This window comes from Amphibalanus amphitrite, unplaced genomic scaffold, assembly GCF_019059575.1.
Source record: "Amphibalanus amphitrite isolate SeventyFive unplaced genomic scaffold, NRLGWU_Aamphi_draft 000185F_arrow, whole genome shotgun sequence".
Classification (NCBI taxonomy): domain Eukaryota; kingdom Metazoa; phylum Arthropoda; class Thecostraca; order Balanomorpha; family Balanidae; genus Amphibalanus; species Amphibalanus amphitrite.
The window spans coordinates 412,102-553,228 of record NW_024881680.1 but is presented as its reverse complement, the minus strand read 5'-3'; the positions used below and the strand labels follow the sequence as shown (position 1 = coordinate 553,228).

Genomic DNA, 141,127 nt, shown 5'->3' with positions numbered 1-141,127 from the left:
TGACCCGAGAGTGAAGCGGCACAGTCTACCCACGCCGTTTGACATCGGCTCGGGTCGCCGGGTGGAGCGCTTTGTAGACCAGCTGTCGCGTCAGACCAGCGCGGGGGGAGGGGCTCGTCTCGGTGGTTGGCGTGGGCTGGCGAGTGGTGTGGGGCGTGTTGGTGGGCCATGGGGGCTGGTCGGGTGTGTGTGGTCACTTCCTGCATTGCACATTTTGCGTCGCTTAACAATTGCATTCCTGTTTTTGCTAAGCACAATGCACGGAAGACCCAGCGAATATAATTTGCTTGCGCATTGTGCAAAACGTGATTTGGCACGGTATCGAGGCAACCATAGGTCTTGTGCCACATACATGCATGATCACCTGTCCGTGCTTCTATCCTCAGGATACAGAAATCCTTCTCCTCCACGCCACCACCCCCTGCCGGGCTGGACAGGCAACTTTATCTCATGCGGGCTGCTCCCTTGGAGCGGCACCGCTGCTCCCGAGGGAGCGCACCCCGTAGCCGGGTGCAGTGAGTGCCTTGGGGCTGGGTGGCCTGTCTTCGGACGGGCTCAGCCCCGGCGACTCACTAGGGTGCCTGCCCAGACCAATGTCTCCCCCTAATTCCTATCATCCTTCCGGCTCTGCAATGGTCTTGTCGACCGAAAGGGCCTAACCCAACAAAAAAAAAAAAAACATGCATGATATTTAGGCAATACGCTTATGAAAATGGTAGATTGATCGGATTGATCCTGGATGTCAATTCGTATGCTAAATGTCGACATGTATTAAATGAACGAATGAATGAATGAATCAATCAATCGACAATCGACATGTAGATATAAAACCGTATAAAGGGCTCGCAACCACTAAAATCAAACCAGACCCTAACTCGGAAAAGTAGCCGGAGCCCCGATGAGGCTCGAACCGGGACTCCACGTTGAACGTTTTACCAATGATCCATCATCATTCCACCAAGCTAGAGCGACCGGCACCCTAAACCACAAAAACACTCATTGACTTTGCTGCCGACCTCCCGGCCCCGCCGCCCGTCCGGCCAGACTTTGCCCCGCCTATGGCCACCATCCGGTGTAGCTCAGCGTAGGAGCGCTAGGCTGTCAAACTGACCGGTAGTGAGAGGCCCGGTTCGAGACGCTTCGCGTGCTGGATGTTTATTTCTGTGTCCGAGGCTATGCGATTAGTCCACTTTTCAGAAAGATTATTTGGTGACAGGTCTGTTTTCTTTCTTTGCTGCAATTCATGAGGAGACCGTATGGACCCTTACCTGTCCTTCCGCACCCCACTTGGGAGATGGGTGTTTGAACCCCCCAGGGTTTTGTGAATATCTCTAAAGCGAATTTTTGGAGGGTGGATTACGATCGGTTCTGTGCGACAAGTGACCACACACACCCAGCCCCAGGTCCGCTCACTCACTCCCCACATCACCCCCGCCCCACACCACACTCCAGCCCGCCTCATCCACCGAGCCGAGCCAAATAGACAGGCCTGACCCTTACCCCCCCCCCCCCCAGCCGGTGTAACGCAGCGTGCGGTCAAATCGCTCTACCAGGCGACCCGAGCCGGTGTCATACAGCGTGGGCAGGCTGTGCCGCTTCACTCTCGGGTCATGCGGCACAGCCTACCGGTACCAGGCGGCTGCTGCCAATGCTGAACCATAGGAACCCGGTGGATAAAGAGTAGGGGACCATCGACCTGTACACGACTGTACCTACACATTGCAATTATATGAATATACGCTCTGTAGTTGTTCCACGTAAAATCATCTATGGCCAATACACTGTGCGCCTAGCTGCACCAACGTTATACAGTTAGCATTACCAGTGGCCCGGTGAGTGCTGACCACACCTTACAGTACACAGCGGCATGGTCGTTAGTCGTTACGGTTCCAGCGCAATATCCAAGTCGGCTCCTCAAAGCGAAATCCATCCTGTCGCTTGGCATCCATGCACACATACAAATATATTATGTATGTCCTGGCGCGGTGACCCAAGCTTGAAACTTGCCAGAACTAACCAGTTTCTGCATGCTTTATTTTCCTCGTTTGTCAAAGAGAGGTGATACGATCCCTAGACATGCCTTTTGCATTCCTGAGCTAAAGCGAAAATCGGCGACCATATACTAGTAGGTATAATTATGCAGCTCGTTACGAGTAGAAGCATAAGTGACCAGTGATGTAATTTGTAAGCCATTTCTATCGGTCGATGCAATTTCTCAGAAGATGAAACACATGACACAATTCATGTTTTTGTATATCAAGGCGGCCTTGGACGTTGCGTTGGACAGGTTACCCCCCCCCCGCAACAAAAATTCCAGAAAACTCTGCATTACGATTCCTCATGTGCTAGTTGCTACTATGCGGTTTAAACTTTCAAGCACTAAAAAGTTGCTGAATTTTCTTTCATTCGTAGAAAAAACGGTAAATTAAATCGATGTCGGGGGCCGCGGGGTAGGGGGCCTTTCCCCAAATACCTCCCCCTTTGGATTCACTAGTGCAGCGGATTGCTAAGAGTGCACTGACGCCTATTCATGCGCCATATCTGAGGACTAAGGAGACATTCAAAAGTTCCCAGTGCTTCCTTATAAGTGACGAAATGGTTATTAGAGGAATAGCTACCTACTTAGCTGGGATGATTTCAGCTTGCTGTCATACATGTTCAATGGTGGTGTCATTTTCAGAAAATGTAAGTCAAATGTTCGTCCAATATCCGGATAGTTTCGTCGACTGTCCGTCCAAAAATGTCCAAGCCAGCCATTTGTCTAAAAGTGCCCGAAAACTACGCAATTATTTGTTAATATTTGTTTTCCAAACACACTTAAATTCGTTATTCAATTTGCTTTTAACGCACTATTACCAGCCCAAAAATGGTTATCATATCAAGATCTTAGTTTTATAGTAGGTACATATATTCGTCTTCAATGCAATAAACGATTACATTATAAAAAGGCTGAGGTGTGGTAAGTGACTGTCCAATCTTGTCCAAAGCCTCTGTCCGACCAAATTCCGAATTGGAGATTGAACAAAATTGTAATTCCGAAGGTCCGAATTCCGACTGGCACCACTAACAGCCAAGCACGCGAAGTGTCGCAGTGCGCGCCGCTCCACCGACGCGTGGTGCACCGGCGCGCCGTCGCTGCGTTTGGGGCAGACCGCAGCGGGGGCCGGTCACGCCCGGTCCTGGCACCGGGGCACTCTCAAAGCACACACACACACCTGAGGCGTGCTACTCACCTTAGAGCGGTCACCTGTGACCTTAGAAGGCCTGCCGAACCATGGCAGGACTGCGACTCTGCCGGGTGTCCGTTCTCGTCTGGCTGACGCTACAGGTCGCCGACAGAGGCCTCGCGCAGATGGCTGCCGATTCGAGACTTCAGCCATTTTACGAGGAGCCCAGGACCTTCTGGCCAGACGGACTCAGCCACAGCTTCCAGAACACAGATCAGTGTGAGTATTGTGACACCGTGCTACTGAAACGACGCGCTGAAACCGAAGTATGGGCTGACCTCCATGATCTTTTGTTAGTCCATCAGTTTATATGCCAGACGGATTTTGTTGGGGGAAGGCGTAGTGGGAGGCATTTTCTTGGTTACGTTTACGATGCATTACAGTGTCGTGGTATTTTTGATTTAGACCATAATTTTGTCGAAAATTGAAATTAAGATCATAAAGTCGAGTGTGAGACAAAGTTAAACGAATCCCATACCTAACTCAAACAATGTAAGACGTAAGTTATATACCTACACAATAAATAGTTCGTTATTCGGAAAGGCAAAACTTCACCTGTGCCTTGGATGCTATCATTATTTTTCATATGAAGTCGCGGGCCCGGGGGGCGTTTTTCGCCCCCCCCCCTGGCGAATATTTGCGATAGCTCCCGAACGCTTAGGGATAGGAAAGCAAAACTTTCAGTACCTTTTCCCCATCAATTTGACATCTTTTGCGGTAAAAAATTTGGACCTAGCCCCCTTGATGACGTCATAAGGTCCATTTTTCTAGACCCCTGCACGGCAAACTTCGGCGTCACAGACGCAAACTTCAAATAGCTGCTAAAAATAGAGTTTTAGAGATAAAGACAAATTACGAGCACGGTTCTGTAGCGTTTGACCTAGAGAAAAATAGAAAAATAGTTTTGGTGACCTGAGGTCAGAGGTCAGGTCAGCGACCCCGAAATGTGGTTTTAGTTTTTCGCAAATAACTTCGACAAAAATGGTCCTAGAGCTACGGCAGTGGTACCATCGCATTCGCCTTGTCAAGCCGCGTCGAATGATATATATTTTGTTCGGAAAAGGTCAAGTTTTATGTTGACCTCATGTGACCTCGAATGACCTCTGGTTGACCTTGACACATGAAAGGTCGTTTATGATGGATTTGTACCCGCTGATCACGAATCTGGCATCTATTTTCCTCTAAGCCTTCATTTAGAGCTTCCGGATGGCAAAATTGTCTTATTTATTATTACTAACTTGAATTAGTGAAATAGCCTCTAGCAGGGATACTCTTCTGTGACCTTGACCTTTGAGCAGCCTTGTATCGTAAGAGGAACCACAAATAGGGAGCTGATAAGCCTCAAAACATTTCAAAACATCTTGAAAGTTAGCACTCAAGATGTGCGAAAAAGTGCCAAGTTTGAGGTCAATTTTGAGCGTGACCTTGACCTTGACCTTTGATTTTGAGCACATTTTCGGTATCCTCAGATTCTCTTCTTTCGTTTGACACCCAATTTTGCCGGTTTGATGCCGCCTGCCGTCCTCTAGAAGGCTTACTTTGAGATCACTACACATGTGCCGGTTTTTGCCTTTGACCTTGACCTCTGACCTTGAAAATTGACCTGAGGTCAAAAATTTTAGGCGCTTTAGAATTGTCTCGTAAGGACCTTTCGTTTGGTATCGCTTTTGTTTCCGTAGCTCCCTTATTTACGGAGTAAGACAGGGGGCGAAAAACGCCCCCCCCCCGGGCTGCGGTGGTTGGCATTACCCCTCGGGCCCGGCCGGGTTAAGTTGCACACTGAACAGCCCCTATGGCATAGTCACAAAGGCAAAAATCTATTAGGAAGAAATGGAAGGATGCTTTTTTACTACTGCTTTTATCGTTTCATTTTTTATCATTTGAAACTCCAAGATCACATTTTAATAAACTGGCTTACCCGTGGTATCTTGTGCAAGGAAATTAATTAAAATCTTAAAAATACGCGCAATAGCAATGCTCGGATGAATTTCATTTTTTCAAAATTGGCAAAAATTGACGCATCGCTGAGGTAATTTTAGACTATCCTGATACATTTTTACACTGTATGGAGTGAGGGGTATGGAATGGATTGTACCTAATAATAACAAGTCTATAGTGACTCAGCTGCTATTTGTAGAGAAAAAATGAAAGGAATGAGACTTTTTCTTCCAAACAGGCGCGGACACCATAAATCATTATTCCATGTGTTTAAGAATAATTGTGTTGTCATAAACGATATTTTCCCGCCATTTTGTATTTCTATCATTCCATTATATGTCACTCCAACCGTTTCCAGCTTCTGCACCGCAGCCGTCTGAGTATTGTCTCACCGCCAGGTTTGTGTCTGGCCATGTGTCAGGCGCGGCCCAACTGTCTTGGAGTGGCCTACAATGTCGCCGGCGGCGACTGTCACCTCTCGGCCCGGCCTCCTATGTACAACAACACCAAACCCTCGGACCAGCCCTGGCTGTTCACACACCGCGCAGGCCAAGGTAGGGAGGATCGCCAGATTCTTGCCTAGCTTCTCTCCAATCACGGTAATGTCAGCGGCCATCGCATTCTGTGGACAGGTCTGCGCGGATATCACAGACGTATTACTTTTCTCCACGATGTTTGTTTGTATGTTTGTTTGTTTGGTGTTAAGGGACCAAATGGCAGCAAGCTGGGAGTTTTAAGCTGTTAAACCTAGTTGAGTTACACATGGATCTGCCCGTAAACGTACCATGTGTAGAGAGCCGAAATGGGATTCACTAAGGTCGTCGGATATTCATTGCGACAACTGTCTTCGCATGCTAATTCATTGGTTGTTACCTTTCGCGCGCCGTCAGCGCACAGGAATAGACACTGCATCATAAGTGTAGGGCAAACAAATTTGAGCTTCGTATATGGGCGGTCTTACATTTTCTTACGCTTTCATCACAAAAGAAAAAGTGCATCAATTACGGCTATGCATTTGGTGGGCCCGTCAAAACGCATTTGCCCGACTCAACGTGCCGAAGTTTGGAGAGCTACCTAATTGCAAACTAACAAAATTTGGAGAACCCGAAGTATTCTCATGTCATGGGTAACTGATAAAATGTCGATGCTGTTGATAACAGTCGTAAGCCTGTGAATATGCATGGAAGCCTTTGGACCTACGAGTATATCTGCTATGTGGATGGAGGAGTAACGAGACTACATACCTAGCCACTATCGACTATCCAGGCCAGGCTTTTTTACATATAGGAGTAGGTATGCAATCCTGCACGGCTGCAAAATTAGCATCTTCAAGTGAACGTAAGTGAGCGTACGAGTGTGTCACGATTTGTTTTTCAAACCAATCTACCGAGGTGCCTTAATGGAAGTGCTCAGCGAGTTTTAAAAACGCTTTCTTTGGACATTTGGCGCTATATTCCAGAACCAAACGCATGTAGGCATATGTTAATGGCCATCGACGGGGTAATAAAATGTCTGCGGTCCATTGAACATGAGGCACTACCAGCGCATTCGACTATTATACGAGCAGACCGCAAAGAGGTTTTACCCTGTCTGCTGCGGCGCAAATAAAAGCATCGGTAGTTGTTAACTATGTATGTAGCCTAAAATGCATTTGACACGTTCACTATTCTGTCTTTATTGCTAAAGAACTCTCTGTCTAACATTGCTTTTATTGCTGATGAAATACGTTCTTCTTGAACTACTTGGTTGCAGTTTCAAGTAGAGGTAATATTTGGAAGTGGCTGACTCAGGAAACTTAGGTATGCGATCCGAGCCATTGGGCACCACTCTGTTTGTATACGCTAGTTTGCTGCCTGGATTGCATGTGTTTTAGGAAGCATTGCCCAGTCAGGATCCTTGTAGGTCGGTAAGCACTGAGCCTCTTAGTCGATTACTCATAAGTCGCAGTTGATTACCTCATGCCGTCATCACGAAAGATTTGCGGACTGAGTGCCGCTGACCTTCAAAGGGTCACGGATGGTAGGCGGCGTCAAATATAGGCTGACTGTGATTGGCCAGTCCTCCAAGCTAATGCTGCCGCTGTAGGAGTTTTTATCAGGGAATAAATTTTATAGTTTAGCTGCTTTTCTCGGCGTCTGACCGGCCGCCTGCCCTCTCAGGGATGCCCGGAGACAAGTGCACGACGGTGGACGACTGTTCCGCCATGGTGGGGCCGGCGGTATGCCAAGACGGCGTCTGCGCCTGCGCCGAGAACATGCGGACCCTGCTCAATGCCTGCCTGCTGCCTACAACCGGGGTGCCCTTCACGGGGCAAGTGTCGGCCATCCCGGACCGCAGCTCGCTGCTCGGCTCTGTTACGGCAAACTCTGCGGAGCAGTGTCCCTCGCGCTGCAGGTGGAGGCCCAACTGTCTACTAGTCCGTGCTGTCGACGACGGTGCAGGAGGTGTGCTCTGCGAGCTCTTCTCGCGGGTCCAGGCCAGTTCCTCGATGAATGCAGCTGACGTTGACAGCGGAGTGCAGGCGATCAAGTTTCCTCGCCCCGCCGGATCACCTCCCGAGCACTACGTCGAAGGTCCTGCTGGATACTTCGCTCTGAAGAACACGACCCTTCTCACCGCGCCTGACGCACACCGAGCCTGTGCTGAGGAGGGCGGCATCCTCTACCCGGCGGAGTCTCGCGAACACATCCTCTCCGTTGTGCGGGATCTGATGTCCGTCCAATCACCTCACCTCGCGGGGGGCACGGCGCAATACCAGCGTCGCGGGGTCTTTGTCGGCCTCGATGACACGCTCACCTTCACCAGCCAGCGGTCGACGTTCGTCTCGAGTCGCAGTGGCACCGTCACTGAGCTGCACTGGTCACCCGGTGAGCCCAACTCGGACCAGTCATCCTGCGTTTACGTCAACATTGACAGCGACTACCATCTCAACGACATAGCGTGCGGCGCGCAGCTCTTCTCCATGTGCCAGTTTGTCGGTCGGGACGAGGCGGTCGGCCGCAGCTGGGAGCGGGACGCTGCCGGGATGACGCTGCACCTGGGCAGCGTGTTCCAGCTGCACTCGGTGAGGTACGAGGGCGGGCAGACGAGGCAGGCCGAGGTGCGCGTCACGGTGTCGCTGCCGGACGGCGGCGAGATGCCGTGCGCGACAGCCGCCGCCGAGCTGGCGGCGCCGCTGCACTTCAGCCGCCAGCTGGTCTGTCAGCCGGCCGTGTTCGCCAGCAGCGTTCACCTGAGGTTCGAGGGCAATCAGGTGGTGACCGGTCACCCGTCCGTGTTCGCCACGTGGCTGTACGACCCGTGATCGGTGTGTACGACCCGGGGCAGGTGTTGTACGACCAGTATCGAGACTGCACGACCTGTGACCGGTGTCGTAAAGTACGACCAATGAGTGGCACTGTACTTCAAACTAGTGGTCAATAACCACCGTTTGCAGCTCTGATTTCCCCAGAGACCGGACGACCGCTTGCTTTTGGGTGCCGTGCCCTTGATTTAGCGATAAAAGCTACCTACATATTTTCTGTGCTGTGCGTTTAGTTCTCTGTAAACGTTTCAGATAGTCATCAAACAGCAATGTGTTATGCTAGCAATATGTTTGTTTAAAGTTATCTTGCTTTGGTACCTATACCATTGATATTGAGAGCAGATACTGTGTTATCAAGATGCGTTTTAATAAATTTGAATCAAAAACTTTGTTAGTGAAAATATGAAAAGCTACAAAAAACGTTTACAAATCGTACAAGCCATATGAGTTTTCAAAGGCACGTGATATAAGCCTATATGCGTATGTTTTCTAGCATTCTGATTTGCATGGTGAATGTCGTAGGAAAACTAATTATATATGCATATGCAGCGCGACGTACAGTCACCAGCACTTGCTACTAATCACCTCGTTTTTGTTAAGTAGTTTGAAGACCGATCAATTGTCAGTCGCGCAAGATACGTCAAACGATCCGTTTGGTCCTCCGAGTTTCGAATATCTAACTTGCTTTTGTACCTATATTCGAAGCATTTTGGGATGGGGAGCCAAAAAACCTCTTTTCTGCCCTAAAGTGTGCCCCAAGAAGTCGTAGAACCTAGCCCCGCCTCTGATCCACAGACCACTAGTGCCATCTCTTGTCAGCCGAACAAGCCGCAGAAGTAAATAATGTCACGTGATCTTTGCACACGCTACAATTACTACGCAGCTGTAGTGGGGGAAGCGGGGTGGAGGCGTGGAGAGGGACGCGATCGGTCGGCTGGGGTCAGGTCGCCGAGGTCAGAGGTCATCCGCCGGAGGGTGTTTGAGCGGTTGGGCCGTGTGGGCTGGGGCCTGCGGAGTGGGGAGCGCCTGGACCTGTCTGGAAACAAGCCCTACAACGCTGTGACAGTCGAGAATATTGTGAGGAAAGAGAGAGAGAGAGAGAGAGAGAGAGAGAGAGAGAGAGAGAGAGAGGGAGATGGAGGGAGAGAGAGAGAGGGAGAGAGAGAAAGAGAGAGGAGAGAGAGGGAGATGGAGAGGGAGAGAGAGGAGAGAGAAAGAGAGAGGAGAGAGAGAAAGAGAGAGAGAGGAGAGAGAGAGAGAGGGGAGACAGAGAGAAATAGAGAGAGAGAGAGAGAGCCAGAGAGAGAGAGAGCGCGAGAGAGAGAGAGAGAGCGAGAGAGAGAGCGAGAGAGAGAGAGAGAGAGAGAGAGAGAGAGAGAGAGCGAGAGCGAGAGCGAGAGCGAGAGAGAGAGAGAGAGAGAGAGAGAGAGAGAGAGAGAGAGAGAGAGAGAGAGAGAGAGAGAGAGAGAGAGAGAGAGAGAGAGAGCGAAAGCGAGAGAGAGGGAGCTAAGAAAGACTGGAGGGAACGGATAAGGACGGGAGGAGAGAAAAGAGAGAGAGAAAAAACTGAAAAGGAAAACCAGAGAGGGTAAAATGATAAAGAGGGCAGTGGGTAAATCAGTGAGAGGGAGCGAGAGAGGAAATATTTAGTTGTGTCAGCTTGTTTCACATGTAAAATGCAAATTTGCTTTCCATCATTACAGCTTCGGATTGGAAATTAAATCTTAGCTTCCTTGTGATAAACCCACGTTCGGACGGGATGCAGTAGCGGTAGAACACCTTCAATTAAGGGGGGGGGGGGGGGCTCTGCCGACTTTTGGTCCTATTATTTCCATGCAACGCTCATAGGGCTAATGTTGAAATGCCAAAATCAAAGGGGGGAACGGTGCCCCGGTGCCTTCCCCATTCCGCCGCCTATGACTTTGTTTGTTTGTTTTGTTGGGTTAGGCCCTTTCGGTCGACAAGACCATTGCAGAGCCGGAAGGATGATAGGAATTAGGGGGAGACATTGGTCTGGGCAGGCACCCTAGTGAGTCACCGGGGTTGAGCCCGTCCAGAGGACAGGCCACCCAGCCCCAAGGCACTCACTGCACCCGGCTACGGGGTGCGCTCCCTCAGGAGCAGCGGTGCCGCTCCAAGGGAGCAGCCCGCATGAGATAAAGTTGCCTGTCCAGCCCGGAGGGGGGTTGCGGTTTGGAGGAGAAGGATTTCAGTATCCTGAGGATAGAAGCACGGACAGGTGACCGCCTATGACGGGATGGGGACGCTTTTATGGTCGTCGTTGGGAGCTCGGCACTAATGGGGTCTGGGGATGATGTTGAAGGCTTGGCAAATGTTTCATAAAAGATGCTATTTATTTTGCACAACCTATTAAACATTTTTTACGTTTGCTATGAAAATGTTAGGCCCAGTTCCTTCAAGATCAGGCCCACGACTCCACAGCTTACAGCAGGAGCTAGCTAACATGAACAATTAACCCGCGCCGTGTTGGTGGCATGAACTTTCCATCGAGTGCTGGGAGGGGGGGGGGGGGGCGTTTTACGCCCCTCCGTCTAACTCGGCTCCTGGGCCACGTAGCGACACGCGGTAAGCGACAATCGAGAGAGCGTCAAAAATAAGGGGTAAATCTCTCGTTCATTTTAAGGTCAGGGCAAAGATCAGGTCACCAGGGTTCATCAAAGGTCAAATTTTGTTGATTTCCACGATTTCGAACACCCGACGGCTAACTCGGGAACCAATAGAGCTACAGCGCCGCGGAAAAGCGCATTCGATAGCTCTTTTAACGCTTTTTCGCCAACCGTCCTCAAATTTGAACTCAGATCAACGGTTTAGCCCCCAGAGGGCACCGCTCTGATTGACCTCAAATTTGACCTCAGATCAACGGTGTTTTCACCGCTCTAGCACGTCTCTGTCAAAAGTAAAAAAACTGCTGAAGACTTTTTATGTCCTAAAATGACCTCAGGGGCACACACAGGGGTCACAGGTGCCATTTTCCGATTCAGTGTGTCATGTTTACCTATGGACCGATGTTTGAGAGGGTGTAGAACGAAATTCGTCCAAAAGAGGCGCATTTCAATTTTCTCCCATTGACTTATACCTAATGGAGCAGTCGCAAAGCTGACCTGACCTTAGGTCACAGACATAAAAAATCCGAGGTATCCATTTTATACATACTGTTACCCTAAGCAATTACTGAAAGTTTTAAAGTGATCGCTCAGTCGGTGTAGCTACAACGAGCTTTCAATTTTTTTTCTGAGGTAAGGTCACTTGACGTTACCTGGTGACATGACCTTGAATGACGCTATACGCGTCGCGTTGCCGTTTTTGAGATATTCGCGAAAAACCTGAAGGGGAAGGGCGTAAACCCTCCCCCCAGCACGGCGCGGGTGGTCGACATAGCGACTCGGACTGAACAAATGCCTTTAACGTTTCAACGGTTGAATAAGGTGAGAGGATTGAGGTAGGCTTGTATCGGATTTTCTTCTGCTTATCGGTAGTTTAGGTTGAAGTTAATTTCGCGAGCTGTCCATACTCCATAATAATTCAAGAGGGAAAATTCAGGTGCAATCGTTCAGGTCAAAGTAATACCAAACATTCTCAAATTTTGTAGTAAAGAGCCAGTAGTCTACGAATATATTCAAATAACAATTAGAAAAAGAATAAGCGGACCGGTTTCGTCTATCAAAGACTTCTTCAGCGCTTCTCAATAACGTATAAGAAGAAAACTAGCACAGTGACAATCGTTTGAAATAAAATTTGATTCAGTAAGAACTAAGAACTTCATTGTCCGAAAACCGCTGACAGTTGATAGCTCAATGACACTTAGAGCCGTGCATAAGGAGGCGTGAAAACACTCCTCATCTCGTTCTATTACGAGAGGACCATGTCATGGCGTGAGAAAGGTGTTCTCAAAATAAATGACACTGTATGAGTGAATAAATATTCCGCGCCCCCTGGGGCTATTGGCGGACTCTACCACCTGATGGGGTGGTGCAGCCGTTTCGCCCTCCACCTGAGATCTCGGAAAGCTACCGACCGATTTTAAACATTCAAAGAGCGTTTCATGGCCCCACCAGGGAACTATCTTGTTACCAGGTTTCGTTGACCTAGGTGCTGGATGCAACCCATGACGTCACAAGTCAGGTCAAAGTTCGCATTTTTTCACCGATTTAGTCTAAGGAATGCGTTACAGCCGTGGTTACAGTCAGTTAACACATCAAATAAAAGGCATGTTATCGAAAAACATCGATGGAGCGTTGGTTGTCTAATACATATGTTGCCTAAAGAGGTCATTGATGCCAGGTCAGTTCACAGAGGTTAGGTCACTAAGGGTCACAATATGAACCCAACTATGCTAGGGTCGTGTGATACATGTTTTATGGCCAATTTTACATTTAAAATTCAATGGTGTGAGCTAGACGGCCATTGGGGCCAGTTTAGATTATATTCTGGTGGAGGTCAGGTCATGGTCAGGTCAAAGAAGGTCAAATTTCAAAGTTGATATTTTGCATAAAAGGAATATCTATTCGATGCAGCTCATCACAGGAAATCCAATGGTGGCCTATGGCTTGCTTTGTGTGTTCTGTGACGGCTAAAAACTGAATTTGAAAATTTTACGTAATAAATTTTGAGTAGTTTTTTTGCCATAACTTTGCTAAAAATGGAGCTATCGAGTTTAAGTTTGGCATATCTAGAGCAGATAGTTCTATAACATATATTTCAGTTTTAATTTTGAAAGTTGTTGGTATTTTCGGGGTGTTATACTTCTATTGTTTTGATGGTCAAAATCAATTTTTGTTTGGAAATAAGAGTTAGCATTTGGTAGCGCTGTTTATTTTAAATCTTTTTTATCATGAATATTTTTCGTTATCTTCAAAACTGTAAGCGTGACAGCTCTTCCCGCTAAACCTTTTATTGGGTCGAAAATGACAGAACATGGCATCCCTCTGACGTCATTTGTGACTAACCTTTCATAAGAGCTCTGGAAAAAATTGGTCACAAGGTGTAAAAATGATGCCCGGGAGGGGTCTTGAAAGTTTGGTGGCGACATTTGCTATACTTTAGGAGATATCGACTGAAAAGGAGAGATGGGGCCGTTTCGCGCCGCCCTCCCCCTCAACGGGGCTTTCAGTTGCTGCTCTCACAGAACTCTTGGTTATATTACAACGTAGTTGAATTGCAAGTGGCAATATAAGCTCCCTGCCAGCGCCGGAGCAGAGTTTAAACATGCAGGCTGAATTTTAACATTTATTTTTTGAATTTTTAATCCGTTGAGCTTTTTAGAAGTTGTATGAACTGCTCAGCTCCTTTTTTGGTCCATCACAGCGGACTTGTATGTCATTTGTCAACCAAAATCAAATTAAAAACTTTTTATTTTGTCTCGCTACCTCGCCAACTTCTTAACTGGATCGTTTAGTAGCCTTTGATTGGGCACTGCCCACGTTGTCTGTCTAGATTTCGTGTCATAGACACTGTCTATGACACGAGAAGAGGCTGCTGACATCGTTTGTCGCGGTTGGATATTACCAATCCACATCCCAGTGGCTGCTCGATCGCACTTTCCCTGGCCCACCTCTCCCACCAGGCAAGACTTTGCCCGGCACAGCCGTCGCCTCAGTGCCTCGGGCGGTGACCTGTTCAAAGGGGCTCACAATTCGTATGGTGCCGTGGCTCTCAAACCAATACAGAAAGCTGAAACGCAAAGGCTCACTTTCCATATAAGGCGAACGGCTGATTCTGGCGCCGGGGCTTCATTCATGCTAAGGCGCCCAATCACAGCGCCGCATTTCAGTTAGTGTCGGGCGCAAAAGCTACTATGCTCCGCCCCTCCATCACGTGACCCTGCCCTCACGTGGCCTCAGTCACGTGGTGTTTCCACTTCTTGGCGCATGGCGGCGCTAGTCTCGCAGGGGCGGTGGTAGCTTGCTCCCCCGCCGTCCGGGGGTGATGGGTAGCAAGTGCTGGTGACTGTACGTCCTCTTTTGACCTGTTAACACATGTCATTCAGCCATTGAACCGTACCTTCAAGGATAATTCGTTCACCATGCGCTGTGTGCATGCGTATGTACTTCGGAAACACACGAACACTCAATTACAGCGAACACGAACACAGGCAGTCCAAGATCAATTCAGCCAACACTCCATTAACCACGCAGCCCTACAGGCACGTTTGCCTATATCTTTATGCTTCAATGCAGCAAACAGCCTCACAGACACGTTCGCCTAAACTACAACATAGCACAAAGCCGCACCACGAAACGGCTGTCATAAGCCAGGTTTGATCGCTGTCGGCTTTGCACAATGTATTGTACGTACAGCCCACCGCTAAAGTAATGTAGGGTTTTACCAATCTCAACGGTTGGCTTTGACTGGCGATTGTTCAATGCGGAGTGATCGAAAAGAAGATATCAGTAGCTAAAGTTGCAGCTACAAGGGTGACGATACATATAAGCTACATTCAAAGTTTCATTGTAGTCTGGTAAATCGTTCCTAAGCTTCAGAAGCAGAACATACCCATGACTGAAACCCCACATTACTTCTGCTGTGGACTGTACATGTACGGTGGTCCAGGGTATATTGTATTAAGCCACTGCACTGGTTATTTAACTGTCGCTTAGCATTTGGTTAGAACGGACGTAAGTGAGCTCAATATTTCATTTTCTAAGTTCATCCTGTATTTATGCATAGGCAAGACTACTTTACTGAAATATTTATACAGGGTATATGATTGCAGCAGGACACTACTAGATTATACCTACTGTTAATGGATTGTCTATAGGTGACTGACATGCACCATCAGTCGTGCCGTGCGGCCCTTTTCGCTATCAATCGAGTATTCTTGAATTAACCCTTGCCCGGCGAGGAGGGGGGGGGGGGGTAATCACCCCCCCCCTCCCAAGGATTTCGCAAATAACGTATAAACTGCGGACACCCTCTGGGGCAACCACCTTTTGGCACATATTCTGAAAATTTCAGGTCTCAGTCTCTTCAGGTCAGGTCACCAGGTCTTAACCCTCGCCCCGCTGGGGGGGGGGGGCAATTTGCCCCCCCTGTGGTTTTTCCTGAATAACAAGAAAACGGCGGCGGGCAGCGCCGCCAAATACTCAGTACCTTCACGGGCATCAATTTGACACCTTCACACAAAATTTCAAGTCTAAGATCACCTTAGGTCAGGAGTTATTGAGGTCAAGCTGAGTTCATGTTCGAGCAAAAATGAGCAAAAAACATGAAATCTTGAAACCTTCACAAAAGCTACAGTTATCAAGCAATTTCAAAGTTCTTTATATGGTCATGTAAACAAAAGGCAGCGCTACAAAACTGCTATCTCGGATTTTCATAATTCTAGGATTTTGACCCCAAAATTCAAAAAATTGATTTTTTAAACGCAAAAAAAAAAACAAAAAAAAAAACCGAAAATAGAAAACCGGAATATATGTGATAGTCCCTACCCTTTTCTATCTATATACCAAATTTTAGATCGATACCTCCTTTTTGGCCAAGTTATAGCAAAAAAAAGCTCAAAACTGATGACGTCAAATTTTTGAACTCAATTTTTGGCGATTCTAGACCACGTAGCGCAAAACAAAAACCACCAATGAACTCCCCCCGTGACGAGCTGCATCGAATCGATACCCATTTTATGCAAAAATATCAACTTTGAAATTTGACCTAATTTGGCCTGACCTTGACCTGACATTCACCAGAACATAATCTAACCTGACCCCAAAGGCTGCCTAACCCATATAATCGTATTTGGCATATAAAATGGACCGTAAAATATGCATCACATGATATTTTCATATTGTGACCCTCAATGACCTGACCCACCTCTGTGACCTGACCTGGTACCAGTGACCTCAAATAGCAGAATATGTGTTTGAAGAACATTTCCCCACCGATGCTTTTCAATGTTTAGTAGTCTGTTTTGTTGGAAGGCAACAATAACGTAAATAACAGCTTGAGCAACTGAATCATGAATGAATGAATGAATGAATGACTGGAGGATGAATGAATGAATGAATGAATGAAATGAATGAAATGAAATGAATGAATGAATGAATAAATGTATGAATGAATGAATGAATGTATGAGTGAATGTATGAATGAATGAATGAATATATGAGTGAATGTATGAATGAATGAATGAATGAATGAATGAATGAATGAATGAATGAATGAATGAATGAATGAATGAATGAATGAATGAATGAATGAATGAATGAGAAAACAGGACGAATGCGATTACACGTAAACAAAGCATGACCTACAACGTTTTTACAGAAACATTCGTCGCCAGAACAACAAAGAGCGTCATCGGCCCGTTAGGAGACAAAAAAAAAAAAATGAAACGTTTATGTAAGTTTCTGCTTTCTGGGCCACTGCGGCTCTTCAAAGGCACCGAACGGTGCGCCACAGTACACCCGTGCCGGAAGAGGAAATGGTATACATCGGTGTCGGACAATCGACAGCCGGCGCCGCGAACCTGTCGCCGGCGCGGCCGATGGGGCCTGGGGTCGCCTTTGCACCCGACAGCACCGGTCGTGCACCGACGCTCGGCCGACCCCGAACGACGCGTGACGTAGGCGCCAGCTCGGCCGCCGATTGGTCGACGGCCAGTCATTCGAGTATCAGCTGGTGGGAGGCCTTGTGGCGGCCCCGCAGGCGTATATATCTTTCCCGAGCGAAAAAAACAAACATTCCAGTTTTTTGGCGCTTTTGTTTCAATTATGGTGGTTCTGTTCGAAGGCTCATACAGATGGTGTTTGCGCAAAATTTCTAACGGAAAATCACCGACTATTTAGTGTCGACAGCTGCATATTAACTTTTTGAACACGCCTCCATCACTGCTTGTTTATTGGCTGTCCGTGGTATTGGGATTTGGGCTGTGTTGCTGTATATACCGTGTGTTGCTGGGTGATTGTGATAATATTCTGATGATTAACCTTTTTATTCAGCGGTAGAGACCCACAAGTTGACTCCATTATAAATATTGTCTCTTTATCATGAAACAGACTCAGAAACCTTGGCATGAATGCTCTCAGGCTCTCAAGAGAATGTTGAAATTCAGGTCTCAAAAGATTAAAATTACAATAATGAAATGTTTCACCTACCTTCCAAGCCATAAACACTCATATTGGTACTGGATGGAACTTAAAATAAAAAAGAGGGGTGGATAATTAGGGGTTTGTAGCACCCCCTGGGATTTTCCACCAATGAAGTAGGTACCTATATGCTGCAGAGACCAGGGCCCTGTTTCACCGTTGATAGCAGCATGCTACTATCAAATTGCGCGAGCTGACGTAATGTGATGAGGTCACACTTATGACGTTTCGTGTAATCTGTGAGCTGCGTTTGGAACAGAGTTGCTGTTTCGTTGAATGCGATGTGTTTGATCGCACGACCGTGAAGCTGTTGGCAGCAATGTTTGATGACATCACACAGATTGACGGCGTCATGGTTTGCTGATGTTTCCGTGGAAACCCAATTTGACACGTGTGATAGCAGCGTGCTGCCATCACCGGTGAAACAGGGCCCATAATAGCATGGTCTGTGTTGCACATATTGATGCTGAAGCTATACCTACAAATGTCTTTCAGATAACCTACTGAGTGTTCACATTCATCACAAATGCAGTCATTCTCCGGTATATTACATCTGATGTGCTGGGCATCATCAATGTCAGGTATGCACCCTTTACTTTTTTCCTATCATGCATCAGTGATGCATCCAATGTCTGAGTTCCTAAGTAGAACATATGCTATTTTCTCACCAGAACTGTAGTGTGTACTCCATAAGAAAAATGCTAATTTTGCTGAATTTTGCTCTGAATTTGCTGAAAAATGCTGAAGCAGTTGCTGACGGAGGGCGAGCGCTACCTGATGACCGCCTTCCACCTGCTCGACTTCTCCGAGCAGGGCCTGTACGACGTGGTGGCCAACCTGGGCAGCCTGGCGGCCCGCTTCCTCTTTCAGCCAGTCGAGAAGAACGCCTACGTCTACTTCTCGCGCACAGTGGAACGGGGAAAGGTAGGTGGCAACGTGGCTGATTGTGTGGTAGGAGGTGATTGATGTTAGTTTTTTTTGTGTTTTTTTTTTACTGAGGAGTAGTGGCATTTGGTGAAAATATCAGTAACGTTGACCACAGTGTGTCGATGCCCGGTAAGGCGCCGAAAAAGCTGTAAGCACACACTCCTCTGATATTAGCCAATTATACTCGTAGCTACTCTTCATCTCCGCTATAAGTCCTTACTGCCAGTCGTTGTGATCTTCATCTTGGTGTCTTTTTTGTCATTCGGTTTGTTTTATTGCCCAGCTTCTATCCTTCTGGCCATCTCTCCCCTTCTCGCCAGTCACTGGAAGGGGACAGTTTGGCACCTCTCCTCCAGCCGGTGCCTGACAGCTCCCTCCCCCTCCAGCCGGTGTCTGCGGTGGCGGGCCGGGCCGGGTGCTACACGACCTACTCCGCGCTATGAGTCTGACCCTACCCCCTCTCCCTGCAGCCGGTGTCTGCCGCGGCGGGCCGGGTTCTGCACGACCTGCTGCGCGCCATGAGCCTGCTCGGTCTGGTTGCCGTCACGTTCGGCTGGAGCTACCCCCCCCCCCCCCCTGCTGCTGCGGCTGTACGGCGGCGCCCTGCTGGCCGCCGGTCCGGCCGTCAGTTTGCTGCGCGCCCAGTGCGCCTACGTGCTCCTACTGGCGGTGAACGGAGTGCTGGAGTGCTACACGTTCGCGGTGATGCGCCAGGAACAGATCAATGGGTAAGTGCCGTGGAGGGTTTATGGAAAGCAGTCGGGAAATGGTCGGTGGCTTAGTAAGGAGTGAGGTAAATTAGTCGGTAGAGGCTGAGCGGATTAGGAAATGACGTTCTCATGTTGGTTTTTGTTGTTAGACTGCCTTTTGCGGCTAAAGGCGAAGTAGAAAGGCTGGCCAGTTGTGTCGATAAAGTGAAGCTAGGAACGCTACTATCGGGCGCTTTGACAGGTGTTGTGGCGTTTTCCGGTGTTTCAGGTATAACCGGAAGATGGTGCTGCTATCTGTGATATTCGTCATCTCGACAGGGATCTTTACTAGGCTATTCGGCGGGGTTGGATTTATCCTCGCCAACTGCGTCAATATGCTGACCAGGATATACGTTTGGTGAGTTTTTGTGTTTTTGAATAGATTTGATTTGTCCTAATTGGTCTAATTATTTACATCATTATCCAATCTGTCATGGATAGTCAATATCACGCTTTATCGCCGATCTCGATATACTTGGATCTCGTTACTTCACCCGTCCACGACTGATACGAATGTCTGCTGTCCCCAATAGTGTCCTGCACCCCTCTCAATTGTCATCCCGTCCCCTCCCCGTATGCTGCTGGTTCCCGATACAGTGCCCCGTGCCACTCTCAACCATCATGTCTTCGTCCCATTTTCTGCTGCTGCTGCCCGCTCGCCCCGTCCAGTGTGTTGCTGGCGCTTGATGCAGTGTCCCGTACCCCTTTCACCCTGTCCCCACCCCGTGTGTCGCTGATGCCCGATACAGTGTCCCGTACCTCTCTCACCCTGTCCCCGCCCCGTGTGTCGCCAGTTACCGGTTCGTGGCCGGTCTGCCGCTGGAGCCGGCGGTGTCCGTGCCGCCGCTACTCGGTCTCCGCCCGCCGCCCGCCGTGGCTGCCGCGCTGGTGACCGCCGGCCTGCTGGCAGCCGGCTCCGAGAGCTGGCTGTACCCCAGCTCCGCCGCCGCCCATGTGGCTGTGGGCGCGCTCTGTGGGGCCGCCGTGGTGGCCGCGGCGGTGTACAGCGAGCTCCGCCTCCTCCAGGCGGTCAGGGAGCGGGTCGGGGATAAACTGAAGCGCAGCTAGCGGGGAGTGCTACTCACATGGTCATGCAGGGAATAGGTTTGTTTTGTTGTGATATTTATGTGCATTTTGGGTTGAATATACACCGTGCCTGTAAGTAGAGTGGATGTATCAATTTTAAGACTAGTGCGACTGCAGGGGGCGTTGTGGCTATCGCCCATTTGAGAGCTGGACAGTGCTTGAAAGCAACTTCCTACCCATGAATTTTGGCATTCAGATCCTAATTATAGCCATCTGTGATGAACGATGCAGGGGATGCAGAAAATCGATGCAGAAAATCGTGGCCGGTTAGCGTCTGGTGGGGCTTGTAGGCTAATGATGGGCACGACCAGGTGCTGTATGCTATATGTGGTGACAGCAGCGTTCCTGAGCGTCAGGTGTATCTCTTGCTCTGAAGTCCAGAAGTCCTTATCGTTCTTGTGCATTCACTTTGTCAGTGCCTGATGTCAGTGTCAGTGTTTGTCAGTGTTTCATTCTGTAGCAGACATGCAGTCATATTTGGTTAAATAGAACCTTGCAGTCTGAGGCAGTCTTTTCATTACAGTACCTCATTACAGCGTCTCATTCATTACAGTTCAATATTTAGAAATGCAAGACATTGGGGCCGATCGGGCATAGAAATACAAAACAACAGTATACGCTCGCTGGCTATTATTCTGAGACTCAGCATTGAACCTGCCATCACTACAATACAGGAGGCGACAGGTGTAGAGGTGATGTCATAGGTACTCATTTATCAAGTTCAAGTTCTGCTGACTTGACCCACAAGTTGACTCCATTATAAATATTGTCTCTTTATCATGAAACAGACTCAGAAACCTTGGCATGAATGCTCTCAGGCTCTCAAGAGAATGTTGAAATTCATGTCTCAAAAGATTAAAATTACAATAATGAAATGTTTCACCTACCTTCCATTGCCATAAACACTCATACTGGTACTGGATGGAACTTAAAATAAAAAAACAGGGGTGGATAATTAGGGGTTTGTAGCACCCCCTGGGATTTTTAGAATTATCTACCGCTGAATAAAAAGGTTAATCATCAAAATATTATCACAATCACCCAGCAAAACACACGGTATATACACTATACAGCAACACAGCCCAATACAACAGACAGCCAATAAACAAGCAGTGATGGAGGCGTGTTCAAAAAGGTAATATGCAGCTGTCGACACTAAATAGTCGGTGATTTCCCGTAAGAAATTTTGCGCAAACACCATCTGTATGAGCCTTCGAACAGAACCACCACAATTGAAACAAAAGCGCCAAAAAACTGGAATGTTTGTTTTTTTCGCTCGGGAAAGATATATACGCGCCCCGCAGCCGCCAGCCTTGGTCGGCGTGGCGCGAGGGTGGGCGGGGGAACGCCCGATGGGGACGGAGGGGAGGGGGAGCTGCGACAACGGCCGCCGGCCGCGAGGCTGCTGAGTTCGTTAGCAGTGCGGTTTAGAGTTTGGTTGGAGTGGGAGCGGAGTTTGTGTCGCCAGTGAAGCTCGGGAGCCGAGTGGGCAAAAGTCTTCATCGATCGGTGGGCTGTCTGGATCGTATAGGTGTGGATCGCCGGACCTGGCACCTTCGACCCAAGCTCATCCAGATCCAGTCGGCCGGGGGCGGGCCAGAGAGCTGCTCTGGTAGCTGGAATACCTGCAGATAGGACGACGAATTAAGAAAAAAAGGTAAGTAACAAGGCCGTCCGCGTAATGATCGGTTTCATCCATACCTACACTCCCAGACCAGTCGTGAGACGGGACCAGTCGTTTCACGCGCTTCACATTGTACGGTTATAGTTGTTACAATCTCCTAGCCCTTACCGCTGTCTTTACCATTTTACCCCGTCATGTTATCTGGCCTGAAGTCGTCTGTCTCGCCATCACGTCTGTTTGCTAATTTGTTCCTGTCATTATGCCACTTAGAGCCAGATGGTGTAGTGGTGAAACGGACAAATGTGACCTCTGCGTCCGGCTTTGTCGCGCTTTGCCCTGCATGACCTGTTCAAAGGTCACCAAGAATCAATAATGTTTGGCGTCGTGTGACGTGTGACCGCGTTTAGCCATAGTTAGGTACTTCTGATTCTGGTGCCCCGTTTAGGAAAGATCATGTCACAGTTCTAACTTTGTGTGGCATGTCTGAGGTCCTGTCTCACAGTACACTGTGTGTCCGTTGTCTCTGAGGTCAGCCGCTCTTTCTGACGCTCTGTGACCTGTTCCAGCGGCCATGTCGGACCTGTGGCGCGGCTCGGTGCTCTTCTCGTGGGGCTGTGTGGCCACGGCCGTCCTGCGGCTGATGCGCGCCTCCTGGCACGCCCGCGAGGAGCCGCTCGACTGGGCGGCGCTACTCCGCTGGAGTCTGCTGGTCGCACCGCTCGCCGGCGTCGCTGCCAGTACGTGACTCTCTCTCTCCCCCTCTCTCTCTCTCTCTCGACGTCTCCCCTCGCTTTCTACCTCTTTTCTCACTGTCGCTTTCAGTGGTTCTCACACACATGCGGCTCGAACGTTCCGGCCTACTCTCTCTCCCTCAAACTCTGTCTGTTTCGACGCTCACCCTCTTCTATGCTTTCACCAGCCGCCGTCGCCCGCCGTTTCACTGCTCCACGCTTGTGGTTCCTGACACCGCCTCTGCTATACCTACTGTGCAGTACCCACCCCGGTGCATTGTATACAATCCATATCTCAGAGGCGCCACTGCACGTGCTAATCCCCGGCAGGACACGTGAGGAGGCCCCCTCCCCCGGGGGGGGGGGGGTACAACGGACGGGTGACGTCACCACTTGAACCGGCGCCACTCACGAGCCTTGTGTCCAAACAATGTCTGAGACCGAGGTGGCGTAGTCGAGCGATCAAGGGCCACTGCTGCGTCATGTTAGGCATTCATGAATTGGCGAGTTTTTATCTCTCTGAAGCGGCGCATGTTGTCGTTTTTTTTTTTGTCGCAGAGGCGAATCGAGGGCGACCAGTTCGGAGAAACCCTAACAATCAACCGTGCGCGACTAGAAAATCAATGAGGATTTACAGGATTGAGCCTTGACCTTTGAGACTTTGTGTGGTGGTACTGCTACAGTTATAATAACTTGAACGTGTTAGACGACTGTTTTCAACATCGGTAGACGAGCCGAGTAAAGAGTGCGTCACGAAATGTTTGGTCGGGTCCCGTTCGCCTGGCACGTCAATCTGTGAGAATGGCGATGGAGACGATGCACAGTGCATACACCTCGTGATCGTTAAGTGGCCACGTTCGTCAGCTCAGACTCTTCCCTCCTTTTTCCTTTCAGTTATCGTCGGCCTGGCGTACCCGCTGTTCGACCGGTGGCTCAACTCCCAGCCGGCGTCGGGCCGCGACTGGGCCTCCGTCACGCGCTGTCTGGCCCTCTTCGTCGGCATCAACCACGCCAACAGCCGGTTCCACTTTGCCACGGACGCCGAGCTGGCTTGGACGCTGGCGCTGCTCAGCCTGGCGCTCTGGTGGACGTTCGACCGCACCACGTGCGGCTTTGTGATCGCCTCGCTGGCGGCCGCCGTGGCGCACGTGGTCGCCTACTATCTGGTGCTGCGAATCGTCTTTAGGTGAGCCGACACTCTTTTATAACACTTGCCCTGATAATTGGTACTTTTTGCGTGCTGATACTCGTACTACACTTAACCATGCATTCATCTAAGTAAAGATCACATATTTCACGCTATACCAAGGGAAAATTACTCTGCAGCCAGTCCATACGCTTGCAGCCTGTCCGTTGTGACGCGAGATGTGTTTATTGCTCTTGCAAGCTCAAACGATTTTCTGCAAGAGTCACGGGTAACAGGTGGCATGCGACACAGATTCAAGGTTCAGAACGCAGAATAAGTGTTGTTTTTGTGATCCTGCTCTATAGCAGGTACCCTATATGAGACAGCTGACAGCTACAATAGAGACAGCTGACCCATCCCCCCAAAACGGACGACCGTCCCCATCAGTTAGCTGCCATCTCTGAACGCCGCCCGTTTTAACTCAATCCCCGTTCTCCGTGTGACACGCAGTGGGACGTCACTGGAGCTGTCGCGACTGAAAGCGTGGTTCCCGTTTGTCGCCTTCTCTGCCGGTATCACCATCGGCAGCGTGGGAAGACAGCTGGCCGAACCTCCCCAGCAGCGGGAGAAACTCCACAAGGACTGAAGGAGCTGAACCTTCAGCAACCGGACGACGTCGCGGATCTTTCAGAGACAGGACGAAACGTCAGAACGAGCCAGTACCTACCCATTTGTGCGATATATGCGGTTGTGACAAACTAATCGATGTTTTGTTAAGATGGCCGACGCTTGTAACTAGCTTCACGATGATGTGAGACGCCTTCACGAAGGGCGAATGTTTGATCTAATGGTAAGACGGAGTCGAGACCCCTCGTGCGCGAGTTGACGCACACTGTCGTGAAGGTGCCGCGCAACAACAGGGTAGGACCATCACTAGATGGTCTGCTAGTGACCTGTGCAATCCTTGTGTGGGGGCTGCAGGACCATCAGCACTGGCTGATGTGTCATAGCCTGCCATGTGTGTCTCAAACCTGCGCCGATCTCGACGGACGACGACGAGTTGGGCGCAGGATAACCGGCGCTATAGACTGCTGTGATAGTTGGTGGGCGATGTTGCTCAGACTCTGGCTCTCCTGTTGAGAAGGGGGGAGGGGGAGGGGACGACCTGCCGCGTGCTGAGACCCATTCTTGATGCCCATGTCGTTCTAGATCGGGGAGGTATGGGTGTGTTTTTATACCTCATTTTGTTTGTATCGTTTTGTCAACTGCCAGGGGCTAAGGCCATTTGCCGGCCACAATGTCGTCGATATTAGTTGTGTGCGGTGTTTGTCGTTTTACTTTGGAGGATCGTCTGTGTCGCATCATTGCCCGTCGGACGTCCAGCAACCCAAGGTGCCTGGGTGCTGGGCGGTTACGTGCCGCGCCGGCTCGCGCTGCGCCTGGGAGCCGCGCATATGGTGGAGAGATGGAAACCCCGGCCAGTGGACACGCCGTAACGTGTGGTTGCCAGAAAGTGCTGTGCTCGCTAGGTGGCGGGTAATAAGGTAGTCGTGGGACTCAATATATGACCGAATATGCCGCAGTGTTTGAGGTCAGAATCCAGTGTTCCATGGAAATGTTTTCAAAAAGACACCTCAAAGTACCATTGCCTACAATTTTCATTCTTGAAATCATACAAATCATACAAACATGAAACATCATGACTGCTTCCTCAAGGTCAAGAATATCAGGATTCATGAATTCAAAAAGTGTATTTCAGCATGGAGTTCAAATAATCAAAATCAGGGCCGCATGAATCATTTGAAAGGACAACAGCCCACCCGTGGGAGCAAAGATGCTTGGGTTCAATGAAGGAAAACTGCCTATTTTACAGGATCAGCGACTATAATTTACTTTTCCATTTATAAGACGGAAGGCAATTTTCAAATATTGGTGGATGTAAACACAAACACAGCACATTCTATCATATACACCTAGCCTCCAGACCAGTACAAAAATAACACCAAACAAAGACATAAAAGGTCAGCATCCCCGCACTTCTTGCTCAACCCATGTCATATGGGACGCTTTTACACATAACAGCGTTACTGAGGCAGATTCGACAATAACCTTGACATCAGAGCTTGACATCGCCACCAGTCGAATGCGTCAGGAACTGCCAACACTGTCCTATAAACGCATGATATCCTTAAACAGTCCTGTTTTCGTACAGCCACAGCACAGTCGTAGCGTAGCGAACGGCAGTTCCCAGGTCTATTAGACGGTCAAAGTTGGTTTGCTGCTTAGCGGCATCAGTGAACACACCATAGAGTTCACCCAACTCATGGGTCACAGGTTACTGTACAGTGTACAGTCCAGCTCTCTCACTGCCAATGTACGTACCATCGACCTGACGCTACCGCTCACCCGCGGGCAGACCCCACCTCGCTGGATGGAACCCGGCACTGCGCCCAGCACTTGTCAAACGGTTCAGTCCTACAGCACAGAATCTCAGTAGTACATGCCGCGCATACGTCGCCCGATGCTCTGCTTGTCATAGAGCGTGTTGAACTTGTTCATGTACTGCATGGTTCGGTAGCAGACCTTGGTGAGCGCTCCCAGGTACGTCATGAGCGTGACGTCGTTCATCTGGGTGAAGAGATCCTGCACCACGGGCGCCGACTGCAGCACCGGCAGCCGGTGGCTGATGCTGTACGCCTCGCGAAGGATGTCGTAGTTGACCGGCACCTCGCCCGCCTGCATCGCCTCGATGTAGCGCACGATGAGGCGCACACGACTGCGCAGCATCTGCAGCGCAAAGTGCTGCGGCACCAGGCTCTCAGCCACCTTGGACTTGTCGTCCGTCTCTCCGGCGGAGACGCGCGCCACGTGGTCCACACCGATACGCTCGGCCTCCTCGGTGGCGAGGGTGTAGCCGGTCTCGAGCAGCAGCATCTGTGCCTCGCCGTCCACCAGGTCCATCACCGACTCGAGCACCGTGATGGGCAGCTCGCTGCTGATGGACTGCGGGTTCAGCTTCAGCAGCAGCGCGCTCTCGTTCAGCTGGCAGATCTGCTTGTGCACGCTGATGTCCGAGGCGTTGGGTGCGCCGCCGGTCGTGTACCAGCCCAGCATGTCCATGTGCTCGAACACCTGCTTGAACTGCGACTCCTTCAGCTTGTAGTACTCGACATCGATGACGATCTGACCGTCCACCTCGTCAAACACTAGCTCGTACGAGTTCATGATCTCGACGTTGCGTCCCTTCTGCTGTCCGATGATGGCGCCGAGCACCTGGCGCGGCGAGTCCTCCTGTGCGCGGATGCGCGTCCAGTGCTCGGAGATGTTGAGGATGACCAGCGGGTGCAGCTGAACGGTGACGCTGGCGCTGCCCGTGGCCATCACCCCGCTGATGGCGCTGCTGGAGGGGCCCGGCGCCGCCTCCGCCGCCGCCGAGCCCGCGCCGGAGGTCGACGGGCCGGCCTCCACCTCCATCGAGGTCATCCTTGCCGCTCGGGTGTGTGCGATTCTCCGAAGGGATGTACTCAATTCTGAGCAGAGCTGGATCAGTTCGTCTCCGAATGGTGCCTGAGGGTCCAAAAGAACTGTTTTCTGAATTTCTACTGGTAGTATCCTTAAAATAACAATTGTAGGTAGTAGGTACCAACTTGGCACATACATGATACAATACTGCTGTTTTCTGGCCTAAGGTTTCAAAATATGCCTTGTAGGTATGCTTTGATTTGACAGACATAACACAGACCATACTTATTTAAAAATGATAGGTTTGCATTACCTACCTATCATTATTCCATGTAACACAAGTTAAATATATTTATTTAATGTAATTAAATTAAATCTTTAAACAATTTTCTTTCAAAACACCGATCCATTTATGGAATGGCCAGCTGATTTTGATGCCCAGAAACTGCAGAAAAGCCATTTTCCTATCACCATTTTTGAGTGAATTTGCTGAATTTAATCCAATCACGATAATTCCTAGCGGAAAATTGAAGCCTTTTCTCTCCAGTCTTCGATAAGTGGACGCGATTGGAGATACTGCAAGTACCGGCACATTATACTGTTTATCACCTGCAGTAGCGAGGGCTGCATTTATGCTCACATATGGTCATCAAAAGTCTATTCATTTACCGATCAATTTTTGGATCTTTGCTTCGTAGTTTCCCTAACTGAACTCCGTGAAACATAAGACAGAACTTATTTGCAACAGAAAATGCAGCAAAATGAAAAGGTGCACAACAGACCTTGCACTACAATATAAAACTCGAATCTTAATTTTGTAAGTGAACTAGATTGAGACACTTAAGTTAACACATCAACATAGCCCATAGTTACAAAATTGATATAAAATTGAAATGAAAAGAATGATACTTACCGGGAAAGGCTTGACCGGCTTGACTATTGTTTGCTAAGTTTCTAGCAGACAACCTTCCAAATAAAATTCAACAGGTTATTCACGTTTCGACAGCGTGATAGCTGATGATACACTAACCGAAAATTGGATAAATATTACCTAATTTGAATGATAACATTCACCAAGCGAAGCACTCAAGAAGCACTTGCTGCGCCACAAACGAAACTATTTGTCGACAATTATATATGGTAGCTCTTCAGAAGCTTGATATGGTAGCAGCTGGGTAGCGGATTTTTTGAAGGAAGTCCTTCAGCTTCTTTCCTCTACCGTATGTTCAATATTATGTGTGTGGTGTACTGTTTTGAAATGCTGGATAAACGCTTGGCATTGCATATCCCTCGCACGACCAGGCCATTTCTCATAACACGAACGACCAGGGGGGGGGGGGGGTTGTTACGACCGACTCCCCCCTGGCGTTTCGAAACGGAAGGTCGTAGAGCTTAGCGGAAAAAACCAACGGATTGCTCTCAACGAGATCTCGCGATTGGTGGTATATTTTTTGGTCCTAGGTCAACATTTGACCTACTTATGACCGGTCAAAGGTCAAATTTTCCGAAAAAATCAAACTTTTTCAACTTTCCGCGGCGATTGCGGCAAAACGGTGGGAGATATCGACTTGAAACCTTCACTATCGTGTTTCTTGATCAATTCTCTATCGTTTGGTATGTATTTCGTTTCCCTAGCTCTAAAAATGGCGCGTTGGGAGCGCCGGAAGTCGGCAAGGTCACAGTCGGCGGCAGAAATTCGAAAAATCAAAATTTATTTTTTTGAAATCTGATTGTATTTTTGGATTTGGGAGGTCCATTTGCTCCCTATAGAAGCTAATATTGCTGCATATTCCCATTGAGGTGACAAGAATTAGCAAAATAGTGGTTCGGGCGCTTTTCAAAAATAGTACCGGACGCTGTTCCTCTTGTGACGTCATAGCTCCGTGACCTGACCTGACCCGGTCAATTTTCTTGCACCACACGATAGCCAATGCTTGCCCCAACATGCATGGGAAGTTTCATCATGATCCATCAAACAATGTGGGTATCACCGGCAGAAAACCTGGGGATTCGGCGCACACGTTTGGTAACTGTCGGCCGGAGGCTGTAACTCTTATGACGTCATAACTCCGTGACCTGACAGACATGACCCGATCAATTTTTTTTCGGCAAAAGATGCGCAAAGGTTGCCCCAGAGGGTATTGAAAATTTCAGCCCGCTACGACAAGCCGTTTAGCGTGCACTTCGAAAAAACCTCAGGGGGGGGTTGATACAACCCCCCCCCCCTAGGCGTTCTAGGGATATAAAACAGTTTCAAGATGCTGCTCATAGTTCAAAACAGAGTACTCTAACAGACACGCTCAAAACTACAGATCTTTCCCTAATCATCCCCACGGAACCCTTGTTCAACACACTCGAAGCGCCCTCTAGTCTACATACACTACCGTCCTCCGACCCCGAGATCCAGAGGCTACCCTTGTATTCCTATAGCGCTCCGATGGACCCCAAAGAGCCTTTCAAACTTCTGGAATAACCAGCACGGGTATCGAGACTTCGTCTAGCCTCTTGACCTTGACATTGCCTCCAGCACTCCAGCTTTCTCACAGCCTACGTCTCCCTCATTTAGCCATTCGTTGCCACGTTCATAACTAGATTACTGCTATCGTTTTGATCCGTGGCCTCACGCCGGCATTATGACGTGGTGAGTGACACCGAAATACCGTTAAATACCGTCTGAGCGAAACAGGGCAGCTTTTTTGTGTGATTCATTACCGTTTCAAGTCGGTTGTTGCTCGATTGACCTGGCGGTGCATTGCTAGATCAATACGAACCGACTCGACTATATGCCCAGGGCTGTGATAAGTATAGCGGCTCTTAGCATCTTGCGTTGGTCATCTGATTGTACGCAGTGAAAGCAATCCATGTATTGCTATTGTTCATGAGTACATGTATTATTCCACAAGACATTCCACTCATTTTTATGACCAGCAATTGCGTACTAAATAGAAAACAAACCACGACTTATCTATGATCAAAGGCGCATGAAAAGTTAACACCCGACGCCCAGTATAAGATGAACATGGCATGAATGTCCAGTCCACGTCTAATACTCAAGTCGTGATTCGACTTGAGACGTGAGTCCGAGTCCTACGACACTTCCACTATTACCAAAATTCGTATTAACATACCTTCGAATAAAATGCAGAACAATCAGGTACACATCTGAGTTGTCGTAAGTTGTAACACATCTTGGTGACACTTACGACACTCGAGCGTCAAAAATAAAAGACGGGCACCCGGGACTGCAGATTGCACAAGCTTTCAGACTCATCAGCCAAGGTAACTAACAAACTTGAATATAAAATGTGTAGTCGCTGTAACACATATTAGTATCATTGCCATGACATTCGAAGTTGCACTGCGCTCTCTTATTTACAACACATGCATGGCTAGCCATTTTCACATCATGTGGCCTTATTCCAGTACTACGGGCAATCCCTGTCACACCAACTTAGTCGTGAGTCGCAACTCAGTAACCCGTAACAACCCGAACACCTAGATGAGCCTGTCGAACGCTCTGGAGAAGTCCTGCATCCACGTGAGCAGGTCTCTGGACTGGGGCCTCCTCTCCGGGTCCAGGTTCCAGCAGCTGAGCAAGGTGGAATACCTGGAACGGGATAAACTAGTCAGCCGGGATTCACGACATTTCATGACTTCTATGGGCAAATATGACCCTTGGGAGCATATTGCATGATCATCTTTTACGAGTTGCGTCATTTGGTGTACCATCATCGAAAGTAGCGAACCATGACCAATCTGACTGAATCAATAACTCTATAGTACGGTATCAGTAAGTCACCAGTGGTGATTAAAATTCAAACATCCAAGAACATCTTTGTTTTGTTGGGTTAGGCCCTTTCGGTCTGACGAGACCATTTCAGAGCCGGAAGGATGATAGGAATTAGGGGGAGACATTGGTCTGGGCAGGCACCCTAGTGAGTCACCGGGGCTGAGCCCGTCCAGAGGACAGGCCACCCAGCCCCAAGGTACTCACTGCACCCGGCTACGGGGTGCGCTCCCTCGGGAGCAGCGGTGCCGCTCCAAGGGAGCAGCCCGCATGAGATAAAGTTGCCTGTCCAGCCCGGAGGGAGGTTGCAGCGTGGAGGAGAAGGATTTCAGTATCCTGAGGATAGAAGCACGGAACGGTGGTTGAAGAACATCTCCCAATGCCTACAAGCCCAGTAAACATGCCGACGTCGGCCCGACGTCGGGCCGAGGCTCGGCCCGACGTCGGCCCAACGTCGGTTCAACCTCGGCCCGACATCGGCTGGACGTCGGATATGCCCGCATGTTCCGACGTCCAGCCGAAGTCCAGCCGACGTCGAGCCGACGTCGGGCCGAGATCGTTTGCCGAGGTTGACGAGATCGTTTGTCGTTGGACCGACGGGGCCGACGTCGGCATGTTTATTGGGACAACGCGCCAAAAATATGAACCGGCGGCGGGATTCAAGCCCCCCAGTCGCCCACGTCGGCATGTTTACTGGAACAACACGCCAAAAGCATCGGCAGGCGTTGGGATTCGCACCACCTGTCATTCGAACGCCAGGTTAGTGCGCTAACCACTACACCACGCAGCCAGCTAACGATTGTGGTTTGTTTTGTTGCCTTATGCCCTTTCGGTCTGACAAGACCATTTCAGAGCCGGAAGGATCATAGGATGGAGACATTGGTCTTCTTGGCGAGCACCCTGGGTCCAGTTCATATAGAGTCCCTGGTCCCATTGCTGTTACGTGACACTTATAGGAAAGGGCGACCCCACAATGGATTCATATAGCCACTTGTTTGTTTGTTTGTTTGTTTTGTTGGGTTAGGCCCTTTCGGTCGACAAGACCATTGCAGAGCCGGAAGGATGATAGGAATTAGGGGGAGACATTGGTCTGGGCAGGCACCCTAGTGAGTCGCCGGGGCTGAGCCCGTCCAGAGGACAGGCCACCCAGCCCCAAGGCACTCACTGCACCCGGCTACGGGGTGCGCTCCCTCAGGAGCAGCGGTGCCGCTCCAAGGGAGCAGCCCGCATGAGATAAAGTTGCCTATCCAGCCCGGAGGGGGGTTGCGGCGTGGAGGAGAAGGATTTCTGTATCCTGAGGATAGAAGCACGGAAAGGTGATATAGCCACTCTTAGTACACACCTGCACCAACGTTTCCCAAAGTGTCCCTTGGCACTTTGGCAAAGTGACACTTGCCGACTGGCCTTTCTATACAGTGGCGGATCCAGGATTTTCACTGGGGAGGGGCTGCAGGTCATAATTGGGCGCCACGCCCCGGATGGGCGCCATAGTCGCATCGTATTGGCGCTGAAATATTGGCGCCCAGTGGCCCTGACAAGAGGCGCCCAGGATCAGTATGTACAGTGACACCACACGATTGGAAATATCGGTGCGGCTAGCGTACTGAAACGACGTTATTCGACTGATTTTCAGAGCTGGGCGCGTTCCTCGATTTTCGGTAGTGCGTTAGCGTTCCTGCGTTCCTCCGGCCGCGGTTAGTGCGTTCCTGGAATAGCGTTCCTCAATATTTTTCGTTCGGTGCGTTAGCGTTCCTGCGTTCCTGCGTTCCTCCCTCAAAAATACCGCCGAACCACGCGGCGCGGGCCCAACCAAACACGGGGCGAATCGATCACAGAATACCCAGAATGGCGACGTGGGGCCGAAAAGCAACTCGACATCTCTTTTCCGAATCGAATATCTGAAATACGTTTTACCGATATCATCCGTAGGGTTTTCAACAAAAATACGACCTGCTTAAAAACAATAGTTAAGTTAAAAGATGTATCATAGTAAAAGTTATCATATTTACTTTACACATTTAATGCCTGAAACTGAATCGAATAGTAAACATCACCACTAAAAATCTTTACACATTTAATGCCTGAAACCGAATCGAATAGTAAACATCACCACTAAATCTAAGCAAGCCTTCCTCGATTCGACCGACAAGTGGCGCCTCCCGGCAAACACACGTACTCGAGATTCAAACATTTGACACAGAGTTCATTGGCAGCAATATAATTTTTCGGGTGGTTCCGCAAGAACGCAGGAACGCTTTAAAATTTCGGGTGGTGCGTTCCTCTTACTTGCGTTCCTTTGAAAAACTTTGCGTTCCTGCGTTCTTGCGTTCCTAAAAAGGGCGGTGCGTACGTACGGAAGAACGCAGGAACGCACTAAAGGAACGCACTTGCCCAGCTCTGCTGATTTTTGCATCCTAGTCCTAGTATGCGGCACTCCGATGAGTTGCGAATGGAAAATTGGCGCCACTGCGCCTTCGGCGCAGTGGCGCCAGTTTTCCTTGGGTGGGGGCTGCCAGCCCCCGCAGCCCCCCCCTGGATCCGCCACTGTTTCTATATGAACTGGGCCCGGCCCTGGTGAGTTGCCGGGGCTGAGCCTGACCAAAGGATAGGCCGAGCAGCCCCCAAGCACTCACCGCACCCGGCTACGGGCGAGCTCGGCTTACGGGCAATCCCAAATGGGAATGGGATAAAGTTTCCCGTCCAGTCCGGATCAGGGGGTTGCGGCGTGGAGGAAGATTTGAGTTTCCTGAGGATATTTTGAATACAGAAGTTCTTTATGAAACATGAAACATGTATTTTATATTATTTTAACGGTCAAAACAGCGGCCGATGTCGGTCCGACGTCGCACCGACGTCGGCCCGACGTGAGACGTCGGCTGGACCTCAGCAATTGATCTCGGTCCGACGTCGGCCCGACGTCGGCTGGACCTCGGCTGGACGTCGGAACATGCGGGCATATCCGACATCCAGCCGACGTCGTGCCGAGGTTGGACCGACGTCGGGCCGACGTCGGCATGCCGATGCCGAGTTGCCGACGTCACCCCGACGTCGGCCGACGTCGGGCCGACGTCGGCATGTTTACTGGGAGACGATGTCCCAGGTCGACGACTTACATTTGAGCGGGACAGGTAGTCGGCCGAGCCAGCCGGTAGCCCTCTCTGAGAAGCACCAGCACCTCCAGCGGGTCCTTGAGCTCGGAGAAGGGCAGCTGACCCAGCGAGGTCACCTCCCAGGCGGTGACGGCCGCCGACCAGACGTCGCTGGCCGGTGAGTGGCGCTCGCGCAGCAGCGACTCGGGCGCCGCCCAGCGGACGGGCCGGCAAGCTCCGTCTGCCAGCCGCGAGTACTCGGCAGGATAGAGGTCGCTGCTGAGCGCCGAGTCGGTCAGTCGGACACGAAACCGATCGTCGACTCTGTCGGACAAATGTGAGCCAGTCAGGCATCAACGTAGCCATTACTTGTTTCAAAACGACATACAAATATCAGGAATATGTCTGTTTGCTTATATCGTCGCCCTTTGTCAGGCAGACCACGCAGAATCTGTACCTACAACCCAAACTGTATGTTGTGCGGTGCTGCATAACTTCAGGCGTAGCATACTAACGCCATCTAGCGAGAGAAATGTTAGATCCCGAGCGGTTGGCTACTGCATCATTCTTTTAGCGACATTGTTGGATTTTCTTGTACATTTTTTTATTAAAATGAAATAAAAGATGCTTTAGCTTATAACCAATGGGTATCTGACATGCCAAAAACTAAAATGTTGATTGCACAGGGCGCACCGCTGACTGCACACTGCACAGTGATGATACTCACGCGCAGTTTCTGGCGGCCACGTCTCTGTGCACGATGCCGCGGCCGTGCAGGTGCACCAGGCCGGACAGCAGCTGCACCGTCATGTCCACCATGGTCTGCTGGCGGAGCACCGGGCCGGCGCCGGCGGCCCCCTCCAGCCGACACGTGGCCAGGAAGCGGCGCAGGCTGGCCGTGCCCAGGTCCGGGTAGAGCACGCACGGCGGCCCCGTGTCGGCCGTGCAGCCGAGCGCCGGCAGCAGCGCCGGGTGGCAGCAGCCGGCCAGCAGCCGTCCTTCGGCCACCAACTGCCGGCACTGCTGCGGGCTGGCCTGTGCCGTCACCGTCTTCACCAGACAGGGCCGGCGGCCGACGGTGGCACGATACAGACGAGCTATACCGCCCTCGGCCAGCAGGTCAGTGAGACCCAGCTCGCGCCGGTCCACGGCCGGGTACTCGGCAGGCGGCTGGTCGGTGGGCGCAGACGGCACCGGTATCTGAGGGAAACAGGACATAGAGTCACGTCGGGAGCGAACGACGACCATAGGACGTAATGTTGCTAGTGTTTTGATCGCTGACTATTCGTCAGAAACATAACTGTGAAAAATGCTTTGAGTAGCTGATTCTATCAAGGGCAAAATAATTTGACGAGACTCTATCGTTTTCTGTGCAAGACATGAGCGTCAGAAACAGGGACAAAGCTAAATAATCCGCTTCCTAACCTAACCAAACGCCACCACTTCTGGGAAAATCCTTCAACATCAACCAGTGGCAAAGTTTCCGTTCCATACCGCGCTCGACCGGAGATGATCAGAAACCGTTCAGCCATAAAAAGTCGAGTCGACTCTTTTCAGCAGTCGCGCACCGTATAGCGACTGCAGTCGTTTGTTGCAGTATCCTGCGAATGACTGTGGGGCGTGGTTGTGGCCGTTTCAGCTGCGGTGTCGACCGGCAGCTGAGTTTTACGACCTGCCATCAGCCTGATAAGTGGGCTGTCAACGCCACTGCTCGGTACAGCGCGCATTCGTCCCGACAGCTAAATCCAAAAAGCTGGACGATGTTGAAAGTCTTGCATGATGATTCTCACAGCCAATGACTGATAAACTAATGCATTATGAAGCGACATTTTCATAGAACATTTCAACTTCTATGGATCTTTTTAGTCCACCTCCGGTCGTTTTGAATGACGCGCAGTAAAAATGTCATTAAAACCTGATCGCCAATCGCCATTTGGTCGTATTCGGTCAATACCTGAAACCGCAGCGAACGTTAACGTCCATTCGCCGTCGGTCAATTATTGAAGATCGATGCTAGTTTGAAACCATAAGATTACATATCGATTTTAATACGGCAGGCACCCGGCGAAAACATCGATGGGGTGTATTTTCTGTCGCATTGACCATGAACTGGCATGTTACCATTCGTTGTTTCCATTGTTGATGGTTTCAACCCTAGCATAAAAATTGTGTTATAACTTTAGGCGATATTCTGGAATTGGTTGATTCTTATAGCGGCAGACTCCTGGCTGCTCATTGGCTCCAATTTGGATAGCACACATTACTCGTTCCGCTTCACGCTTTGCGCTAGCAAAACCGCAACTGCGCGCCTACTTACCTCTTCTCCCACTCCCTCTTCCTTTCCTATCTGTCTTTCCACCCATCTGTTCTGAGCAGCTCTGCCATAAGACGTGACTAATTAGTCCAATACACGGCTAGGGCGGGAGGCTCCGCCAGTCACGCACTAACGCCAACGCTACTGCGGATAATAACGCGACTTCGTGCCAGAGCCAGGTTAGCACAGCACACGGCTCTCCACTGGAGGACGGGAAGGAAGAGACCAGACCACAACCCGAGCGGATAGTTTCATTTACCTGCGTCGCCTCGTATCGACGCTCGTTCTGTCTCCGTCACACCGACCGGAGCTGGTCCCGTGGTTAGTGTAACGATCGTACCGCTCTGTTTGGGATAGCGTACCTATCGGCCTATCGGCTGTTCGGCGCTGCCCAGGGTGTGCTGGTCCGTAGTTCCGTAATGCTAAGCTGGTTGTAAAGATACTCAGCGGACTCACCTCAGACGAGGCGTAGTGTTGTGATGCCATGGCACAGTCGGCCAGTGACGTCACAGGCCTGCTGACGTCACTGCCGTCGTTCGGGAGTGACGTCACCGTCGGGTGAAGCCGCGGCAGCTTCTTCAGACTGGCGATGGTGGCGTAACTGCAGCTCCTGGCCATCTTATCGATAGAGTGATAGCTTTTTGAGAGGTTCTTGGCGAATGCCCTGCTGCCACTGTTTATAGAATCAGCGTGCACGGGGCTGCGAGCAGAGAAAATGATTCACAGGGAATAAAGGCAAGAGGGTAAAATCGACTCCAATTTTGTGGGAAGAAGATAGAATAAATTATTTAGAAAATTTCATTAGCAGTGAAGAATCTCACAATCCATCCACCCATCCATCAATCCATTTTTCAAGTTCTCATTTCACCTGAAGACAACAGCGTAGTCCACCTCCGTTAAATGCAGCCTAGGGTTGTGTTCAAGCGGAGTCCCCTATATGGTACACTGACCTGAGAGTGGCCTTGCGCTGTCGGATGACGAGTAACATCACGGCGCCGAGAGTGACGAACGTGACGGCGATGGCGCCGGCGACGCCCAGTATCAGACTGAAGTCGTGCTGACGAGCCGCGTCACCCAGCTCCAGTAGAGATGTGGTGTTGTCGGGAGGACCAAGACGAGTCGGCCGGCCTGTGGAGCGGGAGCGGGTGTGTGAGTTTTTAGGTTTTGCGGTGTGCGATATAATGAAATTGTGAATTATGGTGACAAAATACTGCTGGGCTATCGTGAGTTGGTATGTGGTTCCAACGGTAACAGGTGGTTAGAGGTCACAATAGACTATACAGCTTGTAAACCCTGGTTAACAAGTCAAATTTAAGGTGAAGGCAATTAGGCAGCTGGCTTGTAATCAAAGATTTAATTGGTTCTGCTCAAGCAACGTATCACATTAAGTCAACGGCTCACATCCATGATCACTAATAAGGTATAATCTTACAAGAAAAGGTCACGTTATTGAAGGTCGATCGTCCGCCCGCCGCTCGAACAGCTGCTAGCATTGACGAGCCGCTCAGGAAATCAAATATTGATTATTGACACAACCTTTGCAAACGCCGACGCTGCGCCAACAAATGTCACAAAGGCTGCCCGTCGCTGCAGCTCATTTACCCTAGCATCCGCTTGGTAACATGGTTTGCTTGGAAGACGCCTCTAAGGTGACTGTAAAGTTATGGGCCGAAAACAGAGCTCAGCCCTAATGCACGGGCGACCGGCACGCACTGCCCCAGATAATACGAGTGTCTCCAAACAGCCAGGTTTTCGTTTTCGTCAACTTTTTTCGAAACGTCTGTCTTGCGCATTGCGTATTGTATTTTGATGAAATCACGCATGGCGTAAACTACTTCACCTAACATTTTTTTTTTTGTGCAACTTTCTTAGGCACATAGGTAATATAGAACGGATGAAGAAATTGATGATCAATTAAATTAAATTGATGATCAACAAAATAACACTCAATGCAGCAGTTGCTCCCCATGTTTCTGAAATGCCACCAGGCGTCGAACCTACCTTGCAAGCAGGTCTTCCTGCGCTTCAGCTTGAGGAAGACTATCTGCTGCTTGGGCTGGTAGGTGGTGATGTTGAGCATGATGTCCACCTCAACAACGGCGCTGACCCGGCCAGTGCACGGAAACAGCACGCTGTCGAGAGGACTGAGGTCAGGTCGGGTCGGGTCGGGTCATGGGTCATGCTAATGAAAACGTAGCATCACCAGACCACACCACTTTTTACAGCAGCAGACAGACATAGTTCGGTCGCAAAAAGTGACCCAAAAAAGTCAGGTCATGGGGGTGTAGCTCAGTGGAAGAGCGCTCGCTTCGCATGTGAGATGCCCCGGGTTCAACCCCCGGCACCTCCAATGTTTGTATAGTTAGTCTATTATTTTCTGTACTGATCGAAACAGTTTCCTACGAATGTTATGATAAAATATCAACACCAAATGATTTGACATTTGGTCGTCAGGCTATTTTCTGTCTTTGTTGATGCAGCACCGAGTCTTCATTAAATTGAAATGGCAGTAAAGCTTACGACACTACGCCTCTCAATGTCAGCAACGTCATCACATGGTGGCTGAACAGGCTCTTACTTGGCATAAGGTCTTAGCACCATCCCAGCGAGCTTTGGAACAGAAGGGTTATTCACATTTTACCCTATCTTCGTTTCTGCGGTTCATTATTTTTCAAAGCAAACAGCATACAAGAGGTGAAGCCCGCACTTCATCATTCCCTTCTCGCATTCCCATATTTGCACACAGAACGATGTTATCCTTGTCTGTTTATAAACCATTACAATTCCATCCTTTCATATCGACTAATCTTGAACAACTGCCGTCTTCCAATATCAGGATGGCGCGTGGGCCGCGTCATTATCTACACGAAATATCGACATCCAATAGCCTTGCATCAGCTGACGTTGGGGTGGAGCGTGCCTCGCTGCACAGACCGGCTCGCAACCGACCACCGACGCACTCACTGCTAATTGACTTACCAAAGAAAGCCGGCGCCCATTGCCTCGCCACAGCGGCGGTGATCAATGACCCGGTACATACGCCATCAAAACGAGCTCGGTAAAGCGGGGGGAGGGGAGGAGAGGGGAGCGGAGCAGGCGAGGGCGGGGTATCATCGTCATTTCCTGAGCATGTGTCCATGGAGGGGAGCTCGGACACGGATACAGAGCCGCAGCGGAGACACAGGCGGGGAGACGGCGGGGACCAGTCGATAGGACGACAGCGGCGCTGAAACGGAGCTGCTGCGGGGGCGGCGGGCGCCCGCGTCTCCGGGCGCCGATCCGTCTTGGCCGTCCTGATACCGCCTGGCGGGTTCCGGACCGGAGTTGCCGACGGTTTTCCGGGCCGGCGCTCCGGAATAAGGAGGAGGAGACTCTCAAATCGACCGCTGGAGAGGGAAGAGGCCTCTACGACCCCGTCCGATGACTGTGACATGAGACAGCTTTCAAGAGCCACCCAGTAAAACGCATTAGATAGTGAAACAAATTGTCTATGACTGCCCGACATAACATCCATGGTGAAATGAACTCGGTGACGCAAACGTGATGGTGCGCCCAACGCAGACACTCGTTAAAATTATACTTCCGGAATTAGCTGCTATAAAATGATTAATGCTACGTCATCGATACTTTCTTTCAGCTTCTCATTTGCATATGAGTGATCTGAACATTATCGTGGTGACACGACCTAGAGCGCTTAAGTGACCTGTAAATTCTGGGTAGAATTGGAGTGGAAAACATTTTGCGTGCTACTGGTGCGTGACCAACGCCGATAAATGAAACACAGTCGGCGCGCCGTCCGCCATGTCTAACGGAGCGAAAAATGGCGTCGGATGGAGACATTACATTTCAATGTTGAAGTTGCGTTAATTTATATCAAATATGCATCGTAGGCACTTATTTATAACTGAATACACGTATAAATGCTTTGCAAGCCTATGAATACCCTTTGCAAATCTATGAATGAAAAATTCAGCCGGAAACGTTAGGCAATAACAAGACGTGACTCGTAAGAGGTAAAGAACATTATTTTAGAAAAAAATGACTAAGGCCATACAAAAAAAAAGAAAAGCTTATCATAACCGGCACCGCAATATTATCGACAGCGCCAGCATGGAAACCTGACAACGAAAATACAGAACCGTCCAAGAACAAAGCACAAAAGTGATAAAAAAGAAACAACATTGGAAAATACAGAACACAGAAAATACAGAACATATGCATGCATATGTATATGTGCAGCATTATATCAGTATAGCAGTGTAGTACAGTCACAGCAATTGCGCCTTTAAATTATAGCCATGCTGGCCACGCTTCCCACTGCATTAGCTAAATGGAAACTATGAAAACCAGTTGCTGTGGTAAATCTAAAGTCAGTACACCGTTTACTTTACCAGAACACGAGTTAAATGATTACCCGGAATGGCTAAATGGTCTCGCATGGGCATACTGAATATGACACGCCATTTATTCATGCACCATTGTAGATGAGTATGTATCACTGAAAAGCCTAAATTTCATGTCAGACGTCAATGATTGGAATATGAAGCGTCTTATTTGAGGAAAAAAACTAGACGGGGGGGGGAGTCACCACGTAGCTCAGATACTTTGAAAAAAACATTACGCAGTAGCATTACTGCATGCGCTGTCAGAATACCAAAGCTGGAGTATGCCTTTCAGCAATTCATATTTTACACCGCCTCCGTTCCCCGGTGATACCGCATGCACTGTGCCGCGGGACGTCACGTGCCCTCCTCACCTGAACACCGCCTCCACACGTGGCACGTAGCCCACGTACGACACGTTGGCACGTGGCTCAGACATGGCCGCCGGATCGTTCCACCGAAAACTGATTTCGTACGGCATCTGAAGGACAGAATAGAACGGTCTGTGCTTGAGAGAAATAATAAATCGAATACGAGTACGATATGTGGTGCGTGCTGGCTTCGTGGTGAAATTAGCAATAATTAATATAAGACAGGCCAATTTTATGACGTTGTGCTTAAAAAGACGTTATGATATATAAGTGGTAACAAGCGCTAAACCAGTTGTTCGTGCTCGACTCAGTTGGAATCAGAAACGAACATCATCATCACCAGGCACACGTAGACCCTAGGTACCAGTTTGCGGACGAGGCTCTGCCAATGGAAGCTGATGCTGCTGATTCTGGCTCCGACCGGCACCACGTAACCGGTGGCGTACTGGTTGATGACGCCCTCCTGGATGTAGTAGATCCTAGATCCCTGAACGCCTGCCGGAGAGGAGGGGTTACTCATTGAGGACAAAAAGTGGACCGTTTGAGGGTTAATCGTAATTTATCTTAGGATTAATGGTCACATTGTCAGAACTCATCCTAACAGTCCAATCATGGTCTTAAAAGAACTCGGACTTGTTGGTTGCGGACAACAAGCAATATCTATTTTTCGAAAGCGTTACAAATGCTTATTTTTCATGCGTTTCAATTAATCAAATATTACGAACAGTATCCAGCAAAGCTAATGAAAAAATGTTATCGTCAATCGTCATTTGGCAGCTACATCAGGGTGTGCTCGAATCAATAATATCGTTTGCTCTTATGCGCTACAATTATTTCCATGGCACGCTCACAACACAGCGATATTCGGCATAAACACGTGATAACAACCAATCATGCAGAATACGGCGCCACCAATGACGCCGGTATATGGGGCACACACCACTGGCGACCGGGTCAGTTACAGCTGTCCGTGACCCGCGAACCAGCACCTCCCGTAATTGCGGGCGGTGATGAACAGTAACGAGCGACCAGACGACGTTTGCAGCCGGGTCGATCGAACAATGGCGTCTCTATTGTCCGCAATATTGACCTCTGCGAGCAACGGCCGGACGCTTTCAGCGTTTGGTGGCCTTCTGAAGACACCTGAAGGACCGGGGTTAGTAGAGTTGATGTCCAGCTGCGACGAACGGTAGAGCCCTGACACTGACGGAGTGGTCCATAACTCAGCCAGGTGCGCCGGCCGGGCTGCAGTGACATGGACGGCTTGTGTTGCTATAAAAACATGGACGGTAGCCGCAGTGACATAGGCGTGGTTTTCAATGGCATGGAAACAAGATACAGTGACATGAGCTGGCAGCAGCTGCATTGACATGGGCAGCCAGCGTCGCTACAGTGACATGGACGGTAGCTGCAGTGACATGGACAGAAGCTGCAGTGGCATCGGCTGACGGTAGTCGCAGTGATACTGAGTGACACTGAGGTAAACAAAATTACATTTCGGTATAAACTCAAACAATCCAATACACAGCATCATCTAGGTAAAATAACAAAGTTTGTTACTATCAGCCCATTTTGTTTCCTTACCATTCCCGATCTACATAGCAATGCGAATTTATTGTTCGATTGGGCATTCTTTCCTCCGGCATTCGCCAATACTGCGCTGCTTTGTCAGAGCTGCATTCTCAGGCGTTCAGCGCTAATGGTATAAGCATGATTAATGGCATATTACCGCGGCTGAGGCTTTGTGTGTGTGGCTGCGGTGCTGTCGGCGAAGTATACAGGAAGTAGACGCTAGGATCCGTGTCTCCACCCGCCTGCTGGATTACCATTGACCGATCAGCCATTCAGTATACATAGACATTCAGGACTGCGTCTACTGAATGGACAATCCAAATAGTGGCAGTGGCAATCCAAATAACGCTATTGGCCCGCCTACCAGTGTCGCACAATAGGCCTAACGAGGCCATGCATCGTGATCTATGTAAATCATCAATGAATGTGAATGCTTTACTTAGCAGCGTCCCATGCTAGTTCTGTTGGGCTTAGGTACCCTTCTCGTGTTTATTTTGATTGGCACTCTAAAATTCAGTAAGCATCACATGCAAATGCGATATCTGCCATTCAACAATACATTTTCAGCTATTATATAAAAATAGCGTGATCAGCACGAGGTGCATCTGGGGTCATGCAGTTCTAGGAAGCCCGCCATGGCTAAAATTACCTGTGATGCGATGGACTTCGGCCCTATCGACGAACATATCCAGGCTGGCCTCTCCGAGAGCGAAGGAGCAGACTAGAAGAAAGGCCGGCAGAACCCCCTCGCGTCCCATGCTCGGAGACATCGCAGGGAGCTGGGTGGTGGGCGCAGGCGGTAGCGTGTAGCGATGGGCGGTATCTGAAACACAGAGGTGTTTATATATGTTAGACTCGCACCAGAAAATGTGTTCAATGTTCAGTGCCTCACAAAAATAATAACAGTAGTAGTAATCGGTCCTTAAATGTCAATATACATCTTGTCATCATTCTGCGGGAAACGAGAAACATTGAGGCAAAGGAGAAACATTCTGCGGTAAGCGAGAACATTTATTCGATCAATCATCAACGTAATAAAATTCATCATGGGATTGTTCTTCGCCTATGAATGTTACATTACAATAAAAGATAAAACGCCCAAAGACATGAACAATAAGGTATCCAAAGTATGGTGGAAGGGAATTATGCAATTTAAAGGGCATAAAATGGTTATACTAAATGTGCACGCCCACAAGGTGCACCGGCCACGTAACGCGTTTGCATTACAACACTTTAGTGTTGCCACGGCGCAATAATTAAAACAACGTGCTACTTAAGGGCCATAACTAACCCTTTGACGGCCGTAAGTCACAGCACAGGCCATAAACCATCTCACTATTTCGCTTGACCACGCTCTCGTGTTCGCAGAAAGTGATCTATAACACCACCAAACGATCCCCATAAAGTGTCAATGTTGTCAATAAATTGTCCCCGCCGTGCTAGACGGGCGCAGGGTTTGCGTGTTTTCATTCCGTTGGAATCAATCGTGCCGGCGTGTCTATGATTAGGCCCGCTGTAATAGCCCTGACGGCGCCTGTCCGGGCCCGGGGGGGGGAGGGTGGAGGTGGAGGCGGAGGGGAGGGGTCCGCGGCGGCCGGCTAGTTACGGCTCAACTCGCTCGGGGCATTACAGTCGTCTGTCACACCAGCTGAACGTGGCTGGAGCTTCGAGCAGGTCTGGAGACACTGCGGTACTAACTCAGCCGCTCGGCCAAAGACCCGACTCGGAGGAAGGACATTGCCCCCGGATGAGTCGTGGTGCGGACGACGCCGTCTTGTTACGACAGCTTTACTATCGCACACGCTAGGTTTGTTCTGAAAAGTATGATTCAGAGCCGTGTCGTAGTCAGATTGTATAATGTATATTGTATGGAAATAAGTTGGTGGCTGCATGTGCAAACTGCTACCTTCTTATTCGTCGGTTGTGTTTAGTCAGTAGCAATACATCATCCTTTGTGGACTTCGAAACAAGCGTCCGTTTGCTCACATTTGCATAATACTAATTAGGCGGTACTGTACCGAGCAGTTTCTGTATGGATCGTATTGATTTGCATGAAATGTATACCGATGAAGTATCTCACTGCAAGGCGTGGACACTGGACAGCCCACCCAACCCCGCTCCAGTCCACCGCACCGGGCCATAGGGCTACTCCTGAGGAGCTACCCACGTCGGGTGGAGGTGACCGTCCAATCCGGATAAAATAATTTGAGGTGTGGAGGAGAAAAGAAGGATTTGACACAGTGGTGGGCGGAGGCGGAAAACCTTCAATTAAGGGGGGAGGGGCACTGCCGACTTTTGGTCCCATTCTTTCCATGCAACACCCACAGGGCTAATGTTAAAATGGCAAAATCAAGGGGGGCACGGTGCCCCGGTGCCCTCCCCGTTCCGCCGCCTATGATTTGACAGCCCTGAGGAGGAAAGTGTCGGAATTGTTTATCGTGACGTCCCGCAATACGCGCCAGCTCCCGTATCTGGGAGGTAGGCTGTGCCGCATGCGCCAGTGTCGTGCGGGACAGTATACCTACGCAGTGGAGCCGGTTCCTTCGAAAGCCTCCTCGGCCGTGGTGTATAGGCTGTCCGAGATGTGTGTATCGCTCGCTCAGCAGGTCCACGCTCAGTTCCATGATAAAATTACGCTATCAGCGAGCCGCATAGCCTTTCGAAGCATCGATTTCACTCGGATTGGCCGTTAAATGGGGTTAATGGGCAATTTCAATGCCACTGGAGGCGTTAAAATGTAAATGACTTCGTCGCCACCGTAACGATCCACGCATTAGATAGTGTCATTTTGTTATCTAAAGTATCCCGAAAAAACACACTTTCCCTCCTCAGGCTCGTTGAAAAAAAAAACGCAAACCGTGCGGAATGCAACGCATCTTAGCATTTACATCGTGTGACTGTAACCACTCCTTTTATTCATCCATTAATGACGCGATATCATAGTTCATTTGGTATCTCATCTTTAAACCATAACATCTGCTCTTTATCCTAGCGTATGAGTTAAGCGCACCATCACAATTAAAGTTTGTCGGTAGTTATGTGATATGCAGCTAAAATGCACAGGATTAGCTTCTTGTACCGCCTTATCCTCAATGTATCGTGTCATTATTGGAAAAAATAAATCGTCAAGCATACGCGTATAACACATCTATTTTGAGTTTGGGATTTAGCTTTCAGATATAGGTATGACTGAGGGTAAGCGGTTCACTAGAAGAACTGAGTCCATCGTTGGATATTATGGCGGGTCTCTGGGTCTTTTACTAGCAAGGAATGTTGGGTTATTCATTCATTCCAAAATCATTAATCTCAGTCTCTGACAGGATGCAGAGTGGAGCCTAAGTCCGATAAAAAATGAATACCACGGGATGAGATTCTCGTGAAAAACAGGATTCTGAAGCTATGCAGCTAATGACTAATCGACGACCATTTTTAGAAAAAGATATGAAATGAACATAAATACGGGATAACTTTAATCAAAATGGTTAAATTCAGTTCGAGTTCATCCTTTATTTAGAATGTTGTTTTTATAGGAAGAAGTCTCATTAAAAGGCTTCGTTTTTACTGAATTGATTGTCATGCTTAACAAAAACATAAATGTTTTCGGCAATTTAACCCTCGCCCTGGCAGGGGGGGGGGTCGATGCGACCCCCCTAAGGTTTTTCGAAGATAGCGTAAAAACGACGGCGCGCAGCGCCGCCAAATTTGGCACAGCCTATGGGGCAACCTTTTTACATATGACCTGAAAATTTCAGGTCCGGGTGACCTTGGGTCAGGTCACCAGGTCAGAAAAACCGGTACAAGGTCATGGTCAAATGTCAATTTTCTTTTTGCACCTGTCCAACTCACAGTTTTGGACTGATTTCCTTCAAACTTTCAGGATGTGCTAAGTTCACCGAGTTGTATAATATATAGTTCGTTTTTTTTAGGTCACTGACCTGAGGTCAGTTAGAGGTGATTACGTCGTAATGTTAAGCCTATGGGAAAATACTAAATTCGGAAAATACTGGAGATATCCGCTTTGTTCTATCACTTTTGTGCTTTGAAACCACAGTACTTAACAGAAGGTCACTTGGTGCTTCTTTGTTTGGTGTACTTATCCATGGGTCAGGTCAAATGAGGTCAACTGAGGTCAAATAACGTTTTTGCCAATAACTTGGCACATAATGACGCTAGAGCTTAACAAATGGTATCATTGTGTTCCTGGTGATCAGCCGAATCGAATGATATGCGATATGATGCAATTTGGTTAACTTGAACTTAATTTATAAATTTAAGTTTACTTAAAATTTAAGAAAAACTTTAAGTACACTTAAGCAAGCTAAAAAGTAAATCATCCGACGCGCCGTGACGTGCTGAGTTCACTGGTGCTTTTCTTTTTGCTCTATCTTAATTAGATCAAAAGTTATAAGCGAAAAACTTTTGACCTTTTTTTAGGGAAATTTTTACATTTATACCCCCCAAAACCCCCCTAAATATTGACCTAGAGCAACCAAATTTACACAGGGGCGAGAACTCCAGGGGGCCCACCTACCTACCAAATTTGGTGTTTCATAGGTGCCATAGGAGCCAATCGCGAGGGGGGGGGGTCGCATCGACCCCCCTGCCAGGCCGTGTTATGAAAAATGCCCTGCCAGGGCGAGGGTTAAGAAAACAAAACATATTTTAATGGCTATGAGAACTTGTATCTAACGGAATTATATGGGAACCAAATAGAATACAAGACCCGAGACCACTGACTTCTCTAGCTTAAACGCCACTCAGCCAAAGTTAAGACACGTGGATAAACTTTGTGCTCAGGCATGTCAAAGGAAATTTCCTGGTCTTCTCAAGTACCGTAAAACTTCAGAGTTCAGTGGAAATGAAATTAGAAGGTTCCTTATGGTTTTCTCAGCCCAGCTCAGCTCGCTTCTGACGTTGAACAGTTCCCTTCCCTACTCTTGGGGAAACAGCAGAAGCGTGAGCTTGGGGAGATCACCCCTGCGCCGGCGCGACCCGCCCTAATAGATCGCCAGAGATCGCGGTTTGATGAACGACCGTCCATCGCAGCTTGGATCGAATCGAAATCGGATAGGTCTCGATGGACAGGGAGATAGCACGGCCCAGCCAAGACGTTCATCGCACTTAGAGAGATGGGCCAACACCAGGGGCGGATCCAGGAATTTTCGGGAGGGGGGGCGGCAAGTCGAAATAGGGGCGACCTGGCAATCCGGGGGCGCTCCATACAAAGGGGGCGCCAAACCGTCAAAATCGGGAGCTAAAAGCCCGCGCCGTGCTAGGGGGCGTTATCGCGCTCCCCCTCAGGTTTTTCGCAAATATCTGAAAAACGGCTGCGCGCAGCGCCGCCATTTTCAGCATACCTTATCATGCATCTTTTTTGCACATGTTGTAAAAATGTCTGACGCGGGTGATGGAATGTCAGGTCACCAGGTTATGCCAAGTGACCTAGCCTAAGAAAAAGTTCAAATGCTTACCATTGCTATAACGACTGAACGATTGCTTTGAACCTTTCAGCGATTAATGAAAGCAACACTATTCATGAAATGTATATCTCGGAATTTCGATATCTGTGACCTAAGGTCAGGTCAGTTGTGCGACGTCTCCATTAGGTAGGTAGGTATAATTAAGTCTTTGGGAGAAAACTGAAAGGCATCTCTTTTGGACGAGCGCCATTCTAGACAATATCAAGCATTGGGATGCGTATAAAATTAACACACTGAATAAGAACATTGCACCTAGTGTGACCACTCATTATGTCCCAGAGGTCATCCCATGTCATGAAAGGTCCGCAGCAGTTTTTTTTTTAAATAACTTTTGATAGATTCAAGCTAGAGCGATAAAAACACCTCAGCTGTGTTCAGCTCGACGATACGCATCGACTGCTATGCAGCATGACCTTTCCCGGTCAGGTCATGACCTTGACCTGAGGTCAAATTCTCAAAATTACCCTTCATAAGGTCAACCTTTAGTTTGTTCGACGTGTCTCGACGACAGAAACGCAATGCTGGCAAACGTAATGTCGAGACTCTCTTGAGTCAAAAGTTATTGCAGGAAAACATTGTTCGTAAAAAGGCTATTTTTAGAGTCTTTTGCCCTCTGAAGGCTAAACCGTTGACCTGAGGTCAAATCTGAGCGCAGCTTGCAGAAACACCTTTACGGGCTATCGAATGCGCTTTTCTGCGGCGCTATAGCTCTATTGGTTACCGAGTTATGGGCCGCTGCTTCGAAAACGGAAAAATGTTGAAACAGGCAACATTTTACCTTTGATGACCTCTGGTGTCCTGACATTCGACCTGACCTAAAAAATGACCGTTTTGTTTTCGTCCTGTTTTTTGACGATCTTTCGAATGCCGCTTATCGCGTGTCACTACGCGGCCCAGGAGCCGACTTAGACGAGGGAGTGTGCCCCCCCCCCTCCCCAGCAGGACACGGAAAACTCAGACCACCAGCACAGCACGGGTTAAAAGTCGTAGATGGGCACCGCTACCCTAGCAAAAGATATTAGCAAAAAGGTGACCTCCATTTACTGGTGCAGTCCTCCTTCTCCCGCTGATGCCCCCTCCTTTTTCTGGAAGCGTCTCACTTATGCTGGTATGCCTCACTTCCCGGGGGCGCCCAACCTCTGCTTGGATCGCCTAATCCATTATGGAGAGACCCACTTTGCTTAAGTCGCCTCATTTCTTCCTTCTAAGAACGACCAATTTGCTGTAGGCGGCCCACTTATCTGGGACGCCCATCTTCTGCTAGAAGTGCCCCTCTTCTTCCTGATGCGTCCCACTTCTACTACGAGTGCACGTTTTCTGTTAGGGCGTCCCTTTGCTGCTGAGGAGTCTTTTCTACTGTGAATAGGGCGGCCTTCTCCTGTTTGGCGACCCCAAATTCTGCTGGAGGTGCCCCACTTCTGCCCAACTTTTGGTGGAGTGCCCCTCTCTTGCAGGGGGCTCTCTTGCCACTCTTGTGGGGGCGCTCTTCCACTGCGGGGAACGTCTCTCTTCTGCCAGAGGCAGAAGGGGTGCCAGAGGCACCCCTTTTCTTCTTATGGGGCTCCTGTTTTTTTTTTCTGGGGCGAGGCGACCCTCTGCTGCTCGGAACGGGGCACACCTCTCCTTTTACTGGGGCACCGCCCCTCTGCTGGGGTTGCCCTTCCGCTGTCGTCAGGGGCGCCCCTCTTGGTAGAATATACTCCTTTTCTTTTTGTAATGGGGCGCCCCTCTTCTACCGGGGGCGCCCATCTGCTGCTGGGGCGTCTGTCTTCTGCCGGATATTGTCAATGGGGCGCCCATATCCTGTTTGGCGGGCCCAACCTCTGCTGGAGGCTGCCTATTTCTGATTAACTTTTGCTGGGGCGCCTCTCTTCTGCTGGGGCACCCCTCTTCTGCTTGGGGCGCCCGTCTCCTACTGGAGACCCCTCTCTTCTGCTGGGGCGCCCCTCTTCTGCCAGTGGCACCCATTTTCTTATTATGGGTCTCCTTTTTTTGCTGGGGCGCCCAGCTGCTGTCAGGGCGCCCCTCTTCTCGCAATGGGGGCGCCTCTCTCCTTTTGCTGGGGCGTCGCTCCTCTTCAGGGGGACACGTCTCCTGCTAAGGGTGCCCTTCCGCTGCCAGGGGCGCCCCTCTTGAACAGAAGGTATTTTATATTCTTGTAACGAGACGCCCTCTTCTGCTGGGGGCGCCCATCTGCTGCTGGGGCGACTCTCATCTGCTGGGAATAGGCAATTGGGCGTCACTCTCCTGCTTGGTGAGCCCAACTTCTGCTGGAGGCGCCCTATTTCTGCTGAACCTTTGCTGTGTCGCCGCTCTTCTGCTCGGGGCGCCCTCTCTGCCGCGGGATATGGGCGCCTTTTTCGGATGGCGGGGGGGGGGGGGGCGGCCGCCCCCGTCGCCCCCCCCCCCTGGATCCGCGCCTGGCCAACACTACATGTAATTTTTCTGCATGTATGTAATTTCGACAGTACCCCTGTAACCACTGTTCAATTTCAGGTCACATACACTTAACGCTGAATGAAACGAATTCACGATCTAATAAAAGGGTGTCCTATATCTGTCCCATCCCACGGCCGTGGTGCGGGCCGTGCCGGGCCGTGTCTATATGTGCTCGGTGTCGGCCGGTCTCGTCGCACCGCGGCTCTGCAGGTGACGTCCAATTTCCGTCGCCGGCTCGGCACAGGCAGCGGTGCCGAGCGCCCATTCGCCGGAATAAGCCCGGTGGGCCTATATTACCCGGTGATGGGGCCGCGCCGCATGAGGGCCGTGCTCCCGTCACTCGGTGTTTGGCGGGTCTCGGACAGAGGAGAGGTGCGGGTGCCGGTGGGTGGAGAGGAGTGGAGAGATGACGGGTAGAGAGGGATGGAGGTGACGGGTAGAGGATAGGATGGTGGCTGAGATGGCAGGAGGAGTGGAAGGTCGGGTTGAGAGGTGGCGGAGTAGATGATAGGGGTGGGGGATGTGGTGGAAGCTTATGTAACGAAAGTCAAAAAGTGTAAAAGGGACTGGAGAAGGAGTGGTAGTGGTGGTAGATATCTAATAGAGGCGGTAAAGGGAGGGAGCAGGGGTGATGTTTATTGTAATGGCCGCTGCCGAGCGTTCTGCCGCCTCGCCAAGGCGTGTCGCCCTATGAGACCCACATCGGGGATATTTCATGTTTACGCGCCATAAAGATGATTTACGTCACACGCCCACCAAACTGCCGTTCAAATGACTTCACCAGCAAAATAGCACGTTTGTCATACGTGATATAGCAGTAGCGCACAGCATAAGGCTTGGAAGTCCACCGACATAACAGTATATCACGGCTATAAATTATCGCTAAATGCTGTCTTTATAGCGTTATCAATGGACGGTCAGCGAAATGTCTCCCTAGCACATGATCCAATGTCAGCACAGTCGTGAAATAACGTAAAACTCCAGCGCATTTTTATAAAGCACACTGCTTCCCATAAAAACGCAGCTCTCCAAAGGCACAGCGAAGCAGCCCACTGCAACAAATCCATGCGTGACGTGATCCGGCGATCTGCCGAGATTTCCGAGAGCCGAACCACCTCTGGAAACTGGCGATAAATCCGGTTTTGCGATCAGTGTGAGCTGAGTCTGCAGTGCCTAACGATTTCCTCCCCCACCCGGAAGCAGAGGCGGCGTCTCGGCCGAGCACAGTCAGAGTTGTTTGCCAGAACGCAGAAGACTGAAAGCAAGGAACAGATGGCACGCACGGAAAACGGATGGTGGGACATTATCGATAGGGCACAGTTCAATTCGATAGGATGGTCACCATAAATCTGCCGGAAATTGGAGGCGCGCCTTACAGAATTCCAACAAGCAGATGTAATCTTTGATATGGTGTTCTGATGGGAAGACGATTGTGAGACGAATTCCTTTATGATGGTAAATGATGACTACCTTCTAGACCGATATTTCTAAATTGTTGAACGAACTGTCCTCAAAGTAAGGATCTGAAATTGGTTTATAATCCTTGCGTGATTAATTTGGTATCTTCTTGTATTCACCATGTAGGTTTGTAGGGGAAATATTTTGTATCTGGGTTTGATTTTGCAGGATCATTAAAGATTTGTGCAATGCACGTCGTAAAAGCTGATTTTCGTACAGAAGCTTATTTGTCCTATTAAATGAAATGAATACTATTAAATGAAAACATGCACTGTAGCTGCATCGAAATGAAAAAAGTTGAACACATCTAATCTTTTCATCTACATTGGAATTCACTCCAAGTTGCGTCATCTCAACGAACCTGTGAAAAGGTTGATAGCCTGTTCGGGCGTAAAACAGAGCATCGGCTCATCCTTTGTTGACTTAATAAACACTCCACCATTGTTAGAGGTCATCACCCTTCTCCATTAACTCCAGTCTGTGACAACGCTCCCTTCCCCTGTGTGAAGGCGCTGCTGAGCCCCGCTCGCTCGGCGTCCTCGTTTGGCTAGCGACGTCGGGTCAGCGCACTCATATGAAGTGGCTCCGGCCGCGCCGCTGAGAAGAATCACAAGTTACCGCCGGCGACCAGCGCGGCCCGGAGTGGGCTTATGCGGCGACCACGGCGCTCTCATCAAGGGATTTACTCGCGGAAGTGGCTGCCGCCCGGATCATAGGATTTGCACATGCAATGTGACTGGGCAGGCCTTTTCCCTGGCGAGCACAAATTTGAAGTATGAAGCCGATTTTCCCAGCATAATGAAAAATTGTAATGCATGGTCAAGAATCAAGCCAAAACCGTTCATTAAGGCCACCTATAGTCCCGTTCATTCCTGATATGAAGTTCAACGGACTTTATTTGATCTTTTGAATATTTTCAGCTTCTGAAGGCGACGCTTCTGGCCTTTCAAGGATCTGAGCTTGCGGCACTCTTAATTTTCGATTGGCATAACGCTATGGACGTGATAAAACTGAAAATGAGCAGTCACAGGGAGTGATTTCTTGTTTGATGCTGGTTTCAACTGCTATTGGTTTCGTCTGTATGAGAAATAACGACAGACACACATACACAACTTCGCGGCTTGCACTATGCATAGAAAATGGACTCAATATCAACCAGGGATTTCTATTAAATATTCATGAAAGTCGCAGGCAACTTTGCGAGCCAACACCGGACTACGATAACAAACACAGCAGTTAAAGCGCAGCCCAGCCGGAAATATGCAGAGTGGTCGCTTATCCTGCGTCCCAGGGGTGCGCGGGTAACTAACGAGGAGTGGCGGCGCACTATGCGCAGCGGTTCGCAGCACTGCGGACGTGGCAGGTCTGTCCAATTACAGTCTCCGACTGCCAAGTTTGGCGGCCGGCGCCGACCGGCAGACACAGTCTCCGGGGATTGGGATAAGACGGCGTCTCTGCCAGCTCTGACGCGGCATAACGAGAACGAGGAAGGAAATGGACTGGAGAGAACACCATCGCTGTGCTGATGATGATGCCGTGTCGGAAATAATGGCCATTGTGGTAACTAAGCTAAAATTTCCGCCATGATTTTGCTCTGTCTTTGTGGAACGTTGCTTTAGCTTACTCTGAACTGAATGAATCGGAACTGAGGTGGAGCAAAAACAATCCAAGCCAAGGGTATTTGTGCTACACGGCAGACTGAATGTAAATGGCGCCTCATTTATTCGCTGCTCGTATATCAAAGGTTGTTTCTTGAATACAAAAGCACGGACCGGAACAAAAGAAAATCAGCGCACGCATGCTACGTAGAAAAAACTTCCCCTAAAATCGGCGTTTAGCGCAGCTAGGAGCTTTTTCCAATCGTATACGAGCGAAAAATTTTGTGGTACCATGACTTCTCTGTTTGGCCCTCTAGGGGCAATGAACCAGCGCGCGGCCGCTGCGCAGCCAAGACGTCCGTCGCGGTCACGTGACTTAGGCTAGGGGACGCGCGCCCGCGATAACGTTGTGTCCCATTTCTGCCTGGTCTGTCTGGCGACACACGCGTTGCCGTCCGCCTCCCCGCCGCCGCCATGTCATGTTATTCGCTTGTCGCGTGTTATACCTCATCGGGCTGTCACCTCACCCAAAGACGCTGTTTTCGTGAGAATATAGCCCCCGCTACTAATATTTTTATCATGATTTTATACGTAACCTGGCCTTTTTTCCTCAAAATATCGTATAATGATAAACGCATTCAAACTCGTCAAAACGAACGCATTATTTTCCATTCAGCTAAGATATGATTAATTGACGCATTTTTGCTTACCTGACACAAAAAAAATCAATTGGACTACCCTCTAGAGTCTAGAGTTTGTGACAAATTACCTTTTCATGACCAACGCCTGCCCGGTGGTCCAATGACAAATTAGAAAACCTCTGCTCTGCAGTCCTTGTGAGGACGTCTATTGTCACAGCCTGTCCAGGTCAGCCTCTCAATGGCCGTTCTTTGTCGTAACTTGCTGACCTCAGCAGGTTGTTAACCCTCGGGTCAGCTCTCCAGCAGCACTCTCTTGCAGATGATACAGCTAATTATCCTGGTCCAGGCCAGATGGACCAAATCGATCACCTATTGAGAGCAGCGAACGCATTTGATGACCACACACGGCGGAATCCGGTATGCCAAGCAGTGATTTAGAATGCAAACAAATGGGTATGGTGCAAGTCACTGACGAAAAAGAGATTAGAGCTTTAGAGCTATTGCACACAGTGTGTTGAAGAAATGGCGTCGAAAAACTATATCATATGCCCAAATGCTGTTATAGTTAAGATACTGTCCCCATATGCATTTTCGCAACATCGATTACTATCTATGACACCAAGGAGGTATACCGTCTAGCAAAGATTTTCATTTTATTCAACCCCGAAACTACCACTTCTCTGAAGCAAGCAAGAAGCCTGATCAATCATCTTTTGTTAAAAAAGATAAGGTCTTCCTGTCTCTTCGCTCATCTAAAAACTAGCCACTATTGTTGAGGACGCCACACCAATTTTCCGCTTGGCAGACCATTACAGCGCTCTTGAATCCTCAATACTCCCTGAGTGGCAAAATCTTATACAGCCCGACTGTTGGTAGTACCCGACTGTTGTATGTACATACCTCTATTGGAAACGTGGAACTCAATCGGTGGTCGATGCATAAATTGAACATTTTTTATGACACAAACATATTTAGATAACACTTCCTAAACGACTATAGTTTTATGGCGCTAAACTTTAATTATGAAAATGTAGTTCGAACTACAGGTGTAAGAATTACACTACTTGACTATATACCATCATCTTTTTGTAAAAAAAAATATTGGAAGTAACATAAGTTGCATTTCGAGCAGTAGCGGCGGAACACCTTCAATTAAGGGGGAGGGGGGGGGGGCGGAGGGGCACTGCCGACTTTTGGCCCCATTCTTTCCATGCAACGCCCATAGGGCTAATGTTAAAATGCCAAAATCAAAGGGGGACATGGTGCCCCGGTGCCCTCCCCGTTCCGCCGCCTATGCCGCCCTATGATTTCAAGGTCCAAGAAGTAAAAGGCTTATACACTGTGTTGAAGAAATGGCGTCGAAAAACTATATCATATGCCCAAATGCTGTTATAGTTAAGATACTGTCCCCATATGCATTTTCGCAACATCGATTACTATCTATGACACCAAGGAGGTATACCGTCTAGCAAAGATTTTCATTTTATTCAACCCCGAAACTACCACTTCTCTGAAGCAAGCAAGAAGCCTGATCAATCATCTTTTGTTAAAAAAGATAAGGTCTTCCTGTCTCTTCGCTCATCTAAAAACTAGCCACTATTGTTGAGGACGCCACACCAATTTTCCGCTTGGCAGACCATTACAGCGCTCTTGAATCCTCAATACTCCCTGAGTGGCAAAATCTTATACAGCCCGACTGTTGGTAGTACCCGACTGTTGTATGTACATACCTCTATTGGAAACGTGGAACTCAATCGGTGGTCGATGCATAAATTGAACATTTTTTATGACACAAACATATTTAGATAACACTTCCTAAACGACTATAGTTTTATGGCGCTAAACTTTAATTATGAAAATGTAGTTCGAACTACAGGTGTAAGAATTACACTACTTGACTATATACCATCATCTTTTTGTAAAAAAAAAAATATTGGAAGTAACATAAGTTGCATTTCGAGCAGTAGCGGCGGAACACCTTCAATTAAGGGGGAGGGGGGGGGGGCGGAGGGGCACTGCCGACTTTTGGCCCCATTCTTTCCATGCAACGCCCATAGGGCTAATGTTAAAATGCCAAAATCAAAGGGGGACATGGTGCCCCGGTGCCCTCCCCGTTCCGCCGCCTATGCCGGCGCCGCCCTATGATTTCAAGGTCCAAGAAGTAAAAGGCTTATACACATAGTAATATTCTTCTGCAGTCGTCTCCGTATCACTGGATGCCCGATGCGGTACTTACTGCCTAGATAGTTCCTGTACTCGTACAAGATCGCTGAGTTGTCCCTGCCTCTGACCGGTCCGCTTCCTCTCACTGTGTTCCTGTGTCGGTCAGCGTCGACAGCGTGCCTCTCACATCGTCGGCTCCGACGACACCGTCCTCCCCTTCTCACCACGGCTCAACGCCGACTGAAGACCACCGCGACCTCCGGAGTCGGTAGCGTAGAGCTGCGGAGCCCCCCTCCCCCCCCCCGCCACCGCCGCCGCCGCCTCCAACGACGATGACGACGACGACGCAACGTTGGCGACGATAAGGTCGGTAACGCATAGGGGTACGCGATACGGGCGGCGTGGCATGAGTTGTGTGTTGGCGTCATGCTGCGCTGTCTTAGTCTGTAATGAACCGCTTTTATCATGTGTAAGTGTCTGATAGTAAGGTTAAAAGCACCTTTGATAGAAAACGATAGCACTCGAAAGTCGTAATACACGTGTGACATATGCAATAGCCGGAGCGTAGTTATCCAAATTCAAATTATGATTTTGTTATGCGATGGGAGACGAACGCATGACCATAAGCGTCTGGCCACAAGCGCGAGTGGCCACTAGTGTCCCTGAGATGATACCTATATAGCTGAAAATTAGAAGACCGATTTTAACCCTCGCCGGCCGAGGGGGGGGGGGGCGGGTGTCGCCCCCCCATAGGGTTTTTTTCGCGATAGCTCCGAACACGCTGGCGATAGAGAGCTGAAACTTGGCATACCTGACCTTTGATCCAAGCCGCATCTTTTGACACCAACCGCATTTTTGGGTCAGGTCAGGTCACTGACCTATGACGTCATAAGTGAACCTCTGCACGGTCTTCAGATGTCGCAACTTCGCAACGCCCTCACTGCCAGAGGAGATGTCACAGGGAAATGAAACTTGCAGGATCTAGTATCCATTATGAGTCTCACAACTTGTATATCTCGGATTTTTCCTAAAGGTCATATGAGGTCAGGTCATTTTCGTGACCTCACCATTATAAGTCAATGGGGAAAAATTCAAACTGCTATTCTGGCGCCGGGAACGATCTCCAACTATCTCAAGCACACAGAATCGTGATTTGATGCACTCCTTGCAAGGTTAGATGCGTCACTTTTGCAATGTTGACCTTCCGTGACGTCATTTATGACGTCATCAAGGTCATATTAGTTTTTCGTCAATAACTCCCAATCAAATTGAGCTAGCGAGTCGGAAAAGCCACCAATGGACTCAGGAAGACCTGCTGAATCGAATGATATGCGACATGACCTCTTTCGACCAACTTCGTGACCTGGGGGTGCTGACCTGACCTTGACCTGAGGTCAACACCCTAAGTTGACCTGACCCGAACAAAAAGTATATCATTCGACGCGCCTGAGCAAGGCGAACACGATGCTGCCAAAATCGCGGCTCTGCGGCCGTTTTTTGCGAAGTTATTCACCAAAAACTGAACCGTACCCTGGGGCACTTGACCTGACCTCAGAGGTCACCGGTTGACCTAGGACCTTAAATTCGGGTACCAATCTCTGCGTCTCGTAACAGCGCACACGCTCGTTTTTTCCGCGACGCGCTAGCTCCACCAGGGGCGAAACGGCGAGGGGGGGGTCGTACCCGCCCCCCCCCCCCCTCGGCCGGCGCGTATGTAGAAAACCAATAGGTCCGGCGAGGGTTAAGCCAGAGCTTCCTGAATTGTCCTAGTCCCTGAACATCCAATTTTTCATCTCCCTTTTCAGCTCATTGCTTTAATCGACCTGTCCTAATCCGTTTGCATGACCTTATACACCAAAAAAGGAATACCTAATTTCGCAAAAGTTTTATGAACACCGAACAGTCTGTGCCCTACGCCTATAGGCTATGGGTGCAGCAGCCGCCAGTCGGCGTGGCGGTTGGACTCGGTCGGGCTGCACTGATGACAGCGCCACCACTAACTGGGCTGGGAAACTTAGTTTGCAGTCTCGGGCAGGGCCGGATGTAGATGTCGCCTGGCAAACCGGCTGCAAACCAAGGCAGCATGACAACGTAGGACAAGAGGTGAGCAATAGGGATGACCGAGATTTTCGAATTTGCAATTTCGGTTCGGCTCACCTTTTTTCCGATGTAAAATTGAATTTTAAGGTGGGATGTCCTCTTGCAATTTCTTGATAAAAACACTCCTTTCGTAGTAAATTTGCACATTTGTATTTAACCCTCGCCGGACCTATTGGTTTTCTATACGCGCCCCGGCCGAAAATGAGAGGTTGGTACAACCCCCCTCGCCGTTTCGCCCCTAATTGAGCTAGAGCCTTGGGGAAAGAACGAGCGTGTACGCCGGTACGAGACGCAGCGATTGGTACCCGATTTTAAGGCCTGAGATTATCTGGTGACCTCTGAGGTCAGGTCAAGTGGCGCAAGACCGGTTCGGTTTTTGGTGAATAACTTCGCTCAAAATGGTCGCAGAGCCGCGATTTTGTCAGCATCGTGTTTTGCTATATCAGGCGCGTCGAATGGTATACTTTTTGTTCGGGTGAGAGTAAGTTAGGGTGTTGACCTCAGGTCAAGGTCAGGTCAGGTCCCCTCAGGTCACGACCTTGATCAAAAGAGGTTATGTTGCATATCATTCGATTCGGCAGGTCTTCCTGAGTCCATTCGTGACCTTTGCGACTCGCTAACTCAATTTGATCGGGAGTTATTGACGAAAAACTCATATACCTTAGGCCTATTTGATACACTCTTTATTTGGCTCATCACAAAACAGGATGGAATGAGGGCAGGTGGTGATATTACGCAGTTTGTTCAGCATTGCATAACCTTTTCCTCTCAGTTTGTTTCGCCCGTCCTACAGCAACTTCTTCGACTCTTCTCCAAAGCTTCTCCACTTTCACCGTGAGACTCTTCTCCTAGATGATCACTGGACTGCAGGGCTGAATCTTGCATTGTATTTCAGTCACTGCGCTAGGATAAGAGGAACCAGCTCCTTCACGATGTCTCTCACATCGATTTTCTTTCTCGCTCTTTCTTTTTCGATCATCAGCTGTTCCTGAATCAAAACTTCTCTTTGCAAAACAGCTCTTACGGCTGGTACCTAACTACTTCATTCTGGATGCCGCCAGATGCCTTCCTGATGGTTGGTTTGGCCTAAGCATCCATCTACGTCTAGCTTTGGGCTATCTGCTTGAATTATGGGCCCCGATGGAATATAAAAAGGAATCAGAAATCGCGGAACTCTATCACTGGACTCGGATGAATGGAAACCGCCAAATCGCTAAACCTACTGATCCCATTGACATGTTTAATGTTTAATTGTTCAGCTATATTCCTTCAGTGCACTTCGATGGTGATTGTTTGGTAGACAATGGCAAACAAATTTGAATGAAATTGATTTAAATTATTTGTGTCAGCTGAGAAGTCAATTGCATATTTTGATAGAGTTCTTTCAACAGATTTGGGTACTAACCTTAACACCAGCATTGACATATGCCTTTTCACTACATGTTACCTACTAGTAGGAAAAATTATTCAAGAGCATAGTTATTAGCTTGCATCCAACGAATTGATATCGTTTATGTGTAGGTACAGTCCACAGCAGAAGTGATGTGGGGTTTCAGTCATGGGTATGTTCTGCTTCTGAAGCTTAGGAACGATTAGCCAGACTACAATGAAACTTTGAATGTAGCTTATATGTATAGTCACCCTTGCAGCTGCAACTTTAGTTATTGACATCTTCTTTTCGATCAGTCCGCATTAAATAATCGTCAGTCAAAGCCAACCGTTGAGATTGGTAAAACCCTACATTACTTTAGCGGTGGGCTGTACCTGTAACGATATGTGTGAACAACCAATCAGTGCCGTTGTATTGTTCCTGCCGAGGGAGAGGCTTTAGTCGCCAATGGCTCTGGCAGGATTCAGCAATTCTGGAAGAGTTTAAATTGAGCTGAAGAGCAGCTTCACCTGTTTCGTAGGTTTTTGCAGCCACCGGTATTCCATCCAACCTGATTCTTTGGACTCGTACGCCGTATGATGAGGTTTCGAAGCAAAAGACCATTCATCGATAAGAAAGAGGAGGTACGGAACTGATGTTGCAAATATACCACCGACATCTGGAAACACTTCCCATAAAACTGCATTTTTACTACGGAAGACGTATCCTGATCAATTTTTGTCTCATGTAAGACCATATCTAAAATTAAATTTTACATAGGAAAAATAGTAAGCCGAAGCCGAAATATGAAATTCGTCCGATTCGAAGTAATCTCGGTCAGCCCTAGTGAGCAATGTCTAATAAGTTATGTTAAGTGAGGCCACTTCCTATATTTTTGCTGATTTTTTAGTTATAACTAAAAACCCGACAAACCATCATTTTGCCTATTAGTCAATGCTACCGGCCACATCTCGATGTAACGGGTCGACGGCATCGTTTTCGACAGGGCTCCCTCTCTTGTCGAGAGGGTGCTTGTGCCACTCCCGCAGACGTATTTTTGCGTTTGTTTTTCGGAACAAGTTAACATATAAAGCTGAAAAACATACCGTTGATGCGCATAATTTACCGTTGATACGTCTTATGATGCCAGCATAACTATTAGGTCAGGTCAGTTCACTGACTTTTGACGTTTAAAGCTTTGGCATCAGATTCCAGTATTCCGTATGGAGGCTGCCGGATTTTATAGTCAGTTAGTAACGACCTTTGCTAGCTTTTCAATCATCTAACTTACTAAAGATACGCCAAATTATCTCCTTTGACCGGCATCGTGAGAGGTCTTACCTGACCTTGACCTGAGGTCAAAGAGCAACATTGAAACAGCATTTAACAAAAAAATGTGATTTGTGGCGAAGATATTTACCAAAAGCCGGACCTCTACCTTTGTGTCTTTGACCTCACCTGAGATGTCCCCGTTGACCTGAGACCTTGAAAATGGGTAACGGTCACTGTGTCTCCTTACGGCGTACACGCACGTGTTTTCATGGAGCTCATATACAGTCACATAGGGGACGAACTTTTCATTTATGTACGAGTAATCTAACTTTCCGCAAACATTTGTTTCTTGGAAGCTTTCAGTTGTATCGCTTATATCCCTAAATCAAACATTCAAAATGCTCACCTATCCGTGCTTCTATCCTCAGGATACTGAAATCCTTCTCCTCCACGCCACAACCCCCCTCCGGGCTGGACAGGCAACTTTATCTCATGCGGGCTGCTCCCTTGGAGCGGCACCGCTGCTCTCGAGGGAGCGCACCCCGTAGCCGGGTGCAGTGAGTGCTTTGGGGCTGGGTGGCCTGTCCTTTGGACGGGCTCAGCCCCGGCGACTCACTAGGGTGCCTGCCCAGACCAATGTCTCCCCCTAATTCCTATCATCCTTCCGGCTCTGCAATGGTCTTGTCGACCGAAAGGGCCTAACCCAACAAAAAAAAAAAAAAATCAAAATGCTGAAGAAACAGCCAATTGTTTTTGTACGTAAAAAAGTAAGTTACAATAAAGCTCGCATGTTATTTTTGTGACTGATTCCTTTCTTAAATTACAAAAAAATAAAATAAACAGAGGTGCCGTTATACAATCATAAACTCACAATGCACAACACAATTCTCCAGTAAAAATATAAAGGGTCATAGCCATCGCCCAGCTCATGTTGCTCTTTGCAATGATGATGTTAAAAAGCAGATGCTTTTCTTTTGTTTCATAAATCTTTACGTTCGGTCAGTTCGACTTGACCTATTGCATGTTAACTGATCCAGTTTTTAGCCGTCAAAGTCGCGATGGACGGCTCGCTACTCATCCTAAATAATTCAACACTTGGCATCAGGGGCCCGGGAACGATTTTCAAGTTGGGGGGGCGAGCCTAAAATACCTGACATGATGCATATGAAACAGTGGCGTAGCTAGGGGTCTAAGGGGACACTAAACCATCGGGATAAAGGGGACCCTCGGGTCCGAGGGGCCCTGCGGCGCCATTTGACCGCTGTGGGTTAACGATGGCCATATTTCTACTCAGAAGGGCCCCATGGGGCTCGTCAGAGCACCTCATGGGCCCTAAATAGCCACACTAAGATCTCCATAAGGGTCCGACGCCGGCGTCTGAGGGCATCTTGCGGCTTTTAAGGACACCTCGGTGATCTCCAAAGGCCCGTTACTGGCCTCTGAGAGGTCTTACCGGCCTATGAGGTGCCAGTTCTAGGGGCATTTCCCGCCGGTGATGGTCCCACACTTAATTTTCTGAGGGCCCCATAACGGCAACTGTGGGGCCCTCGTCGGCGCCTATGAGGGCCGGTCTTTAAGGACCCCACAGGACTTCTGCCGGCGTACGGTCCCCTTGCCGGTCACTGAGACTCCCTGCCGGCTTGTAGAGAGTTCGCGTCAGCAGCACTAAAGGCCCCACACCCGTCTGTAACGGCCCCACACCAGCGTCTATGAGGATCCACAGCAACGCCTGTAAGGACCCTCATCGGCGCCTCTGAATCACACTAGCACCTCTGAGCGTCCACACCGGCACCTGCATGGCGGCCCCACACCAGTGCCTCTAAAGGCCCCTTACCGGCGGCTCTGAGGGCCCTACGCCGGTGATTCTGAGGGTGCTACCGATAACCGAAGGCACCACACAAGCCCTTAGTGTCGCTGAGCTTTAATCCCATACCGGCCCTCCGAGGGCGCCACGTCAGTGCACTCATTGCCCCACACCCCTCCATCACATCCGGAGCGGGTAAACTGTGTTATAGCAACGATTTTACCACCTTGTACGTTATGTATTTCTCAAAGTTGACTCAAGCTGGTGCAGTATAAAATCTGGCCTGCCAAACTTATGGCCACGATCAGGCCCAAATCAAAGCGGGATGACAATAGTCAATAGCAGATGTTGTCAAATCGATGCCTACTGTATCAGCAGAAACCATTCAGATGACAAGGAAAATGCCATGTGTTGATGCGTAGATGTATAAAGGAAACAAGAAGGAAAAAAGTCCGGAAAAGGGAGGAAAGATCTTTTCTCGCTGCCTCAATGTTGAGGGGGCGCCGCCCCCTCGGCTCTCAAGTTGGGGGGGCAAGCGCCCCCGCTGCCCCCCCTGTTCCCGGGTCTATGCTTGGCATCATTCTTAAGGCGTTCTATTTCCGTGACCTTATCCCCACTTCACAAGAACTGCCATTTGCCGGTCCAGAAAAAGGCCCCGTTTTTCACTGCCGCTGCTATAGGTACCGTTATATGGTGCAGTGTCCCGTAAAGCAGAACCAGCGGCACGCGGCATTGACAAAGCTGCGGGCCGTCAGGAGACTGGGCGCTCCACATGAATATTGCAGCGCGTCAGGCTGGGCGGCAGCCGCGGCCCAGGCGTCGCCAAAGCGCCGCTCCCCACAGCTTTGATAGCGGTGTTCTATGGTGCCAGCTCAGTTATTCGGCTCAATAAAAGTCGATTTGTAAAATTTTAAAAAGGAGTCTTTCTTATCGCCTTATCAAAATTAGGCAGAGTATGTCACAGTTCATGGTTGAAACAGTATGTACTATGTAGGTATTGGTTTTCATGTTTTTTCCAAGACTGCTAACAATTTGCAAGTAACGAAATGTTTTCCAAATATGCATGGCCTTTTATTTTACGTATACCCTAAAACAATATGCACAAAATTACCCAACTCTCTCCGAAATATGTGAGATATCATGGAAGTTAAGTTCGGGACACTTCATTAAATGCTAACTGATGACAAAAGTCCTTTCTCAGCATCCGCGAGGCAGAAATTGAATTACAATTTTGGGAACGGTACCGACTACCGAGTGCCCATGTAATAATACTAAAAAACAGCTGCATGTTTTTAAGTAGGCACAATCTTCATTACAAACATGGGCTCGCAAGTGGCAAATAGATTAATGATGCTGATTTTCGCGCAACTGGGACTTGTGAGTGCTGTACATACCATGCATAGGAAGAGGTACTTTGATGCGTTCAGTTATAGAACGAAGGCCCATTGAATATTTACAACAGAGGGAGTGTTCCTCGGAATGTGTTGACTGTTGATGCAGCAGGCACACTAACCAGGAACAAATGAAAATAAAAGAACCTGTAAAGAAACGTTACGGAGACTGGTGGCTGTAGTCATAACACCGAAACTATTCGTTAGGATATTTTTGTGGATGGTGCCGTTACCCCGAATCTGGGTTGATTTGTTTCTATCGTGTTGGATCGGTGTGCTTCTGGCACTGGTTGTGACACCAACGAGGCTCACCTGGTGCCATTGGTGCGGCGGCTACCACCGCGCCGGGGGCTGTGCGCCGCCCCTGCTCTGCCCCGTGGACCGAGGGAGTCGGTGACACCGTCTGCTGGGGGCAGGTCGTGGAAGGGGTGCAGGGAGTGAGGTGCAGTGAAAAGAAAATTATTGCGCGGTTCGGAAAACGGTGATTATTTCGAATAGTGATTTGAAAAGAATTGCTCCAACACAGTCGCCGATCTATCTCATGAGTGCATAAATCTCATCACACTCAGTGACGATCTCCACCTGCCGGAAAAATGAATAATTTGAATTTGTCAAAGCTAAGGGCCAAGCCCGAGGAGGGCCAGCCGTTTTGGAGTGTGGCTGGAATGGCCAGTCCCTCGGACAGGAAGACCGCAGCCAACCAGGCAACAGGCAAAAAGGTACGTGACACTTGTCGCTGGCAGCTAAACAAATTCGATGCATCTGCGGTAATGATCCTGTCTATGTGTCGCTTATCTAGAAAAGTCAGAAATAAGTTTATTAAGAATTAAAGTTAACGCACCAGTATAACGCCTTTTGGGGCGACTAACGGAGCGAGCGAGAGGGTGGGCCTTGCACGTGCAAAATTGCGAGTGGATACCTCCAACTGACTTGTGCATGGCACCCTACTAACCGGTCTCTAGCGATGTGCCAAATTTGGGCACAATCGGCCCAGCCGTTCTCGAGATCTGGAAGCGACACCCTGCACGTGCGCACGTGCAAAGTGGGTCCCGACTGACTTGTGCACGGCACCCTACTAACCGGTCCCTAATCGTGTACCAAATTTGAGCGCCATCGGTCCAGCCGTTCTCGAGATCTGGAAACGACCCTTGCACGTGCGCACGTGCAGCAGCACCCCAACTCTGGCACATGGATATGCAGTGCCTAGTGGGTGCCTACCTACATGCCAACTTTCAGCGCAATCGGCCAAGTAGTTACCGAGATATTGCAACAATTACAAAAGTGACACCTCTTCGTTTTGCACGTGGCACGTGCATAAGGGGTCACCCACATGCATCGGGAATAGTCCAATACTTGGTAGAAGGAATGAAGCTACCCTACAAAAATTACCGCGTGTAAGTCGGTCAAGTGGTTGCTGAGATATAGGTAAGCCTCGCAAAAGCGTCCGCACGGCCGGCCGGCCGGCCGGCCGCTCATACTCAGAAATTTCCGTTAATCTAAGGGAAGACTACGCTCGCTTCGCTCGCTCCGTAATTACCAGTATAGCGCCTTTTGGGGCGACTAACGGAGCGAGCGAGGGGGTGAGTCTTGCACGTGCGAAATTTCGAGGGGGTACCTCCAACTGACTTGTGCACGGCACCCTACTGACCGGTCTCTAGCGATGTGCCAAATTTGAGCACAATCGGCCCAGCCGTTCTCGAGATCTGGAAGCGGCACCCTGCACGTGCGCACGTGCAAAATGGGTCCCAACTGACTTGTGCACGGCACCCTACTAACTGGTCCCTAACCGTGTACCAAATTTGAGCGGCATCGGTCCAGCCGTTCTCGAGATCTGGAAACGACCCCTGCACGTGCGCACGTGCAGCAGCACCCCAACTCTGGCACATGGATATGCAGTGCCTAGTAGGTGCCTACCTACATGCCAACTTTCAGCGCAATCGGCCAAGTAGTTACCGAGATATTGCAACAATTACTAAACTGGCACCTCTTCGTTTTGCACGTGGCACTTGCATAAGGGGTCACCCACATGCATCGAGGATAGTCTAATACTTGGTAGAAGGAATGAAGCTACCCTACAAAAATTACCGCATGTAAATCGGTCAAGTGGTTGCTGAGGTATAAGCCTCGCAAAAGCGTCCGGCCGGCCGCTCATACTCAGAAATTTCCGTTATTCTACATAAGACTCCGCTCGCTTCGCTCGCTCCGTAATTATGCAATGCTTTATGATAAGTTAATGATTTGCCTCTGCCCCAAACAATCGGACATATTTTCATGGCGACCATATTTCCATATTTTCATAGCGACATGCGACATATTGCATGGCTCTAGGAAAACCATACGTGTCGAAAATAAATTCCACTGAACTGGTAACGGTACAGAAAAAATGTAACTTGGCATTACGAGTCGAGTATTATAAAGAGTATTACATAGTCGAGCATTATAGCATTACGAGTGGTAAAGTTATCTTGTTACGAGTGACTTTTGTTCTAGAAGTCGGTCGCAAATCCGTTTTTTTTCGAGCGCTAGCGTTTTACGGTTTTCACGTACATACGTAGGGTTATTTTAATTCGTTCTGTAATGTGCAGTTATTCGTTCAAAGACCAATGCACAAGCAATGCTCGATTATTTGCGCAATAATATATCTGTATTTCACAACGTGTTGATTGCGATTCTTGTCGTTGCTGTTTTTTTTCGCGTTATGTCCGCTTCTGACCATATGAATACCTGCATGACGTTTACCTGCTAACAAAAAAAGGAAAACAAAAAACATAAGGGTGTTCTGTAAATTAGATTAAAATCCAATTGATAAAACGAGTGTGTAGCTATGAAGATGAGTTAGAAGTACAAGATGGTTGGATAGGTAACGTCGGATCCCTTCTACCAGCCATCATGTTCAATAACCATCGAATGACCATGCTTCACTGATCACTCATAATTTTTTGGATTAACGCTACTTAGGTTGCACGTCTTTGATCTCCCAATCGACGCTAAAGAGCTGATGTTGGCAATTAAATATCACCACAGGGCGTCTGACATCGGAGTCAGTCGTAATCACAGCCTGCAGCTACGGTGGTTGCCGCAGCCTGTCTCAGGAACCGTCATATCTTGATTACAGGCCATCTCGGGCTCAATAGAACCCACCTCCCTCCTCCAGCGCCGGCCGCCGCCACCAATTCAATTACGCTACGCAAACAAAACCCAGAATGGGTTAGAGAACGCCATATTGCGCTAGGCACACCTGGGAAGCTTTCCATTATGTTGGCTTAATTCGTAATTCGTAATTCGTAATTCGTTTATTAGGGCTGATCCACAGGTGGCTATTACGGCCCAGTCAATACAAGCAATATGAGAGTACCTAAGTCACAAAAATCATCATAGTAAAAGACACACAAAATGTACAATGGTACTAAAAAAAAAAAAAACACTCAGGTGGCGACATGTCTCTATCGGAAGAACCGCATCAGCTGTGCCCTGGAGGCGGTCCCTGTCACCTCTCGCGGCAGACCGTTCCAAGCCGCCGCGGCTCTGTACGGGAACTGCCGCCGAGCCACCGCCAGGCGGACTCGGGGCAAGTCGATCACCGCCGAGCCCGCAGCGGTGGCACGCGTGGCCCTCTCTGAGACGACGGCTCGTGGGCGAAACATTGCCCGTAGCGAGTCAGGGGCACCAGCGGCATACAGGGCGCGATGCACATTCACTGCGTCCCTGCGCGCGATCACTTCCCCAATGTTGGGCCAGCCGAGCGCGCCGAGAGCGGGGGTGATGCGGTCAAATTTACGGAGACCAGAGACCAGTCGTGCGGCAAAATGTATGACCTTCTGCAGTCGGTCCAGGCGGGATTTGGAGGCACCACCCCAGACTGACGAGCAGTACTGGAGGTGGGGGAAAACATGGGTTTGGACAAGGATTTTAAGGATGTCTGGGGAGAGGTGATGACGAATTTTGAATAATGATATGAGGATTGCGTTGCACCGGCGGATGATGGAGGATATGTGTGGCTCCCAGCTCAGGGTTTGGTCGAGGAGAACGCCCAGCACTTTGATATGTTTTGTTGGCCGTATAGTTACATCATTTACGTTAATGGCGAAGTCTTCAACTCTATCAACTGAATTTTGCGTGCCGAAAAGGGTGAAACAGGTCTTCTCCCCATTCATTTTCAAACTATTCAAGCTGAACCAGTGCTGGAGGTGCTGGATGTTCTCCTCGGCCCGGGACTTCAGCACTTGGATGTCAGTGGGATTGGAGGGTGCTGAGTCCAGGATTTGGGTGTCGTCCGCGTAGGATATGAGGCGGCCATGGGGGAGGAAACAGGTTAGGTCGTTGACGAAGGTGAGGAAGAGGATGGGACCCACGATGGACCCCTGGGGGACGCCGTGGGAGAGTGGGAGTGCCGTCGAGGAGCGGACAAGTTGGGAACGGCCGGAGAGGTAGCTGCTGAACCAGCGGGATGAGATGCCATACCACTCGAGCTTGTTCAGAAGCACCGAGTGATCGACACTGTCGAACGCCTTGCTCAGGTCGATTGACGTTACCGCCGCGACGTCACCGTCATCGATCCTGCGAGCCGCCCATTCGACAGCGTCGAGTATGGCATCTTCGGTGGAGTGGGATGGGCGATAGGCATACTGGGATGGGGAAAGGATGTGGTTAGTGACGAGGTAGGAAGTGAGCTTAGTTAGGAAGAGGCTTAGTTAGATTCCCGAAAGTCCGAGGTTATAGCGTCACGGCAGACGAATAGGAAGGTGTTGAGACTGCTATTTGATTGCAATCACTTGGACGATTCTTGGAGTTTGTGATTGGATGGACTCAGGAAACCACAACTACAATTCGTTGGGGTGATTCAATAGCGGACGGACACTGCACTGTAAAGTCCCTGACGGGTTTTGTGTAATATAAGTTAGTGCATAATGTTCAGCGAGCTCGCAAAGTGAACTCAAATCTAGTGCCCCTTTTTGGTGTAATTCAACCTAACACTTAACCCGCGCCCCACTGCAGGGTCTTTGTATAACACGCCCTACTGGGGGGGGGGGGGGGGGCTATCCATAGCCCCCCCTCCTAACTCCGAAACTACTGGGCCGATCGTCAAAATTCAAACGGCATCTGATAGCCCCGGAAACACTGTCGAAAGAAACCTAATTTCATTGACCTCAGGGTCACCGATGACGTCACAGATCAGGTCAAAGTAAAAATCATCGATATTTGGCTTGTTCACATTTTGGGCTCTGGCTGCCGTCTTACAGGTCAGATCAGGCTGATTTTTGGTTTACACACTCGTGAACAGATGCTTAAGATACCCTCAGGGTACCAAACTTGTACTTTGATTTTCAGGTCAGGGTCAGGTCATCATAGGTCACGGAAATCTTATGTCATAAGTCGGTCACGTGACACATGTTTTATGGTCCACTTAGGCCATAGATTTCGAATTCGGTGTCGCCTGTGCCATTTGAGGCCATTTTCATCTGAATATAGCTGAGGTCAGGTCACTTTCAGGTAAAAAAGTTCAAATTTGAAAGTTAAGATTTTTCAACAAAAAACGTCTATCGGATGCAGTTTGAGCTCAAGAACACCATGGTGCTATTTATATTGGTGTACAATATCCAATTCGTACAGAAAAATGGATTTGAAAAATTTAAAATTGTGATTTGTTTTGCTATAATGCGCATAACTTGGCCATTTTTTAAATATGTCTGCACTGGCGGTCGCAGCCGCTGGCAAAAGGGGGGGGGGGGCCAAAGTCACACTCGCGGGACATAACATTTATCCGTCACCGGAGGGGGGGGGGGGGGTGATCGGCTAATTTTTTACGCCCACGAGGCGCCGAAAAAGTCGGCATTACTTATGCTTCATCCACCTCATTCTTGCGTGAAATCTTTAAGCTCAATTTAAGGCAAAATCACCAGTTCCATTTCCCGTCCCACGGTGTTTCCACCGGTCGGGCCACTGCACCATGGCGACGGATCGGTGTAGCATATACTGGAAGGTCGGGCACGCGGATTCATGACCTTACCACTATAAAACAATTCGGAAAAGTACAGATACCTCTTGCTTTGCACAAGCATGTGAAACCCAGAGAGCACTTTCAAACCATGACATTTACCCATATAGATGTGTAGCGGCGGGAGAAAGTAGGTACACCGACCTCTGGAGACCCCCGGCCCCACAGGTTCCTGGTTTTCAAAATTGGCATCTGAGGGCCGCGCGCGACTCGTGCGGGGCTTCGCAACGGCTCTATTGGGACTCGGCTCACTCAACCTGTCTTATAGTCCTACTGCTAAAAAGACTGGCCCTGAGCCCTAAGGACTTCATCAGTCTCTGCCAGCCCCACACACCGGCTCATGGGGTCCCGACGTCGAAATATGAGGGAAACTGCGCGGGACCATCAGGACGTAAAGTAATCTCGATCAGGACCAACGTAAGGCTGTGCAGGAGTCTGTGTGAGCCCTGTGATCTTCAGAAGCCCACCCATGTATGTTTTCACTTAGGGGCCAATTTAGGGCCCTCAGAGACCAGTACAGGGCCTGCAGACTGCAAAGGCCAGATGTTTGAGACCATCAGAGACCGAGTTGGGCTCTCAGAGGCTAATGTGGGTCCTTACTCATTACAGGCCAACATGGGGCCCTCAGAGGTCAGCGTGGGGCCCTAAGAGACCGGCATGAGCCGTCGTTGGACCCCAGAGGCCAGCATCAAAGGCCAAGATGGGCCCTCCTCAGAGGCCAATGCAGGCCCTTAGAGGCCGGCATCGGGTCTTCAGCAGCCAGTGCGGGGCCCTCATTGGCACCTACATGTTCGTCTTGGGACACCAGAGACAGCAACAAGGCCATTAGAGTCCGGTGTGAGACCCTCAGACGCCGGTTGGGGCCCCTGAGGCAGGTTAGGGGCCCTCATATGCCAGATGTGGGGCCTGAGAGGTCGATGTGGGCTCTTAGCGGTCAACGTGGGCGCTTGACCGCCACTGAAGTTCCATCAGAGGTCAGTGTAGGACGCTCAAAGACCGGTGTGGGAGCTATATAACCCATTAATGCCGCTTGGGTCATATATGACCCAAAAGCAAAATCTTAATGTTTTTTCTCAATGGAGGCAAGTGGCACTTTGAGGAACTTGTGCGCGTGTTTTGTTGGATTTGTGGGTTCAGTGACGAGCATCTGAGCCGCATAAAACTTGTGTGAACTCGTCCAGTGAAGTTTCTGGAGCCAAAGACGACGGGACTGCACAGCCGCCGGTCACTGGCAATGGCGCGCCGTCCCAAAAAGTAATATTATATTATGTTTGCACTTTACTATCTGTTCAATGATCGTCCACCTGGCATTGAAATTTGTCTGAAAAGGGCATGATGTATAATTTTGCCCTTCTTGTCGCCATCGGATAACTTTTTTTCCTCGATAAATATCATTGGGTCATAAATGACCCAGCCGGCAATAGTGTTGTCAATGTTCTCGTACGTTGAATACAAGGAAAGCATTTGATGATTATACGATTATTTATTTCTGGGGGTTGTGATCAGATCACAGTGGCGGATCCAAAGGAGAGGGGTCATATGGGTCACTTATGACCTCCCTTGGGGCCCGGGGGCACCATGCCGACCTATTAGGGGCACCACAGGCCTGACAGGGGCACCACAGGCCTAGTGTTGCGATGTTATGATATCATGAGTGGACCGGTCGTGCGGGGCCGTGACGCAGGGCGGGCCGGCGACTCGGCCGGCCGAGGGGCACCACGGGCCTGTCAGGGGTACCACAGGCTTGTTAGGGGCACCACAGGCCTGCAAGAGCACCATCGGCCTAGCAAGAGCACCACAGGTCTGCCAGGGGGCAGGGGGCACCACAGACCTGCCAGGGGCACCAGAGGCCTGCCAGGGGCACCATCGACCTCACAGGGGCACCACCAGCCTCGCACGGGCACCTTGGGCCTGTAAAGGGCTCCACGGGCCTGTCGGGAGCACTTCAGGCTTACTAAGGGCACCACAGTCCTGCCAGGACCCAGGGGCACCAGCGGCCTAGCAGGGGCACCACGGGCACGCCAGAGGCACCACAGGCCTTTCAGGGGCACCACAGGCCTAGCAATGGCACCGCAGGCCTGTCAGGGACTCCACAAGCCTGTCAGGGGCACCTCAGGCTTGTCAGGGCCCAGGGGCACCACAGTCCTTCCAGGGAAACCACAGGCCTGTCAAGCCTATGGAGCACCAGAGGCCTAACAATGGCACCACAGGCCTGCCAGCGGCACCAACGGCCTCGCCGATGAGACGTTGCAAAGCATTGCAATGCAGTGCCTCTTAATATTGTTTGGCTGAGACCGCTATACAGTATACACAACAAGGTATCTAGCTAAATTGGTTTTCGTGATGACTCCTTATTTGTGACTATACTAATGCCGGTTGGGTCATTTATGACCCATGCTTATAACTTGAGAACCGATGGAACAATTTTTTAAGCTTGCACAGTTTTCTTACTGGGACCCGTGTGGCTAACATTTGTTAAGGACAACTTAAGAATCAAAAAATACAAATTCCGGCATTAATGGGTTAATAGCTGGGCGTGTTTTCTTTTTAGCCTCGTGACGATCGAATCAGGGCCAGGGCCCCATACACCTATGGGGGCCTATCGGTTGCTTGAGGGGGGGGGGGGCAAATGATATGACGGCCCCCTTTATGTGCCTTGGGGGGGCATGGCCCTGATGCCCCCCCCCCCCCCCAGCGACTGCCACTGTGTACACATTACATACAGGCCTCTGAGATTACATACTAGCTCATGCAAACTCTATGCAGGCCCCGGAGGTCCCAAGCTAATCCTTAAGAAACCAAGCCGGCGTACGGCGTCACCACCGGGCTTCTGAGGTGCACAGCACCAACCCATGAGGTCTTATGTGGCGTAGAGCCACGCTCATTTGGCAGGGCCCACCCGCCACTGGCGAAGAGGGTCTCATGCAAGCCATTGCTGGGCCTACGAGAGCCTCAAGTAAACCCACGCTGATATTCCATATAAGATCCGGCCATACTCGTGAACCGGTGCCAGCGACGCTAACCGCCAAATTGACAGAATGCGAAACTGAGCCCACTCATGAGTGAAATTTACGTCCTTTGATGGCGCAAGAGAGAAAATGAAACATACAAAAAGCTTTTCAAGGACTTTTGTTCGATCTGCAAGGTGGGGCCAAAAGATAGTATGGCCCCACCTTTCAGCACCAAAGGGGGGGCATGGCCCCCGTGGCCCCCCCTGGGACCGCCTATGTATGTCTGGCTAAAACTTGCTAGAGTAAGTCATAAGCATGTGTTCTATCATATACCTATATTCCGGTTTTTTCCGAAAAGTCAAAATATAAAAATACAAATTCTGAATTTTGATATATAATTTAAGAAATTTTCCAATTTTCGAAAATTCGAGATAGCAGTTTGATAGCACAGTCCATTCTGAGTCCTCTCATGCAAAGAAATTGGATCTAGCTAAAAAAACGGAGCTCTTGGGAGCGATTCCCGTGGTTCAATGTTTTGCGTCGAAATCGGCCGAACATGACGTCACTCTGACGTCATTTCCGGCTGACCTATGGTAGCTACGAAGTTCATATTTTGACACAAGGTGTCAAATTGATGCAGCCGAAGGTACTGAAATTTTGGCGTCGATACGTCAAGCGGTTTGGAAGTTATCGCAGAAAAACGGGAGGGGGGGCTATGAATAGCCCCCCCCCCCCAGTGGGGCGCGGGTTGATACCGTTGCGTCTCGCCGTTCATTCCTTTGGTGCGGTGCTGCCTGGTCCGACAGTCCCCGTATGGCAGGACATCCAGGCTCCAGCCACCGATACAGTTATCCCGTAGGGGTGTGCTGAATTTCGGACCTGCCATCCGACATCGACCTCGGTTAAATCGGCGTGAGGCGACCGTCAGCCGAGACGGTAGTGTGGGGCCAAGGACGTGAGTCTGGTCTACCATACTCTCGCGCATTCTTACCGGACGGTAAGAATGCGACGTTTGTTCAAAAAGTTACACTGACGGATACGACGGATCACTGTATTATGCCAGCTCCCTGACAATAAGAGTTTCTCTTCTGTAGCTGACTCGTCCTCTGGTCCAAGCTGACTCAGCTCGGAGCAGAGGGCGCTTCTGTAGAGGTCCCCTACGCTAGATGTCGCTGCTTCGCCACTGTTATCAAGTCTGCTGTAGTCACTAGTCAGTGGACCGGACGCCAGGTGGCACTGCCTATCCCTCCCAGCTCCCTCCCTTCCTTAGAGAGGGCCAAGTATGACCAAACACGCCTGAGCTGGTGGTCACCCTTCCTCTACATGCAGTAAACTGGTGAGGGCGGCCTAAGATAGCAGCCTTCCTCCCTCCATGCTGACCATTCGCGCAACAGCAGGTGGTCTGTCCAACCCGGAAGCGCTTAGCTGCGGCGGCGTACCATGTCGGTGGTCAAACAAGCCTAATCTGTCCTATTCTTCTCATAGTCCCAATCTGCAGCAGTTTTGATGGAATAAAGGAGCCATCGCAGTCCCTCTGATCTGGACGGCCACCTTTGACCTTTATCCGATTCGAGCAGCTCCCACCGAAGCTGCTCGAGTCTCCCTCTGGGGTGACCGTTTCATTTCACAGGCTCACTGTCTCAACGGGACGGGAAAACCGGTAGCATGCTGATATAGACGAATATCAAACAGTGCTCGGATGTTTCTCCCCACGTTCAGTTATTTCGTGTTCCTGAAAATGATCTGGAAAGATCGTTAGGGCCTTATTGAGTACGTCATTGTTGAAAGTGCGAAAGAAGAGACAAGCGGACCGAGGAAAAGCTTAAAACCCGCGCCCACTAAGGTGTGCGTATAACACGCCCTACGGGGGGGGGGGGCTATTCATAGCCCCCCCCTCCTAACTCCGAAACTACTGAGCCGATCGTCAAAATTCAAACGGCGTCTGATAGCCCCGGAAAAACTGTCGAGCGAAATCTAATTTCATTGACCTCGAGGTCACCGATGACGTCACAGGTCAGGTTAAAGTAAAAATTATTAGCATTTTGGCTTGTTCACGTTTTGGGCTCTGGCCGCCGTCTCAAAAGTCACATCAGGCTCATTTTTGGTTCACACACACTCGTGAACAGATGCTCTAGATACCCTGAGGGTACCAAACTTGTACTTTGATTTTCAGGTCAAGGTCAGGTCATCACAGGTCACGAAAATATTATGCCATGCGTCGGTCACGTGACACATGCTTTATGGTCCATTTAGGCCAAAGATTTCGAATTTGATGTCGTGTGTGTCATTCGAGGTCATTTTGAGTCGAATTTAGCTTAGGTCAGGTCACTTTCAGGTCAAAAAAGGTCAAATTTTGAAGTTATAATTTTTCAACAGAAAAAGGTGTCTATTGGATGCAGTTTGAGCTCAGGAACACGATGGTGCTATTTATATTGCACTACAATATCAAATACGTGGTGAAAAATTGATTTGAAAAATTAATATTTGTGAATGTTTTGCAAAAATGCGTATAACTTGGGCATTTTTGAAGATATTTAGCTAACACTTGCTAGAGTTGGTCATAATAACGCGTTCTATCACATATATTCCGGTTTTTCCGAAAAGGCAAAAACTTTTTGATAAAATGTAAAAATGTAAATTTTGAATTTTATTATATACAATTTTCGAAATTTTCAAAATTCTGAAAATCCGAGATAGCAGTTTGATAGCGCAGTCTATTCTGAGTCCTCTCATGCAAAGAAATTGGATCTAGCTTAAAAACTGAGCGCTTGGGAGCGATTGCCGTGGTTCGATGTTTTGCGTCGAAATCGGCCGAACATGACGTCACTCTGACGTCTTTTCTGGCCGACCTATGGTAGCTACGAAGTTCAAATTTTGACACAAGGTGTCAAATTGATGCAGCCGAAGGTACTGAAAGTTTGGCGGCGTCGATACGTCAAGCGGTTTGGAAGTTATTGCAGAAAAACGGGAGGGGGGCTATAAATAGCCCCCCCCCCCAGTGGGGCGCGTGTTAACCAGGAGCCTGCCACTAATAGGCAGAGCTGGGCAAGTGCGTTCCTTTAGTGCGTTCCTGCGTTCTTCCGTACGTACGCACCGCCCTTTTTAGGAACGCAAGAACGCAGGAACGCAAAGTTTTTCAAAGGAACGCAAGTAAGAGGAACGCACCACCCGAAATTTTGAAGCGTTCCTGCGTTCTTGCGGAACCACCCGAAAAATTATATTGCTGCCAATGACCTCTGTGTCAAATGTTTGAATCTCGAGTACGTGTGTTTGCCGGTAGAGGCGCCACTTGTCGGTCGAATCGAGGAAGGCTTGCTTAGATTTAGTGGTGATGTTTACTATTCGATTCGGTTTTAGGCATTAAATGTGTAAAAAAAATTTAGTGGTGATGTTTACTATTCGATTCAGTTTCAGGCATTAATTGTGTAAAGTAAATATGATAACTTTTACTAAGATACATCTTTTAACTTAACTATTGTTTTTTTTTTAAGCAGGTCGTATTTTTGTTGAAAACCCTACGGATGATATTGGTAAAACGTATTTCAGATATTCGATTCGGAAAAGAGATGTCGAGTTGCTTTTCGGCCCCACGTCGCCATTCTGGGTATTCTGTGATCGATTCGCCCCGTGTTTGGTTGGGCCCGCGCCGCGTGGTTCGGCGGTATTTTTGAGGGAGGAACGCAGGAACGCAGGAACGCTAACGCACCGAACGAAAAAAAAATTGAGGAACGCTATTCCAGGAACGCACTAACCGCGGCCGGAGGAACGCAGGAACGCTAACGCACTACCGAAAATAGACAATAGACAATAGACAATAGACAGTTTATTCAGGACATTCCACTGGAACATGTGGCTATTACTGCCCGTCGTCAGTAAAACAGGTGATGATAAAATACAATAAAAGATGAAAGGGGAACACATATACAGAGAGACACTCATGATGACTAGTTGCTAGTGTTCTGCTCCTCGAGCAGATGCCTGCGTAGGCGTCGTCCGAACGCCCCCGGGGGCAGTCGGGGCAAATCCGATGGCAGTGAGTTGAGGGCAGCCGGCGCTCGGCAGGTGAACCGGCGTTTGCCCATCTCTGTACGGGATCGCGGCACGTGCAGGAGTGTGTCCTGCCGCGTGCTGACAGCAGCGTCCCGGCCGCGCGCCTCAGCCACGGTGGCCAGACTACCCGCTAGCAACTCCGGCTCGGCGTGACACCGCACTTTGTGCAGCAGGCACAGGGAGTGGTAGGTGACGAGGTTCTCCGCGCTGAGCCAGCGCAACTGGCACATCAAATCGGAAACATGATCGTACTTTTTGCGGCCGAAAATGACTTTTGCTGCGTAGTTTAAGATTTTTTGTATCCGAGAGAGATTGTGTCTGGTGCCAGCACCATACACTGCGATGCAGTATCGAACTTGTGATATGACCAGTGCGCTGACCAGCACGGAGATCACATTGGGCGGTAGGTGCCCCCGGAGATGCGAGAGACCACCCAAAACTCCAAAGCAGCGTTTCGTGAGCGTTGTAATATGATCACCCCAGGTCAGGTGACGATCAAATATGATGCCGAGATTTTTTGCTGAGGAAACTGGGGACAACTCGTGATCGCGGTATTTTACTTTAAGTTCAGGCAATGTGCGAAGATTTTGGGGGCTGCCCAACAGCATCAGCTGAGTCTTAGCGGCGTTGACTTTTAAGCCGTTGGCCCGGAACCAACGGTCAAGAGAGGCCAATGTGTCCTCCATACGAGTGACGAGTGATTGAAATTGAGATTTCTTGCCGCTTACTAGAATTTGTGTGTCGTCTGCATATTGTACTACTACTGCGCCTTCGGCAAACTGACTAAGGTCGTTGGCGAAGACGCAGTAGAGGAGGGGGCCTAAGGCTGAACCCTGAAAAACTCCGATGCTGTTGGGTAGCGGGCGGGACTTTTTGATTCCACCGTGATTGTCAGTGAAGCTGACGCTCTGAGTGTGGTTTTGAAGATATGCGGAAAACCATGAAGTGTCAATTCCGTGCGCCTGTAATTTTGAAAGGAGCTTCGAGTGGTCAATCACATCAAAACATTTGCTCAAATCCAGCAGGCAGAGAAGGGAAACCTCTCCATGGTCAGATGCGGATAGGATATGGTCGGAAATGGATGCGAGCGCGGTTTCCGTGGAATGGTGAGGTCGGAAACCGTGCTGGTTAGGAGATAGGAGATGGTTTTCAGACAGGTAGGAATAGAGCTGTTGGTGGACAGCTCGCTCTAGGATTTTGGTGATGACAGGTACGATGGATATGGGACGGAAGTTGGACGGGCTAGACAAATCACCGGATTTTAAGATGGGATGAACAAGGGAATGTTTCCAGGAGTGCGGGACGTCGGATTGGGTAATGCTGGAGTTGAGCAAATGTAGGAGCACCTCACCGATCGACTCAAAACACGCACGGAGCACGTGAATACTGACACCGTCCTCGCCACAGGCCGACGAGCTGCTAAGTCCGAAGACGACAGCACGCAGCTCTGACAGCGACAACGGCGCCAGCACGAACGCACAGGCGCCCACACGCGGCAAACGGCAAGGGGCGGTCGGCAGATCACCCGACCCGCGTACCTCGGCAGCTACTCGCGGTCCGACACTGACAAAATAATCATTCAGGTGGTCCGCCGATGTGCTGGGCACAGCACGCGACCCCCGCCTACTACCCACGTACGGTCTGATAATGCGCCACATGCCCCGGCGCCCACTCTCCCGAATGCGCCGCTCCACGTCATCACGGCTGTCACGCCGGATAGCGCTGCGTACCGCCCTGTTCGCGTTGCGGTATTCGCTCGAGCCGTGCCCGTACCGCGCTAGCGCCCCCCGACGGCGACACATCAAATCCTTAGTGGCGTCGGACACGAAAGGGGCAGTAGGGTTCCGGATCTTGACGGCTCTGATGGGAGCGTGGGCGTTCAGAACGGGTAAGAAAGTCGTCAAGAAGTTGCTCCACTTATCGGTGACAGCTGGCGTGGAGAAAACAGCGTCCCAATCGGTGTGTGCGAGGTCGAGATTCAACATAGTAAAATCGGTTCTTTTAAGACTCCGCGAGAGTATAACAGTTGGTGACGGCCTACAGCGGGGCATGCCGATAGCGGCGCGAACAACTTTGTGTGTACTAAAATGACAAAACTTCGTAAAACAAGACTTTACAATGTCGGGACAGTTGGTGATGAAAACATCGAGCAAAGAGCCAGTAAAATATGTAGGAGACGTTACACACTGCACGAGGGAGTTATCCGATAAAAACTCTAAAAGGCAACGTTTGGCTGGGTGCGTGTCACACTTCAAAAAACAGCAGTTTAAGTCGCCACTAATAAACAACTTGAGGTGAGGGTAATTGACAGTCACGTGCTGAAGCTGCGCCTGAAGGTCCGTGAAGTCGGCAGTCAGGTCGGCGACGGTGTGACGGGGCGGGCGGTATACCGTGCACAGGACGAACTGGCGTCTGCTGTCCGGTTTGATGAGTGTCCAGAGCGTCTCCAGTTTACTCCCGGGACAGGAGGCGTCTGCTGGCATCTTGATAGGCGATACCGAGACGCCGTCTCTGGTCGCCAGCGCCACACCGCCGTAACCCCTGCCGTCGGACCGGTCTGCGCGGAGAAGCTGGTATCCCGGCAGCACCACGAGTCGGTTCGGCGTCGTCGGCCTCAGCCACGAACATCGAGGAACGCGCCCAGCTCTGCTAATAGGGTTAAATGAGACAAAGTGATTTAGCTCAAAGCTCCTCGCTAGACGGTCATGCGGGCCCGGGGCCACGATCCAACCGTGCATCCCGGCGATTGGAGACTTCAAAAGCTCACTGGTCCGTAACGTCATCTACGCGCCGAAAAAAATTCAGCCTTCTGCGACCAACCATCTCATGCCCTATACTGTGGCCAATGGGGCCCACTGCGGCCTGCGAACGAACTCACAGAGTCACAGACGGATTGTGATTGTAAATATGTGAAATACTAAACTGCAACAAAAACTCTAAATACAGATTAAATTATGCTACTAAGATTAAACTAAGACCATTTGAGTCCTAAGCATCGGTAAGTGGTCGAAGCTCGACATACTCGTCCTCAACTGCATCGAAGCATAGCAGTGCTCTTACTTAACCCTCGCCCTGGCAGGGCATTTTTCATAACACGGCCTGGCAGGGGGGGGTCGATGCGACCCCCCCCCTCGCGATTGGCTCCTATGGCACCTAGAAACACCAAATTTGGTAGGTAGGTGGGCCCCCTGGATTTCTCGCCCCTGTGCAAATTTGGTTGCTCTAGGTCAATATTTAGGGGGGTTTTGGGGGGTATAAATGTAAAAATTTCGCTAAAAACAGGTCAACAGTTTTTCGCTTATAACTTTTGATCTAATTAAGATAGAGCAAAAAGAAAAGCACCAGTAAACTCAGCACGTCAAGGCGCGTCGAATGATATACTTTTTAGCTTGCTTAAGTGTACTTAAAGTTTTTCTTAAATTTTAAGTAAACTTAAATTAATAAATTAAGTTCAAGTTAGCCAAATTGCATCATATCGCATATCATTCGATTCGGCTGATCACGAGGAACACAATGATACCATTTTTTAAGCTCTAGCGTCATTATGTGCCAAGTTATTGGCAAAAACGTCATTTGACCTCAGTTGACCTCATTTGACCTGACCCATGGATAAGTACACCAAACAAAGAAGCACCAAGTGACCTGCTGTTAAGTACTGTGGTTTCAAAGCACAAAAGTGATAGAACGAAGCGGATATCTCCAGTATTTTCCGAATTTAGTATTTTCCCATAGGCTTAACATTACGACGTAATGACCTCTAACTGACCTCAGGTCAGTGACCTCAAAAAACCCGGAATATATGTTATACAACTCGGTGAACTTAGCACATCCTGAAAGTTTGAAGGAAATCAGTCGAAAACTGTGAGTTGGACAGGTGCAAAAAGAAAATTGAAATTTGACCATGACCTTGTACCGGTTTTTCTGACCTGGTGACCTGACCCAAGGTCACCCGGACCTGAAATTTTCAGGTCATATGTAAAAAGGTTGCCCCATAGGCTGTGCCAAATTTGGCGGCGCTGCGCGCCGCCGTTTTTGCGCTATCTTCGAAAAACCTTAGGGGGGGGGGTCGCATCGACCCCCCCCCCCTGCCAGGGCGAGGGTTAAAATGTTTCCTAAACGCTCTAATGCACGATGAATAACGGCAAAATTAGCTACTGTCACGCAAAGCACTACGAACACCACTTGTGCCGTGTGCGACGTTTCTGAAAGTTTGAACAGCGGCGACTTCGGTTTCAATCGCTCCTCCAAACTTTGCGCCGTGTGGAAGCCGGTGGCCGCGCTCCGTTCGACTGTTGCGTGCCGCGAGCCCGGCCACTTTTCTATCGAACGCCGACCGATGCAGGTAGCACGTGCGTCGACTTATGTAAGGCGGGCTGAGGGGAAGCGATGGTAACCAATGGCAACCGGGTGGGACCGGGTGGCAGCCGATGTAGGCCAGAGTCCGGAAACATCACATCAAGACCTGAAATTTAAGCAAAATGATAATTGAACTACCTTGTAGCGACAATAAATTGATGACCAATCTCTTTCATCAGCGCCGTTGAGCCATCAAAGTTCAAACGGTAGGTAATCGTTAACCTCTGAATGAGAGCTCCGGTATCCATCGGTGATCTCTACTGTGACGATCGTACACCTCCGTTGATCTTTGTTTATATATGACCTCCAATGACCATCAGTGACCTCCGTTGACTATCGATGACCTCCAGCGTCCATCGCTGACCTCCAGATTCCAGCATCCATTGTTGACCTCCACTGACCGTTTACGACCGACCTCCGATTATCAGCAGTGACCTCTGGTGACCATCAGTGACCTCCATTGACCATCAGTGACCTCTAGCGTCCACCCTGCTGACCTCCAGCGTCCATCGGCAGCGTTCAGCGCCGCTCTGTCGCGTGTCGGCACCGCTTTCTGAGCGGGCCGTGACAGCGCATCGGCGCCGCTGCTCAATCACCCGCCCATCGACCACGCTCGGGTGCCGGACACAATCGTCGCCGCGGCCCCCGTTAGTGGGAGATAATGATAATTACGGCGGTCCGCGCGCACCGGCGCCCACTGGCCAGCTCAGTTGGTGGACAGGGCAGGAGGTGGATTGAAGGTGGCGAGTGGTGTGGTTAGCGATTCAGTACGATTGGTTGTTTTATTTTCGATATTTGTTTTCGAGCCAGTCTGGTGTGACATTGCCCGGTGGTGATGTGTTAAAAGCACTGGAGTGTTTGTATTTCGTCGTGAGTAGTGTCTTCGTGGAACCGTCTTCCGCCTCAGTGGAATATCAGCCATCTGCCAGTTTCGAGCTTCTCATCGTGCTCTGACGGTGCCACCTGTTGTCTTCAAAGAATTGCGTGTCTTCGAGAGCAAAAGGAATATTACCTTCCTCGAACATTGGTCCGTCTCTTCGGACACAGCAATTTGGCTATCCCGACGGAGTACTCCTCTCTAGAAGGAGTGTGTCTCTCCAATCTGGGGCGCGTCTCTCCGATCGGGGGGCGTGTCTCTCCGGACGGGGAGGGGGCGTGTCTCTCCGGACGGGGAGGGGCGTGTCTCCTCGGACAAGGGGCGTGTCCACGACCCACCGTGCGTGCCCGCCGCCATCAGCAGCCCGCCGTGATCACTGTTTACGCCGGCAGTGATGGCCTCGTGTGGCGGTGGGGGCGGAGCGCGCCTGGTGGCCCCGGTCCAGGCCATCGTTCTCAGTCCAGACCCGGACGAGGAGGACGCGTTGGCCGGCGGTGCGGAGCTGTGGCGTCAGGCGCGGCGGGTGCGTCTCGGGAGCCGGCTGCTGCCGAGCCGGCTGGCGCGCCGTCCGCCTTCCTCGCCTCCGCCCCGACAGCTGAGGAGGAGCGCCTCGTCCGATCACAGCGACGGGAGCTCGACTGGCCGGCGCAGCAGCTGCGACATCACCCTCTGGAGTGACGCCGAACTGATGGCGCCGCCTGGGCAAACATCGGCGCGTCGGCAGCGGCTCAGACCCACCACGGCCAGCTTCCGCCGGCTTAGAGAGACGGCCACGAGTGTGTTCGGAGCGGTCAAGTTCCGTGCAGAGTCGGCGGACGGGAGTGGAGAGAGGCTCGGAGTGCCAGCAGATCAGAGCAGAATGAGAAGCCGGAGCTACATGGATGGAGAGGGAGAGAGCTGGGGAGTGGAGGGTGAGAGCAGTGAGAGGGAGAGAGGCGAGAGCGACCCGGAGGAACTGCTAACGATGTACGACTCAGGAGGTGACGTGTCACAAGGAGGAGTCAGACAGAAAGATCACCTGAGGAGACCTCCGCTCAACAAAAGAATGTCAGAACTCGCTCGAAGATCGGCTGATAGGATTCTGCAGTCAGGTAAGCAGGAGCAGCAGATCATGGAGCGATTCGTGCTCCGAGAGAGCTCACAGGAGAGACTGAAGCGGGCCAGAGCTCGCGCGCTGAGGCCTCCGCCCTCTCTATCGGGATCCAGTAATGCCAGCAGCGTCACCTCGCGGGGGAGCGATATGCGGACTATCAGTGTAAGAATCGTCAAAGAAATCCTACCTCCGGGGGCAAACAAGTACCCTCAAATGGCGGGACAGGCGCCACGGGTCGGGACAATCGCTTTGGAAAACGCCAAGAAGGCTGCATCTTTGTTTATCACGGTTCCATCCGCCCAGAGTGCCGTTAAGCCTCCCGAGGCTCCAGGCTCAGGTCCAGAGACGAACGACCCAGCTCCGCAGACCACTGAGCTCTCGGCGACACAGGCACCCGAGGCTCCTGCGGTGGACGCTGCGGATACTACCACTTCTGCCGCCGCTCCCGAGGTGTCGCCGCCGTCTGCGGTGGGCTGGACGCCGTCGCGTCGTTCGTCGGTAGCGTCGGTGACGTCGCAGGTGTCGCTGACGCCGGCTCAGCGGCGCGCCTTCCTGAAGAAGCTGCGGCTCAGACGCAACGTGCAGGTGCCGGGAGTGATGTACACGGACCAGGCACGCGCCGCCGCCGTGGCGCTCGGCGAGCACGACATCAAGTACAGCCTCAAGAACCGGCGCTTCCTCAACCGCGGCCACGGCAGCTGCTGGGTCTCCGACGACTCGACGTTCGCCGCCTTCGCATCGCACGCCCAGCTCGAGCTGCGCCGCGGAGACCCGACCTACGCCATCCAGCTGTTTGACCGCGTGAGTGAGGCTACGCGCCCTGTGTCACATCAGATAGGTATGGCGGGCAGAGATAGGCATTAGACGATTAAAAAACCAGAGGCAATAGAGGCATGGGCAAAGGATTAAGACCGACCCTTTATAACGCATCAATTATCGGTGGGAGCGGCAGTTAGTTCGGGATTGTCTTATATCCGAAGTGGCGTGGAATTCTTTGTCTGACTGAGGTTCGTAATTAAAGGTAGACTGCCACCTTTTTTTCACAAAACGGTTTTCACTAGAGCTGAGCCACCTATGTCCCAGACTGAAGTCGGTTTTCCGAAATTCGAACCCGTTTGCGAGAAATCGGAGACCAAAGTTCAGTTTGATGCCATTTTTTTAGTCCAAGAAAACCGACATCTCTACTGTTTATCGATAACTTTGAAACATGAATTTTCTTATCTTTTGGCAAATATATGTCAAAACTTTGATTGTTTCGAGATCAGAGAAGAATTTTGGAGTGTCAAAATAAAAGTTAAACTTATATATTCAGTAGTTCATTTTTTCCAAAAAAAGTGTGGGAAATGGGGTTTAACATGGGGCAGACCCATTCCAAATGAGCCATGATTTTTAAATGTTTTACGAAGTTAAATGTAAAATAAATTAAACATGGCCAATTTCTTATGAAATCATATATTAGTAAATCATAAAATACCTTACTTTTTCAAATAAAATGTAATAATCTTATGACCTTGAAGTCTAGTGATGTGTAAACATTGTCGCTAGACATTAACCGATTGATAATTGTATGATAATCGATAATTTTTTCGCGATTCACGTGATGATACTTTGTCAGGTGAATTCTAAAATTTTGTTTTATCCAGGGAATAAATCATAGGCCGATCTGAGAAAACTTTTTGAAGGTGGCAGTCTTCCTTTAATAACGCCCTCCTTTGCGAAAGGGCTGCAGTCTGCGGTCATCGTTTTGTTACGGATATAAAACTGAAATTAGAGGGGATCTTTAAAAAAGTAGCTGCAGCCCTATGATGTATCTGGAATGAGTGAGAGCCATCGTGAAATATATACCTATATTCGGTGATGGCAGCGTATGCGGGAGACCTACCCTCCGGAGTGACCGCTTGAGCAGCCGGGTGACTTGTCAACTGGGGAATCGGCAAAGCCGGTCTTGCCCTCTCCCCACGCGGCTCTGGCAGGAACAAAAAATACCTATAATTAGCTTGAGGGAATGGAAGGAATGAGAAAACATAGGCCGAAAGGGGCACACCCAACAGAAAAAAAAAACAAGCAAACGAAATGCGTGGTGCGACCTTTCTGCCTCCGAAACTGTTGACTAGCAGTGCATGACAGTGAAATGCATGAAATGTGAAATGAAATGTGAAATTTGAAATGTTTCTTGGAACAATTCATCATATTAAGCACGTCAGATTTTGATATTTAACTCAGTTCATAAAAAGTTTTGATTCCACGTTACTTGGGTCATTGATGAGTTTGTGTCATGTATTGATTGATCGACAATCACCCGACGAATTATGTTGACATTTTACTTCGACCTGAATGAACAGCTAAAAATGGAATTGATGTTATAAAATGTGGATCTCTTTTTATCTAACGAAAAGCGCCAAGTAATTCATTATACTGACTTCCTTACATTCAATCGTGTTGTCTCTTAACAGTCCCAACTATAGACGGTAGCTGTACCTAATAGACAGCAGCCATTAACTCGGACGTCCAGGCCATTGGACTCGAACTTTGGCTGCACTTAGTGCACTTCTAGGCATTTAAATGGATTATTTATTGTCAAAGTTCAGAACATATATCTGCGGATCCTCACGTTTGTGTGGTTGCCATTAGACTCCCTCGACAATCCTTCATAATAAATTTGTTATCAGGAATAAGCAATGGAAACGTCGGAGCCTTTTGTTCCTATTGGAACGGTTCCACTCGTTGATTTACGAGAAACTGCGTTAGTTTGGATGATTATTTGTCTAATGAACTTTCTTATGGATGACGTTTATAATGACTCAAATAACTATTTCAGTTACGAGCGTTAACGCTAACGTATTTCATTTCATTTTATTTCTTACAGGCTCTAGAGTTTGAGCCGAAAGACGAGTCGTGTCTGGCCAGCCGCGCGAAGTGTAACCTGCTGCTGGGGAACAATGAGGCAGCCCTGAAGGACGCCGAGCTCATCCTCCGCCAGAACCCGCGCTGCGCCAGAGGTGAGGATCTGATTCAGAACCCGCGCTGCGCCAGAGGTGAGGATCTGATTCAGAACCCGTGCTGCGCCAGAGGTGAGGATCTGATTCAGAAATCAGAACCCGCGCTGCGCCAGAGGTGAGGGTCTGGTTCAGAAGCAGCGCTGCGCCAGAGGTGAGGATTTTAATTTGCTTGGTTTGTGGGGTCCACTCTTCCGTATAGGTCGATGGCTGTTCTCAGTCAGCGTATAGTTGTTCCATGACCGTCATACGTCCGTACTTCAGTTATCTGATTAGCACGTATCTCGTGGTTCACATATATTTTCCAATTTCAGCAGCGTCAAAGTTCTATAATATGTAAACTTTATGTCTGATTTGTGTGTAGCACCTGGGAACTTCCGAAAAAAAAAAACATTTGGAGTATCTCTCGGTTATGTCGTGACTCCATGTAAAGTGATATGCCAAAAAGTCCGCCCCACAGGGGTATCAAAAGAGTCTCTTTTGGGGCATCATATAACCCCAAAAAGAAAGAGTCCTAAGGGAGTCTTGACTCTATTTACGGGAACATGCCAAAAAGTCCGCCCCACAGGGGTGTCAAAAAAACTGTTTTTGGGCATCCGAACTCCGAAATATGGAGTCCACGTGCGCCAAGAAACGGCGTTTATGGACACCATATTGCAGTGTTATGATGCTCCAAAAGGGAGTTGTTTTGACACCCCTGTGGGGCGGACTTTTTGGCAGAGTCACCCTACCCCCCATTTGGTGTCATTTTTTCTTTCAGTGTACTGCTCGGGATCTAATCATGGTTCGGCTATATTCGGCCTGTCGCCTGGCAAAGTTTGGCCACTGATCTGCAAGTTGGTCGCGTGCTGACTAAAGAACGAGGACCGTGTCGCATCAGTAGGCTCGGGTCCTGATGACAGAGTGATTAATGGTCACAGACGTATTAATGTGCTGGTGATGAGTGATAAATCACCGAAGACAATTGTCAACCAAAGGTCAACGGGTAATAAGGAAGCAAACAATGTGCGGAAGAACTAAGAAGGAGCATGGATTCCATGACTTACATCCTACGGTTATTGGAAATGCCAAAAAGCGTAATCTTATGCCATCAGGCGCGCCTTCAGCCTTATTTCAAAATACGATGCTTAATAAAAGCGTATGTATCGATTTTTTAATAACGGAACATAATAAATAAGTGATTCGTTTTGTTCATTAAGTAACAATGTTCAATAATATGTTTGCTTGGGTGACCTGTTTATGTAGGACTACATTTTATTTAGTTTTGATTTTAGTGTGGTATAGGTATCAAAACATGTGTTTGTGACAAATATCTAGAATTTTTATCTGCAATTGTCATGTAGGGTAGCCGAGGAGCGTCAACAGTATATTGAGAGTATATTACTAAAACTACTGCCTAGTTAGACTCATGAGACGAGGCGACTTTTTCACCTGAGGGCCACCAAGCAGCGATGTCGCCCATATTATCCAAGCCACTCTCTCCTTCGCTACAACAGCGCTTCCCATTTGGCGTCAATCCAGTCCTTCTGCTATATCGTGACCCGGCGGCTGCGACACCCTCCTGTGTGCCATTTGCCGACCTGATGGAAAGCGGGAGGGGATCGTCGACTCCCCGGCTCGCGTGCCGGGCGCGCGAGGATCAAAGCGTCGACTGGCTGTCGTCTGAAGTGGCCGCCCGTCGCTGCCGTCGCGACGCCATCGATCCAGCGGATGTCGCGGGTCGTCCTGGGGCGATATCAAAGCCGACAGTTGGCATCGAGACGGGCGCTCAGATAAAGAGTGGATTTATGTATTGTTTGCCCAAGGTGTGTGCTAGTAGGTATAACACACGAGGGAACAACGAGGGACAACAAATGCGTAGGTAGGTAAATATTGACGCTTGTACGTTTGCTTGTCTGTTTGTTTGTATAGTATCGCAGCTAATTAGTGCCTACTGTTGTGTTGCAGCTAATTAGTGCTTACGTCACAAGCTTTCGCTTGTTGTGTTTTCAGACCTGTCCTTGCACAAAAGTGGTTGTTGTTTACCACGTGGCCATGCCGTGAAATAAGCCCAGTGTCTAAAGCCTAGACAAATACAGACGTGGATGCAACAATATTGGCGACGAGGCAACTTTAAGTTCAAGCTCTAAAATACGTTGAGCCTCTGCTACTCAGTCGAAAAAGCCCCGCGCAGCGATGGCCTCACCCGCGCTGGAATTGCCGCAATTCGACGTATCTCGCCCTGACGAGTGGCCAGGATGGCTCCGTAGGCTGGAAAATATGTGTCTGGCGATGGATGTGTCAAATCCAGTCAGAAAAAAGGCATACCTCCTGCATTTTGCTGGTCCAGCAGTCTTTGACTTGCACGAATCCCTGCCTATGCCTCAGGCCGCAGAGCCCACAGATCAGGGGGACCCAGCAGCAGCCCAAGAGCAGAGGCAGCTGGATCCATATCAACTGATATGCAAACAACTCAGTGACTATTTTGTGCCACAGAAAAACGTTGACTACGAATGCGATGTTTTTCGCCAAGCCGTGCAGGGAGAAGGTGAGTCAATAGACAGCTTTGTCTCACGCCTGCGACATTTGGCCAGGAGCTGTGAATTCACGGATCTTGCTCGCGAAATCCGCCAGCAGCTGATTGCGGGAGTCAGAGACCCCAGGGTAAGGGAGAAAGCCCTGCAGCAGAGAATGACCCTGGAAAACTTGCATTCATTTGCAAGGGGCCTGGAACAGGCAAGAGCACAGGCCCGTGCCATGGAGGCACACCATCAAAGTCGGTTCACCAGTCTGCCTCCTGTTAAAGCCCAGAACATGGTAGGAAGCAAAAGAAACCTCACTGGCAAGCCCCGTGTCCAAGAGACAAAAGAAAGATGTTCAAGATGTCACAGCCCAAAACACCAGCACTGGGAATGTCCATTCAAGAACGAGACCTGCTACCACTGTGGTCGGCAGGGCCACACAAAGGTGGCCTGCCGTAACAAGGAGCCACAGGCTACGCCAAGGAAGAATCCCAGTCATGGTCGGCATGGCAAAGTCAAATGCATGAGCCAACAACAGGACTTGAGTCAAACTCAGCAAGACAGCCCAACTGATGAGTACGTCATGCAAATCCGCCTGCCTGTGAACAAGACAGAAGTCAGAGAAAATGAACCACTTGTCACAGCAGTGAACATGGACGACAGAACAGTCCAGATGGAAGTGGACACAGGAGCAGCAGTCACAGTGATGTCAGAACAGCTGTTCCACAAGCTGTGGCCAACAAGAAAACTCGACAAGTCCAGCTAACGACTAAAGACCTTCACTGGAGAGCCCATTCCAGTTGTTGGTCAAGTCGATGTGAAGGTGCTCGCTCAAGATGAAGTAGTGCACCTGCCACTCCTGGTGGTGGGAGGTGAAGGCAAGCCCCTGCTAGGCCGCAACTGGCTGTCAAAGGTGCGACTGAACTGGCAGGCCATCTTCCAGGTGAAAGCCTCACTGGAAGAAAAAGCGCAAGAGCTCCTGAAAAAGTTCCCAAACCTGACGAAGCCAGAACTTGGAAAAGCAAATACTGAAGCTCATCTGGAGATAAATCCCGACATAAAATCAGTATTCTGCAAGCCCAGGTCAGTTCCACTAGCTCTGCGTCCGCTGGTAGAAGAGGAGCTCGACTGTCAGATCAAGGCGGGAATCTTGAAGCCCTGCAAGTCGGCGCAGTGGGCAGCGCCCCTGGTGACCATCCTGAAACCAGATGGCAAGTCAGTACGGCTTTGTGGGAGTTATAACCTCACGGTTAACAGAGCCAGTCATCTGGAGCAGTACCCATTACCGAAAGTGGACGAGCTCTTGACCCAACTATCTGGAGGTGAGAAGTTCTCGCTAATAGATCTGGAACAAGCCTACCTGCAGATCCCGCTGTCCGAGTCTAGCCAGAAATACACAGCAGTGAACACACACAAAGGACTCTTCTCGGCAACCAGATTGGTATATGGAATCAGCAGTGGTCCTGCCATATTCCAGCGCCACATCGAAACTCTGTTGGCCGGAATCCCGAACACCACGGTGTTCCTCGACGACATCTGCGTCACAGGCCCCAACGATGCTGCACATCTGGCCAACCTGGAGGAAGTGCTAAAACGCCTGGACCGAGAAAACCTGAGAATCAATGCTAAGAAGTGTCGTTGGTTCCTGCCGGAAGTCTCCTACCTCGGACTGAGAATCGACAAAGAAGGTCTGCATCCAACAGATCAGAAGATCGCAGCCGTGAGAGACGCCCCAGCACCTGAAAACGTCGGACAGCTGAGGACGTATCTCGGTCTCATCAACCACTTCAGTCGCTTCTGCCCGAAGCTGAGTGCAGTCGCGGCCCCACTGTATGCCCTGTTGAAAAAAGATGCAGAGTGGCGGTGGCGAACGGCTGAGGAGAACGCCTTCAACGCCACGAAGACACTCCTCTGTGAGGCACCATGCCTCGCTCACTTCGACGGAACAGCCCCCGTCATCGTCTCAGCAGACGCCAGCTCATACGGCCTGGGCGCCGTCCTCTCACAAATGACTCCAAGTGGAGAACGCCCAGTCGCCTTCGCTTCCCGCACACTCAATGAAGCAGAGAAGAAGTACAGCCAGCTCGACCGGGAAGGTCTCGCCCTGGTATTCGCGGTGAAGCGATTCCACAGCTTCCTCTACGGTCGATCGTTCACGCTGAGAACGGATCACAAGCCTCTACTGGGACTGCTTGGCAAGACCAAAAACCTGCCAGACGCTGTTCCGCCCCGCATGGTGAGATGGAAGGTGACTCTGGATGCCTACCAGTACCATCTCGAGCACACGCCTGGCAACGCAGCTCAACATGCCGCAGCAGACGCTCTCAGCCGTCTCCCAAGACCGGAAACTGTGCCAGAAACGTCAGTGACACCGCTCATGGAAGTCATTCACATGCTCGAAGCTGACGATGCCCTGGTAACAATTGAAGCAGTTCGAGAGTGGACGCGACGAGACCCGACTCTCTCAGAAGTGCTCCACTACACCCGGTATGGATGGCCCAAGGCTTCAGCTGTAACGCCAGCCCTCCTGCCGTACCACGGTCGCCAAACCGAGCTGAGCATACAAAACGAGTGTTTGCTCTGGGGATGTCGTGTCGTTGTACCCCCCGCATGCCGTCAGAAGGTCCTGAGACTGCTCCATGAAGGACATCCCGGCATCTGCACCATGAAGCGCCGAGCCCGTGGCCAGATCTGGTGGCCCAGAATGGATACAGACATTGGAGATGTGACCAAAGTCTGTGATGCCTGCCAGCTGAATCAACCAGCTGCGCCGAAGGTGGCATCCCAACCATGGCAGTACCCAGACGCTCCGTGGCAGCGAGTCCACGTGGACTATGCTGGTCCTGTAGAAGGGAAGATGCTGCTCATCATAGTAGACGCATACAGCAAGTGGCCTGACGTCTGGATCACCAACAACGTCAGCGCTCAAACAACCATCGATCATCTCCGCATGACGTTTGCCACGCACGGTCTTCCAGAAGTGATCGTGAGTGACAACGGTGGCTGCTTCACCAGCAAGGAGTTCGGCGAGTTCATGAGCGCCAATCAGATCCGCCACGTCTTCACTCCACCGCTGCACCCGGCATCAAATGGCCAAGCCGAGAGCATGGTCAAGCTGGTGAAGAACGGCATCAAGAAGCAGAAACCAGCACCGCTGCTCACGAAGCTCCAAAGATGGCTGTTCCAGTACAGGAACACACCGCACACGACAACAGGGAAAGCTCCGGCCGAGATGCTTTTCCGTCGTGCTCCTCGGACGCATCTCAACCGGCTGCATCCGTTGGAGGAAAGGAGAAGCCGCAGTAGTGTCGAAACGGGCACTGTCATCCGAGCCTTCCGAACTGGAGATTCAGTCTACATCACTGAAGTAACAGCCTCCGAGTACAAATGGCTCCCAGGCACGGTTCTCGAGACATGCGGACCGACCTGTACGGTTCTTCTCCAAGATGGCCGCAAGTTCCGCCGACATGTGGATCACATCCGGCCGCGATACACGTCTGGTGATACCGGACTGTTCAGGGATGAAGGACGTTCTCAAAGCGACTACCTCTTCCAGCCGCCTGCAGCTGAGCCCGGACCTGCAGCGCCCCGATCAGCGCCTGTCACTCTGCCAGAAACGCTTCCGGCTCAACCGGCAGCGCCTCCAGCGTCATCAACTACAGCACAGCCAGTGACGCTTCCTCCGGCCGCTGAGCCAGAGATCGCTCCGGCGCCCGCGAGCGGACACCAGCTCGCTGGACTACCCAGCCCCGTGGCGAACTCTCGTCCGGCGCGTAACCGGCGTCCACCCGATCGCCTGAACTTGTAAGCGCTGGAAACAGCTGGAAGGGAGGTGTTATAGTATCGCAGCTAATTAGTGCCTACTGTTGTGTTGCAGCTAATTAGTGCTTACGTCACAAGCTTTCGCTTGTTGTGTTTTCAGACCTGTCCTTGCACAAAAGTGGTTGTTGTTTACCACGTGGCCATGCCGTGAAATAAGCCCAGTGTCTAAAGCCTAGACAAATACAGACGTGGATGCAACAGTTTGTTTGTTTGTTTGTTTGTTTGTTTGTTTGTTGTTTGTTTGTTTGTTTGTTTGTTTGTTTGTTTGTTGTTTGTTTGTTTGTTTGTTTGTTTGTTTGTTTGTTTGTTTGTTTGTTTGTTTGTTTGTTTGTTTGTTTGTTTGTTTGTTTGTTTGTTTGTTTGTTTGCTTGTGAGTGTGTGTTTGAGTTTGAGTGTATGTTTTGTAGGGTTAGGTTCTATGGGTCTACTAAAACTTTCTCAGAACCGGAATGGGATGATAGGAATCAGCGGGGGATATTGGTCTGGGCGGCTACCCCGTGGTGCACCCAACCAGCCCGCTAACGGACACCCATCGCACGTGATGACGTGTGCCTGCCCCGAGGAGCAGCTAGCATAGGATGAGGGTGACCAATCACCAAAGGATGCCTAGGATGAAGGTTTTGTGTGTCATGAAGATCTCTCTCTCTCTCTCTCTCTCTCTCTCTCTCTCTCTCTCTCTCTCTCTCTCTCTCTCTCTCTCTCTCTCTCTCTCTCTCTCTCTCTCTCTCTCTCTCTCTCTCTCTCTCTCTCTCTCCTCTCCTCTCTCTCCTCTCTCTCTCTCCCTCCCTCCCTCCCTCCCTCCCTCCCTCCCTCTCTCTCTCTCTCTCTCTCTCTCTCTCTCTCTCTCTCTCTCTCTCTCTCTCTCTCTCTCTCTCTCTCTCTCTCCTCAAAACATCACCCCTTGTTAATTTCTCTCTCCTCTCTCTCCACCGGCAGCTTTGTCCCAGAAGGCCGAGGCTCTATACGCTCTCGGAGAGTTTGAGATGGCGCTGGTGTACTTCAGTCGTGGGCTCCGACTCCGACCCGACATGGCAGTGTTTCCGCTCGGAGTCGACACAGCCACAGAGGCCATCGAAAACGCTATTGGAGGTCAGTGGTCCGAAGGGAATTGATTTGCTGAGGGCGGAATAGGTGGATGTGTCTATAGGTTTTATGGTTCAGTTTGGGACACATACCTACTACATTGGAATTGGTGGCGATCAAACGTGGCGATTAAAAGTTTTATATGTGCGATGATTTTTATCGCGATCTCGTTCAAGATCGTTGCATCAATGGTGTTTTAAATGTTAGATAGATATAACACACTACGTTAAGATGTTGCTTTTCCTTTTCCCACCTCACAAACTCCGATACTGTTTGCGCCGCAGAGCGGGCTAGCCTGATCTTCAGTGGAGTCGAGCCGCTGCTGGAGGGTCTGAAACTGAGCCCCGACCTGACTGAGGAGGCCGCTCCGACCCCGTCCCCGCCTCCGGCCTCCAAACCCGGCTCGGCGGGTGGACTGTCCCGGGGGGCGAGCAGAGACACTGCCGGCTCCGGCCGAGGGCGGGGGCGGGGGCGGGGACGGGCCGGCAGCGACCGAGCCGCCCGTACCGCTCCCAACTGTCGTCCGGTGCTCGAGGAGCTGGCCGTTGATAAGGAGTACATGGAGAGGTATGTACTTACGTGGAGAAACTGAGAACAGCAAGAGATGGCAATGTTAGCGATGAGATGTGGCCTCAATGGTGTCCCCTTTAAGCATATTATCCTGCTGATTGGCATCACAAATTACGTTGCATAGGTATGTTTCGCATATTAAAACATTTGGCGTCGCATGATAGGCGATATTCATGGCGCTGAAGGCTATGATCACCCTGAAGATGTTGTCAACCCATTTGGTCCTCATACGGTTACGCTTTACCTGAATTAATTTCGTCTTCGTATTTATGGATAACGTCCCCATGATTCCAGGCTGATCCAGCACCCAGCCCTTAGTGGTCAGTGTCGAACCGAGGTGGTCAAACATGCCGAACAGGCTATCACCTTCCTGGAGAAACGGCAGCAGTTCTGGGCCAAGCAGAAGCCCGTCTACACTCGCCAGATGGAGCGACGGCGCGCCCTGGGCCTGCTGGGCCCGACATCTGGCGGCGGACGTGGGAAGCGTGGGACCAGCTCGGCCCGCCCGCTAGGTGGCAGAGTTGGTAGCTGTATAGATGTCGCTAGGTCCGCTCGGAGCTCGGACCGCGCCGGTGCCGTGGATAGCGCACGCTCGACGGAGCGCGTGTCTGACGGTGGGGGTGGTTCCAGCTCGCCCAGCGCTACTGATCGGTCGTCGAGTGATAGAGGGGGCGCCAGCTCTGTGGGGTCGACGAATGGAACCTCCAGCGGCGTGGGAAGCGCCACCAGTGCGGCCGATTTGGGCTGAGGAGGAGCAGGTGCTCCCATTCAACTTTTGTAACTTATTCCAATGTGTTTTACGCTGGGTGCCGTTGATTATATTTTCATTTCTGGATGTAATACTTTTTATTGCTTTAAGATACACTCGTAGATGATCCATTTTCATACACGTTAATTGTTTATGAATCAAACATTATTTTAGGCATGCTGTGATGCTACCGTTAGGCATTAGCTGTTGGGTAAAGACCTTAAAAGCCCTATAGCGGTCTATAGTAAAGTCAAGATGGTCACGCAGCGTGCAGTGCATGGTAGATTGTCATGCCTTGTGTGCTTGGAAATACACTTGTTCAGTAAATGTCTAAAAAATATGAGTAGGTACGAAGGTCTGTGTAAACTGTTAGTATGTCTCCCTTCAATAAATACAAGAGTTCAGAATTATTTCACGGACAGACGGCGTCCGTAGTTGAGATATACTAAAAATATCAGCCCGCTCTGAAGCTTGGAGGACACGCTGCCACAGGCCTTCGCTGTGACCGCGCACAGCGGATTTAGAGCGTAACTTCCACCGACTGGAGACCACAATGTGCGATCACGCGATTCGCTGTGCAATTATTTCGCCATAACGTCTGCAGCGTCCTTGAACTTGCCGCTGCATTGTTGTAGCCTGTATGTCTTGCAAGGCGACCTGGTTGTGGTTCGTGAATAATAAAATGATACCGATATGGAATGACATGAACACTGATAGCATACAATATGCATTGCGATGCAGCAACGGTGCTGCAACTCACGACTGCGAGTTATCAATTTATCGCAGTGGCGGATCCAAGGGGGGGGGGGGTCACATGGGTCATGGCCCCCCCTTGAGGCCCGGGGGCCCAAAGACCTGCCAGGGGCACCACCGGCCTATCAGGGGTATCACAGTCCTGACAGGGGCACCACAGGACCGCCAGGGGCACCACAGGCCTAGCAGGGACACCACGGGCGTGGTGCCCCTGGACCCTGACAGGACTGTAACGCCCCTGACAAGCCTGAAGTGTCCCCGGCAGGCACGTGGTGCCCCTGACAGGCCTGAGGCGCCCCTGCAAGGCCGGTGGTGCCCCTGGCAGGCCTGTGGTGTCCATGGCAGGCCTGTGGTGCCCTTGCTAGGCCTCTGGTGCCCCTGACAGGCTTGTAATGCCCCTGGAAGGACTGTGGTGCCCCTGGGCCCTGACAAGCCTGAGGTGCCCCTGACAGGCCAGTGGTTTGCTAGGCCTGTGGTGCCCCTGGCAGGCCTGTGGTGCCCCTGACAGGCTTGCGGTGCCCTTGGAAGGACTGTGGTGTCCCTGGGCCCTGACAAGCCTGAGGTGCCCCTGACAGGCCAGTGGTTTGCTAGGCCTGTGGTGCCCCTGGCAGGCCTCTGGTGCCCCTGACAGGCTTGCGGTGCCCTTGGAAGGACTGTGGTGTCCCTGGGCCCTGACAAGCCTGAGGTGCTCCTGACAGGCCCGTGGTGCCCTTGTTAGGCCTGTGGTGCCCCTGGCAGGCCTCTGGTGCCCTTGCTAGGCCGCTGGTGCCCCTGGCAGGCCTCTGGTGCCCCTGCGCCCGGAGAGGACTGGTGCCCCTGAAAAGTCTGAAGTGCCCCTCGGCAGGCCCGTGGTGCCCCTGACAGGCCCAAGGTGCCCCTGCGAGGCCGGTGGTGCCCCTGGCAGACCTCTGGTGCCCCTGGCAGGTCTGTGGTGCCCCTGGCAGGTCTGTGGCGCCCCTGGCAGACCTGTGTTGACCGGTGCCCCTGCTAGGTCGCTGGTGCCCCTCACAGACCTGTGGTGCCCCTGGGCCTTGACAAGCCTGAGATGCCTGGCTATGACAGGCTCGTGGTGCCCCTGATAGACCAGTGGTGCCCTTGCTAGGCCTGTAGTGCCCCTGGCAGGCCTCTGGTGCCCCTGCTACCCCTGCGCCCGGAGAGGACTATGGTGCCCCTGAAAAGCCTGAAGTGCCTCTCGACAGGCCCGTGGTGCCCCTGGGCCCTGACAGGCCCAAGTTACCCCTGCGAGGTCCGTGGTGCTCCTGGCAGGCCTCTGGTGCCCTTGGCAGGTCTGTGGTGCCCCTGGCAGGCCTGTGTTGACTGGTGCCCCTGCTAGGCCGCTGGTGCCCCTCACAGACAGGCCTGCGGTGCCCCTGGAAGGACTGTGGTGCCCCTGCCCCTAGGGGTGCTCAGGGGCCCAACAGGCCCGTTGTGCCCCTGACAGGCCTGTCGTGTATACTTGCTAGATCTGTGGTGCCCCTGGCGGGCCTGTGGCGCCCCTACAAGGCCGTAGGTGCCCCTGACAGGTTTGTGGTGTCCCTGGAAGGACTTTGGTGCCCCTGACAAGCCTGAAGTGTCAAGGACAGACCCTTGAGACGCCAGGGTCAAGTTCGTCGGACTGACAACGATTTGCTTACCTGATAACGTTCCTGTACTCACTACTCAGCGTCCACAACATATATACACATAGCGCATTCACATATGCTTGCTTACAATTGGTAAATGTGGTTGTGGCTAAGAGCCCCCCCCCCCCTCGCCGGCCGAGGGGGGGGGGGCGGGTGCCGCCCCCCCCCCATAGGGTTTTTTCGCGATAGCTCCGAACACGCTGGCGATAGAGAGCTGAAACTTGGCATACCTGACCTTTGATCCAAGCCGCATCTTTTGACACCAACCGCATTTTTGGGTCAGGTCAGGTCACTGACCTATGACGTCATAAGTGAACCTCTGCACGGTCTTCACATGTCGCAACTTCGCAACGCCCTCACTGCCAGAGGAGATGTCACAGGGAAATGAAACTTGCAGGATCTAGTATCCATTATGAGTCTCACAACTTGTATATCTCGGATTTTTCCTAAAGGTCATATGAGGTCAGGTCATTTTCGTGACCTCACCATTATAAGTCAATGGGGAAAAATTCAAACTGCTATTCTGGCGCCGGGAACGATCTCCAACTATCTCAAGCACACAGAATCGTGATTTGATGCACTCCTTGCAAGGTTAGATGCGTCAGTTTTGCAATGTTGACCTTGCGTGACGTCATTTATGACGTCATCAAGGTCATATTAGTTTTTCGTCAATAACTCTTGATCAAATTGGGCTAGCGAGTCGAGAAAGCCACCAATGGACTCAGGAAGACCTGCCGAATCGAATGACATGCGATATGACCTCTTTCGACCAACTTCGTGACCTGGGGGTGCTGACCTGACCTTGACCTGAGGTCAACATCCAAAGTTGACCTGACCCGGACAAAAAGTATATCATTCGACGCGCCTGAGCGAGGCGAACACGATGCTGCCAAAATCGCGGCTCTGCGGCCGTTTTTTGCGAAGTTATTCACCAAAAACTGAACCGTACCCTGGGGCACTTGACCTGACCTCAGAGGTCACCGGTTGACCTAGGACCTTAAAATCGGGTACCAATCTCTGCGTCTCGTAACGGCGCACACGCTCGTTTTTTCCGCGACGCGCTAGCTCCACCAGGGGCGAAACGGCGAGGGGGGGGGGTCGTACCCGCCCCCCCCCCCCCCCTCGGCCGGCGCGTATGTAGAAAACCAATAGGTCCAGCGAGGGTTAAGATACTGACTAAAAATAAAAAATAAAAATAAAAAAAACTGAAAATGGGGGCACCACCAAAATGAAGTGGACGAAATCCGTTGAGTTTTTAATTTTGGGTATAGGTAGGGGCACCACTTCGATTCATGACCCTCCCCTTGGAGTTTTCCTGGATCCGCCCCTGATTTATCGTATTATGCATTGGTACTGACACTGTCGCTAAAGAAATGTGCACAACTTTGTCTCTTGCGAGATTTTGAAGCTCATGCCATGGTGCCTGAAATCTTCCAAGTAATTTCCTGGCGACCGCAATTATTAGCGTTTAATCATTGCCGATCATATTCATAGTCATTCAATTACAAAACAAGAATTCGGACTTAATAGGTGGGGCATTCCACGATAGATCGTACCACTTTTTTCCAATTTGACACCCTCATCTCTCGGAATTTGACGAGAATTGGTCTCAGGGGTAATCAGGGGCTCTGAATCCACCTGTAACAATTTCAGGCTTATCAGATAAGTATTTGTTGAGTTATGGTGTATAACATTTTTTGGATCTTGCTTTGCAGCGCTAAGTTTGGCGGGCTGTAACTCTAAGACGGATTATTCAAATGCCAAATGTTATATTACATTGAACTTGCAATGAAACAGAGATTAATGTGTATTTTTGAAATTTTGAAAAATACGCTATTTTTGATATATGACATATCGAGTTTTCTTTCATTTGTATTTTTGGACTTTGGGACCAATTTTTTTTTTGAATTTTTATTTCTTTAAAAAATATGTGGCTCATGGTTAAGAAGTATGCCAAAAATTAGGAAGGTGTTCTTTCTATAAATGTATTTATTTTACGTCACGATAACGGTTTCGAATAGTGATTTCGGGAGGGAGCTTATAAATGGCGTGGTAAAGCTGCCTAGTGACATCACGGGTTACTGAAATTTCAATTTAAGTCTGAGTCATCCGAAAAAAGTGAAAAGAGGGTTTATCCAACCCTCTTTCCTATAAGCGCGAGGGTGAAAAAGACTGTTTGGTTCTGACTTAGATTTGGACGCCAATGACCATAGCTGTCCGAGATGAAAGTTACAGGACGCATACATGGTGTCCTCCAGAGGTCTCACAACTTGTATATCTGGGAATTTTTCAAGGTTACATGAGGTCAGGTCGGTCACGTGACACCACTGTTATAAATCAATGGGAAAATATAAAAACTGTTATTTTGGCGCCGAGAATGATCTAAAACTATCCCACGTACATGGTATCGTGATTTCATGCACTCCTTGCAAAGTCCAATGCTTTACTTTTGCATTGTTAACCTTGCGTGACGTCATTTATGACGTCACTAGGGTCGTACGAGTTTTTCGTCAATAACTCCCGATCAAATGGAGCTAGAGAGTCGGGAAAGCCACCAATGGACTCGGGAAGACCTTCCGAATCGAATGGTATGCCATATGATACCCTTTGCCCAGCTTCGTGACCTGAGGGGCTCTGACCTGACCTTAACCCGAGGTCAACTACTTAAGTTGATCTCACACTAGCAAAAAGTATACCATTCGATGCACCTGAGCTAGGCGAACACAATGATGCCAAAGTCGCGGCTCTGCGGCCATTTTTTGCGAAGTTATTTACTAAAAACCGAACCCGTAACTTCAGTCACGTGACCTGACCTCAGACGCTACCGGTTGACCTGAGACCTTAAAATCGGGTACCAATCGCTGCGACTTGTAACGGCACACACGCTCGTTTTTTCCGCGAGGCTCTAGCTCTATTAGAAGCGAAACGGCGTGCTGGGGTCGTATCAACCCTTCCGAAACCCATTTTGTTTGCGGGAAAATGAGGAACTTTTAGAAAGAACACCTTTCTAATTTTTTGCATGTCGATTTGCAATGACATGAAGTTTATTTTGAAAAAATAAAAATGTGAAAAATTTTGGTCCCAAATGTAGACCGTGTTGTAACTTGCAAAGCGAATGATGCATTGACTTCGCTGTATTGTGAGTGACACCAAGCAATATCACATCGCGAGCACTGCACAGCTCGACCTGGACAACCGTCCGACACAGCAGTAACCATCAGAATCCCTCCCCAACACTGAGCACTCCCCGCGCCGCCTCGGCAGCGCCCTCGCCCGGGGCGCCGGCCGCCGGCGCGTTCCCGGCCGTAGAGATGCAAACCCGAGCACAGCCCGCGCGCCGCCTCGGTCGCGCCCTCGCCCGGGGCGCGAGTTTCCTAAGTGTGGAACTGCCCATACCTAAGGTCTCTGATTGGCGTAAGCTTCGCCAAGATGACGTTACAGGCTGTGACGTCATGGCTCACAGTCGGCCGACCAATCGCTGCACGATTATAGGCTAGCGGCGCGCGGCACTAGCGCCCCTGGTGTTATTATGGGAAGTTGAGCAATACATTGAAATCTAATACGTAGCTTGTGTTGGGAACAATTACGTATTACTAAGGCGTCAATGTCTCACAAATTTATTCGTCCATGCTCCTCAAATTTTGCAAAGTGACCTTATATTGTGCGTCATAAGGTACTAGACTACGCTTCAAACAATCAGCACTCAGCACCAGCCAGGCACTACAAGTAGCGAGCAGTTAAGTGGCAGCAGGTGGCGCTACCATCTCCAGCATCGGTCCAGATGGCGTCACTCACTATCCGCACTATAGATCCGCACTACCTGCTAATAAGATAAATAATAAATCCGCTAATAAATCTGCTAATAATCTCGCTAATAAATCTGCTAATAATAAATTCGCACTACCTGCTAATTTATTTCCTATTGGTGTCAAACATCATTCAACGCCGATAGGCAGTATCACCAGCCGTAATACCGAAGACATTTGCTCCATGCTGAAGCGAAACGCAGTGCACAAACCACACCGTCAAAACTCAAGCACCTCGTAGGAGATATGCTTCCAAGGTGGGCGAATGCACGAACGATAACTGAAATAACACCGGTTATATATTCACGTAGAACAAGTTACTTTTTCTCTAGCTAGGTAACTCGCTAAAATTAAGACTGACTAAATATTTACGCAGGATAACTGGCTCCGCCTCTTCGCCAACTTAAGGACCCGCCAATCCATGCACCTAGCCGCCAGCGCCGAGTGATGACGTCACTCGAACGGGCGACGGTAGGAATAGTTCCACACTTAGGAAACTCGCGCCCGGGGCGCCGGCCGCCGGCATGCTCTCGGCCGCAGAGATGCAAATGCGGGCAGAATGGCCCACTCCAACTCCTACACTCTTCCCCTCCGTGAAGACGCAGCTCCCCTGGGGACCAGAAAGAAATAACGTATTAGTGAGGCCAACCACCAACGGTCAGCCTAGACACAAAACAAGGAACGTAATCAGACGGAATGAGGTCCAACGATCGATCACTGTTCAAGTACAGCGCTCAACACCGAGCCATGCGCAACACTGCACTAAAACGAGTCATTAAAAATGTACAAACACAAGCGATCAGGTGGTTTTCGACTCCTAGCAGGCAACGTCCGTTCAGGAAGAGTCTGCCGGACCCCCGAGGAAGACGCCCGAGACCGGGGAGGACGACCCCGAGCCCGACGAGGAGCACCACCAGATCCCGAAACGCCGGCCCGGTTACCATGATCCCAGACACCCTCCCCCGGGAGACCACCAGAACCCTCGTCGCCGCCACCCCCCGAACCGCCAGGACCCACAAGGTCGTCCGGGGAAGAATCAGGAACATCAACAATGTTCTCCCGGGCATCACTGGGGTCCACAACACCAACACCCGGGGAAGCACCAGCATCCCCACGACCGACACCAGGGGAATCACCAGAGTCCAGAGGGTTCATATTCACATTTGGAAACTGGACAGTTTCCTGATCAGAGTACGTGTCAATCACATGTTCGTCAGGTTCAACAGCTCCCACATCCACAGAGGGGACATCACGTGAACCCTCCAGGTGCTCGGGAGGCGGGTGAACGGACGCAGGGACACCTGACCGCACACTCGGCGCAGCACAGACCAGGTCAGTACTCGCAGAACCAGAAGCTGGTCGGTCAGAAGCTGGCCCAGTACCATCCGAGTCAACATGAGGGTCCGCGCTGGACCCATGAGCAGCCGTCGCAGCATCCTCAGGGTCTGCGCTCGCAGAGTCTGCGATCGACTGGTCATCGACAGCACACACAGGTGTCGGATGGGGTTTTAAGCGATTGTGATGCACATTCACCAGCTTCCCATTCTCCAATCGAACCCGATAATACAAATCGCCCTTCCGACCCTCGACCACACCTGCCTTCCATGGTCTCACAAACTTATGATACTCTCCTTTCTTTGCTACTGCACAGAACAACATGACATGGTCACCGACCGCGTGCTGATACGCTCTGCTCTTGGCGTCAAACGCACGCTTGTTACGCCGGTGGCCTGCGTCCGAGAATCGCAAGGCAACACGGTAGGCATCTCCAAGACCTGCACACAAATTGTCAATGTACTCGGCCGCAGACTTTGACCTTACTGCGTGGGGGGCACCGATTTCCACATCGATCGGCAGGCGAGGGTCACGGCCGAACATCAAGTAGAATGGTGAATAACCTAAGGACCTGTGGATCTGTGCGCGGTACCCCATCATCAAGAGCGGCAAATGTAGATCCCACTCTGAGTGATTGTCTGAAAGATACTTGGACATCATGTCAAGAATGGTGCGGTTCACCCGCTCGCATCTGCTGTTGCCCTCCGGATGGAAAGGCGTCGTGGTTGACTTGTCGATGCCCATGATGCGACACAACTCAGTAATGATCTGGCTCCGGAAGTTCGCCGCGCAGTCCGAGTGAAGACGCCCTGGACATCCGTACCTGGAAAACACCTCGTCTACCAAGGTCCGAGCAACGGTCACAGCAGTCATGTCTGGCAGCGCGAACACCTCGACCCACCTGGTAAAATGGTCACAGCACACCAACAGATGCCGATTGCCACGCTCAGTCAAAGGGAGGTCAGTCAGAAAGTCAATCGAGAGGACTTCCCATGGCTCTGACGCGAAGAGCTCGCCCATGGGCGCACGTGGCGTCGGGTTTGGAGCATTACGACCAGTGCAGCGGTCACAATGCGAACAAAACTCGCTTATGTCAGCAGCCATTCCGATCCAAAAGAACCGGATCTGCGCCTGTTTCAGCAGCTTTTCTGGTCCAAAATGTCCACCACAGGGTCCTGCGTGAAGAGACGTCAAAACACCACCCACTAGTCCAGGAGGAATCACCACCTGGAGGCGCTCAGGTTGCCCGGCTCTGCTGCGATACACCCGGAAGAGGGCCCCCTCGATGAGACGAAGACGAGCCCAATGCCGCAGCCATCGCCGCACGCCTATCGATGCCGATCTGCGAGAGGGCGTCACGTCTCTGACCAGTAAGTCCATGACCTCTGACAATACTGCGTCTTTGCTCTGCTCACCAAAAACCCACTCTCCCGTTTGAGCATAGAGACAACACACAATACAAAGCACAAGAGCAAGACACGGTATAGGAAAAAAAATAACACTTATCTTTCTGAAAAGGAGAACCAGGTCGTCGCCGAACAGGCTGACGGCCACTCAGCTACAGCCGCCGGCCGAGACCGTCGATCAGATGATCAGCAGCAGGTCAGCAGCGGCCACGGCAGCACGTCGGCAGCGGCCACGGCAGCACGTCGGCAGCGGCCACGGCAGCACGTCGGCAGCGGCCACGGCAGCACGTCGGCAGCGGCCACGGCAGCACGCCAGCAGCGGCAACGGCAGCAGATCAGCAGCGTCCACGGCAGCACGTCAGCAGCGGCCACAGCAGCACGTCAGCAGCGGCCACAGCAGCACGTCAGCAGCGGCCACAGCTGCACGGCAGCAGCGACCACGGCAGCAGATCAGCAGCGACCACGGCAGCAGATCAGCAGCGTCCACGGCAGCACGTCAGCAGCGGCCACAGCAGCACGTCAGCAGCGGCCACAGCTGCACGTCAGCAGATCAGCAGCGACCACGGCAGCAGATCAGCAGCGTCCACGGCAGCACGTCAGCAGCGGCCACAGCAGCACGTCGGCAGCGGCCACGCCAGCAGCGGCAACGGCAGCAGATCAGCAGCGTCCACGGCAGCACGTCAGCAGCGGCTACGGCAGCACGTCAGCAGCAACCACGGCAGCAGATCGGCAGCGACCACGGCAGCAGATCAGCAGCGTCCACGGCAGCACGTCAGCAGGGGCCACGGCAGCACGTCAGCAGCGGCCACAGCCGCACGTCAGCAGCGACCACGGCAGCAGATCTGCAGCGACCACGGCAGCAGATCAGCAGCGTCCACGGCAGCACGTCAGCAGCGGCCACGGCAGCACGTCGGCAGCGGCCACGGCAGCACGCCAGCAGCGGCAACGGCAGCAGATCAGCAGCGTCCACGGCAGCACGTCAGCAGCGGCCACGGCAGCACGTCAGCAGCGGCCACGGCAGCACGTCAGCAGCGGCCACAGCAGCACGTCAGCAGCGACCACGGCAGCAGATCAGCAGCGGCCACGGCAGCACGTCGGCAGCGGCCACGGCAGCACGCCAGCAGCGGCCACGGCAGCACGTCAGCAGCACGGCCACGGCAGCAGATCAGCAGCGACCACGGCAGCAGATCAGCAGCGTCCACGGCAGCAGATCACCGAAAAAAATACGGTATCATGGCCGATCAACGAACAGGGTGTAAAGGCTCATGGTCCAAATGAATTGGGACTCACCGCTGCCACCAATGTAGACCGTGTTGTAACTTGCAAAGCGAATGATGCATTGACTTCGCTGTATTGTGAGTGACACCAAGCAATATCACATCGCGAGCACTGCACAGCTCGACCTGGACAACCGTCCGACACAGCAGTAACCATCAGAATCCCTCCCCAACACTGAGCACTCCCCGCGCCGCCTCGGCAGCGCCCTCGCCCGGGGCGCCGGCCGCCGGCGCGTTCCCGGCCGTAGAGATGCAAACCCGAGCACAGCCCGCGCGCCGCCTCGGTCGCGCCCTCGCCCGGGGCGCCGGCCGCCGGCATGCTCTCGGCCGCAGAGATGCAAATGCGGGCAGAATGTCCCACTCCAACTCCTACACTCATTAAAGGCAAATGAAAAAAGATTAGGGTTTTTGCTCAATAATGAAATTTTTTCTTTGGAATTTTTAAATAGTAATATTAATTTTTGATTCATCGCAAGCTTAGTGTTGTTTACTTTTTGTTGGTTGCTTAACCCGTTCTTGAGTTATAGGCCATCAAACTCACCGTTACATACCGAAGTTAAAAAAAATGTAATGCAATATAACTCAAAAAGTTTTGATCTGAGAAGTCTGATATTTTGCCAGGCGTCTTTGGGGCCTATGATTACCCCTGGGACCGATTTTCATTAAAATCTGAGAGATGAGGGTGACGGGCCTGGTACGATCTATCGTGGAATGCCCCAGGTGCTAGAATAGCGATAAATCCTCACCAGTTACGAGCAGCCTATGGCATCTCTATGTGTAACTCCTCTGGATAGCTGTTCTAACTTCTAGACGTATGCTTCTGCAATCTGCATACCAACAACCCGGTAGTGTAGTAATAACACATCACAGCCCGATCCATCACACATTCACACAGTCAACACGTTACACGCATGTTCTCCACGGCCCACTCGGCAAGCCCCTCGCGTGACCTCTCTGACCCCGGAAGTCCAGCGCTTCCACTCAAGGTCAGGTGCCCCATTGATGGACGTTCACCGCCACGGTCGAATGGCCCGCTAAATTGGGGGAGGAGGACCGGCCCTGAGGCATTGATGGCACCACGCACGCGTGGGTAGCGCCGTGGGTAGCGCTGCGACAGGTGGATGGTGTGCTGTACTGTATATACTTGTGTCGTGCCATACCCGTGCCGTGCTGTACCCGGACCGCACCGTTTTGTCGTGTCACTTGGGACATTGCGTGCTGTACCGTAGATTACTATATCAAACCATAGTATTATTGTGACACCATCTCATGTGTCACGCCATGTCATACCAATAAGGTGTCACACTGTGTTCGCTTCATATGGCTTTTGTAACGTTCCATGCTGAGTCGTTTTGTAGTAAAGCCTGATGAAGCACATGCTAGTGCGCCGTTGGAAGCAGGGGTGGAAAATGATGTTATTTTTTGGAGGGGGGGGGGGGCTTCTCGATCTATTTTCGCCAGTTTAGAGACGTGAGTTGATTATTTAGACATTTAACCCTCGCCGGCCGAGGGGGGGGGGGGGCGGGTGCCGCCCCCCATAGGTTTTTTTCGCGATAGCTCCGAACACGTTGGCGATAGAGAGCTGAAACTTGGCATACCCGACCTTTGATTCAAGCCGGATCTTTTGACACCAACTGCATTTTTGGGTCAGGTCAGGTCACTGACCTATGACGTCATAAGTGAACCTCTGCACAGTCTTCAGATGTCGCAACTTCCCAACGCCCTCACTGCCAGAGAAGATGTCACAGGGAAATGAAACTTGCAGGATCTAGTATCCATAATGAGTCTCACAACCTGTATATCTCGGATTTTTCCTAAAGTTCATATGAGGTCAGGTCATTTTCGTGACCTCACCATTATAAGTCAATGGGAAAAATGAAAACTGCTATTCTGGCGCCGGGAACGATCTCCAACTATCTCAAGCACACTGAGTCGTGATTTTATGCACTCCTTGCAAGCTTAGATGCGTCACTTTTGCAATGTTGACCTTGCGTGACGTCATTTATGACGTCATCAAGGTCATATTAGTTTTTTGTCAATGCCTCTTGATCAAATTGAGCTAGCGAGTCGCGGAAGCCACCAATGGACTCAGGAAGACCTGCCGAATCGAATGATATGCGACATGACCTCTTTCGACCAACTTCGTGACCTGGGGGTGCTGACCTGACCTTGACCTGAGGTCAACACCCTAAGTTGACCTGACCCGAACAAAACGTATATCATTCGACGCGCCCGAGCGAGGCGATCACGATGCTGCCAAAATCGCGGTTCTGCAGACGTTTTTTTTTTGCGAAGTTATTCACCAAAAACTGAACCGTACCTTGGGGCACTTGACCTGACCTCAGAGGTCACCGGTTGACCTAGGACCTTAAAATCGGGTACCAATCTCTGCGTCTCGTAACGGCGCACACGCTCGTTTTTTCCGCGACGCGCTAGCTCTACCAGGGGCGAAACGGCGAGGGGGGGTCGTACCCGCCCCCCCCCCCCCCCTCGGCCGGCGCTTAAGTAGAAAACCAATAGGTCCGGCGAGGGTTAACTGACTCGACCACCGAAAAGTGTGCCGTATCGGTAGAACACATCTCCTTGAGACTGCACTGCCGCGCTCATTTATGGACCGGCCACCAAGCCGCTCGAGAGCTACGCTAAATCGTAGAACACAATTATCGTTAGGACGGCGAGGATCCGTTTCTGTCGTTCCAGTGGCGGCTGCGATGTGAATTTGGTCGCTTCGCCGGTGACTCCGATGTGAACGACCGGCATAATGTGGTGCTGGGAATTCCGCATCCAAAAATTACATCCCTGCACTTACGCCACGCATGCAAGCGGAACGGAAACGGTGTAGGGTAATTTTACTATGACGACGAGTAAGTCTGTGACGATAGACTTTAATCAGATTTGAGAATTACCGTTCCAGCACCGTACCTAATTATCTAATTGCCTGATACATACCTATAGATCCAGGCGTTTATTTCATTTTTTCTTCTTATTTTCCATACACCTTTATCTTGGTCGCATGACTAAGCATCAGCATACAAGTTGTGGAAGACTCAGGAGTCAGGATTAAACATGCTATGCTTATGATAATAGAATAGATCAAATTTCTCTGCATGAAGAGGATGTTATTTCGACTGTGCTTGAAATGTATCGTTTAATCGTATAATCGCTATCAAATGTTGCATACATCGATTATAGATAGGTACGCTGCAGACTTTGCTACTTTTTAGACTATATATAATATATGCAGACTTTTTAGACTATATATTCCGTGCACATAGGCTACACAAATTCCCAGCACTCTACGGGTACCTTCCAAATCGCCTAAGCTAGGACCCACGACGTTCCCAAGCTCCCTTCCGCTGATCGCCACAACCACTCTCCAAGGCCGAACTCACTATAAAACCAAGGAGAACGGTCGAAGTCACTACACGGTCGGGTCTGCGCGACAGGAACTTGACTGAAGTACTGGGACGGGAGTCGCTCAATGAGGCAAACCGAACGGGAGGCGAAGGGCTGTTCAGGCTTATATGGCATGGTTAGTAAACAGAATAGTAGAAAATGCTTAATTCAATAGGTATACCCTGGCAAATGTAATATTCTAGCAATCCATTCGCCGGCGCGAAGAGATTCATAGATTTACCTCTCGTGAGCTTCAAGAGAAACTCTCACGCTCGCATAATGCGGTCATGTAACCCGCATGTTTTAGGGCCGTGATGTAACCGTGCATTTGTAATATGATTGCTCCAATCACATTCTATCGCTTTTTAATTCCACGAAACATGTTTTTCGATTTGCTTAGTTTAGAAAAAGATGCATCTTAGCGTACAAAGCAAATTGCAAACTAAACATAAGAAAAGAAGAATTAAAAAACAACATAAGCCCATTGCACCAGCTCTATAAACCTCCAGTCAGCTTCCAAGATTCGACTTTGGCCTGAAAGAACATACCACAGCCACCCAACCGGCTTGAAGACTGAGACCTTGAAGTGCGTCGTGACATTCCGATGTGGCGCAGTCACGTCGTACCCAGTACCCACCCCTTACACCGCCCTCCGTGCTATCGTTCCGGGCCCAGCGCGCCGTGGGAGCCCCTAAAACCGGTTCTCCATCCTTACATCTCCAGCTGCGAGCTGAATCAGTCAGAGTGCGTCACGCGTCGGTGACGTCACCTCCACCCGCCGGTGACGTCACCTCCGGCCGACGGTGAGGTCATCCGCAGGAAGGAGACGGCAAGCTCCAGCGGCAGGTAGTGCATGGTGACGTCACCACTCGCACGGGGTGACGTCATTCGTGAAGGTGCGGTCGCAGTTATGGTCACACATATCCGGCTCGTACGGAGGTGACATCAGCCAGTCAGGATATGTGAAGTGAAAAAACGATGTACGCATTCTACTCTAACACATGTGCCTCTTTTTGCGCAGATTATTGATCAGCAAACGATAAAATAGCATTTCTGACGAGGAAACATGCAAACGTGCTCATATAGGTAAAGAAATGAATTATGACTCTATACGTCTTATGAAAACACACAAAATTCCTGACACCCATACCTACCTGCTACCATATGCAATGTCGCATTATGAAATGCTAACGGAGTACTTTAGTCTCCGGCCTTTTGACTTTAATGTTATTGATTACAGTGGATAACTGACCGACACAGTCGGTTCCGGGCATATAAAATATACAGCTGTTACGTATAAGCTGTTACGTCGGTGTCTTGTTCTTGAAGTTGGCGATTCCGTGAAAGTCGTATTGCATTTATCATCTAAACGGTCAATTTAACTATTTTATATACACAAACAGCGTTAACTTGCAGGAAATCGTGCGACAGCATTTGACGTGTGTAGTAACAACATGATAATAGCTACGATGACGCTATGTGTTGTCCCTGGACCGTTTCATTCATTGACGTTCCTCCAATAATGTCATCCGTTCATTCATTCATTCACCTCCTTGTGTCTTGTGACGTGTTTCAAACGAATGACACAGAAGACCACAGCAGCACATTCCTCACCGCCAGCAAGCTAAAATCTTTGCAATCGGTGAGGTCAAACCTATTCCGTCCGTCATCACTTCTTCAGCAAGGGGACGCCAGACCATGCTCGCGAGGCCTCATATAGGACGGAAACACCATCAACACTCGATCACAGCCACCGCCTGTCACGCCGAACTTGCATACCTGCGGTCGGGTCGGGTAAATGGGCTCAAAGCGCCAAGCGGTGGCTGTGACGGCGGCTGTGACGGTAGCGGTGTCAGAGCAGTGTGGGGGTGACGGGCGGTGAGCAGACAGGTGTGTCTGTGCTATGTAGGTGGAGGACAGGCCGTCCCACACGGAGCTACGGAACCGCTGCCGCCTGTCTCGCGTCTGACCACATGTGAGACAGAGCGCACACTTTGGGCGGCGGGAAACGTTACGGTTCGGCGGCACGGCTTCCCGCCAAACCGCTGAATGTGGGGTCTGCAGGAAGCTCAATCTGCGGTCGCTGGGGAGGGGTAGGGGTCCGTGACTGATGGTCGGGGGGGGGGGCGAAATCCAGGCCAATGTCACGGGGGGAACAGATTAGAAGTGCGTGAACCAAAACGGCGAGACAGCTGCAACAGTCCAGGTGGCCTGCCCGCCGGACACCAAAGATGCCTGCTTATCAATTGCTTCAAACGTTTTATTTCAGATTCACATACTTGTAGACAGTGCTCGTGTAGTTTTTCCTTTTCAGCGCTCTTCCTACCGGATTTGATAGCACTGACTGTGCAGTGTTAGACAAAAGAGAAGCAGCAGTGGCAGCAGAGGCGACAGCCTGCCGAGGGCATCACGCTCCTCCGTAGCTGTAAACATCAATCTACCAGGCCACCACCATCTCTCGGTGCAGCTGCACCGGCGGACCGCTGCACTGTCTGACTGCCAGTTGTACTCAATTGTGGCGCATTGGACGCCGATGGAGACGAGTACATCTCCGCCCGCCGGGCGTGGGTTGAAGGACGTCGATGTCGCTGATGGGTGGAACCAGGCGAGCCGTAGCAGTGTGTTGAGGTGTTGTTTAGCCGAGGTCAGGATGGCCCGGGAACCAGAGAGGCGCGATTCTGTAGCGAGGTCGACAACGCACTTCAGAGGCCAGTTCCTGGAAACGAATGATCAAATTGGCACCAATCAATCTAGTCCAGTTTGATTTGAACGATCGATCACAATTTCCCTGAATGGGCTCAAAGGACCGTACTTATATTTGTCAGGTAAAGCTAATGAATGTAATGTCTCCGGTACGTCTTGTGCTATTTTGCTATGCGCTATTGCAGTCTCCCGAACCATACGGTCATTTGACGGCCATGAATTGGTTACAAAGCGATGCCATCTCACAAAGCTGCGTCAATCTCGCAAATAAATAAAGGAGTCAAGTCAATATAACGTAATGATGATGATGATGATGAAAACAGGCTGTACACGAATTTCATTTCTCAAAAGCGGTAACTAATTTATCATTGGGGTCACTGAAGGTATTGGGGAAATAATTCATGACAACGTAACTAAGGCAAACAGCGGCACTAATTGTAACACGAGTTTTTCTCCAGAAACTGTTATTCCACACACAGAAAAATATTGACACCGTTAGCGGTGTAATTGCACAGTACATATCTGAGCACTTGAGGAAAGTTAATTTAGTCCCTTCCCCGCTTAAATTACTCGCGCTTCCAAATGAACACCAGGAAGAAGGTAATAGAACACTGTTAGGAGGGTTGGGTGTTTTACTACATGTAGCAAAACACCCAACCCTCCTAACAGTGTTCTATTACCTTCTTCCTGGTGTTCATTTGGAAGCGCGAGTAATTTAAGCGGGGAAGGGACTAAATTAACTTTCCTCAAGTGCTCAGATTTGTACTGTGCAATTACACCGCTAACGGTGTTAATATTTTTCTGTGTGCAAAGCCAAACGTGACGCGCTAATGCAGCATTTCAAATAGCTGAACCCATCTGATAATAATTGACTTTGTTTTATGAACGAATACCACCGACCTCTGACAGCAACAAATCGCCTATATGTGCGGGCCACGGCTATACCCGTCGACAGCTGAGCCTGATCTGCGCCTCTATGCCGGAAAACTGCACCTCATGCCAGTGCAAATCCCATTATCCCATTACATTTCCTCGTCTGATGGGGAAAGGGACTGCACCACTGATACTATATAGCAAAACTTTCGCTCCATTGAAGTAGGAATGCATTGATTGGTGGCCATAGTTCACATACCCAAAAACATCCTCAGACTGCTGCGCTGTTTTGAAGTAAGAGTGATGCTTGATTGAAGTAAGAATTTTGACGGAGTCCAGCATTGCCTGCATGAGCTGTCTTCTAATTCCACCCATCCAGCCCCAGGGCCATAGGCTTGAAGCCTGGGATCACTGGCTTTCTCTAGCTATTCGACCATATCACTATCTTCTATATTTCAGCTGTGTCATTGCTTTGGAATCCAAACACATTTCGTACACGTTTATGTATATGCCCTGTTTATATGCATAGCCTCAACGGTCTTCTCAGCATTCTTTGATGCTGCACTGGCTTCAGCTGTTTACCACGAGTACACTGGCTGTGCAAACCCCAAAGCGAGAAATGAAACAGGGCTGTAAATGGTCGCATAAATATAAGTGCAGCTCAGACGAATGCCGTCAAAATAGTTAATAGTTATATAGACTATGTAATTATAGGAATAGTGGTAATGCACATAAAAACGTTAAAGGGCTCTTGGACTTAACCGCTCGTTCCTAGCTTAGCGCCTTTAGTTCTTGTTATCTAGTTTTTGCAAGCTTATACAGGCCTTGAGTATAAATTAGGTATATCTTATTTACTCGACCCAATAAGCGAACCGTATTGGACAAAGATATTGCTATCTCCATATGCAATTGCATGCATCATCAGTAGGTGAGGTAGATAATAAAGGGTGTCCCGAAAAAAATTACCACAAAAGTAGAATAAAACTTTTATTTCAGCACCAATCCAAGCTATATTCGTAAGAATATGTAATGGTTTATTCAACCTGAAATCTGGATAGATCAATAAAAAAAACTTCCAAACAGTTTCTCAATGGCAATTCCGTTCCCATTCGGCATTCACTCAGCCCCTAGTCCAGTGAGTATATGACACATACTGCACAGCCCCCCCCCCCCGTCTCGAGCCACTCACGGCCGAGGGGGTAGGGAGGGAGGGGGCGGTTCCGCGCGGCCGATTCAGGTGGGCGTCACCACGCGGTGCGGAACCGACCGAACTGGCGACTCGAGTCCTCCGTCTGAGCCGGTCAGTCCACGCTCAGACCTCGTCGCGACCGGTCCCGTCTTACGAACGCTCTCAGTCGTCACCCAAGCTCAGCCATGGGTCTTACCGATCTCATCCGGCCCTCGGGATTCCTGAAGCTGATTCAGATCGTGAGTACACGGAGGGCGAGTGGCTGGGGACGGTGACAGGTTAATTGCGTTAATTAGAGTAAAACTATTAGCTTCACGCCGTTTAAATTGTTTGTTAAATGTTAAATACATACAGGTATAAACCAGACTGGATGAGCTTACCTTTTCTCTGGCAGATATAAGCAGGAAATTGCGCCTTTATGATGACATGTTTTACACTTCTATATATTCATATTCATAGCAACGTTACATGGTATCAGAGACACGGACAATATAGCATGGGAAAATTTAGGATTGTTTTGGTTGTGCTTTGGTTTAAACATTACTTACCTATCTAGTATTCATATGTATGCATAGTGCACACTCTTTATGTTATTTTATTTCAAAACTACTTTAATGTTTCATTTTCTAATACGTCCCTAATTTAAAACCATTTTCACCTCCCCTTCATACATATAACTTAGTAAGTTCTCCCGAATAGTTAAAGTTGGCGATTTCATATAATCGTCGCTTAGGCACATTACTTTAGATGATGAAATTATTCATTTTTTCAACGCAGCACTGCTTGTTTCGATATGGCAGAACTGCCTATTCTAGCATTTATATTTCGACCATTGTAAGGTAGGCCAGCAAATTATGAAAAGTCATTCAGAATAATTGTCGATGATTGGGGCATTGCTGTACATAGGCTTGTTTCGTCTTTACTCGATAATTGCATATTTAGATTCAGCAACACTATAGGTAATTATACTCTCGCCTCCTTATGTGCCGTTCGAAATTTACATTTCAGGTCATGAGAGCCTACCCGTTGTGAAGTTCAAATGTAGGAACTAAGAAAACATCCGGCGATAATAGCACGCATCAATACCAGACATACCAGACTACAAATACGAGAGTTTGACCTTGAAGGCAGCGAGATTTCAGAGTGCCTCCCTCTGCAACTTGCTCAGTCCGTTTGTGGACGCCTGTCTGGTATTGTGCAAGCTGCAGCCTTTCAAAAAACAGCGATAGCTTGCAGACGCACAGTGCAAAAACAGCGTAAGTTCAACGTACTGCACAAACTGAGAAAAACACGCTTCAGCGGCAACTGATTATAATCCAACCCACGCTGTACGATACAGGATGCATGACATCATCCCTTCATCGCGTTTATTGCCGCAATTGTCCAGCGTGGGAGTGAGCGCCGATATCGGTTCAACTGCATACTGCTGCGAGTGCCAATTTCCGTACCATTCTACCTCCGTGACGGAGCGGTGGTAGAGGTTTTCCGCCTGGATCGCTACCATTTCCGGTTCGGTTCTGACGTGAATAGCGTGGAATGCAACGTAACGAGTAGGAAAACCTGGAATAAGCGCTTACGTGACGCCTTGTGTGAGAATTGCGTAGTATGTATTAGAAGACTGAGCGCTCTAATGTCAAATTTATGGACACTGAATTGCATTAAGTCAGTCTTTTTTTTGCAACAACTGCTTTTACGAAAATAATGCATCCGTGTGAGGCGGTAATTTGCGACTTTGCTGCATTCTCGCATTCGTGATTTTTCTTCTCATGTAAAATTGTCGAACTTCCGGCACTCAACACGCAGCCAACAACATCCTTTTCCCAGAAGCTGGACAAAATGCAATGTCTAATCGAATGCCAATCAAATTATGTCAGCTGTAGGCAGCTTGGCTAATTCGCGTATACCGCAGATAAGCCGCGGCATGTGTGCAGCTGGCCGTTTTCGATACAGCACGATGTAAAGCGAATGGACTGCAGCACCGGATCCTTCGGCGAGCCTCCCTCCTGTGACCTTCAGCCAATCACTCAAAGTCAAAGTCACCCAAACGCACCAGGCCGGTATGTGGCTGGAGGCGCGTCGGCGTCCGCCCGGGAGAAATTGGGCACGCGGGAACCGTGGTGGGGTCCGGATACGGGGGCGAATGGAAGGCCAATCGGACAGCGTGGGCCCTGAAGGGACGCAGGGTGAATAGGTGTGAATTCGGCGGTATGAGCTTTGAAACGTTAAGACGCTTATGATGATGACGTTGACTGACGTCACGACGCGCTCGTGAGATGAGTCAAAGGTGTGTTTTTACCTCGATAGACGGCGCCAATCTGGTGGAGCGTGACCAGCAGCCCGTTCTGCATTGCCATTATGTCCTTGAGCTGGGTGACTCAGATGTTTTCGAGTCCATATGCGTTTGTTTATAAGCGTGCGCCGAATCGTGCAGCTTAATGAGAGGATGTAAGCAAGGGTTATAGGACTGTTGTTGGGTAGGATAATCCGATTTATTAACGTTTCATACCACAACTCTTAAATTGTGTTTGTAGCAATCCTGAACGTCCTAATTATATAAAGTAACGTTTTTCATAATTTTTTTTATAATTATTATAATTTCCAGTAGCAATTTTGACACCGTCGACGTCAATAATACGTATACTTTTTCCTGACGGCCCAAAACTAAAAACACAGAGCTTGAAACATTGAACAGCAGCTAATTCAAATTTCGAAGATGTTTAGCTCGTTTTCTATCATACATAAGCCTTCTTATAGGTATCTAACCATCTCGAAACCTTCAAATGTTATCACCATAAACCATGACGCACAACAATTTAACCGGAGGAGAGGAAGCATTGGTTTCTTGCCGTTTATTAGCCCGAGCCACTAACCGGTCGACTTTTTGCACATCGAACGGGGCACGCTGGTGAGAATCAGGTGAGAACTGGTGTACTCGCGGGCTCACGCTCCACATTCTCGGGCTATTGTCGGTGTGCGGCGACTCGTTCTGGTCGAACTTCGTTCTAGTATGGTCCGGGTTTGACCACCAGGATCCGCGCTCACCAGACAATGGACGGACTGGCCCATATGTTGCCATTTGTTTCCAAGAAAAAAAGATTAATGAACGATGCAGTTGATTACCCGAAAAGGAACTTCCTAAATAAAAAAAAAATGACTTGCGCACAGCTGCACTTACCACTAACCACCTACCACCTCACCATATAGCTTCATCATTTTGACCACATCCTTCCGATGCTTTTCTACCCTCGCTTCCACATCCTTCCCACTCTGTCTGTTACCGGCTCGGTGAACCCAAGTTTGAGCTGTGGGCGGGGCCGCCCTCCTCGTCAAAATAGCCGTAGTTCGCACAGCCGCCGCCAGAGGCGCTGGCCATCACCACGCGTAGCGCAAGCGTACCGTAGCGTGGGACGGGGCCGCCGCCCACAACGCTTCCGTACCTCGTCGAGTGCGACCGACCCTCCACATCTAGCCATGGCCAACCTGCAGGTCCTGTGCCGGCCCTCGGGCCTCCTGAAACTGGTGCAAATCGTAAGTGGAGATCAAAGATCGAACTTGGACGGGCCTCGGCCGATAAACGCTCTTTTAATATAACTTGCCGGGAAATTTGACTGATTTGGTTTCAAGCTTTTCTTTGAAATATTCAGTTTGACTTCGATAATAACAGAAGCATCTTTCTAAGCATGCGATTTTCCATGAGATAAAGGTATGTTTCTAGAGATCAACAAAGCCGGTGCCCCATGCGTTTTTTATTGTCTGTTTATTCATCCGACGCTAAGACTTGCTTTGTTTCTTTGTCGAGGAAGTCGACCGAGCTAAATATTGTGCCAAGCTTCATTTATTCGCACTAGAAAGCTGCAAAGTGCAGAAAGTTTATCAGCGAACTTAATCACACCATATGACAATGAAGGCAATGTATTACACATGGATGTTTACTTAAGTAACGATGGTCAATTAGCTTCACATAATTTACCTTTTACGTACAGTCCTGATGCTTATTCGGACCTTGCAGTGCACCGCTCTTTCCACAGGAAATGCGACCATTCGTATAGTATTAGCACGAGCTCGTTACATTCGCCCGACACATTATTGCCACCCGATATAGGAATGTCGCGGCGTGTGCATGATTTAGCTCTCGTGCTCGCCGATAATCCCTCGCGTTACCACTCCTTTGGTCCTGTAGACCGACGCACAGTGGGCCGATATACCATTCTAGCGCGACAGGGCCTGAATCTTCGAACGGAACCCTTGGTTTTTCGCGAGTAATTCGCGTAAAAAGCGGCCGATCCCAACGAAACTTTCAGTACCCTCGCGATAACTACTTTTACAGCTAACCTGAAAATTTCATGACCCTGACCTTAATGATCTTTGACCTGTGACCTTCTTTCGAGACCATGTTTGGCCGGAATCGACATTCAGCGTATGTCGACTCGCATTAGCCGCGGGTTTGCAGTCTTTCCTTGGTTTAAAGCGTTCAAACATGGGATATTATGTTGCTCCCATGCATTAGGGTGGGTGTCAAGGTCACCAGAAGGTCAGCTAAGGTCATTGACCTTTGATGACCTTGGTTCACTTTTTCGAGTTTTACATGTTTCTAGGCTAGTTTTTGGAGCTGAATTCGAATCTAGCAACCATTTGAACATTTACTATGTAGCTTTGGCGCCTTCGTAACATGTTACAAAGCTGTCAGAGGCGGTTGCCACCTACTGCAAATGCTCGGCAAAACCCTTACTAGTTTTGACCTGACCTGACCTGACCCGACCTGGCCTAAATGTATGAAGACATCATCTATGATCGTAAATAATATTGTATTCGTGATCAGCACCAAAAAAAAACCATAGCAGCCACCCTTTACGACGTTCGAACAGGTCCCGATTTTCCCGACATTTGGGTCATTGACCTGACCTGGAAGGTCAACCGATGACCTAGGACCTTACAATTGGGTATCATCAGCTTCCTCTTGTCACGGGCAACACGCTCGTCTTTTCCGCGAAGCTCTAGCTCGATCAGGGGCGAAACGGCGGGGGGGACCCCTTCTATACCTTACCTACGTTCGCGGCTGGAAAAACGCCACTATGGGCGAGGGTTAAGCCAAATCTGAGGGCTTATTTTAGAAAGACCGCTAAAAGAGCAATTGAATGCACTTTTCCGCGACGATGTAGCTCTATTGGTCCCCGAGGTAAGAGCCGGTTTTCGATAAATGTTGATAAATGCAACATTTTACCTTTGATGACCTCTGGTGACGTGACCTTTGACCTGACCTAGAAATGACTAATTACTCCATCTGGAATTTCGGGCGCTCTTTCGAATGCCACTTACTACGTGTCGCTATGTGGCCCAAGAGCCGAGTTAGAAGGGAGTGTTCAATCAACACCTCCCGGCCCGGCGCGTTTGACGCCGAGCACCGGTCCGGCGCGGGTTGATGTTTGGCTGCTACATCCAAAGTCGCAAAAAGTCGCAAAAAATGACTGTTGGATCTTGTAGTGCAATGAATCATTGACATGTAGCGAGATTTTCGAAGCGGTACTCTGCGGTACTTTTTTTAAAAGTCTATTTGTGTGTGACATCAATTGTGTGAAATTATATTTTCGTCTTTAAATCTTTGCGGTGCCAATACATCATAACCAAGTAAGAGTTCGCCATTTTGATGTGGTTATGTGTGTTTTGCAGACCCGGAGCTATCGTTTGATATATATAAATGTGGAAATCCTCCTCAAATTATAATTATTTTCGTGGATCAAAGATACGTTGTCGTAGAGTGCGGGGGACGAGTTCGGTCCAAACGATTCCGAAGTTCGTGTTTAAGCTAAGTTTTCGCCATGAAATAGCAATTGTGTTGGAAAACAAAGACCACAGCAATGTAGTATGATCATTTTTGAACAAATTGGTATAGGTTTCATTGCACATCCACAAAGTTCGATTTTTTTACCCATGTCGTGCTAGACCTGGCGATCGGCCCTGTGTGCGACGGTAGCCTCCCTCCCCCTCCTCCTCATCCCCTCTCTACTGATAGCGGCTATCGCCCGCTGTTGACGGAAATGTGGGTGGGTGGAGAGATCGAGATTGGCCGGCCAAGTTCACGCGCACGCTAGCGGTCCGTTTCTTCTGGGAACGGACCGCTCGCCGGCTGACGCGAGCCTTCAGAACAGCGCTGGTGTGATCCAAGCTCGGGGCTGGCCTCCGCTGTATGTAGGCCGAATCGAATCACGAGGCACGGAACAGCCTCGAAACGGCTTCTCAGCAGCGTGGTATCCTTGTTAAACAGGTGTCCAGCAAGCGCCTAGCTGTTGGCGTAGGTCGTAGATAACGCATCAAAAGAGAAAGCCGGCTTTGTTTTCGCCAGCGGGCACGCATCAACGCCGCGGCGTGACCGTACGATGGGTGACGTCACTCACGCACTAGCCGCACCGCGCCGAATCTCTCTGCCCGGGGTGCAGTGTGACGTCACAGGTCATTTCCGCTGAGCGGCGGATGTCATGGGAGGGCGGCGGTTGGCGAGGTCGTCAGCGGCGAGTGAAAGCGGCGCTTTTCGAAGGTGGAGCTGCCTCCGGGCCTCGCTACTTGGTCTCTCCCAAAGACGAGTCATTGACAGTCTCCGATACGTTTAATTTTCTACGGTATTTTTACGGTTAGCGGTCCTTTTTCCTGTGATATGTTCTCATTTTTATCTCTCCCTTGGTCTCATACTTTCTTCCCAATTCATTAATTCAGCCCAGATTTGTTTCATTGCGTCCGTTCCCCTAACAATGGTCCCTCAGCTTTGGAATTTCACACACCCGTCTTTAGTCTGCCCTGCTCTCCATTTCAATACATTCCACCGGCCATTCGGTCCCTAACTGAGGGACGGTGTCCGACGTCCCCGGAGTCCGCCCTGCCACCCTGTGAACAATCACCCCTCCTCCCAGTGTGGTGGCCCGCACGGTCACACGGGTTCACACTGAAATAGACAGGTGAATTAGTGGTCCCACGCTGCCACGCTGGCATCCAGGTGTTGAAATGAAGTGGCACGGCGCAGCGGCAGTGAGACACAGAGCGTCCCATTCGTAGCTTTCATTGGTTATCGTAACGCTTATCTCAAAACGTCCGCTCGTACCGTACAGCCTGTAGTCAGTGCGACCCATAGCGTGTCGCTCATAGCATGCCATTTGTAGCGTTCCACCTGTAGCTTACACCTGCAGCAATAACTCATAGCCTTCCACCATAGCGTCACACTGGCTGCGAGTCGTTCGTACGGCGACGCACCTGTGGTCCACCGGCGCCAGGGAAGAAGTGGACCGTGGAGCCCAGTTCCGCCCGCGCGGACCGACCCGAGCGTGTTCCGCCGGCGGACGGTGCGGCGTGCGGCGCATCGGCCGACCGTGGAGACACACCGGCTGCCCGACCGTGACTCCACACGACGCGACGCTCCGGCGACGCTTTCACGACGTTAGCGTCGCGACGGGCGGTGACGTTAGATCGACGAGGTGACACTCGCGCGGCCCGCTGAAGAGGGTTGCGCTGCGGGCAAGAGACACTCAAACGACTCGGTTCGGACCGTTCCCTGAGGCCAACCGCAGTTCGGCTCTAGGCGATGCGTACTGCGTAGCCGGCCTCTGAACGCAGCCCGTTCCTCTGTGCGTCGGTAGCTGTTGGACCCGCCTTTAATGACCGGATACCGGTGCCGGTGAGCGGTGGACCAGGTCAACGCCCCCGGCCGAGGGAGGCGCCAGGCGCTTTGTTCCATGTTCGAATTCGTTTTTGTGAACGCTCGTTCATTGTTTCGGATTAGGGGAGGAGGAAGTGAATACCTATTTCGTTTTCAGAATTAGATATAAGATGATGTTTTGGTTAAAGGACAATATGTCCATTTGCTTGTTATGATCGATGAAGGATTGCTTGACATTCGGATGACAAACAAAGATGCGCCAAGTATGCTTCGCCGATACAGAAATGAGGTCAACGCAGTGACCAGTCCAGTTCAATACCAGAGCCCAACAGACCTGTTGAACTCGCATTTATCGCACAACCGTACAGGCTGCGTCGCCAGCGCGACCCGACAATCAATACCAGCGCGGCGGTTCCCCGAAAACTCTGCCTGCGGTCAGCGGCGCACAGCGTTCTGGAATCGTATCGGTGTCGACATCGGCGCGGCGGTCGGCCGGCGCGCTGCCGAGCTGGCACGACCTCCGGCGGGTGCGTGACGCGCCTCCTCCCCTCCGGAGCAGGCGGCGGGCTCAAACGACTCGGAACCACAGGGCGCGCCGGCACGCTACCGCCGCCCCCGCCCCCGCCCGAACCGTCATCCGCCCCCGCCCCCTCCGACCGGCGTAATGGTCACTTCCGACGGCCGTTTTTGAAGTAGAAGGGTCTGAGCGGAAAGCGCCGGCTCACTGGGACTAACGTCAGACCTCTTTTTCAAGTGGTTTGAATTAATAGTGACTGGAGTGGCTGGCTGAAGCGAGCGAAGCCGTTCGTTAGGTGCGCAACGGCCGACTGCGATAACTCCGTTTTGATGACTGAGAGTACCTATGAGTGTTAAGACGATGGGCATTTTTACACAAAGGCGTAATCGTCCAGGGGCTGCTTGCATAGGGTAAGGTGCCTAATTAGCGACCCTTTCCGATTTGCGACCTACCTCCCTACAGAAAAACTGGCAGGAGAAAACGGGGTAAAAACATCGTCAAAAGGTCAGCCATACCTTGGTTATCAAATCAAATTATTTTCCGGTCGTCGATATTTCTGGTGGGACGTTTCAGGTGAGTTTAAATAAAAATGACGAGTTTCTTATCCAAAACGTGTGTGTTTGGGCCCTCTCTGATGAAAAGCGATGCACATTAGGATGATGCACCTTTTTTATTCTGAATCGTGACATTCCTTTTTTAACTGATTGCCGTTTTCCCATAGTGAATCGCTCAACTGTGCACAGCATGGCGGTTAAAAATGTGTCGCAACGCATATTTCCTATTTGCGCCTGACATGGTCGCAAATAGCTCAAGAAGGGAAAGAAAGGGGAAAAGTGAGAAATGAAAATGAGGTATTGCTGAAGCTTGCAATGTGTGGCGGGGGATGCCAAATGTCGTCACCGACTGCAGGGGTGCCGAATTCAGCGCGGACCTCGAATATCATACAAGAAAGTCCGCAAAATTTGGGTTTCCGCCCTCTTTTCGCCTTCGGTGCATCACGTGATCAGTTTTTACTTGCGTAAATGTGTTGGATAAAGGTTCCTGTTCGAGTGATTGAGTGCTTTGCGTATAGGTTACCTTTTTGAGATCATATTTCATCTTTTCAGGCGTCGCATTTTTTGCCATTTTTAATATGGGGAAACCCATAGACTTATTAGCGACCCTCCCCGGTCGCTAATCGGGAAGAGTTCCCTATTAGCGTTTTTTTTGCAATGGTTTGCCAAAATGCTCACTACAAATAAGTTAGTGAATATTGGGACAGAAAATGACTATATTTTAATAGAAAAATGAACGATCTCTTCGAAAATCAAGCCAGTAACACAGAGGCACCCACAGAGCGTGAGCAATGACGGTTCAAATTAAGGGGGTCGCTAATTAGGCACCTTACCCTACTCACTGCAAGTGTGGAGTTTTTGATGTGCGGACTCCGAGTCCGGACAGAGGCAACTTGTACGGTCATCGGACATGGAGGTCGGGTGTTCACTGACCGAGGAAGCTGCAGGCACCGTGGCACGGTTCTCAATGGAAGTAGAACACGTGCAGGTTGTAGCTTACTTATGATTTGCTTATGGAGCCATGCGTCGCGATTTATAATGTAAAGCCTTGGAAGTCCCGTTGGCCTGCCGAACTGCTTCATTATTCGGTTTAGCAGTCCATTATTCACACAAACTCCGCTGCCATCGCAAACGGCCACTCTATAAGTAATCATGTATCGTGGTGAATAATTACAGATCCTATTATAAATTTGTGAGTATAGACCGTGCTAAATCAAGGCCTTTCAACTCCTTCGAGCTCTGACATTGGTCGCGTGCCTCACGCTATTCACCGGATCTCCATGCGAAAAACGGATGCCCATCCGGTCCCCTTGGATGCTAATTCACCAGTCTTTTCCTGATATTGGTTCGCTTGTAAAATTGGTGCCTTTGTTGTCTTCTTCGGCAAGTCCAGCAGGCACTCGATAACAGTGGAGGTCATTGTATATATCGGACCGTTTGTTTGGCGATTTATTTATCTACATTTTATCTATTTGTAGCATGCCAGTCGTCGGCAATAATGGACGCTTTTAAAAATAATAAATCAGCCGCAAGCTATAAATTTACGATAAATACCAATCATAATTGTGATCCCTCAATTATTCAAAGCTCAGATAGTACCTAGGTACACATCATTTAATAAAGCGTTGTTGATTGGATGTAGTCCCTGGGAAATTTCACACAAAACAAGTCCCATGTCCACTCTGCCATGGCATGGCATCGACTGGGCGACAATGCGGCAGAAATAGGGCAGCTGGTCATACGCAATGATGTTGACCCAAGGCTAACCACGCCGTGCTTGAGTTGACACTAGCACGTGAGAAAGGGAAGTGAGGGGAGATAGCTGGCGGTTATCCGACCGATAACACTCCCAAGGCAGGTGGCCGCCCGACGCCTCTCGATCGGTCCCTCGACGACACGTGGGTGGCATTTAGTAGCACTGGCCTCCCTGCACGCCCTCTGCCTGTTGATGGGCGTCGGGCGAGGTCGGGTCACGGTATGACCTGTTGCTGCTGCTCCTGTTAGACTAGGTGTTCGAGTCTGCTGCGGTGGTGTGCCGTAGCCGACTCACGCCATGTTGTGGCTCGCTTTAAACGGGCTACATAACATGCACTTGTTAGTTGACGCATAATGACACAGTTTGACAATGTTGACATGTTGTCTATTATACATATACCTACAACGGCTTGCATAGCAGCCGGTGCGACGCTTATTACCTCAAGCTACATGAAGCCGATAACATGATAACCGATAACAATCTAATGAAACCTCTAATCTGCGAGGACCATGGCCAAGACACTCCAAAACCTGAGCGTTGCTCGAGCCACTCCGCTCAACAATCATCCCTGCAACGTGACCCATATTTCACCACGGGCCGCCTGCAGTCCCGGTACTGAACAGCCTGGGACCGGGCTCACTCCACTGGCCGGTCCGTGACGGCTATAGCCGGAGCGCCGCGCAGTCGCCCGTCGCTTTGAAACGACACCCCTGGTCCGAGATGGGCCGGGGACCAATCAGGAGCCTTACGGCGACCGGTCACATCGACCGGGCCACACCCAGTCACCCGATCTGGCTGACCCCGCCCCTGACCCCCCCCCCCCTCCGACCTTCCCTGGCTGTCAAACGCTCTTCCGGTGTCCCCGCGCCCCGCACGGCTAATCCATAACGCACGACATTTCCACCGGCGGCACGATGCTTTGGACGTTATCAGATTAATCAGCTTTACATCATTTGGTCTCTACAAATGATTCGTGTAGGTACGCTGAAATGGATGCTTTTCTGCGAGTGTACTTGATAGTTCTATTTTATTTCACGATTGGCTATATACAAAAGGGACAAAGACATTGTTTATTTTATTTGGATTTAAAAGAGCACACTTTGATTTGATCGGAGAGCGTTAATAACTCAATCATGAAAACGGAAATAAAACCTACTTGATTACTGGACATTGATGCAATTTATGCCTATTGGCTATTACTCCGATGAAAATCGCAACCGAACAGATACATTGCTTCAAAACACTTTCATGGCAAACATCAGTAGGGGAGAGCGGGGCAATGGCGGACGGTGGGTAATGCCGGCCACCCATCTCTAGTGAGTACTTTGTCCATCACTAATCAGCTGATGCTGTTTACATTTCAGTTGAGCGCCATTCTAGCACGTGGTGCAAGTTTGTCACGGTAGCTCCATTATTTTCATTTTTATAGCGTTAAATGTGTTTTTCGTATCTGATTTTTAATTTTTGTTGCATCTATTTGCTGACTGTGAAATGTGTTAACGCATTTTCGGAAGTGCTGCTTTGCAATGACCTTCAATTAAGCCTTCCTTAGGCGACTGTTGGATGTGAGGCGTTTGCGACGCAATGCTTTTGACTGCTGCCTGCTTTCTTAAAATAAAGATGACCTCGGGGTTATACCGGACACGTGTCCGGAATGACTCCACGCGGTTTTGTTTGCGACTTCTGTCGTTAAAGCTCAACGTTTCGGGTTGCTGTGTTTACGGCTGTGTTAGTTTGCTTGCTGTTTACGGTTGTGTTAGTTTGCTGCTCTGTTGGCGCCGCGCTGTTGTGTTGCAGCGAGTGCAGTGTTGTGTTGCAGTGCAGTGCACTGTTAACTGCTGAATACAGTTGTCGTTTCTTAATTCTCACTTAAATTTCCATCGAAAGAACGGTTCAAGGATGAATACCAGTGACGATATTTCGACTTTTTGTGCTATTGCACTTAGTGGCCGGCATTACCCCTCGCTTTTTTGCACCTCCATTTTTCACCACATTTCCGCGTAGGCTCTGAATCTGTCATCAGTGATCTGAGATACTAAAACTGGGTGTTATCTGAAAGCCTATTCCTTTGGCTATAACCACAGTCAAAATCACCATAAAATAGCTTCAAATAGCTAAGCTATTGAGCAAAATGCTTATGGTGTCGCCATTGCCCCACTCTCCCCTACCTACATACAAACGTCGGACGATGGCATGTAGCTTAAAAAACAATCCTACACGCTGCTCCACGTGGTTAGATATTTGTTACTTTTGTCTAGATCCAGAGTTTATTAGCGATCCCGTCGCCTCTCGATGCACCAGTGCCCAGCACTCTCTTTGACCACCGCCTCTCTCCCGTCTCTCCCACAGGCCATCTGCCTCACGTGCCTGGGGCTGATCCGCCAGTACGGTCTCCAGTTCGGCACCGGCGGCTGGGTGGTCGAGGGCAACCTCATCGACCGCAACCTGGTCGGCGTGATCGCCTGCGGCGGCATGGTGCTCGTCACCGCACCGCTGCTCATCGCGCTCGTCGCCGGAGAGATCGCCATCGAAAAGTCGTTCCTGGTGGGTATGCGAAGTGGGAAGAAGATCGCAATGTTTTCCGTCGAATTATAGGAGATGTGAGATGAATCGGGTTAGATGCGAGCTCCGTTAGATACGGACTAGCAAAGTGATGCTACTTTGATAATGCTAGAAGGTCATTCCTAATGTGTTCAACGAAAATCAGCCGCTATTTTACCTATACGGTGGTTTTTGCTTTTGTTTTGTTAGAAGCAAGCTCTTTCGGCCATTGCAGAGCTATGCATAGGCGGCGGAACGGGGAGGGCACCGGGCCCTTTGATTTTGGCATTTTAACATTAGCCCATATGGGCGTTGCATGGAAAGAATGTTACCAAAAGTCGGCAGTGCCCCCCCCCCCCCCCTCCCTTAATTGAACGGTGTTCCGCCGCTACTGGAGCTATTGGATGATGGGGTAGGAAGTATAGACATAAGACCTTGGGCTGTATGGGACACCGACAGTGAGCCGCGGAGGCAAGACCGTCCCGATGGGACCGAATTGCCCCGTTTGGACAGTCCGCCCGCTCCCAAACGGTCACCCCGGAGAGGATTTACGGGTCGTGGTGTGGACCCAGCCTCGACCTCCGGTTGTCAGGTGGGATGACCACCAGCCCGGAGAGGGAGTGTGAGGAAGAATGCGGCTGGGTTGTCCTGAGGATGGTGAGGACGGATAATGATGACGGTGGTTTTATTTCGCAGGAGACTCTGTACAACATTGTCGGCTTCATCATGATGATCTCGGCTGGCGCCATGGCCGTGGAGACCTACCATGATGCCGGCAAGGGAGACACGCGCGATGCCGGCCTGGCCATGGGCTCGCTGGCAATCATCAACGCTATCATCTATCTGGTGGACGCCTTCGTCGCTTTCCGTCTGAAGCGTGCCTAAATGCGCTAATCGAGCCCAGAGGTCGGAGTGATGGAGGCTTCTCGGTGAATGTGGCGCCACCTGCACTACGCTTGGGGCGACACCTGCGTTGGCAATGACATCTATAACACTGGACACTCAGAGTCCGATACCTGAGGCAGCCGCGGAGATACATAGGTGTGCTCTGTAATGCTTCCGCCGGACCAGCGAGCTGTGCCTTGCATTGAACGCGAGGCCTTGTCGCTTTTCCTCCCTTGGTCACTGTTCCATGGTCGTGTGGTGTTCACTGCCGCGTTCCAATATCCTCTTCTTACGGATTTTGTATCGGTTAATGAATGGTAACGTGTATTTATTGACATACAATATTAGTTGCACAGCGAGTAACTTCGCTTCTAACTTCATCAAAACTCGTATTTATGCTTATTATAAATCCACCCCCAGAGGTGGTGTGATGACATCACCTATCTCGAAAGATGGTGTCGGAGCGCATCGTTACCTTTCGCCTGAGCCTGACGTTTAGAAATATTTATATTTTTCATTACCTTTGGAGCAAATGTTTTTACGAATAGTTTTTTTATATTCATATACAAGCCACTCATGTTCTTACCTATTTTCACATGGTGTACCTGAACCCCGTGGAGCTGTTTATGAGAAAAAAAACTGTCCGTTCCATGCAAGAGGCTCGTAACAGTCACTGAATTGTATTTCCTTTATGCTGGGGAGAAAGAGAGAGGGAGGGAAGTGCTAGTGTAGAGTGGTCAGTTTAGCTCTGCATTTTTGTGAGCGCATGCTATTGATGTTAATTAAGGTCGTAACCCACCCGAGTGTGCAGTTTGTGTGTTTTACGCAGTGAAAGAAAGCTATTCGGTGTATTTTGCATGAAAATGATCATTCCATTATTAAGATTCATCTTTCTTTTGTATAAGGTCCCTGTGTAGATCGCATGTGCGGCGCGCACTGATTTTTAGGCAGGCGTGTGAAAGCACCGTATGTTTGCATTGGCATGCTCTTCATTCCTGTTGGGTGGTTTTGAGCAATAAAAAATACAATTTAAAGGTAGTGTGCCACCTTTGAAAGATTTCCCATTTTATTTTTCCTAGGATAAGAAGCTTCTGTTTTTACCTAATATCGCAAAAAAAATCAAAAATGGGCCTGGAATAGTGCCTTTTTCGCCTAAAAGTTTATCGGTTTTTAGATATGTATAACAACTGTAGTGGGCTCACCTGCAAACAGGCGTCGGGCAACAATCGCGAATGCGGCGCACTTGTGACAATAAGCAAGGGTCATTATAGTGTTACGACCATACGACGTACGGCAATGAGTTATCAGCTGTCTAATCGTAGACAACACAATGTCGAGCCTTAAACTGTAAGCCCGTATTGGTATTGTTTCTTTTATTTGGCTGTCGAACATTATTTATGGTTTGAAATATGATTTTATGTAAAATAATTGATATGAAAAAGCCGTCTTATAAGTTATGACCCCATTTCACCACACGCAAGTGGCAGAAATGACAATGATCAGCTGACGCATTTTTCTTGGCCGAAGTCAGAGCGCGCAGCCCGACGCACCATCACCGCACCACAAAGTATGAGCAGAAGCCGCGCCCAAAGCCAGGGCCCCGGTAACGTGAGGTAGCTGAGTCGGGGCAGCGTGCGCTGACCCAAGCCGGGGCCGCAGCTTTGGGCGCGGTCTACCGCATCCCCGCGGGCAGCCCCGGGCTATCACATGACACCGGGAGGACGCGCGGCTCCGGCTTGGGTCAGTGCACGCTGCCCTGACTCGGCTACCTCACGTTACCGGGGCCCTGGCTTTGGGCGTGGTCTACCGCACCACCTAACAGGCGTGTTCGAAACCGCAGGAGCTGATGATGAACGGGTTTATCGAAACTTGATTGGATGAGCATATCGGTAATAGCGATTTCAGTGTGTGCATTTATTGTTCATAGTGGTGTGAAATGTGGTTGGGGTACGACCGACAACCCGTCGGGGCGAAGTTCGCACTGGGGTACTCAAAATTTGAAGAATTTAAGACGTTTCCATGAGTTTTGAAGGTATGGATAAGTTCTAAAAATCCGGTTCTCCTTATCTGGGCCATTAACTCCATACGGTCCAAGAAAGCTGGCACACTACCTTTAAATTGAGACTGTGGTTATAGGTATAAAAGAACCCCACTTAGGTACATCGAGATTGTTTCGTGACGAATCTAACTAGATGGAAGCCGGAAGGTCCAAGTCTGTGCATCAAATATGGGCTTACTTTTTATATGGACGGTTTAGCTGGATTTAGTCGCCTTCTTGGTCTAACTGACAATAAAAATTCAGCCTGAGCAACCCTTCGGTCCACAGTGGCGTAGTAGTTCGAAAGACGACCACTAGATGTCGGGCAGCGCCTCACCGACCGGCCGACCGCCGATGTGATGTAGGTGAGTGTGTTCAGTAGTAACTGGTATAACACTGAGATACACTTTTTACGGTTTGCCGAATTCTAGGTATGTTCGGAAATTTATTTTGCTTTAAGCATACTAGCACAAAGAACATGTCCTTGTAACCATGTAACCATGACCATCAGTACACGCCATGAACACACGATCCAAAACACTGGTAGAACGTTAATTGTTGAGCTGAGCAGCGGCAGCATTCGTCTGCTCAACCACAGGAGATTCTTCACCTTCATGCACCGCCGGACTGCTGGTGCTGGGATAAACTACAAAAGCCACTGACCAGCTGAGCGATTCTGCCCCCAGCAACCCTACACCGCTGACACACGTCTCCCATTCCCTCTTTGAGTCATGAAAACGTCTCCGTAACTTCCTGCTGAAACACAACCTCCCTTGAAGGCGGCCAATCGCGCTTATTTTTTTGACCTTGTCTTTTTGCTTGGTGACTTTGAATTCGACTGAGTTGATCGTTTTTGGCTCTTTGAAGAGGCCGCTGACCCGCTGTGCCCCTTGCCGTCTTGAGAGTCGGCCCCAAGACCGGCAGCCGGCGCCGGGTGGGCCGCCTTCCCCTTCTTGTAGGCGGCAGCCATCCATTCGATGTTCCTTGGGCGCACCTTGTCGTGGTCGACGATGGGCTTCGGATAGTCGCGGCCGACGATGCAGCCGGCAGCCTTCTGCGTTGCGATGGGCGCCTTCCACGGCTCGTAGATGTACTGGGACGGATACTTTCTTAGCTTTGGCAGGTACTTTTTGATGTAATCGCCATTCGGATCAGTCTTTTTCCCGAAGGCCACCGGACTGTATACCCTGAAGAACTGGTGAAAGAAGGCTGACGCCGACAGCCACATCCAATTTGCAGCGTTCAGCGACCAATCAGCATCCAGCAGCAGCTCGTCAAACACCTTCATGCCGTGCTCCCAGCTGATGAAGAGGTCGCCGCGGGTGAGGAAGCAGGCCACGGCGTGCCGCGCCAGGTGGTGGATCCAGCCCTCCTGGCGCAGCTGGGTCATGACGGCGTCGATCCACGGATACCCGGTGCGCCCCTCAGACCATGCCTTTAGGAATTCTTCGTTCTCTATCCACGGAATTTGCCGACAGATGGCGTTGCCCTCCATACGGTCGAAATTGGGGGTGTTCGCCCCAACTACGTAGAAGAACTCCCTCCAGAGTAGCTGGCCGTGTAGGCTGACCGGTGGTCGGGTGTAGTTGCCGCGGCGACTGTACACATCGGCCAACCGATGGTAGAACAGGCGCGCCGACACGCAGCCAAACTTCACGTACGGGCTCAGCACGGTGGTGCTCGGCTGGAGCGAATTCGGAGCTGTCTTGGGCTTCTCGAACCGGCACACCCAGTCGGGCCGAGCGAGCGAGCGCTCGAGGCGCGCCAGTCCCTCTGTCTCGCCGCCCGGGTACAGTTCCTCGCCCAGCTGTTCGGCGTCCACGCCCAGCTCGGCCAGACTGGGCACGGAGAAGTGTCCGGCAGGCTGGCCCGGCGGCGGCAGTGAGCGCGGCGCCGGCTCGGCCGCCACCGGCGCGCCCAGCTGCTCAACCAGTGTCACCATTCTCTGGTAGGTGAGTGGCGGCTTTCCGCCATTGGCGGCCAGCACCTGCGCTGGCTCATACAGCGTGTGAGAAGTCACACTGGTAACAGCGCAGCTGAGTTCGCGGGCCAGTTGGGCGACGCGCGCGTCCCGAGCCACTGCGTACGGCTCCGTATCCGTTTCAAAAGTGATCCGTCGGACGTCCCATTCGCGGATGAGTTTTGGTAATACCGTCTCTGGCGATCCGCGACACACGAGCAGGCGCGATCCGAGCAGCTGCAGCGAGCTGTCCAGGTCGCTGAGGGCGCCCACAAGGAAGCGCCACCGGTTGGCGCCCACCCGGCCCGAGCGGGTAAATTGCGGATCCAGGATAAACACGGGCCGCAAATGGTACCCTGACTGGGTAGCGTAGTCGACAGCCTTCAGCAGTGCCGGGTTGTCGTGCAGCCGCAGACCCTTGCGAAACCAGTGGATTACCACAGGAGGCGACATCGCTGCAGCAAACCAAATAAAAAAAAAATATTCACTGGGAGAGCCGAAACAACTGCACTGAGATACACTTGCAAATGCACATAAAAAACTCACCAATGCAAAGTTTTGGTAACCATCATGTAACCAGTGATTGTAAAAATACATACATCGTAATTTGTAATGCATGACACTCACCACTTAACGAGATATGCCTGTTTTCTTTTTGAAGGTGATTCAAGGTTATGCAGTGGCATGTGATTTAAAAAAAAAACTCACCAATATACACCAAAATTTCAGGATATATAGAGTTCAAAACAACCTCAAACACTGCCTGATTTGGATGTGTATCGTGTATCACTACAAATTAAGTACATCAACGTTCCCTTTCATCTTTAAGTGGGACGTTTGCAAGGCCCCGGGACAGTTTTTGGTTAAGTGCCTACCCATGACACCTTCTAAAAATTCCTGTAGCAGGCATGGGCGTCGAAAGCGGGGAGGGCGGGGGATGTTCCCCCTAGTCGAGAAATCCGAGGGGGACGTCCGGGTCCCCCCAAAAAAGAAACGCCCAAGGATGGCAATTTGCAGCGGTTATTCGCAATAAGGAGCCATGTAAACAGAAACAAACATACAAAATAATTTGGATTATGATCAGTTCGACCGTGCACAAATAAGACCTCTGGTGAATGTAAATGTGCTTGAGCAGCTTGTTAAATTCGGACCTGTCAAAGACCCGAAAGCTAGGGTGGCACCACGGGGAGGGGGATGCTGGGATTTCCGCTCCATGAACATCACCGGTGCACTAGGAAATTTGTGGCATAGATCTTAGTCACGTTAACGGATGTAACTGACAAGTAGACGAACTACGAAGGGTGCTCTACCTTCCAGCAATGCTGCAACAAGGCAAAAAGGCTAATTTCAGATCACCTACCTACTGCTTCACTGTCCCTTTGTTGACACAAGATCACAGACGCAGACATACGAATCTGAATTATAAAATGGATGGCACTGATCATACCCTTACTGGACCAGAAAACTTAGAGACAGTGCTTCTTGACTTGGTGGCCTGACTTAACCCTCGCCCGCACATGGGGGGGGGTTGCCACCCCCCTCCCCAGGTAGTTTTTCTGTTCTGCATTTAACATTTTTAAAGCTAGAAGCCTGATTCTTGTATAGCTGCTCCTCTACCTATCCTTTCTCAGCATCAGTGGCGCAGCCAGAACTCTGGCGACGGGGGTGAGACACGTTCGCGATGGGCCCCCCAGCAAAGTGGGCCCCCCTCAACCTAATGGGGGCCCCTTACCAACAACAAAAGTTCAGATCATTGTCCTGATCATTAGCAGCCAAATCGGGGAAAAGGACAAATATCTCTTGATCTGAAGAGGCACATAAAAAACAACAGCATATTTACAGAAACACGACCATTCTGCCCATATTTGATAGACAGCGTGCAATTGATGGCCAGCGGCCACTCAAATGGTCGGGCTAGGTCAAAAAGCTTTTAAAAAAGATCAACATCAGTTTTTCGACTATTACTTTGGATATAGGAGACGAGGTAGAGTAATGAAATTGTCTTGAAGGTGTTAAATCATCCATACGGATCAGTTGATGACCATCATGAACTTCTCAAGTAAGGGCATGACCTTGATCTGCGGTCACATTTTGAAGTTGAACTTTTTATGTGAAATTATAGGTGTTAACATTCGATGCATGTTAACGAGAGAATGATGACAAAGTAAATGTCTCATAATTTTTCTCACCAAAGTTCTTGCAAAAGTTTTTAGCAAAACTATTTTGGTAAAATGCGACTATTTAGATGGTTTTGCCCTCTGCTCTGTTGCCAAACCATTGACATGAGGCATTGAGGTCAAATCTTAAAAGCGAAAACGTTTTGAAAGGCCTATCGAATGTGTTGTTCCGCGAAGCTCTAGCTCTTTGGTTCACGAGTTATACGGTTATTTGTGAAAATATAAAAACTAGAATTTTTTCGTCGTAATCTTGTCTTTGTGTTTATCATAATTTTATCATAATTTCATCTTCAATGACCTCAGCGATGACCTAATCGAAAAATGACCTCTACGATTCTGAAGCATCCTACAGCTATCTGTTGCCTTTCTCGTCTTTCTAGCCTTCTTAAATTATGATCGGGTTTGGCCGATACGCCCCCCCTGGCTGATTGCAGGCGTTAGAGAGCTATCGAACCCACTTTCAGCGCGCTATAGCTTTATATGTCCTCGAGTGTCGAAATAGGCGAAACTTTTCCATCGATGAACATGATGACGTGGGCTTTGGTCTGAACTGCAACATGACTGAAGTAATTTCTCAATGATTTTCGACGCTCTTTAGAAAGCCGCCTACCGCCGCACTTGTCGCTACGTGACCCTGGAGTCAGGCTAGAAGGGAATATTCAAACATCCCCTAGGGGCGTAAAACTGGAAAGCCTGGGGCCCTGCTCTGCGGGGCGCGGTCGAGCTAGGCTAGAGCCAGTTCGGGATGTTTACAAGCCCTCGTAAAGCTATCAAGAATCTGCATAGAGCACAGACCTTCCAAGACTTGGGGGTTTAGCTATCAACAATCAACATGGTCTTTTGAGACCTGCGTGGTGGCTATCAGAGGTCGGTGGGCCCCTCAAAAGCCGGTGCAGGAGCCTCAGGTGTCAGTTTGGAGCCATCATGGACCGGCGTGGAGCCCTGATGAATACCTAGGCGTCAAACCCCTAGACGTCAGGGTGGGGCCGGGCGGTGAGGCAGGCACAGGCCTGAAGAGAAGAGGAATTTTCAGATGTCGGCTTGGCATCTTAAGGGCCCTGCGTGGCTTTCTCAGAGGCTGACATATCGTACTGCGGGACCTCCATGAGCCTCAAAAACCTCTATGGGCCCCCTCACGCTTGGGGTAGGCTTCCTGAAGCATAAAATCTCTGAGTCTTGAGATGGGCCCATTAGACATGAACTGGGCCATCAATATACATGTGGTGAGTTGACCTATATCAAACATGATATCGGCTCAATCAGGATTGGGATAGGCCCTCTCAGACCCAGACCAGGCACGGAGTACGGACCCTCCCACACATAGGATGATCCTTTCATTCCTGGGATGAGTCTTCTCAGGCCTGAACTGGGCCCTCTCATACCTGAAATGGCCCCTCTCAGGCCTGAAATGGCCCTCTCAGACCTGACATTAGCCCTCTCAGACCTGAAATGGGCCCCTCTCAGGCCTCAAACAGGACCTCAAGGGCCTGAAATGGGCCCTCTCAGGCCTGATATTAGCTCTCTCAGACCTGAAATGGGCCCTCTCAGACCTGAAATGGGCCCTCTCAGACCTGAAATGGGCCCCCTCAGCCCGGAAATGGTCCCTATCATGTCGAAAAAGGGCCCCCTCATACCGTAACTGGGCCATCTCAGGTCTGAAATGGTGCCTCTTATGCCTGAAATGGGCCCCTCTCAGGCCTCAAACGGGCCCTTTCAGGCCTCAAACGGGCCCTCTCTGGCCTCAAACGGGCCCTCTCTGACCTCAAACGGGCCCTCTCTGGCCTCAAACAGGCCCTCTAGGGCATGAAATGGGCCCTCTCAAGCCTGAAATGGGCCCCCTCAGGCCTGAAATGGGCCCCTCTCAGGCCTGAAATGGGCCCTATCAAGCCTCAAGCATGCCCTCTAGGGCCTGAAATGGACCCCTTCAGGCCTGAAATGGGCCCTCACAGGCATCAAATGGGCCCTCTCAGGCCTGAAATGGGCCCCTCTCAAGCCTCAAACAGGCCCTCTAGGGCCTGAAATGGGCCCTCTTAAGCTTCAACTGGGCCCTTTCAGGCCTGAAATGGGCCCTCACAGACCTGAAATGGGCGCTCTCAGGCCTGAAATGGCCCTCTCATGCCATGGAACGGGCCCTCCTATGCCTTGGATTAGGTTAATCAGGCCTTGGATGTACCCCCTTAAATCATAAAATGGGACTATAAATCCTAAAGGGGGGGGGCTATCAGGCCTGAAAACTGTTTTTCAGTCCTATGACGGACCTTGACATTAGAGATAAAAAATTGTCAGGCTGCATAACGTTACAGTTCGAATCGACGGTGGGCCCCTTGGATAAGAGACGGGGGTGAGATCTCACCCCTTTCACCCCCCCTGGCTGCGCCACTGCTCAGCATCCACTGAAAATTTCAAGTTTATGTGGTTTTTGGTAGATATGACGTTGTTTTTCAGGTCATGTCATGACCCAAACGACCAAAACTCAATATCTTGCGTTAGCTATGCTATGGGTCTTGTGAGCTTTTGACACCTTGACTTCGGTATGTTTTTGCAAGTCTTACCTCCCACCTATCATGAAACCTGTTATTCGACGATGTGCAGATGTCAGGGTCAGGGTCAAAGTCAACCTAGGTCATCTAAAAACATTGCATTTTAGGCTTGCTGAATTTCCTTTTCGTGAAGTTTTTTTTTTACTGCATTTTTGGTCGGAGAGTGAGAGGCCATCAGGGGCGCGGGAACTACTTTCCGACTGGGGGGCACACCATAATAGAGATTAACCTAGGGTACCCCCAAATCTAGTTTTCTCACCGGTTTTAGGCCACTTATTTTTCACCCCTCGGCTTTTTCAACAAAAAAAAAAACATTTGCAAAAAAGTGTGGTATTCCGTCTCAAAGCTGTGGAGGCACCGCCCCCATGGCCCCAGAGTTGGGGGGCAAGCTGCCCCCACTGCCCCCCCGGCTCCCGCGCCTATGGAGGCCATCGTAACCTAGCGTTTCATTGTAGTTCATTCAATCTGATTAGTGTCACGCCATCTTAAAAAAAAACACTTACTCTTCACATTTACACCAAGTTTCCTGCAAAATCTTACCTTGAAACACTAGAAAAATCGATGGAAAAACGACTCCCTCAGAGCACACGAACCCGCGCCATTACCATCACGGTCGATCCAGGGTCCGATGGGTCCGATCTACTCAAGGATGGACCGGGCCTTGGATGCAAGCGATGCAAGATTACTTTTTACGGTTATATAGCCTTGCTTTTTACTAATCTTGGATGGACCATGGACCCAAGGCGATGGCAAACCGGCGATGGACCTCAAGGATCTATTGCTATTTGCTCGGCCTCCGCCCATTGACCTCTAAAAAAGCTTGTCAAGATTTAAATACTTTGACATTTGGTGTTTTTTTGTGGTTTAAGACGCATCGTTTTTAAATAAGTTGTATATTAAATGTAAGGGCATCATATTAGCTAACATAATTTCCCTAATGTTAAATTGTTAGCTTATCGTTTTGCAGTACACAAAGTTTCCAGTAGGCATGCCGTAAGAATTGGTAAGAATCTTGGGCATGCCCAACGCCGGCCCGACGTCGGCAAACATCGGAGGGGTGTTCACGGGCACCGCACACTGCTGCGTGCGGTGTGTGCGGTGCGTCCAGCAGGCTTGGGGGTAGGGGATGGATAGGCGGTTCTGACGTCACGGCTGCGTGCGGTGGACGGTCCGCTGTGGCCAGTCCCGGGTCCCGACCGGCCACAGCGATCGCTGTGTGCGGTGACGGAAGGCTGACGTAGGGACGCAGTGGGCGGAGCTTCGAGACTGTGTGCGGTCCGACCGCACACAGGGCCCGTGAACAGCCCTGGTGACGTCGGCATCTCGTCGTCGTCGTCAGTCCCCCCGGCCCGCCGGGCGGACCGTAGCTCTTGGGCTCTGGAGGGATCTGGCGGCAGTGGCGCGGGAACCGGGGGGGCTAGGGGGGGCTGAGCCCCTCCAACTTTTCGGCTGGGGGGGCTCGTAATGTATTTGAGCCCCCCCAGCTGGAGGAATCGAAATCGGAAATCTACCAACACAATTTCATAGATTCATACATAGGCGCGGGAACCGGGGGAGAGGGCAGTGGGGGAAGCTTGCCCTCACAACTCTGGGGCCGTGGGGGCGGTGCCTCACAACTTTTCATGAGGCCAGGAACCGTTGGGGCAGCTTGTCCTCCCCAAATTAGGGGTTGTGAGTTACAAAGGAAGAAAGCATGTGAGTGAAAAATCCACCTATTTTACTGACTCGGCAACTCATTTGGCAGCTTAAAACCATTATTCCAGGTTGCCAAAACGGTAGTTTCTTCACCCAGCTGAGACGGAATACCTCACTTTTTTGCAAATATTTTCTTCTTCTTTTTTCGTTGAAAAGGCCAAGGTCTGAAAAATAAGTGGCTTAAAACCGATGAGAAAGCTAGATTTGGGGGTACCCTACACTGAAAAAAATTTTTACTCACTTTTCTGAGTAATGACTGAGTTGCCATTTTGTCCAATGGTAAAACTCACTCTAAATCCGCGTACTCAGGTAAAACTCAGGGCGGAACGCAGGTAAAACTCGGGCAAAACTCATTGCAAGTGAGTAGCATGTGAGTAACAAAGTGAGTTGCCATTTTGTCCGATGGTAAAACTCAGATAAAACTCAGTAAGTACTCATGCGTAACTCATGTCCTACTCAGACAACTCAGGCCAAACTCAGGTATTAGTAAGTCATTACTCATGAAAAACTAGGAAGTAACTCACATGTAACTCAGCTGGTACTAATGTATAACTCAGGTGGTAGTACGGCCATAACTCAGTTGGAACTCATCGGTTATTCAGTGAAAACTAGGGCTGTACTCAGGACGTACTCACGTCGATAACTCATACGATACTCGGGTGTTACTCAGGCGCCGCCTGAAACGGCTGATCGGATTCGTTTTATATTGGCTCAAGCCAATGTATAGGCTCGCCGCCCATGATAACAGCTGCCGCATCAGCATTATGCAATATGCATGCATGATGCTCATACAACAGCCACTACCAGGCAGCTAGTCTATATATTGGGATTGGCCAATATATAACGAATCATTGCCCAAAACCAGCATACATATCTGTATTATACCATGCCCGACCAACGTCTAGTCTTGCACTATTCGCCCCAGCCCTTACAAGAAATACATGTTTGTAGAAACGGTCGCATTGCGCTGTATTTCAATTCTGACACACGCCAAACTGCGTCGGGGGGGGGGGGGGGATCAACTCCACGTCAGCTCAGCTTCACTCTTTTGCCAGCTTCTCGACCTCAGTCTTCGCGCCTACAGGTGGCTGGCGCTCAGCATTGAATGGTGTGTGGAGCACATGGATACACACAAACCACAGCGTGTTTCGCACTTTGTGCGCCGTTTGTTGACTGAGCACAAAGTGCGCCGTCGCCCACAGCAAAAGACTCCCTTCCAAACCATGGATCCCACAAGACTTCCGTTCGCTCCACGATGAGGCGGCACCGTTCGTTTTCTTCAGACTTGTTATGATAGGGGTGATCCAAATTTTCGTCACCCGTGTACGCCACCACTGACGCCTTCTCCGCCAAGATGCAGAGGAGGCTCAATGGGCCGTTCCCTGAAAACACAATAAAAAATCAGATTTTCTTTTGCCAGTAAGAGAAACGGAAGTTATAGGGCATGCAAGGTGATTGAAATATCAAAAGTTATCAAGTTACCTCAGCTCAAAATTAATGTTAAACCGCGCCGTGCTGGTGCTCTGAGTTTACCGTGATGTACTGAGGGGAGGGGGTCGTCTTCACGTCCCCTCTTCTAACCTCGGCTGTTGGGGTTGGGCCACGTAGCGACACGCCGTAAGCGGCTTTCGAAAAAGCATTAAAGATATTTAAGGAAATACTTGGGTAATTTTAAGGTCAAGTCAAGTGCCAGGTCACCAGAGGTCAGGAAAGGCCAAATTTTGCTTATTTCAATATTTTCGAAAAACTGGTGCTTAACTCGGAACCAAAAGAGCTGCCCGCGGAAAAATGCAGTCAAAAGCCCTTTCGACTTTTTTCTTGCTGGCGTTTGATCTCAGATTTGACCTCAGGTCAACAATTAAGCCTCCAGAGAGCAAAAACTCTAAAAAGCCGTTTTTACCAAAATGTTTTCTGTAATACTTTCCACTCAAGAGTCACGACATTTATTTTGCCGTTAGTGTCTTCTCGTCGGGACGAATGAACTATAATTAGACCTTGAAAGGCCATATTTAAAACTTGACCTTAGGTTGACCTGACCAGGTCATGTTGCATATCAGTCGATCCAAACCGTCAAGCTGAACACATATGAGGTGTTTTATTGCACTAGCAAACATATTTTATACATGCCGTAAGGTTGATACTTGAGACATGGTGATGGGACAGTATCAAAAACGCTATACAATGAAATCCGTTCGATATTTTTTTGACATTTTACCTCAAACTGGTGTGAAATCGAGCGGTGAATTCCCTGAGCGAAAATGACAAAAATATCGAACGGTTTCCATGGCACGTTGCGAACGGTGCGATCGTCAGCGACCATTGAAATTTTTCCGATGTTAAGTCATTTGACGTGACCTGACCTTGAACGACCTGGGTCTAAAATTTCTTCATATGCAGAAACAAATGTATGAGCAGGTGTGCCGAAAATGGTTGCGCTGCGCGCCGCCGTTCTTAGATATTCGCGAAAAAACCTGAGGGGGCGGGGTGGGGGGGGGGGGGCGTAAAACGCCACCCAGCACAGCGCGGGTTGAAGGTCGGATGGTCACCTTAACATTCGGGTTTTAGTCTCGCAAAACACTTCCATGGGCGTCCAATATTAAAATCAGCTTGAAACAATCACATAAAATGTGTTATACTTAACAGTAATGGAAATAAGTATGTCACGTCCAAACGCGTCTCGCCGCGGTATCTAATAATCTAATATGTAAGGAAGGTTGAAAATGCTCGCTGAAATCGAATAGTGTGCGAAAATATGTGTGTAGGCATTAAAAAAAAAACAGTCGGAAAAAATAATAACAGTGGAAAAATAATAAGCACAAACGAGACAAAAGAATCTTAAACGGTTCAGCGAGCGGAATTAAGACCATGGGCTCCACCACCGGGGGGGGGGGGGGGGGGAAGGGTACGGGGGACGT

The 141,127-nt window shown here is 50.0% G+C and overlaps 8 protein-coding genes and 1 non-coding gene across 23 annotated transcripts; 6 read left to right on the top strand and 3 right to left on the bottom strand.

The window, feature by feature from the left end:
- The first annotated feature begins 3,090 nt into the window (after positions 1–3,090).
- On the top strand, positions 3,091–8,855 carry LOC122384288. The gene is made up of 3 exons (XM_043371564.1): positions 3,091–3,446; positions 5,564–5,719; positions 7,325–8,855. The coding sequence occupies exons 1-3, from the start codon at positions 3,275–3,277 to the stop codon at positions 8,467–8,469; spliced, it is 1,473 nt and encodes a 490-aa protein (XP_043227499.1). The 5' UTR covers positions 3,091–3,274; the 3' UTR covers positions 8,470–8,855.
- An 8,317-nt stretch (positions 8,856–17,172) lies between these two features.
- Positions 17,173–20,836, top strand: LOC122384276 (protein RFT1 homolog). Of its 5 annotated transcripts, none has more exons than XM_043371499.1 (6): positions 17,173–17,329; positions 18,066–18,151; positions 18,384–18,494; positions 18,968–19,225; positions 19,476–19,604; positions 20,041–20,836. In XM_043371499.1, exons 4-6 carry the CDS (start codon positions 19,203–19,205, stop codon positions 20,312–20,314), a joined length of 426 nt encoding a protein of 141 aa, XP_043227434.1. In that variant the 5' UTR covers positions 17,173–17,329; positions 18,066–18,151; positions 18,384–18,494; positions 18,968–19,202; the 3' UTR covers positions 20,315–20,836. The 5 variants fall into 5 exon arrangements, 4 of the variants coding, with proteins under 4 accessions (XP_043227434.1, XP_043227433.1, XP_043227435.1 ...); XM_043371498.1 differs by having other exon boundaries at positions 17,173–17,370; XR_006257007.1 differs by lacking the exon at positions 17,173–17,329 and adding an exon at positions 17,346–17,361 and having other exon boundaries at positions 18,321–18,494.
- A 791-nt stretch (positions 20,837–21,627) lies between these two features.
- LOC122384274 (insulin-induced gene 1 protein-like) lies at positions 21,628–25,391 on the top strand. The gene is made up of 4 exons (XM_043371496.1): positions 21,628–21,989; positions 22,523–22,693; positions 23,582–23,873; positions 24,324–25,391. The coding sequence occupies exons 2-4, from the start codon at positions 22,528–22,530 to the stop codon at positions 24,457–24,459; spliced, it is 594 nt and encodes a 197-aa protein (XP_043227431.1). The 5' UTR covers positions 21,628–21,989; positions 22,523–22,527; the 3' UTR covers positions 24,460–25,391.
- A 154-nt stretch (positions 25,392–25,545) lies between these two features.
- LOC122384273 (COP9 signalosome complex subunit 6-like) lies at positions 25,546–28,425 on the bottom strand. The gene is made up of 2 exons (XM_043371495.1): positions 28,189–28,425; positions 25,546–27,380 (listed from the first exon to the last, which is right to left on the bottom strand). Exon 2 carries the CDS (start codon positions 27,294–27,296, stop codon positions 26,304–26,306), a length of 993 nt encoding a protein of 330 aa, XP_043227430.1. The 5' UTR covers positions 27,297–27,380; positions 28,189–28,425; the 3' UTR covers positions 25,546–26,303.
- A 1,869-nt stretch (positions 28,426–30,294) lies between these two features.
- Positions 30,295–43,560, bottom strand: LOC122384294 (tyrosine-protein kinase Drl-like). The gene is made up of 9 exons (XM_043371571.1): positions 43,440–43,560; positions 41,583–41,713; positions 41,222–41,328; positions 38,467–38,597; positions 37,416–37,593; positions 36,922–37,165; positions 34,879–35,351; positions 34,176–34,475; positions 30,295–30,882 (listed from the first exon to the last, which is right to left on the bottom strand). The coding sequence occupies exons 1-9, from the start codon at positions 43,558–43,560 to the stop codon at positions 30,771–30,773; spliced, it is 1,797 nt and encodes a 598-aa protein (XP_043227506.1). The 3' UTR covers positions 30,295–30,770.
- Trnaa-cgc lies at positions 38,744–38,815 on the top strand. Its single transcript has one exon. It is a non-coding gene; the product is annotated as a tRNA-Ala (tRNA).
- Positions 43,561–82,960: 39,400 nt separating the features above from the next.
- LOC122384301 lies at positions 82,961–96,246 on the top strand. Its single transcript, XM_043371588.1, has 5 exons — positions 82,961–84,628; positions 86,694–86,826; positions 94,083–94,235; positions 94,514–94,796; positions 95,094–96,246. The coding sequence occupies exons 1-5, from the start codon at positions 83,129–83,131 to the stop codon at positions 95,545–95,547; spliced, it is 2,523 nt and encodes an 840-aa protein (XP_043227523.1). The 5' UTR covers positions 82,961–83,128; the 3' UTR covers positions 95,548–96,246.
- Positions 96,247–114,023: 17,777 nt separating this feature from the next.
- Positions 114,024–128,836, top strand: LOC122384279. Of its 2 annotated transcripts, none has more exons than XM_043371515.1 (3): positions 114,024–114,146; positions 126,726–126,920; positions 127,614–128,836. In XM_043371515.1, the coding sequence occupies exons 1-3, from the start codon at positions 114,093–114,095 to the stop codon at positions 127,800–127,802; spliced, it is 438 nt and encodes a 145-aa protein (XP_043227450.1). In that variant the 5' UTR covers positions 114,024–114,092; the 3' UTR covers positions 127,803–128,836. The 2 variants fall into 2 exon arrangements, with proteins under 2 accessions (XP_043227450.1, XP_043227449.1); XM_043371514.1 differs by lacking the exon at positions 114,024–114,146 and adding an exon at positions 117,306–117,435.
- Positions 128,837–130,247: 1,411 nt separating this feature from the next.
- LOC122384278 (cryptochrome-2-like) lies at positions 130,248–138,917 on the bottom strand. 10 transcript variants are annotated; one of them, XM_043371503.1, is made up of 2 exons: positions 137,058–137,541; positions 130,248–132,255 (listed from the first exon to the last, which is right to left on the bottom strand). In XM_043371503.1, the coding sequence occupies exon 2, from the start codon at positions 132,251–132,253 to the stop codon at positions 130,634–130,636; it is 1,620 nt and encodes a 539-aa protein (XP_043227438.1). In that variant the 5' UTR covers positions 132,254–132,255; positions 137,058–137,541; the 3' UTR covers positions 130,248–130,633. The 10 variants fall into 10 exon arrangements, with proteins under 10 accessions (XP_043227438.1, XP_043227445.1, XP_043227447.1 ...); XM_043371510.1 differs by lacking the exon at positions 137,058–137,541 and adding an exon at positions 138,737–138,917 and having other exon boundaries at positions 130,500–132,255; XM_043371512.1 differs by having other exon boundaries at positions 130,500–132,255; positions 137,488–137,559.
- Positions 138,918–141,127: the final 2,210 nt, after the last annotated feature.

Bases quoted from the DNA above. Each gene is read 5' to 3' on its own strand.
- LOC122384288 (XM_043371564.1), top strand. From the start codon at position 3,275: ATGGCAGGACTGCGACTCTGCCGGGTGTCCGTTCTCGTCTGGCTGACG. The intron at 3,447-5,563 runs GTGAGTATTGTG...TCTCACCGCCAG, and splicing joins CTTCCAGAACACAGATCAGT to GTTTGTGTCTGGCCATGTGT. The intron at 5,720-7,324 runs GTAGGGAGGATC...CTGCCCTCTCAG, and splicing joins CACACACCGCGCAGGCCAAG to GGATGCCCGGAGACAAGTGC.
- LOC122384276 (XM_043371499.1), top strand. From the start codon at position 19,203: ATGCGCCAGGAACAGATCAATGG. The intron at 19,226-19,475 runs GTAAGTGCCGTG...CCGGTGTTTCAG, and splicing joins CGCCAGGAACAGATCAATGG to GTATAACCGGAAGATGGTGC. The intron at 19,605-20,040 runs GTGAGTTTTTGT...GTGTGTCGCCAG, and splicing joins CTGACCAGGATATACGTTTG to TTACCGGTTCGTGGCCGGTC.
- LOC122384274 (XM_043371496.1), top strand. From the start codon at position 22,528: ATGTCGGACCTGTGGCGCGGCTCGGTGCTCTTCTCGTGGGGCTGTGTG. The intron at 22,694-23,581 runs GTACGTGACTCT...TTTTCCTTTCAG, and splicing joins GCTCGCCGGCGTCGCTGCCA to TTATCGTCGGCCTGGCGTAC. The intron at 23,874-24,323 runs GTGAGCCGACAC...TGTGACACGCAG, and splicing joins GTGCTGCGAATCGTCTTTAG to TGGGACGTCACTGGAGCTGT.
- LOC122384273 (XM_043371495.1), bottom strand. From the start codon at position 27,296: ATGACCTCGATGGAGGTGGAGGCCGGCCCGTCGACCTCCGGCGCGGGC.
- LOC122384294 (XM_043371571.1), bottom strand. From the start codon at position 43,560: ATGTCTCCGAGCATGGGACGCGAGGGGGTTCTGCCGGCCTTTCTTCTA. The intron at 37,166-37,415 runs GTCAGTGTACCA...CTCTGCTCGCAG, and splicing joins CAGCGCAAGGCCACTCTCAG to CCCCGTGCACGCTGATTCTA. The intron at 35,352-36,921 runs GTGAGTCCGCTG...TGTTTCCCTCAG, and splicing joins AACACTACGCCTCGTCTGAG to ATACCGGTGCCGTCTGCGCC.
- LOC122384301 (XM_043371588.1), top strand. From the start codon at position 83,129: ATGGCCTCGTGTGGCGGTGGGGGCGGAGCGCGCCTGGTGGCCCCGGTC. The intron at 86,827-94,082 runs GTGAGGATCTGA...CTCCACCGGCAG, and splicing joins GAACCCGCGCTGCGCCAGAG to CTTTGTCCCAGAAGGCCGAG. The intron at 94,236-94,513 runs GTCAGTGGTCCG...TTTGCGCCGCAG, and splicing joins CATCGAAAACGCTATTGGAG to AGCGGGCTAGCCTGATCTTC.
- LOC122384279 (XM_043371514.1), top strand. From the start codon at position 117,379: ATGGCCAACCTGCAGGTCCTGTGCCGGCCCTCGGGCCTCCTGAAACTG. The intron at 117,436-126,725 runs GTAAGTGGAGAT...TCTCTCCCACAG, and splicing joins TCCTGAAACTGGTGCAAATC to GCCATCTGCCTCACGTGCCT. The intron at 126,921-127,613 runs GTGGGTATGCGA...TTTATTTCGCAG, and splicing joins CCATCGAAAAGTCGTTCCTG to GAGACTCTGTACAACATTGT.
- LOC122384278 (XM_043371505.1), bottom strand. From the start codon at position 133,245: ATGATCAGTGCCATCCATTTTATAATTCAGATTCGTATGTCTGCGTCT. The intron at 132,256-133,160 runs GTAGGTGATCTG...GGTTTGCTGCAG, and splicing joins AAGGGACAGTGAAGCAGTAG to CGATGTCGCCTCCTGTGGTA.